The 144,179-nt window shown below is 47.7% G+C and overlaps 1 pseudogene; it reads left to right on the forward strand.

Moving 5' to 3' along the window:
* The first annotated feature begins 7,639 nt into the window (after nt 1-7,639).
* On the forward strand, nt 7,640-104,533 carry LOC147113703 (uncharacterized; annotated as a pseudogene).
* The last annotated feature ends 39,646 nt before the right edge of the window (nt 104,534-144,179 follow it).

Consider the following 144,179-nt stretch of genomic DNA (forward strand, 5'->3'; position numbering starts at 1 on the left):
CATGGGAAAGCAGCATCGGAGTAACTGATTGCTGCTCGAACCCCGAAAACACCTGGGTTAGGGGCAGGGTTTTCACCCTCGGGTCCCTCCTCCTCTACACCTGGGTTAGGGGCGGGGTTTTCACCCTCGGGTCCCTCCTCATCTGGATCCCAGAAGAGTGGGGGAGTGTCCCAATCGGTGGGCGGGATGGCCCCTCCCTTTAAGCAAGAGTGGGAGGTAGGAGATCAGGTCATGGTGAGGAACTATGCCCGAGTAGGGAGTTTGGAACCATTATACATGGGGCCCTACAGCATTGTAGATAAAGCCAGCCTCATGGTACACGCCATTAAGATGCCTCGGCGCACAAAATGGTTTCATATTAACCAGTGCAAACTGTTTACACCTGAAAGAGGAAAACAGCCAGTTGGGGTAAGGTCTGAGGATAGAGATCCTCAGCCTGCAGCAGGAGTGAGTTCACAGACTGCACAGGCAGGCGCTGTGGCTTGCTTAAAGGGAGGGGCCATCCCGCCCACCGATTGGGACACTCCCCCACTCTTCTGGGATCCAGATGAGGAGGGACCCGAGGGCGAAAACCCCGCCCCTAACCCAGGCATAGAGGAGGAGGGACCCGAGTGTGAAAACCCCACCCCTAACCCAGGTGTAGAGGAGGAGGGACCTGAGGTCGAAAACCCCGCCCCGGACCCAGCCACGGGACCTGGGGGTGGAGACTCTAAGCTTGCAGCAACAGGCTGCGAAGAGTTACCTGCCCCTAGCCCAGGTTCAGGAGAGGTCAAGCCTGAGGGAGCAGCGGTTCAGGTTAAAGTCCCATCAGCCAAGAAAACCCCACCCGCCAAAGCCCCTAGAAGGTCCCCATGGATGCCCCAGCTGAGAAAGCCACAGTCACCAGCTCCCCAGTTACCAAGGGCCACCCCTCGAGTTAGGGGGAGGTCCGAGGACAGAGGTCCCCAGCCAGCAGCCACGGGCAGCGAGAGACCAACAGTGCAGGACGGTGCAGCCACGCCGGAGGAAGCGGTGTGCCGCAGTCCAACCAGGAATTAGCCTGGCCGCCCGGAGACGGGCGGCGGATGTATATAGTTTAGGTAATGTAAGTTTATAATTTAAGGTTAGGTATTTAGCTTAAGTTCAGGTGTTTTAGCTTAAGTTAAGTAAGGTGATGGGTAGTTTTAATTCAGTAGTAATCTGCTAAGAGTGTGTGTATTTGAGTCAAGGCCGCAAGGCTTGACTATGCTTCACCCAAGCCAGAGAATCTCTTGGGGACCTGGCTGCATGTTTTTGTATCTGTTGCAGAAAGACTTTCAGGATGAAGGGGATCGTAATCCTACTCGTCCTGATGGGACTGAGCCTGGGGAAGAGGGGCGACGTGGAAGACTACCACATCTATGGGTGCTCCGGAGATAGAGCGCCGATAGCAACCGACGGAAGCGGCGAACGGGATGCAGAGGAGACCGCCGTCTACCTCCACGAGGGAAGGTGGCCAGGGTGGCTGGGGTCCAGTTCATCTCAGTACTCCAGCAAGACCGGGTTCACGTACGGGGAGGCCTCCCTCCTGTGCCCCAGGGTACGGGTCGTTACCACGAGGGTCAGCGTCACCGCAGGGAAGCATGTATGTTTAACGTGCAAGGGACACATTCCTCTGGATAGGTGGTGGTGGCTCAGAAAGCTGAGCAGTCGAGTGGGAACAGTTGGGGAACAATACCCACCGGACGATTACAGGGACTCATGGGGGATTAAGTGTGTGTTGGGACAAGTGGTGGGAACCGGATCAAGGGATTTACATCTGTATGTGGGGGTCAGAGAGGGTCTGCCCCTCAGGCATATCCATTGTTTTCCATCGACAGTGGTGAGACACCGGGGAGGGGATAAAGTGGGATACCAGCCGGAAGGTGTGCGCGGTGCCATACTCCCCAATCCCAGTCAATGCCACTGAGCTTGTTACACGCCCCTGAAAGCCCCTGCCCACGGCGCAGGCGGCGAGGTTACCCAGGGAAGGGTACCCCACCAACATCAAGGGACCAGGGAATGGACTGGTACTAGTATCTACTGATCAGATGCTGTACCAGGGGGTACACTACGCGTTGCCTCCGTGATTTTAAATCTCACCGAGGTACATTTACCGGAGTGGTGTCCCAAAGAAACAGAGCAGCAATACCAAGCCCCATTAAAGGACATGTTCAAGAAGTTTTATGAGTTCGATTTCGCCAATATTGACAAAACCGAACTGTACACCACACACCGCAAGTTTTTGGGTAATGCAGGGAGACAAAGAAGGGGATTATGGAATGATGTTTTTACTGCGTTTAACACTGGATCCTCTGTCATCAACAGTCTGGATGACATAGAGCTGCAGACCCAGATAAATGGTTTAAAAACACAGTTAAGGAAGATATTAATGGATGATAAAAAAGCAGTGCGCTCGGAGTTACATGAGGACCAGGCCATGACGGTCCATTTAAAGGAGATTATAGCGGAGCTGGAGAAACACGCAAAGATGGTAAATGCCCTCATAAGGGAGGACAGAAATGCTTCTGACCAGGCTGCGCAGAACGAGGTGTGCGTGCTGTATGGGGCGTGGTTGCTGGGTGGGGGCCGCAGTAATCTGGAGGATTTAAAACAGGGTTTAGTCCCCTCCTGGATCAGCATCAAACACCTCGCAGCCCTCCATCCGTTTGAGAATGCATTAAGCCCGTGCCAACTCCGGCTAGCTTCCGAAGCCTACCCAGTCCCCGTGGATTGTGGACAGTCCAACCACACAATCATGGGTGTAGTAGTTAGGATGCCGGTCATGGGTAGGACAGCCCGACCCGCACCGGTATACAGGGTTGAGAACATTGGAGTCATTCAAGGGGGTGCACACATTAGTTTCACAGCGGTCCCACCTTACGTCATAAAGTGGGCGCACGCTATGACAGGTATTGACCTCTCGGGGTGCCGGAGCCGGGGAGCACACATAATCCTGTGTCCCCAGCACTTGAATACCTATTCAAAACTGCAGTGCGGGTTCAGAGCTGCTGGCGTGAAACCTATAAATTGTACCATGGAGGCAATGGCACAAGGCCATGTTCCCCCACAGGTAGCATATATAGGAGATGGGACATATTGTGTCACCACAGGCATGCCCCACTACCAGCATGGACAGCATAGCTGGTGTGTAAGTGACAGCAGTTTCTGCTTTAAACCCGAGGCCGATGTTCAAGTGGCCCAGGAACGAATTGTCCCCATTACTGAACCCTCCACTGTTCACCTCAGTGTAAAGGAGAATTTCAACAATTTGCAAAAGTACATAGCGCATTTCGGCTACGAAATTCTCCCTCTCCCAGAACACCTTACCAAGATACTCAAAGCCGTTATAGTTTCACAGAAACATTTTTACACTCTGGAGCAGAAAACAGTAGAGATAGGGCTAAGATATTGGACATTGTGATTCCACCCTGGTGGGACATTTTCAATAATATAGAGGTCCCTTCGTGGATCAGACTGGCTTCCCACATCCTCGTGGTGTGCCAGTTGGGGATAGTATTGTACCTAGTCTGCACTCAGTGCAAGGGAAGAGGTCAAATACTAGAATTCTGAAACCAGAGGACCTGGAAGGAACATTATGTGAGGGTGGAGGAAGAAACACCTGTTTAAGTTTTTGTATTTCTGATTAAAGATTGTTTTTTTTGTGTTTGTTGTTTTTAATAAAGATTCTCAAACTTGTTGTTAATAAAGATGTATGTGTACCAAGTGGTGCAGGGGTGTCGGCCCCCTCCATGCTTGGATGTGTGTAAAAGACTGTAATTATTCTATGTATACTTGTGTACACCACATTTTCGTGGAATGGGAAGTGCATGTGTCGTGGGTATATTAGATAGGAAGGTTGACTATGGAGGGTCAAAAATTTTGCTCACCTCATCAGGATGATACTTAAAGCAAGCTTAGTATCAACAGGGGGGAGTGTAAGCTGCAGGGTTCTCAAAATTCCCACACTCCCCAAATTATGGTTCAAGGGACCCTGTTTTGGACAAGTTATTGAAAACAGGGTACCCAAAATGGCTTCTGTAGCCTCGTGATCAAAACCAACAGGATTTTTAAACAGGGCTCTGAAAAACAGGCAGGCCCAGAGACGAAACTTAAAATGCAGGAATCTGTGGAACAGGACTCTCTGGAGCCAGCCAGACAAAGTAAACACAGAATATGCATTCATTCGACTTGAATCCAATCAAGCTAGAATGGACCTATAATCGTGGCTATTAGGTTTCTGCATGTTAAATGGGTAACAGCTCACAGTAGCCATCAAGTCAGGATGGGGACAATTAGGTCTTATCCACGACAAACAACCAGGACATCAGGGCCATTAGACCCGGAGACAACCACTCCAAAAGTCGTTAAATTAAATGGTTGTAATCATTTAAACAAGCCCACCAAAAGTTAAACAATGGACAGACCTGATTTGGCGCGCAGATAAGGAGTTGAAGAACGGGTATAATAGTAGGTCCACGAGTGACAATCGCTCTCTTGACTCTTGACTCTTGCTCCTACTCTCACCGTTTTGGCCTTTGGCCTGCTGCCGCTCGTACTCGTGCCCTGGCCTCGTGGCGGGCTCTCTTCTCGCTCCCCGCACCGCTCAACAACCAAGAACGCCCATTACACTGGGGCAAAACGCGGGAGGAGAACGAGACCCGAGTTCAATACCACACAGGACACACAGGCCACAAACGGGCAGATGAGACGAGACGAGACAAAGAAGAAGGTAACTGATAAAAGCAGAGAAGGGCAGCGAAAGACGCATTGGTAAAAACCAAACGCCTAGTTATAAGCTGGCGTTTGGTGAAGAAAGTGGTAACGCATGTATGGACAGTGAAAATAAGTTGGCATTTGAACATTGCGAAAAAGCTGGCATTAAACGCGGGTGGCAGCGCCAGTGACGAATAAACCGGCGCCCGAAGCTTGGATAGTGAAATCATTCAGACGGTAAAGACCGCCGACGACCACCCGAGGGAGAAGAAGAAGAAAACCCATCGCGACGAGACGACAACGGTAGCTGAGGAAAAGGAGGGTGCTTCGCATCAACAACTTCAGCGCCGGGCCCTGAGACCATGTGGCGACGGGGTACCCCAAAGGACAGGGAGAACAGATCTCAAAACTCACAACCGTTAAAGCAACAGGTTTTGGATTGGTGAGCATGAATTCCTGGCCCCTCATAGCTTAATCTAGTTAGGTATAGGGGGTGGAATAAGGATAAGGGGATTGTTAATGTAGTTGTTTTCCCTCGATGTGCCGTGTGTTCCCCATTCCCATATAAGTGTAATTATTGTTTATGCCTGTATTTTCATACAAGTAATTTTTCATAAGATTGTTGTATTCTGTTTTTTTAAAAATCTTGGTTTTCTTATACCAAACCACTTGTCTACTCGATTTTCTGTATCGCCGCCTGTACCTAATCCGGTGTCTAGAACCCAGGGGTGTGGGAGCGATTCGAACCGCTCAGAGGACAGTCAGAGGCGAAGCTGACTGGGCGCACACGCCACCACCTACATATCTGAGGAGATACGAATGGAACTGACGCTGTGCAATCATCAGTGAACATCCAAACTTCTGACCTTATGACGGAGGGAAGGTCATTGATGAAGCAGCTGAAGATGGTGGGGACTTGGACACTGCCCTGAGGAACTCCTGCAGTGTTGTCCTGGGGCTGAGATGATTGACCTCCAACAACCACAACCATGTTCGTTTGTGCTAGATATGACTCCAGCCAGTGGAGAGTTTTCTCCCTGATTCCCATTGACTTCAATTTTATTAGAGCTCCTTGATGCCACTGTCAAATGCTACCTTGATGTCATGGCCCATAGCCTTTGCTGTATCCAGTACGCTCAGCCATTTCTTGATAATCATGTAGGGTGAATCGAATTGGCTGAAGACTGGCTTCTGTGATGGTGGAGACCTCAGGAGTAGGCCGATATGGATCATCCACCTAGCACTTCTGGCTGAAGATGGTTGCAAATGCTTCAGTATTGTCTTTTGCACTGACTTGCTGGGCCCCGCCATCATTGAGGATGGGGATATTCATGGAGCCTCCTCCTCCCGTTAGTTGTTTAATGGTCCACCATCATTCACGACTGGATGTGGCAAGACTGCAGAGCTTTGATCTGACCTGTTGATTATGGGATCGCTTAGCCCTGTCCATAGTATTGTACTTCCGCTTATTAGCATGCATGTAGTCCTGTGTTGCAGCTTCCCCAGGTTGGCACCTCATATTTAGGTACGTCTGCTGCTGCTCCTGGCATGCTTTTCTACACTCCTTATTGAACCAGGGTTGGTCCCCTGGCTTGATGGTAATGGTAGACTAAGGGATCTGCCGGGCCATAAGGTTAAATATTGTGGTGGAATACAATTCTGCTGCTGCTGATGGCCCACAGCGCCTTATGGATGCCAAGTTTTGAGCTGCTAGATCTGTTCTGAATCTATCCCATTTCGCACGGTGGTAGTGCCACACAACATGATGGAGGGTGTCCTCAGTGTGAAGACGGGACTTTGTCTCCACAATGACTCTGCTACCAATACTGCCATGGACAGATGTATCTGCGGCAGGTAGATTGGTGAGGGCGAGGCCAAATAGGTTTTTCCCTCGTGTTGGTTCTCTCACCACCTGTTGTAGGCCCAGACTGGCAGCTATGCCCTTCAGGACGTGGCCAGCCCGGTCAGTAGTGGTGCTACCGAGCCACTCTTGGTGTTGGCATATCTAACTCATCACTTTACTCTCCCACAGGTCCATCAAGAGCCTCTCCCATTGTCCAGGAGGAAGAAGAAGATGACTCCTCAGAGGAGTATCCAGCCTCTGAGGGCGCTGCATCACCAGACATAAGCGCACCCAGAACCAGTGCAGGGATGCACACCTCAGTGGATTCCACATGAAATAGAGTAGTGTTGTCACCTGGATCATCTACTCAGCACTTCTGGTTGAAGATTGTTGCAAATGCTTCAGTCTTGTTTTTTGCACTCGCGAGCTGGGCTCTACCATCATTGAGGATGAGGATGTTCATGGTTCCTCCTCCTCCCGTTAATTGTTTAATTGATGTGGCAGGATTAGAGCTTTGATCTGATCCGTTGGTTGTAGGATCGCTTAGCGCTATCTATAGCATGCTGCTTCCACAGTTTAGCATGCATGTAGTCCTGTGTTGTTGCTTCACCAGGTTGGCACCTTTGCACTTGTTGCTGCTCCTGACATGCTCTTCTACACTCCTGATTGAACCAGGGCTAGTCCCCTGGCTTAATGGTAATGGTAGAGTGAGGGATATGCCAGGCCATGAGGTTACAGATTGTGGAATACAATTCAGCTGCTGCTGATGGCCCACAGTGACTCATGGCTGCCCAGTTTTGAGCTGCTAGATCTGTTCTGAATCTATCCCATTTAGCATGGTGCTAGTGCCACATAACATGACGAAGGGTGTCCTCAGTGTGAAGACGGGATTTCATCTTCACAAGGACTGTGCAGTGGTCACTCCTGCAAATACTGTCATGGACAGATGCATCAGTGACAGGTAGATTGGTGAGGACGAGGTCAAGTAGGTCAAGTATATGCTTAAGCCATGTTTACAGAAGTACATTCACCAAAAAGTGCCAAAAATGTAAATTATTCTTTCTACAAATACTTCTTAACACGATGTCTACGCTTGTGCAGTTAACTTACTTGTTTGAGGCCCAATTCTTCTACTCCTATGATGTGCTACCTGAGTGAGATGATGTTGAAAATTGAGTAGTTGGGGTGCTATTCTGGAGCTTTAGAGGCCTGAGGTGACTCTTATCTCAGGGAAGCAGTTGCAATAAAATGATGCTGCCCAGATCTATATTTCCCTCCCTCTCAGCAGTGGTAAACCTATCACGAGTGGAATTACTGCTCCAAGCCTGCCCTGCATAACTAACGAGCGCCATGGAAGAAAGCTGTAATGGCCCCAATTAAACCAGCCATGCGCGTTTCCCGGCCCTATTATACGATGCGTGTGTGATGACATCATTGATGACTCATTTCCAGAGCCCATTTTTAAAGTAGCCTTGCACACAAGTGTAGAAGGAGCATTGGAAAGGTTGGAGTTATTGTGCTAAGTGAAAAATATGAATAATCAAAGGCAGAGGGCTGCGCCCAGCTTTACAGATGCCTCGCTGCATGTTCTGATCGTGGCAGTAAGAGCACACAGGGAGGTCCTCTTCCCAGCAGATGGGCGCAAGAGACCTCCCCAAGAAACGAAAAGGGCCTGGCTGAAATAGCTGAGGAGGTCAGCAGCACAGAGGTCATGAGGAGAACCTGGATCCAGTGCAGGAAGAGATTCAATGATCTGATGAGGTCAGGAAAGGTGAGTGCAATGCCACACTCACCTTCATCCTGATGTGCCTGTCACCACATCCCGATCACTCTGCCTTCCCAAGCTTGCTCCTGCACATCATTACTCACACCAACATACCTTCCAGGTCCACCCATCCCTCTCTCGCCATGTACATACTTACATCCCCATCTAACTAGCCAGCCCTCACACTCACCCTCATTCTAATGCAATTATAGGAAGTAACACCACAGAAGGAGGCCATTTGGCATTGGTATCCCACTCCCTCACAGCCACTCTCTACAGATGTAACCCATCCATTACTCTCACTCAAACTTCTCTTCTTTCCCTCCTTGCAGGAGAAAAGAGCCCATAACAACAGAGAGAGAGGGAGAGAACCGAAGGTGGCCCTCCAGTCTTTGCACGCCTAACAGCAGCACAGGAGGGGGCTCTGGAGATCTCAGGAGCTCGAGAGATGCTGGCAGTGGGAGTCAGAGAGAGGGGGGACATCCCAACAACCTGGTGACAGAATCACATATCATAAAATCACATGACACACAACAGTTACTCATATGGTGACTGATGTCAGCAACCAGTGAAGTGCCATCATGTGCATAATGGTAATGTTACCCATTCTTATTATAACACTTCTAATTCATCTCTTTGTTCTCCCACAGATCCATCAACTGCCACCCCCCGCCACCCACAGTCCAGCCGCAGGAGGAAGAGGGTTCCTCAGAGGAAACTCCAGCCTCTGAAGGTGCAACGTCAGAAGCCCCAAGCGCGGCCAGTACCAGCGCAGATACGTACACCTTGGTGGGTCCTTTGCGCTATAGAGTAGAGTTGTCACATGGTGTCTCACAATTCACAAGTGAGCAAAAGCAGGCAGTGTTGACAGGGACAACAGTGGAGACTCCTTGCCGGAGGGCACAAGACGGTCAAAGCTCAGCTCAGCTGCATGCAGACACTGAGCCTCAGGGGCCATCGAGAAAGAGGGTGATCTTGGAGGGGCAGCCACAATTGCATGAGGCTCTGGCATTTTTTGCAGCCGCGATGTCTGCAAGTGTTCAGAGAATGCAGGAGTTCATCTCCAACGTGAGCACCACCATGTCGCAGGCAACGGCGACGATGTGCTCTTCCATGGAAAGGATGGCCACCTGCATGGAGCAGCAAATGCGCCACTCACATGAGCACATGCTAGCAGTGGACAACAGTGGCACGCGCTCATAGACCTCCTCTCAAGGAGGGCTGTAAACGTAGACTTGGGCCTTCATTGCCCCACTGTTGTGCAGCAAGGTGTTTGCCAGCTCCTTGCTAGCAGGGAAGTGCAGGTGGCCCATGAGAGGGATAATGGTGAGAGGGGACATGGAAATGGGGGCTCTTCTCAAAGTGCTCCCACTTCTCCCCCATTGCCTCCCCCTCAGTCAAATCCCCACATGCTTCCTCGGATCCCGAAGGCCGAGTCTGCCCCTGCAAAGTCGCAGGAGGAGCAGACTTTGTCGGGGCCATCACAGGCTCCAAAACCCAGAGGACAACCGCCAAAAGTGTCTGACGAGTCGCAGCAGGGAAGTGAGAAACCTGCAACTACCTCTGCTGAAATCACAGGGGTTGTATCTCGTAGAAGCACTCGGAAAAGAAAAATGACACAAAAGTAAATGCACAAGGGTATGCACATGGGTGTATCAAAAAATGTTAGTGGTATGTTTCAGTTATTTTGATGACACACATAAATGGTTATCTTTGCACCACTTTCAGGTCTTGTCCATTTTTGCCTCAAACCTTGGAAGTGGCTTTGTCACTTAGAGTGAATGGTGACACATTACTTAACCTTGAGCATTAGAGCTTTAGGTCAGAGGGATTGCTTGATCATTGTAGGGATGCTTTATGGTGTTGTTGGCGGGGTGGGAGGGTGGTGAGGGGTGTGGGGGGAGCTTAATACGGCATGTGGCAGGCGTGTGGCTGCATTGGAACAAGTTAAGTAAATCTGGCCATGATGAGGCCATCCCAGGCCTCCCGGGCAGCAATGTGTGCCGCTACTGGTGCGATCTGCACCTCAGGTTTTTCCTCCTCCTCATCTTCCTCCTCCTCCTCTGAAGAGGCTGTGTGCTGTGCGCCATGCTCCTCCTGCAGCTCCAATCCTCGCTGCTGCGCTATGTTGTGCCATCATAAGGTCAGAAGTGGGGATGTTCGCTGATGATTGCACACTGTTCAGCACCATTCGAGACTCGTCAGATACTGACGCAGTCCGTGTCCATATGCAGCAAGACCTGGACAACATTCAGACTTGGGCTGACAAGTGGCAAGTAACATTCGCACCACACAAGTGCCAGGCAATAACCATCTCCAACAAGTGAGACTCTAACCATCTCCCCTTGACATTCAATGCCATTACCATCGCTGAATCCCCCACTATCAACATCCTGGGGGTTACCATTGATCAGAAACTGAACTGGACCAGCCATATAAATACTGTGGCTACAAGAGCAGGCCACAGGCTGGGAATTCTGCGGCGAGTGTCTCACCTCCTGACTCCCCAAAGCCTTTCCACCATCTACAAGGCACAAGTCAGGAGTGTGATGGAATACTCTCCACTTGCCTGGATGAGTGCAGCTCCAACAACACTCAAGAAGCTCAACACCATTCAGGATAAAGCAGCCCGCTTGATTGGCACTCCATCCACCACCTTCAACATTCACTCCCTGCACCACTGGCGCACTGTGGCTGCAGTGTGTACCATCTACAAGATGCACTGCAGCAACTCGCCAAAGCTCCTTCAACAGCACCTTCCAAACCGGCGACCTCTACCACTTAGAAGGACAAGGGCAGCAGACGCATGGGAACATCACCACCTACAAGTTCCCCTCCAAGCCACACACCACCCTGACTTGGGCCTGTATCGCCGTTCCTTCACTGTCGCTGGGCCAAAATCCTGGAACTCGCTTCCTAACAGCATTGTGGGTGTACGTACACCATATGGACTGCAGCGGTTCAAGAAGGTGGCTCACCACCATCTTCTCAAGGGCAATTAGGGATGGGCACTAAATGCAGGCCTAGCCAGCCAACGATGCCCACATCCCATCATGAATAAAAATTAAAAAAATGATGATGATTCTGGAGACCCTGGCTGGTGCGTACTCCTCCAGATCTGTCAAGGCATCTGAAGCGTATCTTCAGCATGTCTATTGCTTGCTCTATGACACATCTGGTAGACATGTGGCTCTCATTATAATGCTCCTCAGCCTCAGTACTTGGCATCTTCAAGGGTGTCTTGAGCCACGTCTTCAGTGGATATCCCTTGTCTCCAAGCAGCCAGCCGGTAAGTGTATTTGGAGGTGCGAAGAGCTGAGGGAGGGTGGACTGGTGCAGCATGAAAGAGTCATGACAGCTGCCAGGGAATCTGGCGCACATATGCATAATTACCATTTTATGGTTGCAGACGAGCTGCACATTGCGGTTCACAAACACTCCTGGGGTGCCTTCATGGCCACATGTGGGCAGTAGATGACACCCTGCACCTGTGGGAAGTCAGCCAGAGCTACAAAGCCAAGCACCCATTCAGTAACACTGGCCTCATCAGTGGCAAAGTTGATATAATTGGCTGACTTGTGAAACATGGCATCAGTCACCTGGGTGATGCATCTGTGGGTGGCCGACTGCAAGATCCCGCAAATGTCTGCTGCAGATCCTTGGAAGGTGCCTGAAGTGAAGAAGTTGAGGGCGGTGGTGACTTTGACAGCCAGTGGTAAGGAGTGTCCACAAGAGCCCCTGGGCAGCAGGTCTTGTTCCAGCAAGCTACAAATGTCTGCGATAGCCTGAGCCTCCTGAAGCACTGCTGTTCAGTCATGTTGAGGAAGCTCATCCTCTGCCTGTATACCTTGTGTTGGGGGTATCGCCTTTGGCACGTTGCAGCCCTGTGGTGCCCCCCCTCTCTCCTGTGGAGCATTAGGTCTTTGAGGATGATACGCTTATCAATTACTTCATAAAAGGTGATGAGTCGAAGAAGAGATGATGAGTCGAAAGAAGAGATGAATAAGGCTTTTATTAGCTAAGAAGAGACCATGCTTCTTCGTGAGTGACTGAACAAGTCTGAACGAAACCCACACAGTGGTGGGTGGAGTCAGCTGAGGCATGCCTCCATACACAGCGCCACCCAGAGGTGGCAATATACAATACAGTGGTTTACCACATTCACCCCTTGTTTAATGTGAAGTCCGGCGGGGTGAAGGGTACTACAAGTTAAGTCTATCAGGAGGCCTTGTCTGACGTCCTGATCGTCGTGGTGGCGGCGGTGGTGTTGCAGCATCCGACGTCGGGTCTGGTGTCTGGGTGGTTGGCGAAGATTCCTGGGGCTTTGGCATGCCGTCTGCAGGGGTTGGGTTGGGAGGGGTGGTGGGGGATAACAGTGGTAAGGGGGATAACGGTGGTAAGGGGGATAACGGTGGTAATTCAGGGGTACCCGAGGGTGCGAGATCTCGTATGGAGACCGTGTCCTCCCGCCCGTCTGGGTATGTCACCCAGGCATACTGGGGGTTGGCGTGTAGGAGGTGCACCCGCTCGACCAGGGGGTCCGTTTTATGCGTCCTCACGTGCCTCCGCAGTAGGACGGGCCCAGGAGAAGTCAACCATGCCGGTAGCGAGGTTCCCGATGTAGACTTCCGGGGGAAAACGAACATTTTCTCATGAGGGGTCGCATTAGTGGCAGTACAAAGCAGTGACCGAATGGAGTGAAGCGCTGCAGGGAGGACCTCCTGCCAGCGGGAGGTCGGAAGGCCCTTAGATTTTAGTGCTAAGAGGACTGCCTTCCAAACCGTCGCGTTCTCCCTTTCCACCTGGCCGTTCCCCCGGGGGTTGTAACTGGTGGTCCTGCTCGTGGCGATACCTCTTGTTAGCAGGTACTGCCGAAGTTCGTCGCTCATGAACGATGAGCCCCTGTCGCTATGTATATAGCTGGGGAACCCGAACAGAGCGAAGATGTCATTCAGACACTTGATGACCGTGGTACTGGTCATGTCTGGGCAAGGGATGGCAAAGGGGAAACGGGAGTACTCATCAACTATGTTGAGGAAGTACACATTGCGGTCAGCGGAGGGGAGGGGCCCTTTAAAATCGACGCTCAGGCGTTCGAAGGGGCGGGTGGCCTTGATCAGGCTTGCTCTGTCCGGCCTATAGAAGTGCGGTTTGCACTCGGCGCAGATTTGGCAGCTCTTGGTCATGGTCCTGACCTCCTCGATGGAGTAGGGCAGGTTACGGGATTTGATAAAATGGAAAAACCTGGTGACCCCCGGGTGGCAGAGGTCATTGTGGAGGGACTGCAGCCTATCACTCTGCGCGTTGGCGCATGTACCACGTGATAGGGCATCTGGGGGCTCATTGAGTTTCCCTGGCCGATACAAGATATCATAATTGTAGGTGGAGAGTTCGATTCTCCACCTCAAGATCTTGTCGTTCTTGATTTTACCCCTCTGCTTATTATTAAACATAAAAGCTACTGAACGCTGGTCAGTGAGCAGGGTAAATCGTTTCCCGGCCAGGTAATGCCTCCAGTGACGCACCGCTTCTACAATAGCCTGGGCCTCCTTTTCGACGGAGGAGTGTCTCGTCTCGGGGCCCTGGAGGGTCCTTGAGAAAAAGGCCACGGGTCTGCCCGCCTGGTTAAGGGTCGCGGCTAGGGCGAAGTCGGAGGCATCGCTCTCCACTTGGAAGGGGATGGACTCATCCACCGCGTGCATTGCGGCCTTCGCGATATCGTTCTTGATAAGAGTGAAGGCTGCACACGCCTCTGGTGTCAGGGGGAAGGAGGTGGCTTTGATGAGGGGCCTGGCTTTGTCTGCATAGAGGGGCACCCACTGGGCGTAGTAGGAGAAAAACCCCAGGCATCTCTTCAGTGCTTTTTGGCAGTGGGGAAGGGGTAGCTCCATTAGGGGGCGCATTCTGTCGGGGTCGGGCCCGATGACTCCGTTCTCCACCACGCAGCCGAGGATGGCCAGGCGCTTGGTGTGAAACATACATTTTTCCTTATTGTACGTTAGGTTCAGCCGTTGGGCCGTACGGAGGAAATTTGCTAGATTAACGTCGTGGTCCTGCTGGTCGTGGCCGCAGATGGTGACGTTATCCAAATAGGGGAAGGTTGCCCGCAGCGCGTTCTGGTCAACCATTCGGTCCATCTCCCTTTGGAAGACCGAAACCCCGTTGGTGACGCCGAAGGGGACCCTAAGGAAGTGGTAGAGGCGGCCGTTTGCCACGAAGGCAGTATACTGGCGGTCCTCATGGCGGATGGGCAGCTGGTGGTACGCTGACTTAAGGTCGATGGTGGAGAATACTTTGTATTGCGCAATCTGATTGACCATATCAGATATGCGAGGGAGGGGGTACGCGTCCAGCTGGGTGTACCGGTTTATGGTTTGGCTGTAGTCGATTACCATGCGGCGTTTTGCAGTGGTTTTAACGACTACAACCTGGGCTCGCCAGGGGCTAGTGCTACCTTCGATAATGCCCTCCTTCAAGAGCCGCTCCACCTCAGAGCTGATAAAAGCTCTGTCCCCGGCACTGTACCGCCTGCTTTTGGTAGCGATGGGTTTACAGTCGCGGGTGAGGTTAGCGAACAGGGGAGGGGGGGGGACTTTTAATGTGGAAAGGCTGCAGGTGGTTTGCAGCGGGCGATTTAAAAGTTGTTGGTTGCAGACTGTGAGTGGGGGGAGGGGTCCACCGTATGCTAGTGTGACACTCTTAAGGTGGCACTGAAAATCCAACCCTAGCAGGACGGCAGCGCAAAGACGGGGCAGGACTAGCAGTTTAAATTTTTGATATTCAGTGCCCCCTACTGACAGGGTCACCACACAGTAGCCGCTGATGTCCATTGACTCGGACTTGGACGCCATAGAAATGCGATGGTGCGTTGGCAGAATCGTGAGGGAGTGGCTACGTACCGTGTTGGGGTGGACGAAACTCTCTGTGCTCCCGCTGTCGATCAGGCAACTGGTGGCGCGGCCGTTTACCGCGATATCCATCATGGAGCTGGATAGATGGTGAGGGTGGCCTTGATCCAGCGTCACGGAGGCCAGTATGTGGCTTAGTGAGTCACTATAGTCATCCGCCGAGACGGTGGTCGGTTCCGGTGACGAAATGGCGGTTGAGTGCGTTGGATACGATGGCGGCGGATGCCATGCGGCCGGGGGTACACAAAATGGCGGATAAGATGGCTGCTCCCACGGCCCGCACGCTGCGCTGCTGGCTGGCTTCCCCTTGCAGGCGTTAGCGTAATGGCCTTTCTTCCCGCAGCCCGAGCAGGTAGCTGTCTTAGCTGGGCAGTGCGCTCTGGGATGTTTTAACTGGCCACAGAAATAGCATTTTTGGGCCTGGTTACTGGGCATCGAAGCAGTTCTTACCGGAGGCTGCTGTCTCGGTTGGGTCGCTGCAGCGGTTGGTGCCGGGGGCGGCGGTCCCGTGTCCCACGGTTTCGATTGCCATGTCTCGGCGCCGTTACGGGGGTATGCCTCGAGGTTTCGGTGGGCCTCCTCTAACGAGAGCGCAAGGGCAATGGCCGTCTTCAGGTCGGGTTCCTTGCTTTCTAGCAGTCTCTGCCGGGTGTGGTCTGACTGGAGGCCCCTGACGAAGGCATCACAGGCGAGTCCCTGCGCGTGCTCCACAGCCGTTACCGCTTTACAATCGCAGTCTCTGCAGAGTGCCAGTAGCGCCCGTGCAAATGCCCCTACCGATTCTCCCGGTTGCTGCCTGCGGGATCCCAAGAGGTGTCGGGCGTAAATTGTGTTCACTGGGCGCGTATATTGCCCTTTTAGTAGCTCGAGGGCCGCCACGTACGTATTAGAGTCTCGGATTAGCATATATACTTGATGGCTCACCTGGGCGGTCAAAATTTTCAGTTTGTGATCCTCCTCTGTAACCTGTGAGATTGCGAGGAAGGATTCAAAGCAGCTCAGCCAGTGTTCAAACTTGGCTGATGCACCCACATCTTGAGGGTCGAGGTCCAGGCGTGGTGGTCTGAGGGCTCTCAGCAATGTCTGCTGTATCCGTTGCTGTTGTTGCTCCTCAGGTGTCGCCATTTAACTTTTAGCTAATAAAATTGATACGCTTATCAATTACTTCATAAAAGGTGATGAGTCGAAGAAGAGATGATGAGTCGAAAGAAGAGATGAATAAGGCTTTTATTAGCTAAGAAGAGACCATGCTTCTTCGTGAGTGACTGAACAAGTCTGAACGAAACCCACACAGTGGTGGGTGGAGTCAGCTGAGGCATGCCTCCATACACAGCACCACCCAGAGGTGGCAATATACAATACAGTGGTTTACCACAGAGGAGAAGGCTGCAGTTGTGACTGCTGCTGCTGCTGATGTGGCTGCTGCTGCTGGTGGTGGGGCTCATCTTGGTCCTATTCTGAGGACCAAGGTGAGACAGTACAAGCGGCATCCATGCTGATGTAGTAGATGGCAGGTAAAGTGGAGATGAGAGGGCCAATGCCTCAATGTTGTGATAGTGAGTAGTAGTGGATTGTAGATTGGCGGTTAGGATCAGATCAGCCATGATCTTATTGAATGGCGGAGCGGGCTCGAGGGGCCGATTGGCCTGCTCCTGCTCCTATTTCTTATGTTCTTATGTTCTTATGTAAATGTGGTGAGAGTGGCTTCCGAGGTTTCAGAAATAACCTGCAAACTGCTGACAACCAAATCTGTTGTAAAATGGAGTGAGCAAGAGCCTTTCTATGAGACAAGTAATGAGGTGTAATGTTGCAGTATTTAAGAACATAAGAACATAAGAAATAGGAGCAGGAGTAGGCCATTTGGCCCTTTGAGCCTGCTCCGCCATTTAATAAGATCATGGCTGATCTTCTACCTCATCTCTACTTCCCTGAACTATCCCCATATCCCTTGATTCCCTTAATATTCAAAAATCTATCGATCTCTGTCTTGAATATACTCAACGACTGAGCCTCCACAGCCCTCTGGGGTAGAGAATTCCAAAGATTCACCACCCTCTGAGTGAAGACATTTCTCCTCATCTCAGTCCTAAATGGCTGACCCCTTAATCTGAGACTGCGACCACTGGTTCTAGACTCCCCAGCCAGGTGAAACATCCTTCCTGCATCTACCCTGTCAAGCCCTGTAAGAATTTTGTAAGTTTGAATGAGCTCACCTCTCATTCTTCTAAACTTTAGAGAATATAGGCCTAGTCTACTCAATCTGTCCTCACAGGACAACCCCCCCATCCCAGGAACCAGTCTGGTGAACCTTTGTTGCACTCCCTCTGTGGCAAGTATATCCTTCCTTAGGTAAGGAGACCAAAATATGCTTTTCCTAGCTGTCAATGAATGAACTCGCCAATGGCCATTGAGCATCTACCTGCCCTTCACAGGTGAGGCACCTGACCTTCGTGAATCCTGTGCCCTTGCAGTAAAACTCAGAATTTGGTTTTATAATCTCTGTTAAGGGTCTGTAAACATGCATTTAATGATTTCAATGAGGTCGCCCGCCTCTGTGGATCGGTTCTGTGTTGCCCCTTCAAAGCCACCCGAGTTAAATGCTCTAGACGGCGGGTTCCAGACACGCTCGCTATTTCTGCCACTTTTACTGCCGACCCGCCCCCAAACCAGCAAGCGTGGCAACGGGAATATTCTGGACAAGGTTCTTTTTGGTTGGTGATTTGGAATTGGATGATTAGTTATTCTCCAGAAAACTGGGAACAGAATTGATTCAATTTGAGGGGAAAGTGTCTGCAAGAAGTGGAACTTTTACTTGGTTGTGGAAAATGTTTTAAACAAATCTTTTTACTAAAGCAACATGCAGAATTTGTGTAAAAGTCACAATTATGACCCTTCATAGCCCTGCATGACCATATTATAGCCTCAGCACTATCAATCTTCCCATCCCCACTTCCTATGGCTCTCCTCAAGTCAGCAGGGAAGATTTTACTGCACCTGTTTTCTGACTGCACTCACCCCCTCAAAATCTGCTACTTTACAACCACTCCTCCCCCTTGGCCACACTTGCTGCTTCTTCCCGTCATTATGCATACTTCTTGCATGTTGAAAGCCTTGTCCAGGGAACATATTAATCCACTTCTCATCTTCTTGCAGAAATAGATGGCACACAATAGACGGGTGACAAGTAGTGTAAAAAGAGACCCTGTCAATCTGCAAACTCTGACAATAATGGAGATGGACGTCATCGACATCATGGGCAGAGAGTAGGCATGCAGATGGCAAGGCTGGAGGCCTGGCACAACAGGGTGTTTGAGGATCATACCCTTCTTTTCTCTTTATAACTAAACTCACTCAGTCACACACAAATTGATCATGACAACTTGGTTGTGCATTATGTGCCACTCATCTCTACTGCTTAACCCTGCCACTACATGCTAATTCTTGCCCCTCGTCCCTTGTTCTATGTCTATCAGATAACCTGTGTTCCAGTCACACAAACTAAGGAGGAGAACCCTCCAGAAGATGAACCATCAGTCACTCTGACCATTCCATGAACAAACATCAAAATTCAGCCTGCACGGCACAGATAGTGGGATAGATTTTGACTTTATGTGAAGTGTAAAATGGGTGATAGCGAATCAGCAGCTTGTCTTACAACTCTCCTGATTTTTATTTACACTGAATTCATAGCCCATATCCACAAGCAGCGAGCCCCTTACTTGCTGTGTAGGACAAAGGGTGGAGGGATGAGGTTTGCTGCAGTAAAAATGCATCAAGGCAGCTGCCATTAAAGCAGGCACAGGCCTGCAGGATGGGATGCTGGTGATAATACACCAGTTGCACATTAATTGAGAGGAAGTCCTTGAGATTCATGAAGACAGTGAGGTCGTATGAAAGAGCCCACAAGGTGGCATTATACTGCAATCAGTGCAAACCCCAGAGCCCTATCTTTCTGCTTCTGGTTGTCCATGGGGAAAATGATGAAAGTGTCTGCTCTATCAAACATGGCATCAGTCACCTGCTTAATATGACTGCCGGATTCCTTTCTCTACTATAAACCGCCTTCTTAAACCCCTCTCCCCTGCCTCCTCCACCCTCACCTCCAACAACAAGTGCTAGGAGCTCATAGCCATCTTTGTTACTAAGAGTGAGACCATCTGTTCAGGTGCCTCTGCCGCTTCCCTCCCTTATCCTAGCCCACCGGGTTCCCCCCTGCCCTAGCCCTGAAACGCATCTTTCTTTACTTTTTCTCTTATCTCCCCTCATGTCCTCTCCAAGCTCATCTTGTCCATGAGACCCACCTCCTGCTCCCTCGATTCTATTCCCACTAAACTGTTGACCACCCAACTACCCTTCCTGGCTCCAATGTTAACTCATATTGTGAACTGTTCTCTCTCCTCAGATACTGTTCCCCTCCCCTTCAAATCTGCCATCATCACCTCCTCCTCAAAAAATCAACCCTTGACCTCTCTGTCCTTACAAACTACCACTCTATCTCCAACCTCCCTTTCCTCTTCCAAATCCTTGAACGTACTGTCGCCTCCCAAATCCGTGCCCATCTTTCCCAGAACTCCATGTTTGAATCCCTCCAATCAGGTTTCCGCCCCTGCCACAATACCAAAACGGCTCTTATCAAAGTCACAAATGACATCCTATGTGACTGTGGTAAACTATCTCTCCTCGTCCTTCTCGACTTGCCTGCAGCCTTTGACATGGTTGACCACACCACCTTCCTCCATCGCCTCTCCATCGTCATCCAGGTGGGTGGGACTACACTCGCCTGCTTTCATTCTTATCTATCCAGTCATGGCCAGAGAATCACCTGCAATGTCTTCTCTTTCCGCTCCCGCACTGTTACCTCTGGTGTCCCCCAGGAATCTATTCTTGGCCCCCTCCTATTTCTCATCTACATACTGCCCCTCGGCGACATCATCTGAAAACACATCAGGTACCTCATGTACGGTGACGACACCCAGCCCTACCTCACCACCACCTCTCTTGACCCCTTAACAGTATCTAAATTGTCAGACTGCTTGTCTGACATCCAGTATTGGATGAGCAGAAATTTCCTCCAACGAAATATTGGGATGACTGAAGCTATTATTTTAGATCCCCGCCACAAACTCCGTTCCTTAGCCACCGACTCTATCCTTCTTTCTGGCAACTGTCTGAGGCTGGACCAGACAGTTCGCAACCTTGGTGTCGTATTTGACCCCGAGATGAGTTTCCAACCACATATCTGCGCCATCACTAAAACCGCCTGTTTCCATTTCCGTAACATCGCCTGACTCCGCCCTGCCTCAGCTCATTTGCTGCTGAAACCCTTATCCATGTCTTTGTTACCTCTAGACTTAACTATTTCAATGCTGTCCTGGCTGGCCTCCCATCTTTCATTCTTCATAAACTTAAGCTCATCCAAAACTCTGCCGCCCGTATCCTAACTCGTACTTAGTCCCGTTCACCCATCACCCCTGTGCTCGCTGACCTACATTGGCTCCTGATTAAGCAACGCCTTGATTTTAAAATTCTCACCCTTGTTTTCAAATCCCTCCATGGCCTCACCTGTCCCTATCTCTATAACCTCCTCCAGCCCTATAAGCCTCCGAGATATCTGCGCTCCTCCAATTCTGGCCTGTTGTGCATTCCCGATTTTAATCGGTCCACCATTGGCTGCTGTGCCTTCAGTTGCCTAGGTCCTAAGCTTGAGAATTCCCTCTCTGCCTCTTTAGCACTCTTTCCTCCTTTAACATGCTCCTTAAAACCTAGCTCTATGACCTCATCTGCCCTAATATCTCCTTATGTGGCTCAGTGAGAAATTTTGTTTGATAACGCTCCTGTGAAGCGCCTTGGGATGTTTCACAATGTTAAAGGTGCTATATAAATGCAAGTATTTGTTGTTTTTGTTCATGCAACATGGACTGCAGACTGACTGAGGTTACTGATATCATCAGTGGCTGCCTCGAAATAGCTGGATACAACCAACTTCAGGGCTGCAATCATCTTGACTGCTACAGGCAGTCCTGTGCTAGCTGTGACAATTGGTTGCATGATTTGTTGCTTGAAGTAATACAACCCTGTCACAACCTCCTTAGAGAAGCAAAGCCTCCTTATGTACTGCTCCTCAGAGAACTACAGGTATGTTTTCCTGGCCTATAAACTGTGTTGGGATGGTAAGGATTCCTGCAAACACACCTCCTTTTATTTTGTCTTCACCCAGATGCAGCTCTTTGCTCCTTCCTCCTGCTCTGCTCCTGCTCGAATGGAGGGTAAACATTGATGTGGGTTGGTTGGGCTGAATGTCCTGTTTCAGTGTTGTAAATTCTATGTATGTTCTCCACTTGTCAGAGTGGGATTCCCAGAAGGACTCCTATTAAGAAATAAGTGTGATGCCAGAAGTATCTTAAGAGTGCAGAATATTCTGCAGTCACTGCCATCACTTTGAAATCATTTAAGGTGAAAAAACCCACAAGCTAATGCAAGCAAAATGTCTCACTGTGGAAGAAGGAAGTTGCAGTAGCAATGCAAGCAGAGACAAAAATGACGTTGGGGGTCTTTGCTAGTGCTCTGGGGGAGGGTTTAAACTAAAATGGCAGGGGTTTGGGAACCTGAGCAGGGAGACAGAGGAAAGGGAAACAAGGATAAAAGCAAAAGATAGGAAGGAGAAAAACAAAAGTGGCAGTCAGAGAAATCAACGGTTTAAATCAAACATGGCCACAGTAAATAATAATTCTAATAGGTCTAAGAGCATTAAAGAAACAAGCCTGAAGGCTTTGTGTCTTAATGCGAGGAGCATTCATAACAAGGTGGATGAATTAGCTGCGCAAATAGAGGTAAACGAATATGATTTGATTGGGATTATGGAAACATGGCTCCAGGATGGCCAAGGCTGGGAACTCAACATCCAGGGGTATTCAATATTCAGGAAAGATAGGCAAAAAGGAAAGGGAGGTGGGGTAGCATTGCTGGTTAAAGAGGGGATTAACACAATTGTAAGGAAGGATATTAGCTCTGATGATGTGGAAACTGTATGGGTAGAACTGAGAAATACCAAGAGGCAGAAAATATTAGTGGGAGTGCTATATAATGGTATATCTATGCGGAGGTTGGGGATGGCATTAAAAGGGAAATTAGAGAAGCGTGCAATAAGGGCACAGTAGTCATCATGGGTGACTTTAATCTACATATAGATTGGGCTGACCAAATTTGTAACAATACTGTGGAGGAGGAATTCCTGGAGTGTTTACGGGATTGTTTCCTGGACCAATATGTCGAGGAACCAACCAGAGATCAGGCCATCTTAGACTGGGTATTATGTAATGAGAAAGGATTAATTAGCAATCTTGTTGTAGAAGGCCCCTTGGGTCGGAGCGATCATAATATGATAGAATTCTTCATTAAGAGGAGAGTGAAGTAGTTGACTCAGAGACAAGGGTCCTGAATTTAAATAAAGGAAATTATGATAGTATGAGGCATGAGTTGGGTAGGATTGATTGGGGAATGTCACTCAAAGGGTTGACGGTGGATAGGCAATGGCAAACATTCAAAGACTGCATGGAGGAACTACAGAATTTGTTCATCCCAGTTTGGCATAAAAATAAAACAAAAAAGGTGACTCAACCGTGGCTAACAAGGGAAATTAGGGATAGCATAAGATCCAAGGAGAGGACATATAAATTGGCCAGAAAAAGCAGTAAACCTGAGGATTGGGAGCAGTTTAGAATTCAACAAAGGAGGACAAAGGGATTAATTAAGAAGGGGAAAATAGAATATGAGAGTAAGCTTTCAGGGAACATAAAAACTGACTGTAAAATCTTTTATAGATACGTGAAGAGAAAAAGATTGGTGAAGTCAAGCATAGGTCCCCTGCAGTCAGAATCAGGGGAATTTATAATGGGAAACAAAGAAATGGCAGACCAATTAAATACATATTTTGGTTCTGTCTTCACAAAGGAGGACACAAATAACCTCCCAGAGATGTTGGAGAACATAGGGTCTGATGAAAGGGAGGAACTGAAAGAAATCAGTATTTGTAGGGACATGGTGTTAGGGAAATTGACGGGATTGAAGGCCGATAAATTCCCAGGGTCTTATAATCTACATCCTAGGGTACTTAAGGAAGTGGCCCTAGAAATAGTAGATGCATTGCCGATCATCTTCCAACATTCGATGGAATCTGGAACAGTACCCATGGATTGGAGGATAGCTAATGTTACCCCACTATTCAAAAAAAGGTGGTAGAGAGAAAACGGGGAATTACAGACCAGTAAGCCTGACATCGGTAATGGGGAAAATGCTAGAGGCCATTATAAAAGATGTAATAGCAGAGCACTTGGAAAACAGTGACAGGATCGGACAAAGTCAGCATGGATTTACAAAAGGTAAATCGTGCTTGACTAATCTACTGCAATTTTTTGAGGATGTTACTTGTAAAATAGATAAGGGAGAACCAGTGGATGTGGTGTATTTGGACTTTCAAAAGGCTTTTGATAAGTTCCCCACATAAGAGATTAGCGTGTAAAGTTAAGGCACTTGGGATTGGGGGCAAAATATTGACATGGATAGAGATCTGGTTGGCAGACGAAAGCAAAGAGTTGGAATAAACTGGTCTTTTTCCGAGTAGCAGGCAGTGACTAGTGGGATATTGCATGGATCAGTCCTTGGACCCCAGCTATTAACAATATATATTAATGATCTAGACAAGGGAACGAGATGTAATATCTCCAAGTTTGCAGATGACACAAAGCTGGATGGGCGTGTGTGCTGTGAGGAGGATGCCGAGAAACTCCAGGATGATTTGGACAGGTTGGGTGATTGGGTAGAAGTATGGCAGATGCAATATAACGTGGATAAATGTGAGGTTATCCACTTTGATGTCACAAACAGGAAGGCAGATTATTATCTGAATGGCAATAGATTGGGAGAAGGGGAAGTGCAACGAGACCTGGGTGTCCTTGTGCACCAGTCACTGAAGGTAAGCATGCAGGTGCAGCAGGCGGTTAAGAAGGCAAATGGTATGTTGGTCTTCGTAGCGAGAGGGTTTGAGTACAGGAACAAGGATGTCTTGCTGCAGTTGTACAGGGCCTTGGTGAGACCACATCTTGAATATTGTGTGCAGTTTTGGTCACCTTATCTGAGGAAGGATGTTCTTGCCATGGAAGGAGTTCAGCGAAGATTCACCAGGCTGATACCTGGGATGGCAGGAATGACGTATGAGGAGAGATTGTGTCGATTGGGCTTATACTCGCTGGAGTTTAGAAGAATGAGAGGGGATCTCATTGAAACTTATAACATTCTGACAGGACTGGTCAGACTAGATGCAGGAAGGATGTTTCCGATGGTCGGGGAGTCCAGAACCAGGGGTCACAGTCTAAGGATAAGGGGTAAGCCATTTAGGACAGAAATGAGGAGGAATTTCTTCACCCAGAGAGTGGTGAACCTGTGGAATTCTCTACCACAGAAGTCAGTTGAGGCCAATTCATTAAATATATTCAAGAAGGAGTTGGATATATTTCTTAAGGCTAAAGGGATCAAGGGATATGGGGAGAAAGCAGGGACAGGGTACTGAATTTGGATGATCAGCCATGATCGCATTGAATGGCAGAGCAGGCTCGAAGGGCTGAATGGCCTACTCCTGCTCCTATCTTCTATGTTTCTATGTAACTGTATAATCTGACCCTGACCAACATATGTGTGGGCACACCCGCCTGTTTCAGACAGGAGCTCTGGCTATCTGGATCAAGCTCCATCTGAAAATTAGGACGAATGGAAAATCCATGGTAAGTCAGCACTGCCATTCTGCATGGATGTTTGCTCCATTCCACCCTTTTTTAAGTGCAAATGGGGCAGTAGGGAAACAAGAATCACCACCTATATTTTTAGCCATGAACCTTCACCTGGTGTTGGCGGAGATCCATACAAGCCAACAATGCAAAACCTTCAGAAAGCACTGTCAAAACCTGAAATATATTTCAACATTACTGTTGAAGAGAGATCTGTAATGTAAATACAGCATAAAATAGTGACAAAAAAGGTGGGGGCTATTTTAGGATATTTAATGTAGATCAAGTTGCAATGTGAACAAACAATACTCAGGAGACAAACCTGGATGTGCCCTTTCATGTGAACATAAGAACATAAGAAATAGGAGCAGGAGTAGGCCAATCGGCCCCTCGAGTCTGCTCCGCCATTTAATAAGATCATGGCTGATCTGATCCTAACCGCCAATCTACTATCACAGAACCATCTCCTGAATTTAACAGAATTAGACACACGAAATAGGAGCAGGATCAGGCTACACGGCCCCTGGGCTCGCTCCGCTACCCACAGGGCCATGTCCGATCCGAACCTAGATTCATGTCCAAATTCCTGCCCGCTCCCCGTAACCCATAATTCCCTTTACTTCTAGGAAACTGTCTATTTCTGTTTTAAATTTATGTAATGATGTAGCTTCTACAGCTTTTTGGGGCAGCATATTCCATGGACCTACCACCCTCTGAGTGAAGTAGTTCCTCCTCATCTCAGTTTTGAAAGAGCAGCCCCTTATTCTAAGACTATGCCCCCTAGTTCTAGTTTCACCCATCATCTGGAACATCCTCCCCGCACCCACCCGATCCAACCCCTTCATAATCTTATATGTTTCAACTAGCTGGGGAGCCCCGCGTTGCGAGGGCAATTTTGGGGCGCTTGGTCTCCCTGCCCCTGTGTGTCCCCCCTCTCCCTGTCATGTCCTCTCCCTGTCCTATCCCTCCCTCCCCTCCCCTCCTCTCCCTCCCCTCCCCTCCTCTCCCTCCCTGCCCCCCTCCCCTCCTCCCTTCCCCCCCTCCCTCCCTCCCCTCCCTCCCCCCCTCCCCTCCCTCCCCCCTCCCTTCCACCCTCCCTCCCTCCCCTCCCCCCCCTCGCCCACCCCTACCCCTCCCCCACTCCCCCGCTCCCCTCTGTCCCTCTATCCGGCCCCTCCCCCTGCCTAGCGCCTGAGGTCCGGTGCCGTTGCGATAGCGGGAATGCTGAGCGGCAGCCGGCACCGGGAGCGGGCTCTCGCGGGCGGCGCATGCGTGGTCAGTGCAGGCGGTGCATGCGCGGTCAGTGCGGGCGGTGCGAGCCTCCCGCGATTTCCCGAGGCTCGCCCCCCCCGCGATTTCCCGAGGCTCTCCCCCCCCCGCGATTTCCCGAGGCTCTCCCCCCCCGCGATTTCCCGAGGCTCTCCCCCCCATGATTTCCCGAGGCTCTCCCCCCCCGCGATTTCCCGAGGCTCTCCCCCCCCGCGATTTCCCGAGGCTCTCCCCCCCCGCGATTTCCCGAGGCTCTCCCCCCCACTATTAAATTGTTATTTAATTCCCTAACACATCATTAAAATATTTACCTTAGTTCCCTAACACACAGAAAGTGTGGGGGAAAAAATTGTGAAAAATCAAGATGGCGGCCACTCACCTCGGTTCAGAAGGATAAGGCCCGCCCACACACGCACCGATTGGTCGACCGGTCAGGTCACCGAAGCGTAGGATTGGTCAATCGTCGAGTCACTCGAAACTCAACTGTAGGAAGGAACCCGCCGTCCGATTGGTGGACCTCGACGTCACACGGTCGCTAATGAGATGCTAATAAGCGGAATGCTGAATGTTTTTGGGATACCGCGGGCGGGATTTTTGTCCGGCCGAAACGTAAATACACCTATGACCGGTCCGGAATCGCAAGCTTTCTTTTGAGGTGACGCGCGCGTCGGTACGCTCTGTAACATTCAAACGTATAGAACACGGACAGACATCGGGACAGACAGACAGACATCGGGACAGACAGAAGAGCCGCTTTATATATATAGACTAGCTGGGGAGCCCCGCGTTGCGAGGGCAATTTTGGGGCGCTTGGTTGCCCTGCCCCTGTGTGTCCCCCCTCTCCCTGTCATGTCCTCTCCCTGTCCTATCCCTCCCTCCCCTCCCCTCTCTCCCTCCCCTCCTCTCCCTCCCCTCCCCTCCTCCCCTCCCCTGTCTCCCTCCCTCCCTCCCCCCACCCCCTCCCCTCGCCCACCCCCACCCCTCCGCTCCCCTCCTCCCCCCCACCCCTCCCCTCCCCTCCTACCCCCACCCCCTCCCCTCCCCTCGCCCACCCCCACCCCTCCCCTCCCCCACCCCTCCCCCACCCCCACCCCTCCCCTCCCCCACTCCCCCGCTCCCCCACTCCTCTCTGTCCCTCTCTCCGGCCCCTCCCCCTGCCTAGCGCCTGAGGTCCGGTGCTGTTGCGATAGCGGCCGTGTGGGGCCTAGCGCTTAAGGCGCGGTCGGGTTCTGAGGCCGGGACGGACTGGAGCTGAGGTCCCCCGCCTAGCGGGTGGGCGGCGCATGCGCGGTCAGTGCGGGCGGCGCATGCGCGGTCAGTGCGGGCGGCGCATGCGCGGTCAGTGCGGGCGGCGCATGCGCGGTCAGTGCGGGTGGTGCGAGGCGGCCTGCGGGGAGCAGGCAAGGGCGGCTTGGTGGCCGTTAGCGAGCGGGAAATTTCGGGCGGCCCGCCCGCGCTCCGTCCGCGACACCGTGAAACCTGAGAGGGGGAAGTAGAGAGAGACAGAGAGGGAAGAGGAGAAGGAGAGAGAGGGAAGAGGAGAGAGGGAAGAGGAGAAGCAGAGAGGGGGAAGAGGAGAAGGAGAGAGAGAGAGGGAAGAAAGAGAGAGAGAGAGAGAAATTTTTTGAGCTTCAGGCCCCGAGTCCCCCCTGCGCGAGGGTGAGGAGGAGGGGGGGGGGGTTGCTAAACACAATATAAAACTCAAATAAATTGTTAATTAATTCCCTAACACATAATTCAAATATGTACCTTACTTCCCTAACACACTGAAAGTGTGGGGAAAAAATCGTGAAAAATCAAGTTGGCGGCCACTCACCTCAGTCCAGAAGGATAAGTCCCGCCCACACATGCACCGATTGGTCGACCGGTCAGGTCACCGAAGCGTAGGATTGGTCAATCGTCGAGTCACTCGACACTCAACTGTAGGAAGGAACCCGCCGTCCGATTGGTCGACCTCGATGTCACACGGTCGCTAATGAGATGCTAATGAGCGGAAGGCTGAACATTTTTCGGATACCGCGGGCGCGGTTTTTGTCCGGCCGAAACGTAAATATGCCTATAACCGGTCCGGAATCACAAGCTTTCTTTTGAGGCAACGCGCGCATCGGTACGCTCTGTAACTTTCAAACGTATAGAGAGCGGACAGACAGACATTGGGACAGACATCGGGACAGACAGAAGAGCTGCTTTATATATATAGATAAGATCGCCTCTCATTCTTCTGAACTCCAATGAGTAGAGTCCCAATCTATTCAACCTCTCCTCATATTTCCATCCCCTCATCCCCGGGATTAACCGAGTGAACCTTCTTTGTACTGACTCGAGAGCAAGTATGTCTTTTCTTAAGTATGGACACCAAAACTGTATGCAGTATTCCAGGTGCGGTCTCACCAATACCTTGTACAACTGAAGCAATACCTCCCTATTTTTATATTCTATCCCCCTTGCAATGAAAGCCAACATTCCATTGGCCTTCTTAATCACTTGCTGCACCTGCATACTAACCTTTTGAGTTTTGTGCACCAGGACCCCCAGATCCCTTTGTACTTCAGTACTTTCCAGTTTCTTGCCATTAAGATAATAGCTTGCTCTACGATTTTTCCTGCCAAAGTGCATAACCTCACACTTTCCAGTATTGTATTCCATCTGCCAAATCTCTGCCCACTTACTTAGCCTGTCTATGTCCCCTTGCAGGTTTTTTATGTCCTCCTCACTCACTACTTTCCCTCCCATCTTATTATCATCTGCAAACTTTGATATGTTACACTCGGTCCCCTCCTCCAAATCGTTAATATAGATTGTAAAGTGTTGGGGACCCAGCATCGACCCCTGCGGAACACCACTAGTTACTGATTGCCAGTCTGAGAATGAACCATTTATCCCAACTCTCTGCATTCTGTTAGATAGCCAATCCTCTATTCTTGCCAAAATATTACCCCCAATCCCGTGATTTATTATCTTAAGCAATAATCTTTTGTGTGGCACCTTGTCAAATGCCTTTTCGAAGTCTAAATAGACTACGTGCACTGGTTCCACTTTATCCACCCTATATGTTACTTCCTCAAAGAACTCCAGCAAATTTGTCAAAAATGACTTCCCCTTCATAAAACCAAGCTGACTTTGTCCTATTAAATGATGATTATCCAAATGCCCTGTTACTGTCTCCTTAATAATGGACTCCAAAATTTTACCTACCACAGATGTTAGGCTAACTGGTCTATAGTTTCCAGCCTTCTGTCTACTGCCCTTTTTAAATAAGGGTGTTACATTAGCAGTTTTCCAGTCTGCCGGGACCTTTGCTGAGTCCAGGGAGTTTTGGAAAATTATTGCCAATGCATCCACAATCCCTACCGTCACTTCCCTCAAGACCCTAGGATGTAAGCCATCAGGTCCAGGTGATTTATCTGCCTTGAGTCCCATTATTTTACCGAGTACCACTTCCTTAGTGATTTTGATCATGTTTAGCTCCTCCCCCCACTATAGCCCCCTGTTTGTCCAGTGTTGGGATATTCTTAGTGTCTTCTACTGTAAAGACTGATACAAAATATTCATTCAGTGTTTTTGCCATCTCCATATTTCCCACCATTAACTTCCCGGTCTCATCCTCTAAGGGACCAACATTTACTTTAGCCACCCTTTTTCTTTTTATATAATTATAAAAACTCTTGCTATCTGTTTTTATATTTTTTGCTAATTTACTTTCATAATCTATCTTCCCTTTCTTAATCAATCTTTTTGTTATTTTTTGAAGTCTTTTAAAGTTTTCCCAATCCTCTATCCTCCCACTAGATTTGGCTACCTTATATGCCCCTGTTTTTATTCGAATACGATCCTTAATTTCTTTACTTAGCCACGGATGGCTGTCTTTTCTTTTGCACCCTTTTCTTCTCAGTGGAATATATTTTTTTTGGAAGTTGTAAAATAACTCCTTAAATGTACACCACTGATCATGTATCGTCTTACCCTTTAATCTATTTTCCCAATCCACTCTACTCAATTCCGCTCTCATACCTTCATAATCTCCTTTATTCAAGCTTAGCACGCTTGTTTGAGATCCAACCTTCTCACCCTCTAATTGAATATGGAATTCAACCATGTTATGGTCACTCATTCCAAGGGGATCCTTTACTAGGACATTTTTAATTAATCCTGTCTCGTTACACAGGACCAGATCTAAGGTTGCTTGCCCCCTGGTCGGTTCAGTTACATACTGCTCAAGAAACCCATCCTTAATACACTCAATGAACTCATCCTCAAGGCAGCCATGCCCAAATTGATTTGTCCAATTAATATGATAGTTAAAATCCCCCATAATTATAGATGTTCCCTTATTACAAGCCTCAACTATTTCCTGATTGATACTCCGTCCAACATAGTTGCAACTGTTCGGAGGCCTATAGACTACGCCCACTAGTGTTTTTTCCCCTTATTATTCCTTACCTCCACCCAAACTGTTTCATTATCCTGATCTTTTGACCCAATATCATTTCTCTGTATTACAGTGATTCCTTCCTTTATTAACATAGCCACCCCACCTCCCCTTCGTTCCTGCCTGTCCTTCCTGATCGTTAAATAACCTGGTATGTTTAATTCCCAGGCATTGTCACCCTGCAGCCATGTTTCTGTAATGGCCACAAGATCATACCCATATGTAGTTATTTGTGCCATTAACTCGTCTATTTTGTTACGAATGCTACGTGCATTCAGATAGAGAACTTTCAAATATGTTTTGTGACACTTAGTTCCTGCTTTTGCCCTTTTTATTACTTTACCTTTTACTCCATACCTTCTGCCCCTTCCTGACACGCTCTGGTTTTTAATTTCCCCACTGCTACCTAAGTCTATGATCTTCTATGTTGTCATTTTTATTATTTGCTCTCTAGGAACCTCCCCCCCACTAGTTAGTTTAAAGCCCTCTCTACAGCCCTAGTTATATGATCCGCCAGGACTCTAGTCCCAGCACTGGCCAAGTGAAGCCCGTCCCAACGGAACAGCTCCCTCCTGCCCCAGTACTGGTGCCAGTGTCCCAGGAAGCAAAACCATATGAGATTCAGAAGAGTAATGGGGAGAAATTGGCTAACCCCCAAAAACGGCCGTGGGGATTGCAGTACATGATTAACCCGTGCCCGTTCATTGGGCTGCAGGCTGCATGGGAAATTCGTGGTGCCTGCTGCTTTACATGATTGTTGTGTGCAGCCAGTGCTACCGCACTGTTCATTGGCTGCATGCATCAGCAGGGGGCCGATATCGTCAGTGGCTATTGCAGCTTAAATGCAACAGGCATCTCTTAAAGGGGAGGTGCATTGTGGCTGCAAGAAGTGGTGGGAGTCATTTGTAAACTGATTTTGTGCTCTGATATTTTGAGGGATGGCTGAACTTGCGACAGAGCATGTGCCAAGCTTTTCAGACACTGCACTAGAGGTCTTAGTGGAAGAGGTGAAAAGAAGGAGAAACATCCTGTATCTGCGGGGGGTGGAGGGGAGGTCGAGGGGGGAGCAGGGGGGGTCCTCCAGACAGATGCTCAGGAGGCAGCGGGAACAAGTAACGGCAGAGGTCAATGCCAGGTATGTTGCTCCAAGAACATGGTTGCAGCACAGGAAGAAGTTTAACGTCTCTCACAAGTTGTCAAATTCAGTGAGTTCATCTTCAAATGGCATATCCTACCAGCTGGACCACGAGCCTTAATTCACTACACCCTTATCAGCCACCTACCAACAATCTCTATCAATCTGTATTCAACCCTTCAATTCATATGCTTTACCCCACCCTCACACAGTTAGCATTGTTGCAAGCCTTGGACCCACAACCCACAGCTCGCACATACTGGTGGCTGTTCAACTATGACAGCCACATCACCCAAACATGTTGCAGGACACTCACTGACACACTTTCCTCTTTCTTGCAGGAGAAGGTGGCGCATAACAGCAGGCAGCAGTGAAGAACTGGAGGAGGACAAGCCTGCTTGCATTTTTTAACTCCCATGGAGGTGACATTGCTGGCCATCATGGGAAGGGGCATCGCTGAGGCCATGGCCACTTGTGGGGCTGAAGCGATCAATGCTGAGGGTATCTGCATACCTAATCCTCCTTCTCTCATTCCACTTCTCCCTCATCCCTCAATCTCTTCTGACTTAGAAGCTGCAGATGGTGTAAGCACGCACTTCTTACTTTTCTCCTCTCCCTTCACCACAACCCAACCCTGTTCTTTTTTTATTTCAGATACCCAAGAACTATACCTTCCCAGTCAGTGGAGGAAGAAGAAGGCAGGGAAGATGAAGAGACACCGTCACTCAATCTTACAGGACTTTGCGCAGACCTTGACGCCTATCCTTTCCAACATGGAACAAGTAATCACCTCCATCAGCATACCTGTGGAACCCATCATGATGCAGCGCCTGATGGCTGATGTCAGATTCCATTGCAGCACAAATAGCTTCCATCAAAAGTCTGAGTGCTGCAGTGGAAGCTCAGACTGCTGCCATCATGGTTCTGGTTACCCTGGGAGAATACCAGTGGCTCCATGGAGTACAAACTTGGTTTCTTCTCTCAGGATGATAGCATTCGTGCTCCCATCCCTGCCACTTCACCAGTGCCCCTGCTGTTGCCGGTCAGCAAGCCAGCACAGACTGCTGTAGCCCAGGCCAAAATGGTGCAGTCTGAAGCTGGGCCTTCTCGGCCCACAGCGGCTCAAGGTCGCCTTCCAAGACCATCTGCTGTCTACTCAAATGGTGGTCAGCAGCCTTCCACCATCCATGCTGCAGCCACTGGGGAAGCACCTCATAGGAGCACTAGGAGAGGCAAAGGCACACAGAAGACAGGCACTAAGGGAATGCACAAGGGTGATCAGTTTATTTTTGTATGCATTATGTCATGATTGAATTTATAAGTTTGGATTGGAATGTGCATTTTCTAGTGGTTTTTATTTTTGTGTTTTTGGAAAGAGGATGATGTAATCGTCAGTGATAGAGGAAAGGTAAGGAGCGTGGGACTGTTGGTAAATGGGGAGGTGTGGTTGAGGTTACTGCTATCGCTCATGAATTATTTCATCACTTAGAGCCCGGGAAGAAAGGGGCTGTCTACGTTGTAGCCTCCATTCCTCTTCCTGTTCCTTCACTTCCTGTTGCATTTCCCCCTCCTCTGCTTCCTGCTCCTCCTCCTCCTCATGCTCCTCCTCCTAGTGCTCCTCAGCATCTCTCGCCTAATAGGTAATGGCTAGCGTTGTTGCTTCATAATGGCCGGGTTGTGCAGCATGCAACATACTACCACAAATCTTGATACCCGCTCAACTGAGTACCGTGCTCCTGCAGAGCAGTCCAGGCAGTGGAAGTGTTGCTTGAGGACGCCGATGGTGTGCTCTCTAATATTCCTTGTGGCAGCATAACGCTCAATGTATGCCTGCTATGCACGTGTGCGTGGATTCCGGACCAAAGTCATTAGCCAAGTCATCAGTGGTTAACACTTGTTGCCCAGTAACCAATATTTGACTTGCCGTGGTGGGCCACATACAGGTGGCACAGAGGACTGCTGCAGAATGAAGGCATCGTGACTACTGCCAGTGAGGATGCTACCAATCGACTGCAATAGGACATAGAAAGGCTAGCAGAATGGGCAGACAAGAGGCAGATGGAATTTAATACAGAGAAGTGTGAGGTGATGCATTTTGGCAGAAGGAACAGGGAGAGGAAATATACAATTACTGGCACAGTTTTAAAGAGTATGCAGGGACAGAGGGACCTGGGAGTTAATTTGCATAGGCCCCTGAAGGTGGCAGGACATATTGAGAGAGTGGTTAGCAAAGCATATGGGCCTAGAAATTCAGTGGCCTGCGCCACCAGTTTGCGCCCAAAGAGGGCACTCAGTGGCTTTTGCGCCACTGGCCACACCTACCGCGATATTTAGCGGGGCGCTAATGGCGGCGTTAGCCTGTAGCGCTGCGCCACCACCGATGATGTCATCGGTGTGCGCAGCGCCCCGCTACCGCCCCGATGACCATATTTGGTCGCGCCCGCCTCTTCAGCGCCGGCCGCAAATAGCGACCGGTACACAGGGGCCTACCTGTGGCGGTAGTGGCGCTAGTTAAGGTGGAGGTGCGGCCGGCCGCTTTTTCGGCGGCCGCCTGCCAGCACCTCCGTCCCCGGCCTCCTACACCCCCCCCGCGGCAGTGCCGGCTGTTTCCCGAGAGCCCGGCACTTCTCCTTGGTGCCGGGCTCATTCGCCGGCACTTGCGAGCGGGGATCGCGCTGTTGCAGGCACCTCCCCCTTAACAGTGGGAGGAAGGCCTGCAGTACCGCAGCGTGCCGTGCCGCAGCGTGTGGCGCTGCGGCCCTTAGCGCGCCGATATTCAGTTTCAGCGCTCCAAGCGGGGTGCGGGAAGCCTCGATTAGCGACCCGCTTCCATTTGGGGCGCAGAAACTGAATATCCGGATGGCACAAGTGGCTCCGCTCGCAGCGGTAATTCCGGCGCCCAGGCGAGCTTGGCGCCCCAAACTGAATTTTTAGCCCATGGGATCTTGGGTTTCATAAATAGAGGTATTGAGTACAAAAGTAGAGAAGTTATGCTGAATCTTTTTAAAGCGCTGGTTAGGCCACAACTGGAGTATTGCATCCAGTTCTGGTCACCACACTTTAGGGAGGATGTGAAGGTCCTTGAGAGGGTGCCGAGGAGATTTACCAGAATGGTTCCGGGGATGGGGTTTCTTAGCTACCAGGACAGATTGGAGAAGCTGTATTTGTTTTCATTAGAGCAAAGGAGGTTGAGGGGTGATTTGATAGAGGTGTACAAGATTATAACGGGTTTGGATAGGCTAGACGGGGAAAGGCTTTTCCCATTAGTTGATGGTACAAGGACTAGAGGACACAGATTTAAGGTTTTGGGCAAGAGATGCAGGGGGGATGTGAGGAAAAACTTTTTTACGCAGTGAGTGGTGAGGACCTGGAACTCGCTGCCGACGGAAGTGGTGGAAGCAGACACGCTCAATGATTTCAAGGGGAGACTGGATAGGCACTTGAGGGAAATAAACTTGCAGGGCTACAGGGATAGAGCGGGGGAATGGAACTGACTCGATTACTCTGTAGAGAGCCGGCACAGACTCGATTGGCTGAATGGCCTCCTTCTGTGCCGTTATGACTCTAAAAGGGAGAAATTCGGTTGGTTGCGCCACCGATTAACGCCTAAAGAGGACGAGAAGTGGGGCGCTAGCCAATTTCCGGGCGGGCGCAGGGCGCCTAGCGCCTCGCCCCATATTGAGCATGCATTTAGCACCGGCGCTAAATCTTAGCGCCCGCTCATGGGTGCAGGCTGATTATGACATCATTTGAGTGTGCAATGCCTTTTGGGCACCCCGGACCGGAAATTCAGTGGCGCCCCCCTCCGTAGCGCCTGGCGCTAATAGTGACAGCTTACCTGGAACCTTACCAAGTCGCTCTCGGGCTGGAGGAGCATTATTTAAAGGGGACTGGTGTAGTTTAAAAGCGGCAGCCATTTTTGGAGCACAACTTCCTCGAGAGCTACAAAGGGTTGCTGAGCTGCACACTGAGAGCCATTTGACCACTGAGCCAGCGCAGGCAGATGATCTTCAGCCTTCTGACCATCACCTTGCTGTTGGTGAGCCTTGACAACAGGGAACCTTCCTGTGGGCACTTATTATGGGGGCTGCATTGGAGGGGAACGTCCTGCTGCTGAATCATCTGGAAAGGGCATTGAGACGCTGGGAGAGGGGGGCGGGCATGGCCAGACGGAGGAGGGCCAACAGACGTCGCCACAGCAGACCTTACGCTGGCAGGGTTTTCCGACAGCAGTTTTCCTACATGAACATGCCGGAGGAGCGGTGTGTCAGAAGGCTGCGATTTAGAAAGGAGGTGGTGACTGAGCTGTGCCAGCTGCTTCAGCCAGATCTGCAGCCTCAGATAAGGTGCAGGACATCTCTGTCGGTGGCTGAGAAGATGCCTGCTGGCCTGAACTCCTACGCGAGCGGCTCTTCTCAGGCTGCACGTCAGAGGCTGATCAGAAGTAGCTTCTAGGCCCCTCTCACGGAATGCTTGCTGCCATTCCAAGAACAGGAATGGGACCGGTCTGATACCCCCAAGCCTGTGAAGGGCAAGATGCATGTAAATAGCAGGCATGGCCAATGTAAATGAAGAAAGTGTTTCATTACACAAAATGTGGTTCCTTCAAACATGAGAAAGCTATGGCAACAGAAAGCAAAACTAATACACTGACACATAACTGCCTCTCACACCCGGGAGACTGTCCAAAACATAAATCACATTCCGACCATCTTCCTTGGCCTTGATTCCACTGCGCCAACCAAAGCATTCAATGCCCCATCAGTGAGGCGTTCCGCCCTCTGCCTCACCCTTTCCATGTCTTGCTAGGCTGGTGTGCCACAGGTAGGCTCCCACCGCTTTTGTAGAATTCAAGGCCGCCTACACCTGCTGTGAATGTTAGTCATGTTTTGGGTAGTGTCGCGGGTTTGCCAGACAGTTATATGTTAGTTCGGTAGTTATGCTTTCTGTTGCCATTGCTTTGTCATGCTGGAAGGAATGCCAATTGACCTGCCCCTTTAAGAGCTGGCCGGCGCCAGTGTGTCTCAGGGAAAGTGATTATTTACAGCGCCTTCGCTGCGCCCCGCCGCCGCGAAATTGGTTTGCGCCGCCGGGTTAGCGCCTTAAGAGTAACGTGCAGCGCCTGATTTAGCGCCGCAATCACCTTTAGGGACGCTGCAACCCAATATCGCGCTAGGTGGCGCTAAATTGCGCCTGGCGCTAAACTTTGCACATCGCCAGGACTAGCGCCCCAAACGTGGCTATACCGAATTTCTAGGCCTATGATTCTATGACTCTTTGGCCTAGAATTTGGGTATAGCCCCGCTTGGAGCGTTAGAATTGGCGCTGCGCAAATTTTATAGCCAGGCGCAACTTATCACCACCTCGCGCGATATTGGGTTGCAGCGCCCCTAAAGGTGATTGAGGCGCAAAATCAGGCATTACACGGGACTCCTAAGGTGCTAACCTTGCGGCGCTACTCAATATCGGGGCGGGTGGGCGCAGCGCAGGTGCTGTCAATTACCAATGACCACGAGACTTTCAGGCGCCGGCCAGCTCTTAAAGGGGTGGGTCAGTAAGGATCAGCAGCCACACTTTGCGCCTTGTAGGCCTCAAACTCGGAGCTGGCCATTCTGTGGCGTTACAAACTTTGAGAAGATGGAGAGGGTGAGGCAGAGAGCGGAGCGCTTTACCAATGGGACATTGGATGAATTGGTGGGCGCAGTGGAGCGCCGGCGAGATGTGCTGTACCCCGACAATGGCAGGAGGCCTAATCAGAAGGAATACCGAAGAGCTTGGAGGGAAGTTTCTCAAAAGGTCAACTCCAACAGCATGGTGACCAGGAGCCCTGTGCAGTGCAGGAAGAAATTCAACGACCTCACTCGGGTCGTGCGGGTGAGTGGTGTTTCGGCAAACTTCTTCATCCCTCCATCTGCACCTGACTTTATGGCCAGAGGGTGCGTGATGCCCCATTGGCCATCTGGCAACAAGCACCCATGGCCCTTTCTGGGAACACACATGCACATTAAACTCAGGGCATGATGTAAGGGCTATTCCACCATGGGGGGCATGAGATGACAACTCAGGGCATCATGTAAGGGCTCTTCCACCATGGGGAGCATGAGATGACAACTCAGGGCATCATGTTTCACCACTTCCCGTCCTTTCTCCTGCAGGCCAAGCTGGCGAGGAACCGCAAGGAGCAGCTTCGCACCGGAGGAGGACGTCCTCAACTCCAGACTCTCACGGATCTCGAAGAGACAGTCCACCAGATTGTTGGAGGCCGTATGATTGGTCCTATCACCACTGGAGCTGCCGACCCCATTGTGCACAGCGATGGTAAGGTCCTCACCTTTTTGAGCTGTCTCCTTCCACTTGTTCCCCCCACCAGCATGCTTTTTCACTCTGGACCTATGTCATAGCATTGCAGCAATCTTGCATCCCTTGCTGCCACCCTGTCCTTTCGCTAAAGCCACTCTTCAACCTCCCTGCATTCAGATGCTGCATCACCAGCTCGGGAGCCGGGCCCTCAAGCTGCCAGTGCCACTGCCTCTGGAGGCAGCGAGCAGGAGGAAGCCAGAACATCTGTGCCAGCCTCAGGGGAGCCAGCCCATCTGGAGACTGGGGATAATAGTTCCCTGGAGGGGAGGTCTGCGGGGGGGTTTCTGATGAGGAAACAGTTGCAGGAACCAGCAGGCTGCAGCAACGCGAGGGGGGTAGGGAAGCTCGGGGGCCGTCTCCCCGGAGGGCAAGGCAGGCCACGATGACTGCTGCACAGAGTGCAGAAGAGGTGCGTAGCCTTTCAGAAATGAGCGCCCAGGCTCGGCTCAGGCACACTGAGCTGATGGCTGCAGTGGGGAGGATGCCTGACTCCATCGACACACTGGCAAAGAGTGTGCAGGACTTTGGGGCAGCAATGGAAAGGACTGTCCAGGGCTTTGGGGCAGCAATGGAAAGGACTGTCCAGGGCTTTGGGGCAGCAATGGAAAGGACTGTCCAGGGCTTCGGGCCAGCCCTGGAAAGGTCTGTCCAGGGCTTGACCGAAGCAGTGGAAAGGGCTGTCCCAGCCTTGTCCGAAGCAGTGGAAAGGACTGTCCCGGCCTTGTCCGAAGCAGTGGAAAGGACTGTCCAGGGCTTCTCCGAAGCACTGGCACCTGCCATGCAAGTGCTCAGTGCTGCCACGCAGTCACTTGCTGGCCTCCTGCACACGCAGATTGAGGCCACGCGAACACTGACTGCTGCCACCCTAGCTGGATCAGGCAGGGTCCCTTGCAGCACCACAGCAGGCCATCAATCTGTGGACCAGCTGATTGTGGCGCATGCTGCGGTGCTGCCCCGTCAGAGTGCCAGTGTGTCGGCCGACCACGGAGCAGGTGTCCGCTCTCAGGATGTAAGCATTCCTGATGCCACCGCTGGCAAGTCTCCACTGCAGCTGCCACCACCTGCAGGACAGACTGCTTCCAACCATGCACAGTTGGAGCAGTCAGCATCCGGGCCCTCCAAGCCCAGAGGTCGTCCAGGCCATCCCTCAGGGGCTTCTGCACTTTCGGACACTCAGCAGGCGTCCCCCAGCCTTGACGCAGCCACTGTGGTCCAATTACGGAGGAGCTGCAGGGAGGAAGGGGCCGATCTCGTAAGAGAAGTAGATCGCCATCAAGGGGTAAAGAGTAGAGGGAGCTGTTGAGATGTCTCATTTGTAGAATTCAAGGCCGCCTACACCTGCTGTGAATGTTAGTCATGTTTTGGGTAGTGTCGCGGGTTTGCCAGACAGTTATATGTTAGTTCGTTAGTTATGCTTTCTGTTGCCATTGCTTTGTCATGCTGGAAGGAAGCACTTTTTGGAAAATAAAGAAAATGTTTTATTTACACTGGAACTCTAGACTATTTACAAGAATGGTGGCCTTCATAGGCTTTGGGCAAACCGGAGGGCACTGTTCCAATTACACCCAGCATTCTGTCAGAGGGGCCTAGAACCGAGTCCTTATGAGCCTCTGACAGACGGCCCTTCCAGTTTCTGGACCCCTCCCGTCTTCCTCCTCCTCCTCCTCCTCCTCCTCCTCTTCCTCCTCCTCCTCCTCCTCCTCGTCCGCCTGCTCTGCTGGACCTCCAAGGTCGGCTGGCATTGGCTGGGTGCGTCGGATGGCCAGGTTGTGGAGCATGCAGCAGACTACGACGATGCACGACACTTGCTCCGGCGAGTACTGCAGGGCGCCCCCCGAATGGTCGAGACAACGGAACCACTGCTTGAGCACACCGATTGTGTGCTCCACAATGTTCCTGGTCGCCTGATGGCTGGTGTTGCAATGCTCTTCTGCCGGGGTGCTGGGCAAACGGAGTGGGGTCATGAGCCATGGGCAGAGAGGATCGCCCTTGTCGCCAAGAAGCCAGCCTCGTGGGTGAGCCGGGGCCTTGAAAAGGTCAGCCACTGAGGTCTGCCGCAGGATGAACGCGTCGTGGCTGCTGCCAGGGAATTGGGCGTTGACCGCGATGATCATCTGCCGGTGGTCACAGACCAGCTGCACATTGAGGGAGTGGAACCCCTTGCGGTTGCAGAACTCTTCGGGATTCTGTAATGGCACCCGCAAAGCCACGTGTGTGCAATCAATGGCGCCCTGCACCATGGGGAAGTCCGCTATAGCCGTGAAGCCCTGTGCGCACTCCCCCTGCTTCTCCAGGGTCAAAGGGAAGGTGATTAATTCCCGCCTCCTTCTATATAGGGCAGCTGTAACTTGCCGGATGCAGCAATGCACCACAAATTGATAAATATTTGCAATGTCCCCAGTTGCTGCCTGTAACGAGCCGCTGGTGAAAGAGTTTAGGGCAACAGTGACTTTGACGGCCACCGACAGAGAGGTCCTGCACCGTAACCGCGGCTGCAGATCTTCAGCAAGCAGGTGGCACAGCTCAGTCACCACATCCTTTCCGAATCGGAGCCTTCGCATACACTGCTCCTCCGACATGGCAATGTATGACACCTGCTGCCTGAAAACCCTGGCAGCGTACGGTCGCATTTGGCGACGTCCATTGCCCCTCCTCCTTCTGGCCATTCCCGGCCCTCTCTCCCTCCGCCTCTGTGCCCTTGCCATATGTTCAGCCAGCAGGACGTTCCCCTCCAAAGCAGCTCCCATTATAATGTGAAAGAAGTAAGACGCAGTAATATCTCACCAGCAAACTGTTGTGGACAGGGCTGAAAGTCCAAAGGAACCGCTGACTCAATGTAAAGTATGCTCTCCCACTGAAGGTCAGCAACTCTCTCCAACAACCAGCAAGATGCCCACCCAAAATGGCTGCCGCTTTTATACTGGTGCAGTCCCCTTTAAATAGCGCCCCCCTAGCCCGAGAAGGACTTGGGAACGTTCCAGCAAGCTGTCACTATTAGCGCCAGGCGGAATGGAGGCGGGCGCCACTCAATTTCCGGTCCGGGGCGCCAAAAAGGCGTTGCACACTGAAATGACGTCATGATCTGCCTGCGCCCGCGATCGGGCGCTAAGATTTAGTGCCGGCGCTAAAACCCACTCAATATAGCAAGAGGCGCTGGGTTCACTGCGCACGGGTGAAAATTGGTTAACGCCCCACTTCTCGGCCTCTTTAGGTGCTAATCGCTGGCGCAACCAACCGAATGTCTCCCCCTATGTTGCTTATGTCTCCAGCAACAACTTGGAAGGAGCAAGATGCATAAAAGTTAAGAGCCACGGTCACCTTGACAGCCACAGGCAATGCGTTCATTGCTCTGTTTTGAGATTGCCGTTACGGCTGCAGCAGTTGGCAGGTATCAGTCACGACGTCTTTAGTGAAGTGAAGACATCTCAAGCACTGGCCCTCGCTGAAGTTAAGGTAAGAGAATTGCTCTCTAAAGACCCTTATTGGAAATGGCCTCCTGCTGAAAGCCCTTCTCCCCCTCCTTCTCCCTTTTCTAGCAGCTTGTCTTGCTCTGAGTAGCCACTTTTCATTCTCCCAGTCATGCTCAATTCCAAGAGGAAGGACTATCAGGCCAATCATGTCTGGAAGCAACTTGTTTGGGCACAAGCTTTTAAATGAACACAAAGTACTTCAGCACCAGCCAGGCCACTCCCTGTAGGCTACTGAAATTTTAGGTAAGTATAGGAAAGCTTCAAAAACGCTTAAAAATTCCACCAGCAGCCAGAAGAAATAATCCAGCAACTAACCTGAAAGTAGTTCATAATCCCTTTAAGTAGCGCAGTGGTCCTTCGTGTAGTTTATCATCATGTTCAGCTGTGCGAGGTTAAGACGTGGTGTAGGATGGAGCGTGGCATTCAAAAATGCCAGCGCTGTTGTTAAGTCAGTGTTGCACGCTGATTGATGTCATAATCTGCCTGCTCTGCATGCTGCCGGCGGGCATTAGGTGTGTGCGTGCAAACCTCTTTACCATGATGGTGTTCAGCGCACTCCTCGTCGGAAGTGTATGCCTGAATCTTGGATGGCATTATCCACCATTAGGAAGTCACGTAGTGCCTAAAAAATGGCCTAATTGCTTCCCCATAGTCTTTTTATAGAAATCTCTTTATATGCAGAAAAAAGACCTTATTGAGGGATGAGTGCAAATATTTGTTTTTCATCTCAAAGAGATTAGCACTAAATGGGTGCAAGATAGAACTTTCTCTAATTCACTGTTATTCAATTTGAGTATTAAATTCACGATACATATGAAAAATCACTGTTTGGAAATGAGAGCATGGCAGGGAACTATATTTTCTTTGCTAATATACATTCCATCACTCAACTGTTTCTCTCAAGCACTCCCATCCACCCATCAGGAAAAAAGTAGTAAAGGAAAAAATGATGGCATGGGCTGCTCCCTCAAGATGGCCAAGTTGTGGAGAATGCAGCAGACCACCATGAATTGGGACACCAGTTCCGGCGAGTATTGGAGGGCTCCTCCCAAGCGGTCAAGGCAGTGGAACCATTGCTTCAGCACCTTGATAGTCTGTTCGATGACGTTCCTCGTGGCATCATTGCTGTCATTACATGATTGCTGGCCACGAGTGGTGGGGTTGAGGAGGGGTGTCATTAGCTAGCTGTAGAGCGGATAGCCCTCGTCGCCTAGCAGGCACCCTTGGGTTAGACGTGGTGGCTGGAAGATTGTTGGTACAGCGGACTTCTCTGTCTCCATTTCTGTGGATAGGCTATCGACCAACATCCACTAAAAGCCCACTGACTCCCTTGACTACACTTCCTCCCACCCCGCTTCCTGAAAGGACTCTATTACAATCCCCCAGTTTCTCCGTCTCCGTCGCATTTGTTCTGACGATGCCACCTTCCATACTAGTGCTTCTGATAAGTCTTCCTTTTTCTTCCACTGAGGACTCCCCTCTACTGTGGTTGACAGGGCCCTCGACTGTGTCCATTCCATTTCCTGCACTTCTGCCCTCACCCCTGCCCCTCCCTCCCAGAAACACGACAGAGTTCCCCTTGTCCTCACCTTTCACCCCACTAGCCTTCACATTCAACGGATCATCATCCACCATTTCCGCCACCTCCAGCATGATCCCACCACCAAACACATCTTCCCCTCTCCATTCAACATTCTGAAGGGACCGTTCCCTCAATGACACCATGGTCCACTCCTCAATCACCCCCAACACCCCCTCCCCTTCCCATGGCACCTTCCCGCGCAAGCGCCGGAGATGTAACCCCTGCCCTTTTACCTTCTCCCTTCCCACCGTCCAGGGTCCCAAACACACCTTCCAGGTGAAACAGCGATTTACTTGTACTTCTTTCAATATAGTATACTGTATTTGCTGCTCACGATGCAGTCTTCTCTACACTGCGGAGACCAAACGCAGATTGGGTGACCGCTTTGCGGAACACCTCTATTCAGTCCGCAAGTGTGACACTGAGCTTCCGGTCGCCTGTCAATTTAATTCTCTGCTCCACTCCCACTCTGACCTCTCTGTCCTCAGCCTCCTACACTGTTCTAATGAAGATCAACGTAAGCTCAAAGAACAGCACCTCATCTTTCGATGAGGCACTGTACAGCCTTCCGGGCTCAACATTGAGTTCAACAATTTCAGATCATAACCTCTGCCCCAATTTTTTCGGATGGCAGCTCTTGATGATTCTGCTATTCCCATTTACACCTCTTCTAGACCCATCTTTTGTTTCTTTTCTTGTCCCATTACCATCTTGTTATGTTCATTAATAACTAGACATTCTTATTATGAACACAGCTAGCTTCTAGCTAGTCATTTATTCAGTACACGTTCTCTAGGTACAGTATCTGTAGAGATGCAGCATGTGTGCTCCTGTGTGCAGGTTGCCATCTTGACTGTTGCCTTGTGGGTAGCCTAGTGCCTCATGGGTAATGTAGTCTTAATATATATACAGCGGGGTAGTGTAGTCTTATACATACAGCTATATACAGCTCTACGGCTCCACCTAGTGTGCACTATAGAATGACATGTTATTGATCGTTACATCCCCCTTTCTTTGAGGTTTAACAAAATCAATATCAATCAGCTTTCAAGAAAACAATAAAGATAATATCAGTAACACTTTTGTTAGTGCTCTATAAACATAAACATTTTCAAAACAGTCAATACATTTTCAAAGCTTTACATTGTACTCAAAGATTAAGTCTATCAGGCTCTTTTACTTCATGTGTGGGTCTTCTCAACATGGGTAAGTCTGATGTGTCTTCATGAGATTGTTCTGGCGGTGAATGACAAGATGCAGTTGCGGCATTGTCATCAATCTGCTCTTGTATAGATCGAGGTCTCCTTGCGATCTTTGCTTGGAGACGGTTTCAGTGTTTCCTTCACTCTTCATGCCATAACTCTCAATGTAATCAATGCACTCTCGAAAAACTGCTGGCAGCTGGATCCCATCATACAGCATAGTCCTCTCAGCAGCCTCGGCTAATGGAACACCAAAGATTGGCCTGAGGGAAGAAGGAGTATCCACCGGAACTGCTTCCTGCTCTGGTGCAGGCTTCTTCTTTTTCTTTTTCTCTTTCCACTGCTTAACAACATCTGCTGCGGTTATATCTTTGGACTTTTTTTCCTTGTGTTTTTCCTCTTTGTGCTTTTCTTCCTTTGGCTTCTCTTTGACCTTAAAGTCTTTTTCTTTCTTCTTGGAGAAACTAGGCTTTTTGAAGACATGGATACCCTTTGGCCTTTTCATCCTTGATGGGCTCTCTGCTTCATCACCTGAGTCATCTGGTCTGCTTATGGCACAGTTTATACGGTAGACTCTTTTGACCAGTTCTAAGTCCTCACAAGCTTTGTCACCTAGTATCGAATCAAGTCTTTCAGCCACAACAGAAAACATGAGATGATGCACTTTGTCTTTGACTGTCACTTTAAGTCTGCATACACCTAAGCTATCTATTTTCTGTCCTTCAGTAGTACTGACTTTTTCTGTGTTTTGGGCTTTTCTTTCATATTTTTTATGTCACTCATACTGATTAAGTTTGCTTTTGCCCCAGTGTCCAGTTTCAATGTAACTAATGCTCCATTTATCTGCAGTGGGATCGTCCATTTGTCCACTTTTACTGCATTGACTTTATGTTCAGCATTGTCCATTTCTGAGGGCTGCACATTTTCTGTATCTTTTTTGATATCGTCACATGACATCATTCCTACAAAAAATGTCTCACTTAAATCAGTGTCCTCAATCACATTAACTTGTTGCCCTTTCGTTGTTTTTACTTTTGAAAAGCATTGTTTGGCAAAGTGATTCTTTCCATTACACTTTGTGCACATTTTTCCAAACGCTGGGCATTGTCTTAACTGATGTTTGTAACCACAGCGTTTACAATTTAAAATGTCATCCTCCGATTGCTTTTCATTTCTGTTCTGCCCACGTTTCTTCCCCTTGTAGGACACAGCACCGACAGCAGCACTTTCACTAATTACAATCGCATCATTATTGATTTCACTGAAAGTCTTCGCGTGCTTTCGAGCTAGCTCGCTGGCTTGGCATATTTTCACTGCATTTTCCAAATTTAGTTCGGTTTCTCTCAACAGACGTTCCCTAACTTTTTTATCATGAATACCAAACACAATCTGGTCACGAATCATGGATGATTTCAGCTCAGAGAAATTACATGTCTGTGCTTTCAGTTTCAGATCAGTTATAAAGCTATCAAAAGTCTCATTTTGTTGCTGTGTCCTTGAACAGAACATGTATCTTTGATACGTCTCATTCTTTTTGGGAGAGCAATGTGCATCAAATATTTTTAGCACACCTTCTAATTTTTCTCTGTTCTCTGCTGGATTAAATACAAATGTATTAAATACCTCTATCGCATGTGGGCCTGCAACCGTAAGCAGCAACGCTATCTTCCTTGCGTCTGGCTTCGTACCAAAACCGATGGCTGCAATGTAGAGTTCGAATTGCTGTTTAAAAGTCTGCCAATTGTAGCCGATTTTTTCTGTGAGATTCAAACGCTCTGGTGGCTTCAAATTCTCCATGTCGCTTTTCACAATTTTCAGCAGATCTTCACCATCCTGGTACCATGTTATGTTCATTAATAACTAGACATTCTTATTATGAACACAGCTAGCATCTAGCTAGTCATTTATTCAGTACACGTTCTCTAGGTACAGTATCTGTAGAGATGCAGCATGTGTGCTCCTGTGTGCAGGCTGCCATCTTGACTGTTGCCTTGTGGGTAGCCTAGTGCCTCATGGGTAATGTAGTCTTAATATATATACAGCTGGGTAGTGTAGTCTTATACATACAGCTATATACAGCTCTACGGCTCCACCTAGTGTCCACTATAGAATGACATGTCATTGATCGTTACACATCTTCTTTTGCCTTGCACAATCATACTTTTTGTTATTTAATCTCTGCTACCTTCCACCCTAATACAGACCTTCCGTTTTGTTCTTTCCTCACCTCCCCCTTTTCCCGGCCTCTGTACTTGCTTAAATTCTGTTATATCTCTAACCTTTTACAGTTCTGATGAAAGGTCATCGACCTGAAACATTGAGCTCGATTTTAAGGAGGAAGGTGGGTTCGGTGCGGGGGGGGCTCCGAGGTGGTCAGGAAACCCAGGAGGCTGTGTTTGCCGCAGGCCCTGCCAACTTCAACGGTAGGGCCTGATTTGCATGCGAGGCCTCGGTATTCTGCCTGCAGCCAGCCAGATTGAGAGGCTGGCTGGCTGCGGGCAGGTAGGTCTGTGGCACTAGAGAGGGAGGGGCCATGTGGGGGCCGGGCCATCAAAAGGATCGGGTGGGGTGGTGGGAGTCGGGCAGAGAATCAGGTGTCAGGCTGGACCATTAAAAGGATCGGGGGGCGGGTTGGGCAGAGAATCGGGGATTGGGCCATTAAAAGGATTGGGGGGATCTGGCCAAGGATCGGGGGAGCTGGATGATTGTGGGGGGGGTGAAGGGAAAATCATGGCCAGCCACCGGAGGATCGTGGCCGACCTCCAAATGATGGGGTGGGGGTTGGTGAAAGGAAGATCATGGCCAGCCACCAGAGGATTGTGGCTGACCTCCAGATGATGGGGTGGGGGTTGGTGAAGGGAACATTGTGGACAGCCACTGGAGGATCTGGGACGGCCACTGGAGGATCAGTGGGGGGGAGAGAAGTTCGTGGCTGGCCTCAGCATCATCGGTGGGTGGGGGGGAGGAGCCCTGGGGGGGGTTGATTGGAGGCCTTGTGGGGGACGGTCTCCGATCGTGGGGTGTGGGTTAGGTATGGGCCCTGGATCCAGGAGGTAGGTATAAAGGCACTTACCTCCTGGATCTATCAGTTCTCGCTTTGATGGAACTGCTGGTTTTATGAATTGTGTAAAACCTGTCTACATGCAGTTAAAAACAAAATGGAGGTTAAAGAAGAGGCTTCCAGCCTCATTATAATATTTAAATTGATGTCCTGCCTCCTGGGTTGGCTGCCCACCCCATCCTGCTTCCATTCCCGCCTCCGTTAAAACTGGAAGTGGGTGGCTTGGAGGCGGGTTCAGGTCAGGAATCCAATTTTTGACAATTTAACTACCCCCATGCTCCAAACCCACCCTCTTTTTATGTTAAAAATCCCCCTATTAACTCTGTTCCTCTCACCACAGATGCTGCCTGACCTGCTGAGTATTTCCAGTGTTTTCTATTTTTACCTCTGAAAATCTGTGCTATTTTTCCTGAGACGTGGACATGATTCACATCTTAATGTTAAGGTCAGGTTTTAGAGCGGAACCCATTTCTGCCAGGTTTAACCACTGTGGTGATTATTCTTGTTTTATAAGAAGCATTGTAATTGGTTGCCTGTTTTCCTGCCTTGAGATATATGCTGTAAACTTATTGGTTAGTTGATTCCATGTGACCTGTGGTGGCCATCTTAAATTCAGTTTTCTACAGTGGTTGAGACTGGGTGCTCAACATGTACTTGCTGGTTTTTTAAGATTAATAAAGCCTCGCTTTTGAAAGGCAATCTACTCTTTATTTCAATTTATTAACCTTTTGCTATAATGGAACGATATCTTCGACCGGAACGATTTAATGCTGACCCTAATTCTGCAGGAGTGGATGATCAATGGAAACATTGGTATCGTACATTTAAAAACTTTTTGGGTGTGTTGGATCAGCAATCTCTGAATAAGTTGGATATACTAATCAACTACATTGCTCCGGATGTGTATAAGTATATTTTGGACTGTGAAACTTATGAATTGGCTATTGCTACGTTGGAAATTTTTTTTGTTAAACCCTAAAATGAGGTATTTGCACGTCACCTTTTATCTGCCCGTAGGCAGCAGGTGGGAGAATCCTTGGATGCTTATTTACAAGCACTCCGGCGCCTTGGTGCTAACTGTAATTATAAGGCCGTGTCTGCAGAAGAACATAAGGAAGAGTCGGTACGGGATGCATTTATTAATGGATTACCGTCTAGATCAATTCGTCAGCGGTTATTAGAAAATAAGACCTTGGATCTTAAGAGTGCTTTTGAGCAAGCCTCTACATTGGATTTGGCTCAGAGAAGTTCGGATTCTTAGGCTCTTTTTGATCGGCCTGCGACCGTGGTTTCAGCAGTTCCGGATGAAAGGGAGTTACGTGGATTTAATAGGAGTGGTTTACCAGATTCCAAAACAGTTTCTACTTCGGCAGCTGTTGCCTCCAGGATTCAGAAGTGTTATTTTTGCGGGAACGCCCGGCACCCCCGTCTGAAGTGCCCTGCCCGGGAGGCTGTGTGTAGTAAATGCGGCAAGGGAGGTCATTATGCACGTGTTTGCAAATCGGTTGCCTCATCTGCGACCATTCAGCCTTTAGATAGGGCGTTTATTGCATCAGTTTCTGCTGCCTTTTCCCATGGCCTAAACAAAGCTGTAGTTATGGCCCAAGTTAATGGGTCAGAAGTGAAGGCCCTTATAGATACGGGCAGTACTGAGAGCTTTATAAGTCTTCAGTTTGTGAGGGAGAAGCGTTTGAAAATTTCGCCTGTTTCCTATCAGGTGTGTATGGCTCAGATGACTCTCACCTCACAAGTAGCTGGTTGTTGCCTTGTGAAATTAATTCTCCTAGGTAATACATATACTGATATATGCCTATCCGTTCTGCCTAATCTCTGTGCGGACATTTTGATTGGTCATGATGTGCTTCAATTACATGAGTCCCTCAGTCTTTCTTTCGGAGGAACCAAGCCACATTTGTCTATTTGTGGATTAACTTCTTTATTCATTTCTCCATTATCACTTTTTTCCAATTTGATGCCGGACTGTAAGCCAATTGCTACCAAGTCAAGAAGGTATAGCAGTCAGGATAAAGAATGTATTAATTCTGAAGTTCAACGTCTTTTATCGGAAGGAATCATTGAACCTAGTTTTTCACCCTGGCAGGCACAGGTAGTTGTCACCACTAATGAGAGACATAAGAAGCGAATGGTGATAGACTACTCTCAAACTATTAACAGGTATACTCAATTAGATGCGTACCCCCTGCCTAAGATTGATGAGCTTATCAATAAAGTATCTCAATATAAGGTTTTTAGCACTATTGACCTAAAAAGTGCTCATCATCAGATTCCTATCGCTAAGAGGTACAAACCATATACGGTCTTTGAAGCTGGCGGAAAGCTGTACCAGTTTTGCCGAGTACCATTCGGTGTTACTAACGGTGTCGCCTGTTTTCAACGGGCAATGGATGCTTTTATAAGTGATAACTCTCTCTCTGACACCTTCTCATATTTAGATGACATCACGGTGTGTGGCAAATCAAGGGTGGAGCACGATTTTAATCTAGAAAGATTCCTTCAAGTTGCGGAAAAAGTTGGCTTAACTTTCAATAAAGAGAAGTGTATCTTTTTGACCACCGAGGTAAATTTACTGGGGTATATTATCTTGGGAAACAAGATTAAACCAGATCCAGAACGGCTGCGACCACTGATTGAGTTACCTTGCCCTACTAATTCTAAGGCCTTGCAATGAGTTGTTGGACTGTTTTCTTATTATTCTAATTGGATTGCAAACTTCTCGCAGAAGATCCGGCCCCTTATTCGGGTTACAACATATCCTCTATCATGGGAGGCCAGGATGTGTTTTGATAATCTTAAAAAGGATATCCTTGGAGCAGTTGTGCATTCTATTGATGAGCAGGTTCCCTTTGTGATTGAGACGGATGCTTCCGATTTTGCAATTGGGGCTACCCTGAACCAAAATGGAAGACCTGTGGCCTTTTTCTCACGTACTCTGAGCAATAGTGAGCAGAGACATTCATCAATAGAGAAAGAGGCGTACGCAATAGTAGAAGCACTGCATAAATGGAGACATTATTTATCTGGGCGACATTTTACGTTAGTAACTGACCAAAAATCTGTGTCCTTCACATTTGATGTCAAACATTTCGGAAAGATTAAGAATGATAAAATAATGAGGTGGAGGATCGAGTTGGCATGCTATCATTTCGATATAGTCTATCGTCCGGGGAAGGATAATGTTGCCGCTGATGCGCTGTTGAGGGCTTATTGTTCTGTGCTTCACGGAGATACGCTTATTAATCTTCATAATGCTTTGTGCCATCCTGGTGTTACGAGGATGATACACTTCGTACGCAGTAAGAATTTGCCCTTTTCAGTTGAAGACGTCAAGCGGATGACTTCGTCATGCTCTGTCTGCGCCCGGTGTAAACCGAATTTCTTTAAGCCTCAACGGGCTCATCTTATAAAGGCTACTTCTCCCTTTGAACGCCTGAGCGTTGATTTTAAGGGGCCTCTTCCTTCAACGACTCAGAATCGATATATATTTACTGTTGTGGATGAGTTTTCAAGGTTCCCTTTTGCTTTTCCTTGTGCAGATGTATCAGTTGCTACAGTTATAAAATGTCTGACTCAACTTTTTGTCATCTTTGGGATGCCTGCGTATATCCATTCGGATCAGGGAAGTTCTTTTATGTCTTCCCAGTTGAAGGAATACCTCCAGAGTTGGGGAATTTCTACTAGTAGAAGTACCCCATATAATCCCCAGGGTAATGGACAGTGCGAACGATACAATGGGGTGATCTGGAAGGCAGTTATGTTAGCTTTGACATCCCGGAACCTTAAGAATACACAGTGGGAAATGGTACTGCCTGATGCCCTGCATTCCATTAGATCATTGCTTTCAACGGCTACTAATGTGACCCCCCATGAAAGGCTCTTCAACTATCCGCGGAGATCCACTACGGGATATTTGGTACCTTCATGGCTTACTATGCAGGGACCTGTGCTGCTCCGACGCCATGTTAGACTGTCAAAGTATGATCCTTTAGTGAAGGAGGTGGAGCTATTGGAGGCATATTCCCAATATGCTCACATTCGATTCCAAGATGGGAAAGAAAGTACGGTTTCAGTTAAAGACTTAGCTCCTTGTGGTGGCCAGCCCTCTCCTGAGGACATTAACAATAGCCATAATTCAGATAATGTTGATGTCATCACAGATACTATGAACATTTCCAATCCTATTGCAGACACTTACAATTCTCTTAGTCTGCCCCCGATGGATGTTCATGACCCTCCCAGTCTACCTTCTAATGGGACTTCCAATCCGGAAACCGTTGATAATCGGGATATTGATAGCCTCCCTGCAGAAGATATTTCTGTGTCTCCTGGTGTGGGAGGGCAAGGAACTCCATCAAGGCTAAGAAGGTCGACACGAACAAGATATCTGGTCGACCGATTAAAAATGGACTTTTAAAATAATTAATAAATTAATAGTAAAATTTTAAAATTGTTGAAGGCATTATACATGTATTGCTCTAGTCATAAATAACTAATTGTAAACTGTAAAGGCTACCTAGGTTGAAGTATATTTTAAAAGGAGGGGTGAATGTGGTGATTATTCTTGTTTTATAAGAAGCATTGTAATTGGTTGCCTGTTTTCCTGCCTTGAGATATATGCTGTAAACTTATTGGTTAGTTGATTCCATGTGACCTGTGGTGGCCATCTTAAATTCAGTTTTCTACAGTGGTTGAGACTGGGTGCTCAACATGTACTTGCTGGTTTTTTAAGGTTAATAAAGCCTAGCTTTTGAAAGGCAATCTACTCTTTATTTCAACCACATTCTCATTCTACTGAAATTTATGGTAGAAAGGGCCATTTCCACCACCTTCCCCTTCAGCAGCACACACATGCATATCAGATGGATGGTGTAAGATATTGGAATACCAGTCACTTCTGCTTTAGACATAACTGCAGTCAGTGTAACCAACAAGCAGATAAAAGAGGCACAGCCTTGTCAGGAGCAAATCTACCCAGTGAAAGTAATCTACTTAAAGGAGCTCACTGCCCATGCAAACCTTTGCCCATTGCTTTTGTTTGCCTGCATATTTTGGAAACTTATCTTTTTTTTTGCTTTGCTGAGCTACTGAGCTGCACCTCAAAATGGACTCTCTGGACATCAGCACATTTTTGTCTCCCTCCCACAGTAATGAATACCAAAGAATGGACTGGGTTTCCTTATGGGGATTCCCTTGTTTTTGATGACAGAGGAGGAGAAGAACTGAAGAGAGCAAAGGAAAGCGAGGCACATCAGCTCTCTTCCACAGTTATCCACAGTTATCAATGCTCTCATTTGGAGCTCATTCTGCCAATTCTTTGCACAAGCATTCTCCCTCCTTGGTTGAAATCAAGGAGCCCTAGCAAAATTGAAATCAATGGGAATCAGGTGGAAAACTCTCCATTGGCTAGAGTCATACCGAGCACAAAGGAAGAAGGTTGTGGTTCCTGGAGGCCAATCATCTTAGCTCAAGGACATCGCTGCAGGAGTTCCTCAGGGCAGTGTCTAGGTCCAACCATCTTCAGTTGCTTCATCAATGACCTTCCCTCCATTATAGGGTCAGAAATGGGTATGTTCGCTGATGATTGCACAATGTTCAGTTCCATTTACAACTCCTCAGATATTGAAGCAGTCCATGCCCGCATGCAGCAGGACCTGGACAACATTGACGCTTGGGCTGATAAGTGGCAAGTAATATCCACACCACACAAGTGCCAGGCAATGATCATCTCCTGGCGGAACCCAAACTAAGCAGGTTATTGGTCAGTAAGTGCCACTTGATAGCACTGTCGCTAACACCTTCCATCAATTTGCTGATGATTGAGATTAAACTGTTCTGCCGGTAATTGGCTGGATTGGATTTGTCCTGTTTTTTGTGGACAGGACATACCTGAGCAATTTTCCACCTTGTCTGGTAGATGCCAGTGTAGCTGTACTGGATCAACTTGGCTAGTACTGGAACAACTTGGCTAGAGGCGTGGCTAGTTCTGGAGCGCAAGTCTTCAGCACTACAGCCTGGATGTTGTTGGGGCCCATAACCTTTGGTGCCTCCGGTGCAATCAGCCGTTTCTTGATCTCACATGGAGTGAATCGAATTGGCTGAAGACTGGCCTCTGTGATGGTGCGGACCTCACGAGGAGGCCGAGTTGGATCATTCACTTGGTATTTCTGGCTGCTCAGTTGTTCAGTGATGAATGTGAAGACATGAATTGATGGGACCAATTGAGGAATGTGCAATGGGTGTGTGGTTGGTTACAGGACTGCTTTTTGTGATTGGAGGACTTGGAGGACCGGGGGAAGTGATAGTTACTTTGGTCCAGTGTGTTTGACTAACTGAACCTTCGAGCTATTTGGGCATCCCGAGCAGCAATGTGAGCGGCATCTTCATCTTCCTCCTCTTCATTGGAATTGTCATCAGGTGATGAGGGCCTTGCTCCTCCTTCAACTGTAATCCTCGCTGCTGTACAATATCACGTAGAATGCAGCACACTGCAATCACCCTAGAGACTCTGGATGGCGAGTACGGAGGGGTGCCACCAGATCTGTCTAGGCATATGAATCGCATCCTGAGCATGCCGATTGCTTGATCGATGTCACATCTGGTTGACATATGGGTGTCATTATACCGCTCTTGCGGCTCATTGGTAGGGTTCCTCACAGGGGTATCCTTTGTCTTCTAACAGCCACCCTTTAAGTTTGCTTGCAAGTATGACGAGGTTGGGGATCTTGGACTGCCGCAGGAAGAAAGCATCATGGCAACTCCCAGGGAATCTGGCGGACACCTGCATGAACCTTTCCTTGTGGTTAATGAATACTCCTGGTTGATCTGGTGGTCCTCAGATTGCCACGTGTATGCAATTGATAGCACCTTGTACTTGTGGGAAGCAAGCCAGACATTTTAATCCGAGTGCCCGCTCATTAACAACCCATCCGTGACTTGCCTTATGCATTTATTTGCAGCAGACTGAGAGACCCTCAATATGTCTCCTACCCTGGGAGGAGCCAGAGGCAAAGAAATTGAGGGTAGTGTGACTTTCACAGCGACTGGTAAAGCATGGCCACCAGGTCTTCTTCTAGGAGGCTGTAGATGTCTGCGACCACCTTACGTAACTATCTGAGCCTCCAGAAGCACTGTTATTTAAAGAGGTCAAGGAAGCTGAGGCTCTGTCTGTACACCATGTTATGTGGGTAGTGCCTCCTGCAAACTCAGCCCCTCTGTTGCTCACCTGTCTGTTGTCCACCTCCAGCTCTCACCACAGCATGATTTCGCTGCTATGGATGGCGATTTTCTGCCACATCCGAGGTCCAATCTAAAGCAGCCATGGCACCACCCATTGCAATGTTCTCTGTGTGAACACCTCCAAACTTTACCACTATGTCTGTCGCCACAAGAGCTCTCAGCAAAGCGTCTACCAGCGGAGGCTGAGAGAGCAGCTGTGAGCAATAAGCCTTTGTTCACATAGGACACCTGCCCTTTAACCAGCCCTATGAACTGTTGCTCAATCTCACCTCCATTTTACTGCTGAGTTTCCATAATCCCGGGAATCTCGTGCTGGAGGCGTTAAATTAAAATCGCAGTCAAAATTGGAGCCAGGTACCCTCATTAACATATTATAAAGACGTTCCTGCTTCTCGAGGTCGGGTTACTTGGCTGCATCCAACCCCACCTCCATTAAAACTTGGGCATGTTGGAGGTAGGTTGGGGTCGGGTTTGCCATATTTGATATTTTAACCTATCCACCTGCCACTAACCCGTCCGTCCTTGGGGCTAAAATTCCCCCCCTTCTTTCTTAACCTCTTTCCGTTTGTCTTCCTTTCTTTTTCTTTCTGTATGACTCTTACACAGTTTTCTCATTCTGATTTCTGTAACTCTTTGTCTGTTCTTCAGTCCTTACACATTCTATCACTCGCTACTAGTCTCCTTCCCTCTGCATTCTGCTTCTTCTGCATGTCTCTCAATTTTTCTGTTTGACTTTCACACATGTTCCCAATATACATGACTAGCAGACAAGGCTCCCTACCAGTAGCCCAAACCCCTCACAGGTAAATTACTGTGTCTCAGGATCTCAAAACTGTGGAATTCTTCATCTGGCTCAATCTTTCCTTCCTCCGACAATCTGAAGGCTTTCAAACCCTAAGCTTGGGGCCACCTAATCATTACTTTCTGATTTATGTCACCATTTTTCAACCTTGATAGTGTTCTTCAGCTTAACTTCTCAGTGAAACAAATAGTTTGAGAAGTTTATGATGTTTCTGCCTAGATTTTCTGATCAGCAGTATTTTAAGAAGGGCATTAGCCAATTTATTTAAAATGGATTAGGAATGGAGTTAAAATAAACCCCATTGGAAAACCTAGGCTTTCATCTTTGTTATGAATCCTTGAATTAGTTAAATTACTTTCAGCAACTGCTGTTCTATTGTCCTTGTAAAAGCAGAATTGATCTGCTCAGTGAAACAGAAGGGATTCTCTTTCCATCCATGTACTATACTGTTGTTTTCAGATACCTGATAGACAGTCAACCCTGAGCTATATGTAGCTAAGCTTAGAAATAGCACCCTTTATGGCTTCTTTCATTTCCTCAGGAGGATACCCATTTATCCTCAATCTATGTTGAAGCCAGTTCTTAGCAAAACCTTTCACTTTTTCTGGCATTCATCATTGATAAAATGACATTGCATTATTGAAGGGGTAATTACAAGTCCTAGCCCTGTTCAGGCTACCCCAGATCAGGCGTATTCCCCAGACGTTCATTTTCAATTAAAGTTGGAGATAGCCAAATTCTATAAGATGCTTAAATGGGTCTAAAGGTTCAGGCTATCTCTCCCGAAAGGAAAGGAACGACTGAAGATGTTACCGTCCTCCAGATAGCACTTTTAATAAGTTTGGCTAGACTGTAACATTCCGGATATTATGAGGGTCCGGAATATCCCCCAGAATTCTGCAACTCCTTACAAAAGAGTGTACAGAAATTGGGTTCATGAGTTTATACAGAAATACTCTTTGAGACAATTCTAAAAATATATAGTTTTATTTAAGAGCCGACATTCATTTAACAGCTGTTGAGTCAGTCGCACCATTAACAATTCAAAATACAAATAGTTTACATTTCTTATTTCTCAGAGATCCTTATTCTCAAATCTTTACTTCGTTACATTTCTACATTTCTTACTTATCTCTAAATCCAGAACATGCACCAAAATCAAATATCTTGATTACCCGAGACTCAAAGTTAAAAACTTACAGTGTGTGCCTGTAAAGTTGAGAAACGCTTGGCCCGTTCAGCGACTTCTGACTTTCGCTTTGAAAGGGTCCATCTTTTATACCCTTTTCTGAATGGTTTATTCTTTGAAGTTCTCTGCTGATGTAAGCTAATTGTCTTTATTGATACATCTGTTGAATGCTTTCTATCTTACTGTCAATTCAACTATTGCATGCATAATTATGTCTCTACCTTTAGGTGTTTCAAAAACCATCATAAAACAATATGACAGCAATGGTTTCTGTTTGATGCCATTCTTATCGAAGATTTTCCATTCAATTCTTAATATTGGCTTAACTGGTTTTTAGCAGACATTGTGACTCTGTGGTGTTCCAAGTTCAATACAAAAACAATGTAATTGCTTGGTGCATCTATTGAAGTCATATCTTCAAAGTGTGCTGCAGGTATCATATTTACTATATGTAAATTAAAACCACTTTAACCAGAATGTTTGCTTGTTTTCTAGCTATCTTAGTTGGTTGCATATTTAATTGTGTTTCCTGTCTTCCAAGTTTAACATAAAAACTATTTGACCTGCAGGTGTTTCTGTTACTTGATGTCATCTTTTCAAAGGCACATGGTATTTTAATATTCTGTTCCTGTTGCCCTGAGTGTTAGCTTATAACACTTTAAACTGGGTCTTTTGATTGTGTTGGTTGCAAACCCCAGACCCTCTGGAAGTGCCAAACTGCCATTTCAATAGGGTCATTGTTTTAGTATATTTAACCAATTCCCATTTCAAAGCTTGTATGTTTACAACTTTGTTAAACAACTGGGCCCCGATTTTTGGGCAGCTGTCGGACGGCTTTTCATGCGGCCGTGGTCCGAAAATCACGGAAAAAGTGGGTCGGGACCCCCCCCCGCCTGATTCCCCGTCCCGTCCGACTTTTGGACCGTCGTTTCCACGTGCCCCGCTTCAGTCCCGCCCGCCGCTGGCGGGACTGCTCGTCGGAGCACTAATCACCAATGATCACCTTGTTAAGGATGATTTTCCCGTGCCGTTGTGACTTTGGGGCTTTCCCCACCTGAAACCCGCCTGCGGGGAACCCCACCGATGAGAACTGGCGTGAAAACAGCTGGCTTGCTTGCATGCAGCAGCAGATCGCTGAGGGCTGAAGAGATTTAAAAAGGCAGCATTTGCAGGCTGCGGGACCTTGTTGATCAAGGCTTGGGGGAACTATTTGAAGCCTTAGGAGCAGCTGCAGAAAGTTGGAGCCTCACACACTTCTTCAGTGTGAACTCCTGGGAAGCTCCCCTCACCACCCTAATGCAGGACCTCCTCAACCGAGGCATCTGCTAGAAGCATGGGAGGCCTTTGGCACCTTCCCTTCCTGGCATTAGAGGATCTCCAACAGCAGAGGTGGCAGCAGCAGAACCAGGAACAGCAGGATGATTACCAGGAGCACCAGGCTGCTGCTCACTCACCTGAAGCTGCACAAGCCAGAAGGGGCCAGTGCTTGGAAGTGGCTTGAGAGCACCTTGCTGTGCTTTAGGGGGCCAGTGGGACCCGTTTCTGCACTGGCAGTCCTACTCAGAAGGACTTCCATGAAGATTTGGTTTCTCTGTTCAACAGATGGCCAACGCTCCTCAAGAGATGTCATTCTCTTATGAGCACTCACCATGTTTTCCGTATGCTGGCGAGTTATCTCCTCCATGGAGGTTGCCAACCTTTCCATGGTGCTGCGTTCATGCACCAATGACTCCACAAAGGCTCTGCTCATGGTCGCTATGGACTCCTCCATTCGCTCCACACTCGCAGCGACCCTGGAGACAAAACCTGCCAGAGACTCCTGCATCTGTGCATGGAGATCCATCACCTCTTCTCTTGCGGATGGACCCAGAGGCAGAGGGTCGAGATGCAGCGCAGCTGAGCTGAGCTGGCAGAGTCCTGCACCCTCCAACGAGGACTCTCCACTGCTGTCCCTGTCTCCAGAATCTGCTGAGGCTCACTTGTCAGCTCTGAAACATCAGGTGACAACACTACTCTATGTCCCGAAGGTCCCCCTGAGGTGTGAGTGTCTGCGCTGGTGCTGGGTGCGCTTACTTCTGCTGGCGCTGTGTCGAAGTCTCGACTCCCGAGTAAGACTCTTAAACACAAAGTATCGTTAAAGACAGGCTTTATTTGCTTGCAAGGGAAGAGTTGTGTAGACAAGGGCTACATCAGACCTCTTCAAAGTAATACAGGAGTTGTAGTATATTTATACAGTATAGAAGCAAAACAGGCTTCCTATGCCACATGACATAGTATTGAATCATAACTGATTACAAAGGCACAGACCTTGCGAATTATTGAAACAACGTATTCCGGGCTGCGTTAGAATAACGAACGGAAATACCTTGGGATAAGCTTAACTAATCCTTTATTATGGGATCTCTCTGTTCCCTCTGTTCTCTCACTGTACCAACTGGGCCTGTGGGCCGATGTTTACCTTATCATGTCCTTGGCTGTTTGTTTGGTATAATGAGGCTCCTTGTTAAGCTTATCACAAACAAGGAGTACGTATATAGCATTCCTAAATTATCTCGTTCCCTTGAAACATGATTAGTGAATCATGCTGTTGGCCATTTTAAAGTTTAAATGGATTTCATTCTATGCCCAGGAAGCCATTTTAATGTCTAACTGAAAAACTGTACTTCCACAGCTGCACCCTCAGAGGTTGGAGCTTCCTCTGAGGAGTCTGGCTGCACAGCCTCTTCCTCCTCCACAGTGAGGACGGGGGCTCTGGATGGTACTGTGGGGGAGTAAAGGAAGGAGTTACAGATGTAATGCCAAGGTTCTTCTGGTGACTCCCAGCGAGTTGGCATCTGCTGACACCTGCATCCATGCAGCATTGGTCTCAGTGGGAGGCCTCTTCCTCCCTGACCTAGGGAAGAGGACCTCCCTGTGGGCCCTAACCCCATCCAATAATACCTGCAGTGAAGCCTCGAATTTGAAGGCAGCTCGGGGTCTGGCACTGTCCACAGCTGCAGTAGGCTCCTTTGCCATCCTGTATGGTTCATTTGGAAACCTTCAGAGGATGCAGTGCTTGCCATGGACCTTGAAAGCACCACGAATTATGACATCATACTGTGGGGATTTCTGACTCGATTTAGACAATTAGCAAGGCTTCCCACATGCTGGGAATTAATTGGCCAATTGAGGGAAAATTGCGTGGGGCTGGCTGACACTTTTTTATGTGTGTCAGAAACCCCACATTCGTGGAAATCCGACCATTCCCCACACAAGCCGAAAATCGGGGCCCTGATCTTTATCACAGAAGCCTGTTTTCTGTTTGCAGCCTGTATTTCCAAGGCTTTCCAGACTTTTAAACCCAGTATATCATGTATTAATAATATTGTGGCGGAGCCACCAGGGGGACTCTGATCTAATGTACATAATTATGTTTAACAAATTATTAGCTACAGAATGAATCTGTATCTTTGTTCATATCATTGCATGTACATAGCGCGGTCCCTTTAAGAATGAGACCAAACGCGGTGACGTCATCATGTTGATCACGTGATCCTCCAGCGGCGGGAAAACGTGATGATGTCATGACGTCAGGATGGGGAGCTGCCCTAGCCAGTCCTCGTGGAGCCAGCAAAGAGTACAGACCTGTAATGTAGTTCTCCTGTGCTTCTGTTTTAAACTCTGTTGATTAGTATTAAACATCGTTTGTTTGATACACTGAGTCGACCTCAGTCCTTTAGTTAGGAATCTAGCGATTCCTACAGTGGTGACGCCGAATTTTCGTGAACAATTTTTGCGGAAGAAGCGAAGCGCGACAAAACATGAAAGCGCACTCTGTGGCTTTGAAGCTCCCACAGTTTTGGGAACAACGGCCTCCTGGTTCGTCCAAGCAGAAGCACAATTCGATCTCCGAAACATCGTTGCGGATCAGACCCGTTACCTTTACATGGTCTCCGCACTCGACAGCTCCACGGCATCACGGATCATCAGCCTGCTCGAAAACCCCCCGGTTGACAGCAAGTATTATTATATTTATATTTAAAGTATATATGCGTGTATGTGTTTTTTTGTGATGGCGCCGATGAAGACGGCTGCCGTCCTTGCGGGCTCCGTGCATACTAGGCAGCTAAGTGTTCTTGCTGCTTGGTGCTCTCGGCTCGTCAAGAAAAAAGCATTTCACTGACTAGATTTCACTTCTTGTATTTAGTTATGTGATTAATAAAATTGAAATTGAAATTGAAAAGTATAATACTCTTAAAGCGCGGTTAATACAGGTCTTCGGGCTCATGAAGGCGGAGCGTGCCCGCCGGCTACTCGCTTTGCCTGGGCTTGGTGATTCCAAGCCATCTGAGTTAATGAGCCAGATGCCCATGCTCCTCGGCTCAGAACCACAATGTTTCCTCTTTCTGGAGTTATTCCTGAGTCAACTACCCGAGCAGGTTCAGGCTGCCCTCGCCAGATCAGAAGCCACAGATTGCGCAGCACTTGTTGCAGAAGCAGGTCCGATTTATGTGGTCACGCAGCCATACTGCGCCGCCACGAGGCACCCCTCCCCCGTGAATGCCGCCCCGATGCCTCCATCCCCCGGCTTGTATTTTTACCACGCCCGCTTCGGCGCGAAAGCCAGAGGCTGCCGCCCTCCCTGCAGTTTCGCGCCTAAAAAAAACGGACATCAACACCAGCAGCAACTCCAGAAAAGGAGGACCGAGTCTGAGGGACGTTCCGCGGACGCGATGGCGATTGGAAATTCCGGGAAGCTCCTCTACATTACAGATTCCCTCTCAGGCTGGCACTTTTTATGCGACACCGGGGCGCAGTGCAGCATCCTTCCTGCCTCAGCACTCGATATTCAGTCTAGGATGCACGGCCTCTCCCTCGAGGCAGCTAATGGCGGGGCCATTAGTACCTTTGGCAAACGACGGTTCCAGGTGTGCTTCGGCGGGCAACGGTTTCAGTGGGAATTTATTACAGCCAAGGTTTCGCAAGCCATCCTCAGCGCGGATTTCTTATGTGCCAACAGCTTCTTGGTGGATGTAAGAAATCGTCGATTGGTCAACGCGGCCACCTTCCACTCCATCCCTTGCTTCCGCAGTTCCACAACGTCGCACACTGTCTTCTGCGCGTTGTCCTCGCCGGACGAGTTCACTCGCCTATTAGGTGAATTCTCGGAGCTAACCAAGCCCACTTTCTCCTCCTCAGCCACTAAGCATGGTGTCGAGCACCACATTACTATGACTGGCTCTCCAGTTTACGCGCGAGCTCGGCGCCTGGAACCTGGCAAGCTCGCGGCTGCGAAGGCAGAGTTTGCCACGATGGAACGGCTGGGGATTATTCACCGGTCGAATAGTCCCTGGTCCTCGCCTCTCCACATCGTCCCGAAGCCCGGCGGTGGATGGCGGCCATGCGGAGACTACCGATGCCTTAATGGCGCCACTACACCCGATCGGTACCCGATCCCGCATATACAGGATTTCTCCGCCCATTTGGCGGGAAACTCAATCTTCTCCAAGGTCGACCTCGTCTGTGGCTACCACCAAGTTCCCGTTCACCCGCAGGACGTCCAGAAAATGGCTGTCATCACTCCCTTTGGACTGTTCGAGTTTCTACGGATGCCATTTGTGCTCAAGAACGCCGCACAGGCTTTTCAACGACTAATGGACTCGGTCCTGCGGGATCTTCCCTTTTTATTTGTCTACCTTGACGACATCCTGATAGCCAGCTCTACCAAAAGAGGAACACGTCTGCCATCTCCGCACCCTCTTTCAGCGCCTCAGCCAACATGGCCTCATAATCAACCCGGCCAAGTGTCAGTTCGGCCTACAACAGATTGACTTCTTGGGCCACCGCATTACTTCGGAAGGCGCAATTCCGCTGCAGTCAAAGGTCGAAGCAATTATGGCATTCCCAAGGCCGCAGTCCACCAAGGCTCTTCAAGAATTCCTGGGCATGGTGAATTTCTACCACCGCTTTGTGCCCAAGGCAGCACGACTCATGCAGCCCCTCTATGAGGCCCTCAAAGGCAAGGCCGGAAAGGATACAATAGCCTAGATGGTCGAAATGGACAACGCTTTCGACAACACAAAAACCGCTCTAGCCAATGCAACTATGTTGGCGCACCCTCTGCCAGGTGCCACCATCGCCCTTACCACCGATGCTTCAGACTATGCCATAGGTGCTGTGCAGGAACAGTGGGTCAACGGGACATGGCAACCACTGGCATTTTTCAGCCGCCAACTCCGGCGCAACGAACGCAAATACAGCACTTTCGACCGGGGAGTTGCTGGTGCTGTTCCTGGCTATCCACCATTTCCATTTTTTGTTAGAAGGACGTCCCTTCACTGCGTTTGTAGATCACAAACCACTGACATTCGCCATGACCAAGACCGCCAAACCGTGGTCGGCTCGACAGCAGCGACAGCTAACTTTCATTTCAAAATTCACGACAGACGTCCAACACGTAGCTGGCAAGGTCAACTTGGTAGCTGATTGCCTTTCTCGCGCGACCGTACGGGCGGTCCAGCTGGGCATCGATTATGCCCTCATGGCTACCGATCAAGCATTCGACCCTGAAACACAGGCGTATTGCACCGAGACCTCTAGCCTCCAACCGACCGATGTGCAATTCCACGCTGCAGGCACCTCGTTACTCTGCGATGTCTCCATGGGAGATCCCCGCCCGATCGTTCCAGTTGCCTGGCGCAGCAAAGTTTTCGACGCCATACATGGGCTTTCGCATCCTGGCGTGAAGGCATCTCAAAAATTAATGTCGGCTAAGTTCGTCTGGAGAGGAATGCGTAAGGATATCCGCAACTGGGCTAACACCTGCGTCATCTGTCAAACGTCTAAGGTGCAACGTCACGTTAAGGCTCCATTGGCCACGTTTGCAGTACCAGAATGTCGATTCGACCATGTCAATGTGGACCTCGTCGGGCCACTTCCACCGTCGCAGGGGTTCACACACATCCTCACCATGGTCGATCGTACTACAGGTAGACTATCCTTTATCCGAAAACCTCGGGACCAGCCGTGTTTCGGTTTTAGGAAAATTTCGGATTTCGGAAGGTGCCGAAAACACTTCGGTTTTCCGAGGTAATTCGGTTTTCGGGAGTGCGGATAAAGGATACACTATCCCTTATCCGAAAGGGTGGGATAAATAACGACTATAAATACTGTAGTTACAGGGATAAATACTGTAGTACAGTTTATTTGTAAGGAAAACATTCAGTAAAACTTCAAACATGTACAGGTACAAACTGAGCTAAATACCTGTACATAAATATGCAATAAAGGTACATTACATCTGGCTTGAGGATCTTGGAGAAGATGGTACATCAGTGTTGTCATCATTGTCATCAGGTTGGAGTTGGACATCTGAAGATGGGCCAGGAACAGGATTCTCAAGTGATGAAGCAGCATTACATCTGGCTTGAGGATCTTGGAGAAGAGGGTACATCAGTGTTGGCATCATTGTCATCAGGTTGGAGTTGGACATCTGAAGATGGGCCAGGAACAGGATTCTCAAGTGATGAAGCATGACTACGACAGACGGCCTTTTTAAAGACTTCTTCCAGTGTCATCTGTCTCATTAACATTGGTTTCTGTCTAAGCAGTCTCTCTTTAATTGAGTAAACTTGCATAATCTCTTGCTCACTGATAAATGCACGTTTTTCAAGGCCAGCAATTAACTGATCACACATTGTCACCATATCGTCTATGGGGATTTTTTCACCTGTGTTCACAATGTCATCATCATCATCACTACTGTCCTCATGCTTGTCTTTATTTAACACCATTTCAGCAATTTCCCCATCACTCAATGAATTCACAACAGGTGCATCATTGTCAATGTTCAGCACTTCTTCGATGTCAGCTTCCTCTAACGTATTTACACTTTCGGATGATAAACCTTTGGCGTAAGTGAGGAGGTTTGATATCATCATCTTCTCCTGACTGACAGGAAATCCTTCAAACTCGTCATCTGCAGGTCCATCTTCATGAAACATCGTTGAAGGCCAAAGTCTGTGCCAAGCATTTGCTAATGTTGGTTTGTCAACATCGTTCCAAGCATTAGCAACTGCATAAATGGCATCCTTAACATTGAATTCTTTCAGGAAGCTTTGGATTCCTTCGCCTCTGTTGATTGCATCAAGCATAGAGTTCAAAAAAACGTCTTTATACTTGCTCTTCATGGAGCGTAAAATTCCTTGGTCACAAGGCTGTATTAAAGATGTCACATTAGGGGGAAAGTTAATGCCGAAAACATAACTTTTCACAAGAAGTTCAGGAGGGGGATGTGCGGAGCAGTTGTCCAGGAACAATAAAATTTTGCAGTTTTCTTCCAGTCCAACTTGCCTGCAATGAGCTCGTGTCACTGGTACGAAGTGTTTATTGAACCAGTGAGAAAATATTCCTCTGGTTACCCATGCTTTCCTGCTCGCATAATAATGCACAGGTAAATTGCATACACCTTTCAAACATCTCGGATGTTGGCTTTTTCCAATCACTACCAACTTTAACTTGTGTGTGCCTGCAGCATTGGCACACCCAAGAACAGTCAACCTGTCCTTAGCATCCTTAAAACCTGCTGGTGCACTCTCATCAGCCGTTGCTAATGTTTTTCTAGGAACGTAGCGCCAAAACAGAGCTGTTTCATCAGCATTGTAAATTTGTTCAGGACCGAGGTTTTCATCCGATATTATTTTTGCAAACTCATCTATGTAATTTTCAGCTGCTTCATGATCAGCAGAAGCTTTTTCACCACAGATTTTCAGATATTTTATACCATGACGCTTCTTAAATTTATGCAGCCAACCTTCTGAATATTCACACTCAACTTCAATGTTCAGTTCTTCATGGTATATTCTAGCTTGCTTCATGACCATCAAACCAGTCAGTGGCACACGTTCACCTCTGCATTGTTGAATCCACTCAATCAGCACACGGTCAAGATCTTCATTTTTTGCCCTATGCAATGTTTTCCTAATTTTCATTAGTTTATGGTCATCACTGTCAGTGTAAAATTTCAACAACTTGTCTTTCTGTTTCTTTAAGTCATATACGGTGGTACTTCCCACACCATATTCTTCAGTAAGATGTCGCACAGACACACCACGATCAAGCTTCTGCAATAACTCCACTTTCTGCGATATCGATAAGGAGTGATGCTTCCTTCTCTGCTTCTCACTGTTACCCATTGGGGTATCTGCAGCTCTTTTTAGCATTTTCACAAATTGTTAAAAGCCAACAAATATCTAAGAGAGCAGCAAATATCTAAGAGAGCTGCAAATATCTAAGAGAGCTGCAAATATCTAAGAGAGCAGCAAATGTCACACAGAGCAGCATAACACCTGTGTGGGTCAAGCATCGGCAGCGTCGGGTCATGCTTTGCGCCACTTTCGGCTTTCAGAGGTTTTCTGGTTTCGGATGTGCGGATAAAGGCTGGTACACTATCTCTTATCCGAAATGGGGTGGGGTTCGGCGGGGGTGGGGTAAGGCGGGGGGGTCGGGGGTCGGTGGGGGTCGGGTTCGGCCGGGGGGTCGGGGGTGGGGGTCGGCGGGGGTCGTGGTCGTGCGCATTTCGGTTTTCAGAAGTCATGCTTTGCTCCACTTTCGGCTTTCAGAGGTTTTCTGGTTTCGGATGTGCGGATAAAGGCTGGTACACTTACGCTGAGCGATTTCGGTTTCCAGAAGTGCGGAAAAATGCTACACTATCCCTTATCCGGCTAGGTCTGTAAGTCGTGCGCCACTCTGGTCATGTCATGCGCACGACTTACGCTGACCGAAAAAACCTTCGGTTTTTAGAGGGTTTCGGTTTTCGGAAGTCCGGATAACGGGTAGTCTACCTGTACTAGATGGCCAGAGGCAGTTCCTCTGGCATCTACTACGTCCGCTGATGTCGCCAGTGCATTCCTCTCCTTGTGGGTCGCACGTTTCGGCGGACATTCCGAGCTCTGGAACGCTGTGGCCCAGGGTCTCGGCACCAAGCTTCACTGCACCACGGCCTATCACCCGCAAGCAAACGGTTTGTGTGAATGTTTCCACAGATTGTTAAAGGCATCACTGAGGGCCAGCCTCCAAGACGCCGGATGGGTGGATAAGCTTCCGTGGGTCATGTTGGGTCTCCGCATGGCCCCCAAAGAGGACCTGAAATCGTCCGCCGCAAAGCTTGTGTACGGCCAGCCACTCCGCGCACAGGGAGATTTCCTGCTGCTTCCAACTGAGCCATGGTCCGCAGCCGACCAACTCAGCAGCCACCGGAAAACAGCCAGGGCTTTTGCACCTATCCCAACTTCGCATCACGGCCTTCCATCTTCACACGTACCAGCGGAGCTAAAGAATGCTGAATTTGTATTCATTCGTCATGATGCTCATAGGGATCCACTCAAGTGTTATGTATTGTGTGTTCTATTGTGTGTTCTCCTCCCACCTGTGGTGGCGCTGTCACAGGAGATAAATGGTTGGGTGTTCTCTGTTAAGTTTAGCTCTCTTTGTTCGGAACTTGCCAGAACTTCCTTTCCTTCCAATAAAGGACTTCATGTTTGAATCTCTGAGGTCTGAGTCTTAAATTGTGTCCAGGTAGAAAGGTACCAACACAACAAGTGGCAACGAGGAGCGGACGAATCTGCGTACGTTACGGGTGCAGTGAGTAAACAGAAAATTTAATTTGAAACGTGAGATGGCTACTATATTAGGAAACATCGGTGATTTTGATGAAAATGTGGAGCAATGGAGCGCTTATACAGAGCGTTTTGACTATTTTGTATTGGTGAATGCGGTGGCAAATGAAAAGATCGTGCCTACCTTTTTGAGTGTAATCGGGCCGAAGACATTCAATTTACTTCGCAGCCTCGTGCAACCAGATAAGCCAGGAACTAAAACATATAAGCAACTAGTGGAAATTCTTGGAGCACATTTTTCACCAAAACCTCTGGTTATTGCTGAGAGATTTAGATTTCATAAACGGAATCAAGAGGAGGGGGAATCAGTGACGATGTTTATTGCTGCTTTAAAAAGGTTGTCGGAACACTGCCAGTTCAAGGAGGTGCTGAATGACACCATTAGAGACAGACTTGTGTGTGGTCTGCAAATGCAGCCACACAGAAGCGCCTTCTTACTAAGGACAACCTTACTCTTGAAAAGGCCATTGAAGTTAGTGTCTCCATGGAGATGGCGGAAAAGGAGGCTCACCAGTTGAGTTCAACAGGGAGAGTTCACAAGGTGTCGTCTGAGCCTAAAGGTGCGCGGAACGGCACGTTACCATTGTGGGAAAATGGGCCATCACGCTAATGACTGCTGGTGTACGGAGCTGGAATGCCGAAATTGTGGCAAAAAGGGTCACATTCAACGCGCCTGTAGAGGTAAAAAAAAGAACAGACAGAGCTGGAAAGCATGGAAGCAAAATGTCTGTATTTGGACAAGAGAGGAAAAAGAGTGTTCATTCAGTGCAGTATGATGGAACAAGCAAAACAGAGGGGAGCGACACCTCTGAGGAGGAAGAGGTGCACATACTGACGGTTGCAGGTGATTTAAATGGCTACTGGGTGCCACCACTGGTGTAGGGACAATCATTGCGGATGGAGGTGGACACAGGCGTGGCTGTGTCCCTTGTTTCAGACACTGTCTACAACAAAATGCTAAAGCATCTTACCCTTCAGCCAACAAACATTGTGCTAAAGACGTATATCGGTGAACCTGTGGCCATGAGAGGCGTCATTGAGGTGACAGTTAAATTGAACGGACAGACTGCGAAACTACCACCATATGTGCTAAAGGGAAATTACCCATCACTACTGCGACATGCGTGGCTAGAGAAAATCACGCTGGACTGGCCTGCAGTCCGCATGATGTCAAAAGGGGAGTCAGGTCTGACTGCAGTGTTAAACAAACATGCAGAACTCTTCAATGGGGAACTTGGGAGCATGAAAAAGATCAGCATGAGACTGGACATTAAACCTGACAGCAAGCCGAATTTTCACAAAGCCCGACCTGTACCCTATGCAATTAGGCCAAAAGTTGAGGCTAACTTGGAGGCCTTAGTTGAGAATGGAGACCTGGAGCCTGTGAGCGTGAGCAAATGGGCCACACCCATTGTTCCTGTCCTGAAAAGGGATGGATCTGTTCGAATCTGCGGGGATTTTAAAGTGCCTATTAACCCGGTGCTGTCTGCGGAACAGTACGCTCTTCCCCTCATTGATTATCTTTTTACGGGCCTGGCCGGAGGGCAAAAGTTCAGCAAAATAGACTTATGCCAGGCTTATCTACAAATGCATGTCGATGACAAATCAAAGGAGCTGCTGACAATTGTGACACACAAGGGGCTATACAGGTACTGCCCCTTCCGTTTGGAATTACATCGGCCCCTGCTCTATTCCAAAGGGCAATTGATCAGATTTTGAGTGGACTGCCAGGAGTCCAGTGCTACCTGAACGACATCCTTGTCACTGGGACAAATGAGGAGGATCATCTTCTGAACTTGGATGCGACACTACAACGACTGAAAGAGTACGGACTCAGAGTTCGTAAAGACAAATGTGAATTCTTTCAGTCTTCAGTTGAGTAACTGGGGCATGTGATTGACGCTACTGGCCTGCATAAGGCGCCATCAAAGGTCAAGGCGATCGTGGAGGCCCCAGCACCCCAGAATGTGAGCCAGTTACGTTCATTTCTGGGGCTACTTAGCTACTATGGGAAGTTTATTCCAGACTTAGCAACAGTGCTGAAGCCGTTACATCAGTTGCTATGTCAAGGCAAAACATGGAAATGGACTGAACTGTGCAACGAAGCTTTCGCCCAAGCAAAGAAAGCATTGCTGAAATCGGAGGTCCTGACACACTTCGACCCAAAGCTACCCATGCAGCTAGCATGTGATGCATCACCATATGGTGTGGGAGCAATCATATCCCACATCATGCCTTCGGGTGAAGAGAAACCTATCGCCTTCACATCACGCACCTTGAACAAGGCCGAGAGTAACTATGCGCAGATCGAGCGCGAGGCCTTGGGAATCGTTTTTGGAATTCGAAAATTTTATCAGTACCTGTTTGGGAGAAGGTTCACACTCCTAACGGACCACCGTCCATTGACTTCAATCTTCGGGCCCCACACCAGAATTCCGTCTCTCGCTGCAAGCAGGATGCAAAGGTGGGCTTTACTGTTGTCAGGACACACATACGACATCAAATATCGCAAATCAGACTTGCACAGCAACGCAGACGGTCTCTCGAGGCTACCCTTGCCTGTTACTCCCCCAGAGCCTCGTCAGATAGACATCTTCTACTTTAGACAAGTGGAGGGAGCACCTGTCACTGCAGTTCAGGTGCGAAGGTACACCCGCAACGATCCAGTCCTGTCTGAGGTAGTGGATGATGTCATTCGAGGGAGAGCTATAGGAGATTCTCCTAGTTTGAAACCGTACGTTCCAAAAAGAAATGAGCTCTCCGTCCAGGCAGGTTGTCTTCTTTGGGGACGCCGTGTCATCATTCCGCCACCTCTGAGGGAACCTATACTGCAACAATTTCATACAGGCCACAGTGGGGTGGTTCGGATGAAGGAAATGGCAAGAAGCTACTTCTGGTGGCCAGGTCTCAATGGGAATATTGAGGAGAAAGCCGAAACATGTTCCCCATATCAAAGGGTCTGGAATGTTCCACAGCTGGCAAACCTACACCCCTGGGATTGGCCTGCAGACGTGTGGCAGCGAGTACATGTGGACTTCGCCGGTCCTTTCGAAGAGAAGATGTTTATGGTTGTTGTGGACGCTCGTAGCAAGTGGCCGGAGGTCGCTGTGATGAGGTCTACCACGGCAGAGAAAACAATTGAGAAACTTGGTGAGATGTTCAGCCGTTATGGCTCACCGGAACAACTCATAAGTGACAACGGTCCATAATTTGTATCACAGGAGTTTGCAACCTTCCTGCATGTGAATGGTGTCCAACACATCAGGTCTGCGCCCTATCATCCCTCTACTAACGGCCAGGCAGAAAGGTTTGTGCAAACTTTGAAGCACGCCTTGAAGGCATTGCAAGGTCAGGGCTCAATCCACCAATGTCTGAACAGCTTCCTGTTGTCCTACAGGAACGAGCCGCATGCCACAACCAAAACTTCCCCCGCTTCGCTCATGATGAAGAGGCAGTTGCGGGCAAGTTTTGACTTACTCAAACCTCCAAGGGCAGAACAGGTTGTCCATTGTCAACAACAAGCTCAAGTTGAAAAGAGAGAGAAAAGAGCCAAGGAGAGACGGTTTCACCCTGGAGAGCACGTCCTAGCTCGAAACTACAACACTGGACCGAAATGGGTTCCTGCTACGGTGATCGCGCAGACGGGCCCTGTGTCTTACATGGTTGAGACTGCTGAGGACGTCATCTGGAGAAGACACACAGATCAACTGTTGCTAGGAGCAGAGACAGCCACAGAGGCTCCAACGGCTGTTTGGCTTGAATTGTTTCCGGATGATACCGCAAACCAGCATCCTTTGCCACAGTGCTCTTCTCCAACACAGGAAGTCAAAGAGACTGTTCCACCTGTGCAAACTCCTGACTTTCGACTGACACAGGCACCTTCTCCATCCAGGCCTGTGTCAATGTCTACTGCTGTGGAAGCCAGCGATGACCGCCGGTATCCTGTCAGAGAGCGGCGGCCTCCAAGACGCTTGGATCTGTAGGCTTAGTGACTTACCCACAAGACTGGGGCAGAATAAACCCCAGGGTAAAGTCAGGGTTTGAGGCAGCCTACGTCTACCCTAGGTTCGTTGAGTGCATTGAAAGTAGCTTATCTGAGGAATAATGTGGACCTTCCATTTAAGAGGGGAGGAAATGTTATGTACTGTGTGTTCTATTGTGTGTTCTCCTCCCACCTGTGGTGGCGCTGTCACAGGAGATAAATGGTTGGGTGTTCTCTGTTAAGTTTAGCTCTCTTTGTTCGGAACTTGCCAGAACTTCCTTTCCTTCCAATAAAGCACTTCATGTTTGAATCTCTGAGTTCTGAGTCCTAAATTGTGTCTAGGTAGAAAGGTACCTACACAACATCAAGGCCCCTTACACAGGCCCTTTTCGCGTACTGGAGACAGGCGACAAGAGTTTCTCTGTAGACATCGGTGGTAAACCCGACCACCTATCCACTGACTGTCTCAAACCGGCACACCTGGACATCGACCGGCCAGTAGAGACCGCACAGCCACCACGACGTGGTCGACCTCCCGCTGCATCCACGCCAGACCGAAGGCTTCCATCCGCCAGCCCACCCGCTGTTCAACAATGTCCACTCCAAGAATACAGGAGTCACTCTGACAGGCTTGTCAGACCTCCTAGTCGATTGACTTTTACTGTTAAAGACAATTCTGGGGGGGCGCATGTGGCGGAGCCACCAGGGGGACTCTGGTCTAATGTACAGAATTATCTTTAACAAATTATTAGCTGCAGAATGAATCTGTATCTTTGTTCATATCATTGCATATACATAGCCCTTTAAGAATGAGACCAAACGCGATGACGTCATCACGTTGATCACGTGATCCTCCAGCGGCGGGAAAACGTGATAACGTCATGACTTCAGGCTGGGGAGCCGCCCTAGCCAGTCCTCGTGGAGCCAGCAAAGAGTACAGACCTGTAATGTAGTTCTCCTGTGTTTTCGTTTTAAACTCTGTTGATTAGTATTAAACATTGTTTGTTTGATAGACTGACTCGACCTCAGTCCTTTAGTTAGGAATCTAGCCATTCCTACAATATCAGGATTCTGTTCATATTATGGTGTATCTTTCTAAAATATGGCTTATTCCCTCACCTTATAACATACAGAAACTCTTTGGGGCTATTTTTAACCATGGTTGATCAACGTAAATGGGGTGCTAGCATCTTAAAAATTACGTTGGGTCACTGATCACCCAATTTAAGCTGGTACTCTGGCCACCACCATCTTTTTTTTATTTGTTCATGAGATCTGCGCGTCGCTGGCAAGGCCAGCATTTATTGCCCATCCCTGATGTTGGTAGGGATTTTCAGATTGGGATGCTGGAGTGTGAAAATTTGTACAGGTGTTGAGCAGTCTAACCAGTGGTCCTTAAAGGGACTGCTGGAAGATGCTCAAAAAACAGCCCAAAACTGTTCCTCCTGCATCTACAAAGATATTACGGCCCGCTGCTGGCCCATGTGCGTGCCACCCCCCCCAGGCCTCAAAATGGCTTGGGTCTCACGGCAGCAACAACATGTGGGCAGCAAGCGGAGTGTGCCCGACAACCATCTGTTTTTCACCAAATGTTAAAATTGGACCATGGGGTAAATTTTAATCTTCAAATCAATGGAATGAAAATCGGACAGGCTTTGTAACAGGCGGGTGATCCGCTTCGCCTGATAACTGCGATGAAGATGAAAATGTTTATGTTGACTTATAGTTTGGGGACGTGAATTGTTTTAGTGCAATTTCTTCAAAGTTGCCTGTCAGTTTTCTTTATACTCTGGCACTTCAATTTAAACGAATGTAGTACAGTAGTGGAGTGTAGTGGTTATGTTACTGGACTAGTAATCTAGATGCCTGGAATAATAATCCAGATAATATGGCCCCAATAATAATGGGGAGGTGGGAAGGGAGCAGCGGAGGTTTAGCGGCTGGGTTTCCCAGAGGTGGGCAGTACCTCTTTTAAATGTTTTGAATCTATTTCCCAGCTGCAGCCACCCAGGTTGAGAGGCTGAGGGGAGAGGCGGTGGGGGCGGGAGGTCGGACATCGGGGGGTCCGATTGTGGGAGGGAGGGGGGGTGGTGGTCGGGAAACCCAGCCAGCTCGTGTTAAATCTGGAATAGATCAAATCTTAAGAACAGTCTCATTAAAATATTTTAATGCAGGTTACTCGCCCGCCCTCAACCCGCCTCTGTTAAACCAGAAGTAGGCACGTTGGAGGTGGGTTGGGGTCGGGTTTCTTAAATTTTTTATTTTTAACCACCCCCCACCCATCCTTCGGGGCTAAAATTTCCCCATGAGCTAAAATCCCACATTCAGTTGAACAAATCTGGTAATAGAAGATCAGTATCAGTAAAAAAGTTACCATGAAGCTGTCATATTGTCGTAAAAACCCAATTGGGTCACTAATGTCCTTACCCGGCTATAAGTGACTCCAATTCCATGCCAACTTGGTTGACTCTGAGTTGTTCTCTGAGGAGGCCGAGCAAGCCACTCAGTTAGAAGGCCCATCATCACCACCTTCTCAACTAACTAGAGATGGGCAATAAATGCTGGTCTTGCTAGTGATGCCCACAGCCTAAGAATTCATTAAAAGAAAACAACAGCACATTTTAAAGTGATGAGATTCTTCCTTTCTCAACCTATCTGAGTGAATGAGGTCTCCAGCTGTTTACTGTAACAGCTGCTTGTAATGTTGGCATGTACCCCACTTATCAGCAATTTAATCCAATTGTAAACAGTGAATTGAGCACCACCGACTGCATGGACAGCTGATATAATCATCAGCTGGAAACCCTTTTTCAAAGTTGAGTGGGCTGAGAGAGCCAGAGCACAAAGATTTTAAATATGTTGCCAATTAAAATGCCAATGAAAGGGATAGTTGACTGTGATGGGGAGAAAAGTATCTCCAGCAACTGCCTGAAAATTTAGCTACTTAACTTGTAACTGCCCTGAGATTTTTGGCAACTTTTGCTGCATCCAATCATTTGCTCTAATTATAATTGATATCCAGTAACACTGTTCATGGGCAATATTAGCAAATAAAATATGGGGTCACATTTCATCATCCCAACCCCCATTTGCATCTGTTCTGGGGCATTAGGCTGAGGAGAAATAGGTAGATACTTCACGCCAGGTCACCTGTACCTGTTCTGGGGCATTATGCTGCGGAGACCCTTTACGCTAGGTCTCCATCCCATTAGCACTCCATGTGCATTTACGCTGATGTCATGGGTGGTGGGATCTTTGTTTCTGGATGTACCAGTGAAATGGTGATTAAAATGGAAGTGACATCAAAATGTCAGGTCAAGGTCAAGTCTTATTGTATTTTATGAAGTGGCAGCAAAATGGAAAGTTTCAGACCCTAAGTTTTTGCCTTAGTGTGTGAGCAGGGGATTTCCAGAAATGCCTTGGAGGTCCAATTCCTCTTACACAAAGGATGTTCCCTTCGGGGTACCATTGTAATTGTACGACTTGGAGGGAGAGGAGGATTAGCAGGAACAGTTGGTTGACAGGTACATTAAGCAACATTGTAGGAGGAGGACTCCGACTTGCAAGTAACCCACCAACCTAATTTATTGGTGTTAGATCCGTGTATCTTGATGTTGTGTGTCCTTCAATAATTAGACAAGAGACTGCAGGGAACAATCAACAGGTGTTTACTGGATGAGGGTTACTCTAAAACTAACTGTACAGATCCCTACTCAGGGTTTATATACAGGTGTGGTCACTGCCGGTACTACAGTATACAGGAGCTGTAAAAAGTAGTTCTCCCCTTAAAGGTACATACACTACAATTCCTCCCCTTTTAGATTAACAGTACCATAACATTCATTTAACAATTAAATATCAACTAATTACAATTCACACTTTTAAAATGCAACATTAACTGAAAATAGTCTATTTATAAATTCAGTCTTTGGGGAGACTTCCTGATCCTTTCTGGATAGCGCCTTTCCTGAGTGTCTTGCTCTTGGTGCGGAGGCGATTCTGGCCCCCTGACGTCGGATGGTTCATCAGCTTCCGATGCTACTGTTTCTGGGGTAGATGCTACCTGTATGTCAGGTTCATCACCAGGTACGCGAGACATGGGGTTGACTCGTTCCTGTGACTCTAGGATCTGGTCAACATGGCGTCTCACAATGTTCTCCCCAACATCCACTGTGTACATTAGTGGCCCCTGCCGTGTGCATATCGTTCCTGGTTGCCATTTCTCTGTTCGGTAGTCGCGGGCCAAGACTGGTTGCCCTACATTGAAGCTCCTTGTCGGCTTCTCATTGATGTGCTGGAATTGCTTATTCTCAACATCTCTTCGTACATTTGGTCTGAGCAAATCCAGACGAGATCGCAACCTTCGGTTAAAGAACATCATGGCCGGGGTCTGGTTGGTGACTGCATGTGTCGCATTTCTGTAGGCTAACAGGAAATTGCCCACCTTATGCTGCAGTGGAATGTCGTCATCGCACATGGCGTTTACTGCTTTTTTAAAGGTTTGCAAGAACCTCTCAGCCAATCCATTTGTGGCTGGATGATACGGGGCGGATGTGTAATGCCTTACCCCATTCCTTTTCATAAATCTTCGAAACTCTTCGGACACAAACTGTGGTCCGTTATCAGAGCAAATCTGCTCTGGCAAGCCGTTCCTGGCAAATATGGTCCGTAGGACTGCAATAGTTTTCTCCGTGGTGGTGGAGGACATTTTGATCACCTCAGGCCATTTCGAGTGCGCATCCATGGCTCTTAAAAACATTGAGTCCATGAATGGACCAGCAAAATCAATATGCACCCGTTGCCATGGAGATGAGGGCCACTCCCATGGGTGTAGAGGGGCATGTGGTGGTGCATTTTGGACCTTCTCTCATCCTGAGCAGCTCTTTGTCAGGTCCTCGATTTGCTGATCGATCCCCGGCCACCACACATAAGCCCTAGCAAGGCTTTTCATTTTCACCCCTCCCAGATGGCCTTCGTGAAGCTTATTGAGCACTCTCTCCCTTAACTTGGGTGGAATTACCACTCGGGATCCACACATCAAGATCCCCTGGCATACTGACAGCTGTTCTCTTCTGGATGAGAATGCTGCCAACAGTGAGTCGCCATGTGTTGGCCATCCCTTCACCGTCAAGTCATATACCCGAGACAGTGTCGGGTCATTTCGGGTCTCTTTCTCTATATCAGCGTTAGTTACTGGCAAGCGTTCAATTATAGTCGAATGAAATATTTCGACAGGGTCCACTTCTGGTGCTTCCTCCGCAGTAGGCAGTGGCAGGCGTGATAGCCCATCAGCGTTTCCATGCTGTTTCGTGCCCTTATACTCGATTTCATATTGGTTCGCCCCTAGAAAAAGGGACCATCTTTGTAGCCATTGCGCAGTCATCACCGGAACGCCCTTCTTTGGATTAAAGATGGAGACAAGTGGTTGGTGGACAGTCAGCAAGGTGAACTTCTGCCCGTGCAGATAGTGATTGAACTTTTTCACTCCCCACACTAGGCTGAGGGCCTGCCTGTCAATCTGGGTGTAGTTACGCTCGGCTGAGGTTAGTGATCGAGATGCAAAGGCTACTGGCCTCGCCGAGCCGTCCGGGAATTTGTGCAACAGCACCGCTCCAATGCCATAGGGTGCTGCATCACACACCAACCGAATTGATAGTGTTGGGTTGAAATGAGCCAACACCTCTTTTGATGTGATCAATGCTTTGCTCTTCTGGAAAGCTCGTTTACATTCGCCACTCCACTTCCATGGTACCCCCGTTTGCAGTAGGGTGTTCAGTGGGTGTAGGACTGTAGACAAATTCGGCAAGAACTTATGGTAGTAGTTCACCAGCCCGAGGAATGACCTCAGCTGTGACACAGTTTCCAGTGCTGGAGCCTTGACTACTGCCTCAATCTTTTCAGGGGACTTATGTAACCCCTCTTCATCAATAACGTGGCCACAATACGTGATCTGCTTCTGGAAAAACTCGCATTTGTGGCGATTAGCTCGCAGCCCATATTCCTTCAATCTAGTGAGCACCTGCTCCAGGTTGGCGAGGTGATCACTGTCATTTTAGCCCGTGACCAGGATGTCATCCAAATAACACTGGGTCCCTGGAATCCCTTGCAGGACTTGATCCATTGCCCTTTGCCAAATAGCCGGAGCTGATGCTACCCCGAACACCAGCTGGTTGTATTGGTAGAGACCTTTATGAATGTTGATCGTGAGGTATTGTTTCGAGGCTTCTTCTACCTCCATTTGCAAGTACGCCTGGGCCAGATCAATTTTGGTGAAGCGTTTACCTCCAGATAGCGAGGCGAAAATATCATCAATCCGTGGAAGCGGATATTGTACCGTGTGAAGGACTGGGTTCACTGTCACCTTAAAATCCCCACAGATGCGAACCTTCTTTGGTTCCCCAGGCGTATTACTCAACGACCTCTTCATTACAGGAATGATGGGTGTAGCCCACTCGCTCCAGTCTACTTTGGAAAGTACTCCTGAACGTTCCAACCCTTCGAGCTCTGCTTCGACGGCTGGTCGGATCGCATAAGGCATGAAAAAACTTTGGGCTTGCATTTTTCTCCATTTTAATCGTTGCTGTTATGCCTTTTAGTGTTCCGAGTCCCTCCTGGAACACTTCTTGTGCGTCAGTTAGCATTTTTGACAGTCGTCCAGGTGTGACGTCGTCATCCTTTTTGGCCTCAACCTTCCGTGCCTGTATGGAATGCCAATCTAATTGTATCTTCCGGATCCATTCACGTCCTAGTAGTGGTGGTCCTCCATCTGGCAATACATATAGGTCCATTTTAGGTATTTCCTGGCCTTTGTATATCACTTTCACCCTTATTTTTCCTTTGGGGTAGACTTTTTGCCCCGTGTACGTCTTCAAGACAATCTCTGTAGCTTTCAAGGGTATATGTGAAAATAGCCGCTTGTAGTCCCTTTGGTTTATGACTGTTAGGGCTGATCCTGTGTCCAATTCCATTTTCACTTGGACTCCGTCTATCTTGAGTGTGACCCAGATAGTCTGGTGATCCTCCATTTTGGTTACCTTATGTAGTTTCAGACAACCCAGCTCCTTGCTTCCAGAGTCTGTATCACTTTTCTGTTCATCTGAACTACTGTCCATCACCTTATGTACCTTTTTTTACTTTTCCTGTGGAGATTTCTTGCTGTTGGTTTTCTTCCCTGACCTGCAGACTCTTGCTATGTGTCCTGCTTTTCCACACTGTCTGCACACTTGGTCCTTGAACCAACAATCCTTCTGGTCGTGTGTTGTTCTGCCGCAGCGATAACACTTCCCTGCTCCATATGACATTTCATTGGTGCCATATTCTTGCGGTCTCCGTTGTATCTCTGCAGCGCCCCGTGCGGCTGCTTCGTGTGATACTGCCATGCTGAAAGCCTTGTCCAGCATAAGATCCTTTTCTGCTAGAAGCCGTTTCTGGGTTCCTTCACTTTGAAGCCCACACACAAACTTGTCCCTTAACGTATCTGCTAGTCCCACTCCAAACTGGCAGTGTTTCGATAGCTTGCGCAGTTCCGTTAAGTACTCAGCATTACTTTCGTCTTTATGCTGGTTCCTTTTGTGGAACTTAAATCTTTCTGCTATCAGCAGCGGTGTGGGGTTTAAGTGGCCCTGTAGGATTTCTACTAAGCTTTCGAAATTCTTATCCACGGGCTCCTCTGGGGTTATTAGGTTTCGCTGTAAGCCATAAGTTTTTGCACCCATGGAATTTAACAAAACCAGTGCTTTCCTAGCATCTGGCACTTCATTCGCCCTGCAGTACACCTCAATGCATTCCACATATGTCGCCCAATCTTCGACTTCATCGTCGAACACAGTGATACTGCTACTCTTCGGCATCCCTGGGTGTGATTTAACTGTCTAAAATGGCATCTCCCACGCTCTCCCTTCTTCTCCGCTGGCACAAAATGGCGTCTCCCGCGCTTTCCTATCTTCCCGCGCTCGCTCGCCCTTCTTCTCCGCTGCGGCTTCTAAAATGGCATCTCCCGTGCTCTCCCTTATTCTCCGCAGCTCAATGGCGTCTCCCGCGCTCTCCCTTCTTCTCCCCGTGGACGCGGTTCAGCCCTTGAGCCCCGGCTGTGCTCTGCGTGTTCTCCTGTGTGCCTTTCCTGTTGCCGTCACTCGGTCCTGAACCCGGCTGCTGCTTTACCCTCTGTCTCTGTTTGTTTTTCCTCGACGCCGCTCGGTTTTCAAGCCCCAGCTGCGCCCTGTGCGCTTCACCCTCTCTCTTACCCCGTCGACGCTGCTCGGCTTTTTCTCTGCCGTCGGTCGGCTCTAGCCACCGCTGTCCGGGAAGGCTCTGCGCTGTACCTGTTGCCAGTCTGTTGCTGGATCGTCATGGCTGGGGAACCAAGCCCGGCTCTCAACAGCCTCCCCTGCGATGTTCACTCTCTGCCGGATGACTGGACGGTTGCTTGTGGTCGACGCCCGTGCTTCTGGCCTCAACTTTCTTCCACCGCCCTCCCGGAGCGAATCCTTGAAGGGAAATGCAGAGTTGCAGGTAGATTCGAATTGACCTCGTCGCCACTTTGAATCCGTGATTCTTAAAGTATGATGTTTTCCAATAACTACACGGAGGCTGTAACTTAACAATCAACAGGTGTTTACTGGAGAAGGGTAGTCTAAAGACTGACAGTACAGAGGCATGCTCAAGACTTATATACAGGTGTGGTCACTGCCGGTACTATAGTACACAGGAGCTGTAAAAGTAGTTCTCTCTTAAAGGTACTTAAAGGTACTTGAAAGGTACAGTCGACTTGAATTTTTTTGCTTAGACTTTTTCCAAGAGGCCTATGAAGACATCGGTAGCATCAACCAGTCTCCAGTGCATTGATGCATAAAAGAGATGACTGATACCTTGTTTACCAAGAAAATGATGGCATCACTGTTCCCAGGTAAGAGAGCAACAGGAGAACGTGCTGGCTTTTTTTCTAATGGAAAGTTTCCCCAAAGTCCTGGGTATCACAGATTGAATACATATATGTGCACACGGTGCCTAAGTGTGATGGACAGGAATTGCATATGATCATTTTTGTATACGTTACTATTGAATTTCCCATGGCACTCCTTATGATAAATCAAAGGATGAGCTGTTTTATAAGGATAGCAATGTTATACCATAGGTTTAAGGCTAGAAGGTATAAGTGCTATATATTCTTGAATGAATGGTGGGGTCACTTCCAGGTCAAGTTGCAGAGCAGAATCTTGGATTTGCTGACCCGATTATACTGGGTATGTACATTAGCATTCTGGTTTCCTCGGAAACTATCATGAAGACACAGGAGGGGTGCTTCCATGACCCAGCAGACAATAACACTTGTAGGCAGAGCATCTCTGAAAATCATGGGCTCCATGGCTACAATTTCCTGAGATGCACTCCCTTCGAGTGCCTTTTCCCACTGGGAATGCAAACTGGGGGAATCAACACTCGGAATGTTTGGATGGGAGGAGCTGAGAATGCCCAATGCATGCAGCACAACTCAGGTCCATTGTCAAGGCTAAGGATTACCGCTAGAAAAATGAAGGAGAAAGAAGAAATGTTTTCACATAGAGGGTTATTAGAACATGGAATTCTTTATCATAAGTGGATGCCAAGCCAGACATATATGAATTGCATGAGTATGTGATAGGAAGAATAGGTTACAGTGAATGGGCAAGAAAATAGGATTAGATTTGAAAAGCTAGTGCCACTACAGACATGATTGGCTGAAGGGGTTGCTTCTGTGCTATAACTACCATGATACTATGTATAATGTCACTATCAGGATTTAGGACTCATGAGTTTAATAAAGATATCTGCATACATAAACTCCACTTTTCTGATGACCACTTTAAAAGATCAATTCTTCATCCTTCTTCCAGCACAACACCCAGCCCATAGAGTAGGCAAAAGGACCTGGTGCTCAGCTTCTGCCAGTGCTGGCACAAACAGCGTTATGATGACTTGTCCTTCTATTTTACCTCCCACCTTTTTAGAGAAGTGCTGTTACATTTCTGAATACCCCTCCACCCATAAGCCCTGGCTGAGATTGGATACTTCCTGGAAGAGGAATTGCCCCCCTTCTCCAATCCCTTCACTTTTCATTAAAATTAGATCAGATGTGATTTATAATTCAATAATTATGCTTTTAGTCTAAAACATTTCCCAGAATATCCACAAATTGTCTTAAAACTTCTCTGCATGGTGTTGACAAATTTAAGAGCACTAAAAAAGTGGTCTTGTATCAAACTGGGTCATACATGCTGAGCTGTACTTGCATACATGGCTGTTTGTGTAAAAGATAAATAATTCATATGGCTAGTAATTACTGCAGGGAATCCCATGGAGACAAACTAGAAACAATTTAATCCACTGCATAACCAGAACAGCTGTTATTGAGTGGTAGTTCCCTGTGCACAATATGGCTTGTTTCTTTCTGCTACACTAAATTGTACTGTATTTTGTGATTATTTATGTTCAGGGGGAATAAAAAGGAAATGTATGGAAATTCATTATCCTGGGCTGTTATTTGTTCATCAACTCCTATTTTGTGAGAAAACAAATGGTTTTAACCTACAGGTTCAGCCCATATTTTAATTAAAATACATTTCAAAAGAGCAATAAACTACAGAGATTAGAATCAAACTGAAAACCCAAAGTGACCTAATTTGTTCATGAATACCTGAATTTAGCTCTGCATAGGTAAGTGAGGATACAGGTTTGTTTGTCTTTTTAATAATAAACTACAGATTTAACACAGTAACTACAGTAATGCAGTTTTATAACAATAGGGATGTTAACAACAAAATGTGACAGGGAAAGTGTGATGGTGAAAATGACACGGAATAAATGTAACACTTGCAGGAAGTGCATGAAGGCCATAAGAAAGACCAATAATGTAGATAGATGTTAATGCTTAAGAGGGACGAATATGTCTCTGTGGCAGCAAAATTTGGCACTTTAACACAAGTAATTATGGCCGGCTTTTAAAAAAACATGGCATCCGCCTCGCTTCCGCCCACCTCCACCTTCAAACCAAACATCTCGTCAAGGTCTGACAGAGTCACTCGATTCATCAGGACCTGAATATCATCGGCATTTTAATATAGAAGGACAAATTAATTTAAAATAAAGGCAAATGGTATGTTGGCCTTCATAGCAAGAGGGTTTGAGTACAGGAACAAGAATGTCTTGCTGCAGTTGTACAGGGCTTTGGTGAGACCACATCTTGAGTATTGTGTGCAGTTTTGGTCGCCTTATCTGAGGAAGGATGTTCCTGCCATGGAGGGAGTTCAGCGAAGATTCACCAGGCTGATACATGGGATGGCAGGAATGACATATGAGGAGAGATTGGGTCGATTGGGCTTACACTCGCTGGAGTTTAGAAGAATGAGAGGGGATCTCATTGAAACTTATAAAATTCTGACAGGATTGGACAGACTAGATACAGGAAGGATGTTCCCGATGGTCAGGGAGTCCAGAACCAGGGGTCACAGTCTAAGGATAAAGGGTAAGCCATTTAGGACAGAAATGAGGAGGAATTTCTTCACCCAGAGAGTGGTGAACCTGTGGAATTCTCTACCACAGAAGGCAGTAGAGGCCAATTCATTAAATATATTCAAGAAGGAGTTGGTTATATTTCTTAAGGCTAAAGGGATCAAGGGATATGGGGAGAAAGCAGGGACAGGGTACTGAATTTGGATGATCAGCCATGATCGCATTGAATGGCGGAGCAGGCTCGAGGGGCCGAATGGCCTACTCCTGCTCCTATCTTCTATGTTTCTATGTTTAATCCAAAACTAGGGTCCTAAATCTAAACAAAGTAAACTACGAAGGTATGAGGAGTGAGTTGGCTATGATAGATTGGGGTGCTTCATTAAAAGGCATGACAGTGGATAGGCAATGGCTAACATTTAAGGAACGAATGCATGAACTGCAACAGTTATAAAATCCTTTCTAGTGCAAAAACACAAAAGGAAAAGCAGCCGAACCATGGCTAACAAAAGAAATTAAGGAAAGTATTAGATCCAAAGAGGAGTCATATAAAGTTGCCAGAAAAAGTAACAAGGCTGAGGATTGGGAGCAGTTTAGAGTTCAGCAAAAAAGGACCAAGAGATTGATTAAGAGGGGAAAAATAGAGTATGAGAGTAAACTTGCAAGGAACATAAAAGTGGACTGTAAAAGCTTCTACAAGTGTGTAAAAAGAAAAAGATTAGTGAAGACAAATGTAAGTCCCTTACAGTCAGAAACGGGAAAATTTATAATGGGGAACAAGGAAATGGCAGAGCAATTAAACAAATACTTTGGTTCTCTCTTCATGGAAGAGGACACAAATAACTTCCCAGAAATGCTAGGGAACCAAGGGTCTAGTGAGGAGGAGGAATTAAAAGAAATTAGTATTAGTAAAAAAATAGTGCTGGAGAAATTAATGGGACTGAATGCCGAAAAATCCCCAGGGCCTGATAATCTGCATCCCAGAGTACTAAAAGAGGTAGCCATGGAAATAGTGGATGCATTGATTGTTATCCTCCAAACTTCTATAGACTATGGAACAGTTCCTGCAGATTGGAGAGTGGCAAATGTAACCCCACTATTTAAAAAAGGAGGGAGAGAGAAAACAGGGAACTACAGACCGGTTAGCCTAACATCAGTAGTAGGTAAAATGCTAGAGTCTGTTATAAAGGATGGGATAACAGGACACTTAGAAAATATCAACGGGATTAGACAAAGTCAACATGGATTTATGAAAGGGAAATCATGTTTGACAAACCTACTGGAGTTGTTTGAGGATGTAACTGGCAGAATAGATAAGGGAGAACCAGTGGAAATGGTGTATTTTGACTTTCAGAAGGCCTTTGATAAAGTCCCACATAAGAGGTTAGTGTGCAAAATTAAAGCACATGCGATTGGGGGTAATATACTGGCATGGATTGAAAATTGGTTAACAGACAGAAAACAGTGAGTAGGAATAAATGGGTATTTTTCAGGGTAGCAGGCAGTGACTAGTGGATTGGTTAACAGACAGAAAACAGTGAGTAGGAATAAATGGGTATTTTTCAGGGTAGCAGGCAGTGACTAGTGGGGTACCACAAGAATCAGTCATTCAGCCCCAGCTATTCACAATATATATCAATGATTCAGATGAGGGAACCAAATATAATATTTCCAAGTTTGCTGACGACACGAAACTAGGTGGGATTGTGAGCTGTGAGAAGGATGCAAAGAGGCGTAAAGGCAATATAGACAAGTTGAGTGAGTGGGCAAATGCACGGCAGATGCAGTATAACGTGGATAAATGTGAAGTTATCCACTTCGGTAGGAAAAACAGAAAGGCAGAGTATTATTTAAATGGTGACAGATTGGGAAATGTTGATGTACAAAGGGACCTGGGTGTCCTTGTACACCAGTCACTGAAAGCAAACATGTGTTGATGTAGGGGTTATGGGGATCGGGTGGGATATGTGTCGGTGCAGGCTCGATGGGCCGAAATGGCGTCTATCTGCACTGTGGGGTTTCTGTGATTTCTGTGATGTGCAGGTGCAGCAAGCAGTTAGGAAGGCAAATGGTATGTTGGCCTTCATTGCAAGAGGATTTGAGTACAGGAGCAAGGATGTCTTACGACAGTTACACAGGGCCTTGGTGAGACTACACCTGGAGTACTGTGTGCAGTCTTGGTCTCCTTACCTGAGAAAGAATATACTTGCCATAGAGGGAGTGCAGCGAGGGTTCACCAGACTGATTCCTGGGATGGCAGGACTGTCATATGAGGAGAGATTGGGTCAACTAGGCCTGTATTCACTAGAGTTTAGAAGAAAAGAGAGGGGATCTCATTGAAACGTACAAAATTCTGACAGGGCTAGACAGACTGGATGCAGGGAGGATGTTTCCCCTGGCTGGGAGGTCTAGAACGAGGGGTCATAGTCTCAGGGTACGGGGTAGGACATTTAGGACTGAGATGAGGAGAAATTTCTTCACTCAGAGGGTGGTGAACCTGTGAAATTCACTACCACAGGAGGCTGTGGAGTCCAAGTCACTGAATATATTTAGGAAGGAGATAGATAGATTTCTAGGCACAAAAGGCATCAAGGGGTATGGGGAGAGAGCGGGAATATGGTATTGAGATAGAGGATCATCATGATCATATTGAATGGCGGAGCAGGCACGAAAGCCCATTTGGCCTACTCTTGCTCCTATTTTTCTATGTTTCTATGAAATAGGAGCAGGAGTAGGCCATTTGGCCATTGAGCCTGCTCCACCATTCAATAAGATCATGGCTGATCTTCTACCTCATCTCCACTTTCCTGCACTATTCCCATATCCCTTGATTCCCTTAATATTCAAAAATCTATCGATCTCTGTCTTGAATATACTCAACGACTGAGCCTCCACAGCTCCTCTGGGGTAGAGAATTCCACAGGTTCACCACCTTCTGAGTGAAGAAATTTCTCCTCATCTCAGTCCTAAATGGACGACCACTTATTCTGAAACTGTGACCCCTGGTTCTAGACTCCCCAGCCAAGGTAACCATCTTCCCTGCATCTACCCTGTCAAGCCTTGTAAGAATTTTGCATGCTTCAATGAGATCACCTCTCATTCTGCTAAACTCCAGAGAATATAGGCCTAGTCTACTCAATCTCTCCTCATAGGACAATCCCCCCATCCCAGGAACCAGTTTGGTGAACCTTCGGTGCACTCCCTCAATGGCAAGTATATCCTTCCTTAGTTAAGGAGACCAAAACTGTACACAATACTCCAGGTGTGGCCTCACCAGGGCCCTATATAATTGCAGTAAGACGTCTTTCCTCTTATACTCAATTCCTCTTGTAATAAAGGCCAACATACCATTTGCTTTCCTAATTACTTGCTGTACCTGCATGTTAACTTTCAGTAATTCGTGTACAAGGACACCCAGGTCCCTCTGAACACCAATATATCCCAATCTCTCACCATTTAAAAAATACTTTGCTTTTCTATTTTTCCCACCAAAGAGGGTAAGTTCACATTTCTTCACATTATATTCCATTTGCCATGTTCTTGCCCACTCACTTAGCCTGTCTATATCCCCTGGAAGTCTCCTTGCATCCTCCTCACAACTTACATTCCCACCCAGCTTTGTATGATCAGCAAACTTGGATATATTACATTTGGTCCCCAAATCCAAATCATTGATGTAGATTGTGAATAGCTGAGGCCCAAGAACTGACCCTTGTGGTACTCCACTAGTTACAGCCTGCCAACCAGAAAATGACCCGTTTATTCCTACTGTCTGTTTTCTGTCCGTTAACCAATCCGCAATCCATGCCAATATATTACCCCCAATCCCATGAACCCAATCCCATGAGTGCTATTTTTGTTTAATAACCTCTTGTGTGGCACCTTATCGAATGCCTTCTGAAAATCCAAATACACCACATCCACTGGTTGCCCCTTCTCTATTCTGCTAGTTACAACCTCAAAAAACTCTAACACATTTGTCAAACATGATTTCCCTTTCATAAATCTGTATTGACTCTGCCCAATCCTATTATTATTTTCTAAGTGCCCTGTTACAACGTCCTTAATAATAGATTCTAGCATTTTCCCTACGACTGATGTTCAGAACGGGTTGTCCGCAAGCGCATCATCAGACTCAGCCTCCCCTAAACAAAACCCCAGATCCCCATTGCTCAACACTTCCCCACCTTTCCATCCCTCTGTCACAGAATATCACAGTGTCCTCTTGGCCACAATGCTGAAATGAAAGTCACCACAAAACAAACATTCCAAACAAAATTTATAAATGATTCAATCCGATAATACATAACAAAGTCAACTAATCCTTGTGCATTCCGTAAGTGCCTGTCTTCTGTGTGCCTTTGCCTGTCATAGTGCTGCTACGAAGTGCTACCTCAGTGGCTGTAGCATTGCTGGTGGAAGCTGTTGTGTCAGTACCTTTCTACCTAGACACAATTTAGGACTCAGAACTCAGAGATTCAAACATGAAGTGCTTTATTGGAAGGAAAGGAAGTTCTGGAAAGTTCCGAACAAAGAGAGCTAAACTTAACAGAGAACACCCAAACATTTATCTCCTGTGACAGCGCCACCACAGGTGGGAGGAGAACACAAAATACATAACATTTCCTCCCCTCTTAAATGGAACGTCCACATTATTCCTCAACAGGTAAGTTACTTTCAATGCACTCAACGAACCTAGGGTAGAGGTAGCCTGCCTCAAACCCTGACTTTACCCTGGGGTTTATTCTGCCCCAGTCTTGTGGGTAAGTCACTAAGCCTACAGATCCAAGCGTCTTGGAGGCCGCCGCTCTCTGACAGGATACCGGCGGTCATCGCTGGCTTCCACAGCAGTAGGCATTGACACAGGCCTGGATGGAGAAGGTGCCTGTGTCAGTCGAAAGTCAGGAGTTCGCACAGGTGGAACAGTCTCTTTGACTTCCTGTGTTGGAGAAGAGCAATGTGGCAAAGGATGCTGGTTTGCGGTATCATCCGGAAACAGGTCAGGCCAACCAGCCGTTGGAGCCTCTGTGGCTGTCTCTGCTCCTAGCAACAGTTGATCTGTGTGTCTTCTCCAGACGACGTCCTCAGCAGTCTCAACCGTGTAAGACACAGGGCCCATCTGCGCGATCACCGTAGCAGGAACCCATTTCGGTCCAGTGTTGTAGTTTCGAGCTAGGACGTGCTCTCCCGGATGAAACCGTCTCTCCTTGGCTCTTTCCTCTCTCTTTTCAACTTGAGCTTGTTGTTGACGATGGACAACCTGCTCTGCCCTTGGAGGTTTGAGTAAGTCAAAACTTGTCCGCAACTGCTTCTTCATCATGAGCGAAGCGGGGGAAGTTTTGGTTGTGGCATGCGGCTCGTTCCTGTGGGACAACAGGAAACTGTTCAGACGTTGGTGGATTGAGCCCTGACCTTGCGATGGCTTCAAGGCGTGCTTCAAAGTTTGCACAAACATTTCTGCCTGGCCGTTAGTAGAGGGATGATAGGGAGCAGACCTGATGTGTTGGACACCATTCACATGCAGGAAGGTTGCAAACTCCTGTGATACAAATTGTGGACCGTTGTCACTTACAAGTTGTTCCGGTGAGCCATAACGGCTGAACATCTCACCAAGTTTCTCAATTGTTTTCTCTGCCGTGGTAGACCTCATCACAGCGACCTCCGGCCACTTGCTACGAGCGTCTACAACCACCATAAACATCTTCTCTTCGAAAGGACCGGCGAAGTCCACATGTCCTCGCTGCCACACTTCTGCAGGCCAATCCCAGGGGTGTAGGTTTGCCAGCTGTGGAACATTCCGGACCCTTTGGCATGGGGAACATGTTTTGGCTTTCTCCTCATTATTCCCATCGAGACCTGGCCACCAGAAGTAGCATTTTGCCATTTCCTTCATCCGAACCATCCCACTGTGGCCTGTATGAAGTTGTTGCAGTATAGGTTCCCTCAGAGGTGGCAGAATGATGACACGGCGTCCCCAAAGAAGACAACCTGCCTGGACGGAGAGCTCATTTCTTTTTGAAACGTAAGGTTTCAAACTAGGAGAATCTCCTATAGCTCTCCCTCGAATGACATCATCCATTACCTCAGACAGGACTGGATCGTTGCGGGTGTACCTTCGCACCTGAACTGCAGTGACAGGTGCTTCCTCCACTTGTCTAAAGTAGAAGATGTCTATCTGACGAGGCTCTGGGGGAGTGACAGGCAAGGGAAGCCTTGAGAGACCGTCTGCGTTGCCGTGCAAGTCTGATTTGCGATATTTGATGTCGTATGTGTGTCCTGACAACAGTAAAGCCTACCTTTGCATCCTGCTTGCAGCAAGAGATGAAATTCCGGTGTGGGGCCCGAAGATTGAAGTCAATGGACGGTGGTCCGTCAGGAGTGTGAACCTTCTCCCAAACAGGTACTGATGAAATTTTCGAATTCCAAAAACGATTCCCAAGGCCTCGCGCTCGATCTGCGCATAGTTACTCTCGGCCTTGTTCAAGGTGCGTGATGCGAAGGCGATAGGTTTCTCTTCACCCGAAGGCATGATGTGGGATATGACTGCTCCCACACCATATGGTGATGCATCACATGCTAGCTGCACGGGTAGCTTTGGGTCGAAGTGTGTCAGGACCTCCGATTTCAGCAATGCTTTCTTTGCTTGGGCGAAAGCTTCGTTGCACAGTTCAGTCCATTTCCATGTTTTGCCTTGACATAGCAACTGATGTAATGGCTTCAGCAATGTTGCTAAGTCTGGAATAAACTTCCCATAGTAGTTAAGTAGCCCCAGAAATGAACGTAACTGGCTCACATTCTGGGGTGCTGGGGCCTCCACGATCGCCTTGACCTTTGACGGCGCCTTATGCAGGCCAGTAACGTCAATCACATGCCCCAGGTACTCAACTGAAGACGGAAAGAATTCACATTTGTCTTTACGAACTCTGAGTCCGTACTCTTTCAGTCGTTGTAGTGTCGCATCCAAGTTCAGAAGATGATCCTCCTCATTTGTCCCAGTGACAAGGATGTCGTCCAGGTAGCACTGGACTCCTGGCAGTCCACTCAAAATCTGATCCATTGCCCTATGGAATAGAGCAGGGGCCGACATAATTCCAAATGGAAGGCGTCAGTACCTGTATAGCCCCTTGTGTGTCACAATTGTCAGCAGCTCCTTTGATTTGTCATCAACATGCATTTGTAGATAAGCCTGGCATAAGTCTCTTTTGCTGAACTATTGCCCTCCGGCCAGGCCCGTAAAAAGATCATCAATAAGGGGAAGAGAGTACTGCTCCGCAGACAGCACCGGGTTAATAGTCACCTTAAAATCCCCGCAGATTCGAACAGATCCATCCTTTTTCAGGACAGGAACAATGGGTGTGGCCCATTTGCTCACGCTCACAGGCTCCAGGACTCCATTCTCGACTAAGGCCTCCAAGTTAGCCTCAACTTTTGGCCTAATTGCATAGGGTATAGGTCGGGCTTTGTGAAACTTCAGCTTGCTGTCAGCTTTAATGTCCAGTCTTACGCTGATCTTTATCATGCTCCCAAGTTCCCCATTGAAGAGTTCTGCATGTTTGTTTAACACTGCAGTCAGACCTGACTCCCCTTTTGACATCATGCGGACTGCAGGCCAGTCCAGCGTGATTTTCTCTAGCCACGCACATCCCAGTAGCGATGGGTAACTTCCCTTTACCACATTTAGTGGCAGTTTTGCAGTCTGTCCATTCAATTTAACTGTCACCTCAATGACGCCTCTCATGGCCACAGGTTCGCCGGTATACGTCTTTAGCACAATGTTTGTTGGCTGAAGGGTAAGATGCTTCAGCATTTTGTTGTAGAGTGTCTGAAACAAGGGACACTGCCGTGCCTGTGTCCACCTCCATCCGCACTGATTGTCCCTCCACCAGTGGTGACACACAGTAGCCATTTGAATCACCTGCAACCGTCAGTATGTGCACCTCTTCCTCCTCAGAGGTGTCGCTCCCCTCTGTTTTGCTTGTTCCATCATACTGCACTGAATGAACACTCTTTTTCCTCTCTTGTCCAAATACAGACATTTTGCTTCCATGCTTCCCAGCTCTGTCTGTTCTTTTTTTTACCTCTACAGGCGCGTTGAATGTGACCCTTTTTGCCACAATTTCGGCATTCCAGCTCCGTAAACCAGCAGTCATTAGTGTGATGGCCCGTTTTCCCACAACGGTAACATGTGCCGTTCCGCACACCTTTAGGCTCAGACGACACCTTGTGAACTCTCCCTGTTGAACTCAACTGGTGAGCCTCCTTTTCCGCCATCTCCATGGAGACACTAACTTCAATGGCCTTTTCAAGAGTAAGGTTGTCCTTAGTAAGAAGGCGCTTCTGTGTGGCTGCATTTGCAGACCACACACAAGTCTGTCTCTAATGGTGTCATTCAGCACCTCCTTGAACTGGCAGTGTTCCGACAACCTTTTTAAAGCAGCAATAAACATCGTCACTGATTCCCCCTCCTCTTGATTCCGTTTATGAAATCTAAATCTCTCAGCAATAACCAGAGGTTTTGGTGAAAAATGTGCTCCAAAAATTTCCACCAGTTGCTTATATGTTTTAGTTCCTGGCTTATCTGGTTGCACGAGGCTGCGAAGTAAATTGAATGTCTTCGGCCCGATTACACTCAAAAAGGTAGGCACGATCTTTTCATTTGCCACCGCATTCACCAATACAAAATAGTCAAAACGTTCTGTATAAGCGCTCCATTGCTCCACATTTTCATCAAAATCACCGATGTTTCCTAATATAGTAGCCATCTCACGTTTCAAATTAAATTTTCTGTTTACTCACTGCACCCGTAACGTACGCAGATTCGTCCGCTCCTCGTTGCCACTTGTTGTGTTGGTACCTTTCTACCTGGTCACAATTTAAGACTCAGACCTCAGAGATTCAAACATGAAGTCCTTTATTGGAAGGAAAGGAAGTTCTGGCAAGTTCCGAACAAAGAGAGCTAAACTTAACAGAGAACACCCAACCATTTATCTCCTGTGACAGCGCCACCACAGGTGGGAGGAGAACACACAATACATAACAGAAGCTTGCTGACTTTCAGTGGGGGAGACTGCAGATGGCCTTGCAGGATGACCTCGAGTAGCTCTGGGCCTAGAAGGCCCAGCTGTATACTGCACCACCTTGGCATGGGTAGCAGCTGTCTGGGCTGGCTGGCTGACAGGCAACAGCAAGGGCACTGGCGGAGTGGCGGTGGTGGTGGTACGAATGCTGCCATCCTGATAGAGGACAGCAGTTTCATGCTCTATGAAGCCACTGACACTCCCCTGGGGTGGCGCTTCAGCAATCCTGGTAATCTGTTGGAAGGCAGATTGCTGGACTGCAGTGACACCCTGCAAGCCCCTTTCCACACTTGTAAACACAGCCACGATGGCAGCAAGCTGAGACTGCATGCAAGCAGTCCGAGCTTATGTGGCAGCAAGCTGAGCTTGCATGTCAGAAGTCTGAGCTTCCACTGCAGCACTCAGATGTTGGGTCACTTCTGCTTGTGCCGCAATGGAAGCTGCAACATTGCCCATCAGACGCTGCGTCATGGTTGGGTCCACAAGTGCTCTAATGGCCTTCCATTCTGAAAATCATGGGTTCCAATCTCTGAGTAAAACCCTGAGCAAGGTTGGAGCTGGACTCCTCCATGCTCCTTGACAGTGACAACAGGCTGTCTGGCAGGCCTACCAGTGCACCAAGTATTTCTGTGTGAATGCCCATCACTCTTCTTCTGAAGGCCGCCCCATCAAATTCCTCATCTGAGTCCCCTGCAGCAGAACTCGTGTGCGACCTCGCCCTCCGGGGAGCTGGCACCTGCGTTACCCTTTCCCCCGGCCTGGCTGCAGGCCACTCATGTCCGGTGACTCACCATGTGCAGATCCCGCCTCTATACTACCCTCTAAAGTACGCGCAGTGTCATTTTCTGAGCTGGTGCCTGCGAGTGTGAGATCGAATGATGGTGTCTCTTCTTCTCCATCACTCTCCTCTTGCTCTTCCTGCACTGGCTGGGAAGTTTGGAGTTCTTGGTGTTGTGTATGTAATATGTGTGCTACTTTGAACCTATGGACAGGACTGCACTACTTGTAGGGCGTAGTGATACGCAGTACCACTCCTGGCCATAGGGGTATAAATAGTACTGTGGGTACTGATCTCCCCTCAGTTCCCGCCTGTGGGCATGAAGTAAAGACCTACGTATAGTCCCTACCTCCAACCAGTAAAGACCTGTTTGAGTTATACGTTTAAGTCTTTGTGTTAATTGTTCAATACAATACACATACTTAACACTGGCGACGAGTCAGGTTCTTACCCTGCGGCAGTTGAAGAGAGGTTTCAAACATCATCACCCCACTAGAAGCGACAGGCTTTAGGACTCTGAAGCCTCCATCAGCGACTGAGCACTGGAGTGCAGCAGCCATCCTGACAGCTTCCAGCGACTGACAGAAGTCTTTCTGCAGTTTCCTTGTTCAACCTAGGTGGTGGGGTAAGCCGTGCAGCGTTGGCTGCAAAGACAGGGCTGGGGAAGTTGGAGAAGATAAGGGCGATCGCAATCCCTGATAAGAGCCGCGGTGAAACGCGCGAGCGGGTAAGCCAGAGCCCGGGAGGGAGCGAGCAAGAGCCGCTTCGGTCGGGCGCCACTTCGCGATCCAGCGATCGCATCCACTGATAAGGGCCGCACTCGGGCGATCGCGGCGAAGATAAGGGCCGCACTCGGGGGCTGAAGGGAGACGGCGTCGGGGGACGGGTGAAGACCGCCAAGTGTGGGAAAACCGCCATTTTGTGGGCGGAGGACGACGGCAAGAGCGGGAAGCCGCCATCTTTGATAACAAGTAAACAAAATAAAATCTGAGAAATTGCAAATCTACAATGCCTAAACACGGGAATATTAACACCTTTGATAGTGACCTCGAAGATTGGGCCATATATGTTGAAAGAGTAAAATATTATTGTAAGGCCAATAAAATTCATGACCAAGATAAAGCTCTAACATTATTAAATTTAATGGGTGCGAAGACATACGGGCAATTGAAACACCTGTTATCACCAGATGAACCGGCAGATAAGACGTTCGATGAGATTGTTACTGTCCTGAAAGATCATCTAAACCCCACGCCGCTGATGCTAGCGGAACGATTTAAATTTTACGACAGAAGGCAGCTACAGCATGAAAGCAATGCTGAATATTTGCTGGAATTGCGTAAATTAGCGAAATATTGCCAGTTTGGAACGGGACTGACAGATGCACTACGAGACAAATTTGTGTGTGGTTTATTTAAACAGGATACACAAAAGCGACTGCTCGAGGAGAATGAGCTGACGCTTGAGAAGGCGGTCACTATGGCAGCAGCACACGAAGCCGCAGCGAGAGGCACGGCAGTAATGCAGCTACGGTCACCGGAGCTCAGTGCACACAAATTGGGTGTGAGTTCTGGCAAATGTTATCGTTGTGGAAAGACAACGCATGATCAGAACCAGTGTTGGTTTAAAAACCAAGAATGTAGAACTTGTGGTAGGCTTGGACATATAGCTAGAGTATGCAGGTCAGGGAAGAAGACCAGCAACAAGAAGTCACCGCAAGGAAAATACGCAAAGGTACACAAGGTGACCGAACAGGAGTCCGATTCAGACGCTAGCAGTAATGAACTGGCTAGCTTAAGCTGTAATGAACTGGCTAGCTTAAGAGTACCCAACGCTGGTAAGGGTGCAGACCTCCAGACAATTTGGGTCACTCTTCAGATAGAAGGAGTCCAAGTAAAACTGGAATTGGACACTGGATCGGCATTGACAGTCATAAATAAGAAAGATTACGGAAAGTTATTCCAACATATTCCCCTACAGGATACGGGGATTATATTGAAAACATACACGGGGCAAAGAGTGTACCCCATCGGGAAAATAGAGGTTGCAGTGGTCCACAAGGGCGAAGACAGTCAAATAATGGACTTATATGTGATATCTGAAGGAGGTTCTCCACTACTAGGACGGGAGTGGATTAGGAAAATGAATATGGACTGGCATTTCCTACAAACAATAACGAGTGAGAACTCGGTGAAGATAGTCGGCCCAGACTCTGGAACGGATGATGGTAAGCCCAACTCAGGTGCAAAAGACAAAGTTTCAGCACAGAATTCCACTGAGCAACAACAATATAGTTTAACTGTGGATTCTGAGTCTGGCAAGTCTACTGATGTGCCCATTTCTGAGGGACACCGGGCTCGAACTCAACTCCATTTCAAACTACAACAGCAATTAGAACAAATGCTTCGCCGTTTTGAGCAAGCGTTGAATGCAACGAAAGAGTTCTTTGATATAGAGTTGGAGAATCTGGAAAGACAACAGAAGCAGCTGATGGAGAAAATGGAGCAGGAGCACACAAAACGTCTGATGTCAGAGGAGTTAACGGTCAGCCAACTCCTGCATATGCTGAAGGACAGGACTCTGAAATGGGAAAAACTTGAACACGAACTTCAATATTCAAACGAAAGGGGTTCGGAGCTCTCAAAGGTTATTGGAAGAGCTGAGGTGGCAACACAGACTGAGATGACTGCAACAGAGCAGCCCTTGGATGCCAAAAGTACGCTGACTCACGTCAACGTAGAACAACAGACCGCTGAAACAGCTGCTCCGGTAGAGGGATTGAATAGTCCGATCAATCAATCTCCAAAAGAAGTTGAAGTAGTAAAATCTCAAATGAGGTCATTAGTAAACGACTTGCTGAAAGCCCAGAAAAAGCTGGATGAAGAGGTACGCATGAAGAAGTCTCTTCAGGAAAGATGTCTGGACTTGGAACAAAAGCTGGCTAACGCCCAGCTGGGTATGGAGGAAATAGAAGACCCTCTCGCTGGCCTAGATCAGGACGACACCGAATATTACTATGTCCTGTCCTGCCCAACTTGTAACTTCGACTCCCACCATACAGAAATCATGGAGGAGCACCGAAAGTCTACGGAACATCGGGAGAAGGTGGCTCTACTACGGAAAAAGGAGGAAGAGAAGGAGGAACTGCGCATGCAGCTGGCAGCTGACAGTGGAGCCCAGAGAGTCTCCAAGAAGCAGAAAAGGAAAAGTCGAAACAGAAGATGACCCATCTGAACCATTATTACCTCTATCAGATCACACACGTGGTCCCTCCGAACGGAGCCAATTCAGTTCGGAAGTTCAAACTGTTAAATCCATGGAAGGACTATTGAATGAGTCACTCCAGCAACGTGAACCGACTACACCACAGAGATTGAATCTGTGAACTGTTTTCCGCAGAGACTGAATCTGTGATCTGTTTTGACATGAAGTTATCTATGTATCTATGTTATTCTGTTATGTAAACCTGAAGTTATATATGTATATATGTTATTACGTTATGTTAAATGGGGAGATGACTGTAAAGCTAGGAAGGGAGGAATGTTGTGTATGTAATATGTGTGCTACTTTGAACCTATGGACAGGACTGCACTACTTGTAGGGCGTAGTGATACGCAGTACCACTCCTGGCCATAGGGGTATAAATAGTACTGTGGGTACTGATCTCCCCTCAGTTCCCGCCTGTGGGCATGAAGTAAAGACCTACGTATAGTCCCTACCTCCAACCAGTAAAGACCTGTTTGAGTTATACGTTTAAGTCTTTGTGTTAATTGTTCAATACAATACACATACTTAACACTTGGGTATCTGAAAGAAGAAAGACACAAGGGTAGGGTTGTAGTGAGTGGAGGAGGGGAAAGCAAGATATGCATGCTAATACCATCAGCAGCGTGTAAGTGCAAAGAGATTGTGGGATGAGGGGGAAGTGGGATGTGAGAAGGAGGATTAGGTATGAACATAATGTCATCATCAATGGTTTCAGTCTTGCCGATCACCACAGCCTCAGTGTCGGCCGCTCCAATAACGCCGAGCAGAGTCTCCTCCAGCTGGGTCAGGTTATGCAGCCGTGCCTGTCCCCCGCCAGTTAACGGCTCCTGTCTGCTGTTATGCGTCACCTTGGCCTGCAAGAGAAAGGGAAGTGTGTCAGTGACTGTGGTGCAATGTGTTTGGGTGATAACTGGCAATGTGTGCAAGGTGTGAGATGTGAGATGTGGGTGTGACGCTTGTAGCATTGGTAAGTGTACGAGAGTGAGGTGAAGCTGTGATTGTGAGGTATGAGTCGTGAGTGATAGAGATTGTTGGTAGGTGAGTGATGGGGGTGTGGTGCATTGAGCAGTATGTGAGGCTAGTAATGCAGTTGGTGGGATATGGCATTTGAAAATGCATTCACTGACCTTGACCACTCATGTGAGGTCATTAAACATCTTTCAGCATTAAATCCAGTTCCTCAGGGCAAAACTGCTGTCACTGGTCACTTCAGCTATTTGCTCTCACTGTCTTCTTACAGTGAGTCTGGAGGGCCTCCTGGCCCCTTGCGGGTAGAGGACCCGTCTCGTCCGTTCAACCCTCTGCACTAAGACCTCCAGTGCTGCGTCTGAGAACCAAGATGCCCTTTCCTTGCCCTGTTGAGCCATAACTGCCTGACAGTTGCCTTGATAACAAGTAGCCTAACAACAAGCTTCGCCACAGAGCTTGGAGACAGAGCTGGGTGAATCGTAATCGGAGTGCATCCCAAGCAGAGTGGAAGTATTTGATGATAGTAATAATTCAGTGGAGAGGAGGAAGGCGGTTTCTCATGTCCAACTCAAAAGGAGGAGTGGAACCACAGAACCCGAGGACTCTCAGTTAAGTATCTAGAAACATAGGAGATAGGAGCAGGAGTAGGCCATTCGGCACCGCGAGCCTGTTCCGCCATTTAATGAGATCATGGCTGATCATCCAAATTCAGTACCCTGTCCCTGCTTTCTCCCCATATCCCTTGATCCCTTTAGCCTTAAGAAATATATCTAACTCCTCCTTGAATATATTTAATGAATTGGCCTCAACTGCCTTGTGTGGTAGAGAATTCCACAGGTTCACCACTCTCTGGGTGAAGAAATTCCTCCTCATCTCAGTCCTAAATGGCTTACCCCTTATCCTTAGACTGTGACCCCTGGTTCTGGACTCCCCGACCATCGGAAACATCCTTCCTGCATCTAGTCTGACCAGTCCTGTCAGAATGTTATAAGTTTCAATGAGATCCCCTCTCATTCTTCTAAACTCTAGCGAATATAAGACTAATCGACCCAATCTCTCCTCATACGTCATTTCTGCCATCCCAGGTATTAGTCTGGTGAATCTTTGCTGCACTCCCTCCATGGCAAGAACATCCTTTCTCAGATAAGGTGACCAAAACTGCACACAATACTCAAGGTGTGGTCTCACCAAGGCCCTGTACAACTGCAGCAAGACATCCTTGCTCCTGTACTTGTATCCTCTCGCTATGAAGGCCAACATACCATTTGTCTTCTTAACCACCTGCTGCATCTGCATGCTTACCTTTAGCGACTGGTGCACAAGGACACCCAGGTCTCGTTGCACTTCCCCTTTTCCCAATCTATTGCTGTTCAGATAATAATCTGTCTTCCTGTTTTTGCCACCGAAATGGATAACCTCGCATTTATCTACATTGGGCAGATGCATGGCAAATGCAGTATAATAACCCAACCTATCCAAATCATACTGAAGTTTCTCTGCATCCTCCTCACAACACACACACCCACCCAGCTTTGTGTCGTCTACAAGCTTGGACATATTACATTTAGTTCCCTCGTCTAGATCATTTAAATATATTGTAAATAGCTGGGGTCCTAGCACCGATCCCTTCAGTACCCCACTAATCACTGCCTGCCACTCGGAAAAAGACCCGTTTATTCCAACTCTTTGCATCCTGTCTGCCAACCAGTTCTCTATCCAAGACAGTACCTTACCCCAAATCCCATGTGCTTTAACTTTGCATGCTAATCTCTTATGCAGGGCCTTATCAAAAGCCTTCTGAAAGCCCAAATACACTACATTCACTGGTTCTCCCTTATCTATTCTACCAGTTACATCCTCAAAAAATTCCAGTAGAATAGTCAAGCATGATTTACCTTTTGTAAATCCATGTTGACTTTGTCCAATCCTGTCACTGTTTTCCAAGTGCTCTGCTATTACATCTTTTATAATGGACTCTAGCATTTTCTCCACTACCAATGTCAGACTTACCGGTCTATAATTCCCCATTTTCTCTGTACCACCTTTTTTAAACAGTGAGGTTACATTAGTTATCCTCCAATCCATGGGAACTGTTCCAGAGTCTATAGAATTTTGGAAGATGACCAGCAATGCATCTACTATTTCTAGGGCCACTTCCTTAAGTACCCTAGGATGCAGACCATCAGGCCCTGGGGATTTATCGGCCTTCAATCCCATCAATTTCCCTAACACCATTTCCCTACAAATACTGATTTCATTCAATTCCTCCCTCTCATTAGACCCTATGTTCTCTGACATCTCTGGGAGGTTATTTGTGTCCTCCTTTGTGAAGACAGAACCAAAGTATGTATTTAATTGGTCTGCCATTTCTTTGTTCCCCATTATAAATTCCCCTGATTCTGACTGCAAGGGACCTACGCTTGACTTCACCAATCTTTTTCTCTTCACATATCAATAGAAGCTTTTACAGTCAGTTTTTATGTTCCCTGCAAGCTTACTCTCATAATCTATCTTCCCCCTCTTAATTAATCCCTTTGTCCCCCTTATATTTAGGTTCTTTGCTTTTAGTATCTCAGTGGTTCTTGTTAAGCTTGAGTAAATAATTTTGTCTTGTTTTTCTCTAAGTTAGGGCAGTGGGTTAAACTAAGAAGTTTAGTTAGTAGTCTAATAAATAGAAGCATGGCAGGGCAGCTCAGTCCTGTCAAATGCACATCCTGTGCCATGTGGGAAATTCAGGATGCTTTTGGTGTCCTGGACAACCACATGTGCAGGAAGTGTCGTCAGCTGGAGGAGCTCGAGCTCCGGGTTTCAGAGCTTTAACAGCGGCTGGCATCCGCGAGGCAGAGTGCTACATGGATAGCATGTTTCAGGAGGTGGTCACCCCGCAGCTTAAGAGACTCCCGGTGCCACTCGCTAGTGAGTACAGAAATAGGAGGATAGAGCAGATCAATGCATGGCTGGAAAGATGGTGCAGGAGAGAGGGCTTTAGATTCCTGAGGTATTGGGACCAGTTCTGGGGGAGGTGGGACCTGTCCAAGCCAGACAGGTTGCGCCTCAACAGGGATGGGACCAATATCCTCTCAGGGGAGGTTGCAAGTGCTGTTTGGGAGAGTTTAAACTAGCTTGGCAGGGAGATGGGAACCTGAGCATAGATTCAGAAGGGAGAAAAACAAAGCTGGAAATGGAAGGTAGAAAATTAGTAAGTGTGTTTGGAAGGCAGAGGAAACAATGGCTAGAAAACAGACAACAAAGTGGTTTGGCAGTGCTTAATGGTATATACTTCACGGCAAGGAAACTAGTGAATAAGGCAGATGAGCTAAGGGCACAGATAGACATGTGGAAGTATGATATCATAGCTATTACTGAAATATGGCTGATAGACGGGCAGGAATGGCAGCTCATCATTCCTGGTTACAGGGTTTTCAGGCGAGATAGAGAGGGAGATAAAAAAGGAGGGGATGTCGCAATATTGGTTAAAAAAACAATTACAGATTTAAGGAGGGATGATATGTTAGAAGAATCATTAAATGAGGCTATATGGGTTGAACTGAAGAATAAAAAAGGGGAAATCACACTGCTGGGAGTGTACTATAGACACCCAAATAGTCAGAGGGAGATAGAAGAGGAAATATGTAGGCAAATTTCTGAGACGTGCAAAAACAATAGGGCAGTAATAGTAGGGGATTTCAACTACCCTAATATTAACCAGGATAGAATCAGTGTACAGTAAAAGGTATAGACAGTGCAGAATTCTTAAAATATATTCAGCAGAACTTTTTTAGTCAGTACGTAGTAAGCCCAACAAGAGAGGGGTCAGTTCTGGACTTGGTTACAGGAAATGAAGCTGGGCAGGTCAAAGGGGTATCAGTGGCAGAGTATTTTGGTGGTAGTGATCATAATTTAGTTAGATTTAGTGTAGTTATGGAAAAGGACAAAGATAGACCAGGAGTAAAAGTTTTCAATTGGGGAAAGGCCAATTTTACTAAGCTGAGATGTGATTTAGCAAAAGTGGACTGGAAACAGCTACCTGAGGGTAAATCAATGTCAGAGCAGTGGGAGGTATTAAAGGAGGAGATAGTGAGGGAGAAAATACATTCCCACAAAGAAAAAGGGTGGGACTCTCAAATCTAGAGCCCCCTGAATGTCAAGGGGTATACAGGGTAGGATAAGGCAAAAAAAAGGAAGCTTATGTCAGATACCAAGAGCTAAATATTGCAGAAAGCCCAGAGGAGTATAGAAAGTAGAGGGGTGAAACTAAAAAAGAAATTAGGAAAGCAAAGAGAGGGCACAAAAAATATTGGTAAGTAAAATCAAGGAAAATCCAACAATGTTTTATAAATACATAAAGAGCAAGAGGATAACTAAAGAAAGAATAGGGCCTATTAGAGACCAAAAAGGTAACCTTTGTGTTGAGGCAGAAGACATGGGTATGATTCTTAATGAATACTTTGCGTCTGTCTTCACAAAAGAGAGGGACAATGTAGACATTATAGTTAAGGAGGAGGAGTGTGAAATATTAGATGAGATAAATATAGTGAGAGAGGAAATATTAAGGGGTTTAGCATCTTTGAAAGGCGATAAGTCACCAGGCCTGGGTGAAATGTATCCCAGGCTGTTAAGAGAAGCAAGGGAGGAAATAGTGGAGGCTCTGACCATCATTTTCCAATCCTCTCTGGCTACAGGTGTGGTGATTGAGGACTGCAAACGTTATAACTTTGTTTAAAATGAGAGAAAAGGATATACTGAGTAATTACAGGCTAGTCAGCCTAACCTGGAGGGTGGGCAAAGTATTGGAAAAAATTCTGAGGGACAGTATAAATCGTCATTTTGAAAGGCATAGATTAATTAAGGGAAGGTCATGTCTGACTAATTTGATGGAATTTTTTGAGGAAGTGACGAAGAGGATCGATGAGGGTAGCACATTTGATGTAGTCTACATGGATTTTAGCAAGGCTTTTGACAAGGTCCCACATGGCAAACTGGTTAGAAAATAAAAGCCCATGAGATCCAAGGGAAAGTAGCAAGTTGGATCCAAAATTGGGGTTAGTGGCAGATAGCAAAGGGTAATTGTTGACGGGTGTTTTTGTGACTGGTGTTTCCAGTGGGCTTCTTCAGGGCTCAGTACTAGGTCCCTTGCTTTTTGTAGTATATATCAATGATTTAGACTTCTATGTAGGGGGCATGATTAAGAAGTTTGCAGATGATACAAAAATTGGCCATGTGGTTGATAGTGAGGAAGAAAGCTGTAGACTGTAGGAAGATGTTAATGGACTATTGGGCAGAATTGTGGCAAATGGAATTCAATCCAGAGAAGTGTGAGATAATGCATTTGGGCAGGGCTAACAAGGCAAGGGAACACACAATAAATGGTAGGATACTGAGAAGTGTAGAGGAACAGAGGGACCTTGGAGTACATGTCCACAGATCCCTGAAGGTAGCAGAACAAGTAGATAAGGTGGTTATGAAGGCATATGGGATACTTTCCTTTATTAGCTGAGGCATAGAATATAAGAACAGGGAGGTTATGCTGGAAATGTATAAAACACTAATTAAGGCACAGTTAGAGTACTGCATAAAGTTTTGGTCACCATATTACAAGAAAGATGTGATTGCACTAGACAGGGTACAGAGGAGATTTACAAGGATGTTGCCAATACCGGAGAATTTTAGCTATGAGGAATGATTGGATAGGCTGGGGTTGTTTTCTTTGGAACAGAGGAGGCTAAGAGGTGTATAAAATTATGAGGGGCCTAGATAGAGTGGATAGGAAGGACCTATTTCCCTTAGCAGAGAGGTCAATAATCGAGGCGGCATAGATTTAAAGTAATTGGTAGAAGGGTTAGAGGGGAGTTAAGGAGAACTTGTTTCACCCAGAGGGTGGTGGGGGTCTGGAACTCACTGCCTGAAAGGGTGATAGAGGCAGAAACCCTCATCACATTTAATAAGTACTTGGATATGCACTTGAAGTGCCATAACCCACTGGGCTATGGACCAAGAGCTGGAAAATGAGATTAGGCTGGATAGCTCTTTTTCAGCTGGCACAGACACGATGGGCTAAATGGCCTCTTTGTGCTGTAAATTTCTATGATTCTACAATGAGGTGCTGAATTCAGAATGCACCTCCCTTTTAGTAAGTGCAGACTGTTTAAAACTGGAGCTAGCTTTAAATAGAACTCACCTCCTATAAACTTGGGCCCCCTGCTGAGTACTCAGCCACTCAGCAGTGCTCTCAGCACTGGGCTGAATGCATTAATCATGTTAATTAGCAGGCAGCATGAATGTCGCGTGCTGCCTGCAATACTTTCAATGGGCGTGGGCAGATCGCACGTCATGATCCCTGCGCCCGTTTTCAGGCCTACTCCAATTTTTAGCCCTGTCTCCTTCCATATGAGCCACCATGTTCATATCGCACTATTTATTTCTCAATACTGGTGTAATTGTTGATAATAAGCATCTGCAGCTGCAATAATAGTGCCAAACATTAATTTCCTTATTATGACTTATCTTATTTTAACCTGATTGTTCAGTAGTTTTGGAAGGGGGGCATGGCAACATTTTTGCTTCAGTGCGGCATATAATCCTCCCAGAGTGGGATTCCTAGAAGGACCCCCATCATTAGTAACTAAAAGCACTTTAAAATCCTTCATGGTCAAAAATCTCACAAGTTAATTGCAAGAAAATTGTCTCCAAAAGCTCTATACAGACGAATAAGGTAGACGATTTAACAGTGCAAATAGATGTAAACGGATACAATATAATTGCGATTACGGAGACATGGCTGCAGGGTGACCAATGCTGGGAGCTGAATGTCCAAGGATATTCTATATTTAGGAAGAACAGGCAAAAAGGAAAAGGAGGTGGGGTGGCGTTGTTGGTAAAGGATGAAATCAGAGCAATAGTGAGAAAGGATATTGGCTCAGAAAATCAAGATGTAGAATCAGTATGGGTGGAACTAAGAAGCACCAAGGGGCAAATAACATTGGTGGGAGTTGTCTATAGGCCACCAAACAGTATTGGTAATGTAGGGGATGGCATCAAACAGGAAATTAGAGATGCATGTAACAAGGATACTACAGTAATCATGGGTGACTTTAATCTATATATAGACTGGCCAAACCAAATTAGCAATAATACTGTGGAGGATGAATTCCTGGAGTGTGTACAAGATGTTTTTTTAGACCAGTACGTTGAGGAACCAACTGGGGAATAGGCTATCCTAGATTGGGTATTGTGCAATGAGAAGGAGTTAATTAATAATCTTGTTGTGCGGGATCCTTTAGGGAAGAGTGACCATAACATGATAGAATTCTTCATTAAGATGAAAAGTGAAGAAGTCCAATCCAAAACTAGGGTACTAAAGCTAAACAAAGGAAACTACGAAGGTATGAGGAGTGAGCTGGCTATGATAGATTAGGGAGCTTCATTAAAAGGCATGACGGTAGATAGACAATGGCTAACATTTAAGGAATGAATGCATGAATTGCAACAGTTATACATTCCTTTCTGGCACAAAAACACAAAAGAAAAAGCGGCCCAACCATGGCTAACAAAAGAAATTAAGGATAGTATTAGATCCAAAGAGGAGTCATATAAAGTTGCCAGAAAAAGTAGCAAGCCTGAAGATTGGGAGCAGTTTAGAGTTCAGCAAAAAAGGTGAGTAAACTTGCAAGGAACATAAAAGCGGACTGTAAAAGCTTCTACAAGTATGTAAAAAGAAAAAGATTAGTGAAGACAAATGTAGGTCCCTTACAGTCAGAAATGGGAGAATTTATAATGGGGAACAAGGAAATGGCAAAGCAATTAAACAAATACTTTGGTTCTGTCTTCACGGATAACTTCCCAAAAATGCTAGGGAATCAAGGGTCTAATGAGAAGGAGGAATTAAAGGAAATTAGTATTAGTAAAAAAATAGGGCTGGAGAAATTAATGCGAATGAAAGTCGATAAATCTCCAGGGCCTGATAATCTGCATCCCAGAGTACTAAAAGAGGTAGCCATGGAAATAATGGATGCATTGATTGTCATCTTCCAAAATTCTATAGATTATGGAACAGTTCCTGCAGATAGGAGGGTGGCAAATGTAACACCACTTTTTTAAAAAGGAGGGAGAGAGAAAACAGGGAACTACAGACCGGTTAGCCTAACATCAGTAGTAGGGAAAATGCTAGATCTATTATAAAGGATGGGATAACAGGACACTTAGAAAATATCAACGGGATTAGACAAAGTCAACATGGATTTATGAAAGGGAAATCATGTTTGACAAACCTACTGGAGTATTTTGAGGATGTAACTGGTAGAATAGAAAAGGGAGAACCAGTGGAAATGGTGTATTTGGATTTTCAGGAAGGCCTTTGATAAAGTCCCACATAAGAGGTTAGTGTGCAAAATTAAAGCACATGGGATTGGGGGTAATATACTGGCATGGATTGAAAATTGGTTAACAGACAGGAAACAGAGAGTAGGAATAAATGGGTCTTTTTCACAGTGGCAGGCAGTGACTAGTGGGGTAACGCAGGGATCAGTGCTTGGGCCCCAGCTATTCACAATATATATCAATGATTTGGATGAGGGAACCAAATGTAATATTTCCAAGTTTGCTGACGACACGAAACTAGGTGGGATTGTGAGTTGTGAGGAGGATGCAAAGAGGCTTGAAGGTGATTTCGGCAAGTTGAGTGAGTGGGCAAATACATGGCAGATGCAGTATAACGTGGATAAATGTGAAGTTACCCACTTCGGTAGGAAAAACAGAAAGGCAGGGCATTATTTAAATGGTGACAGATTGGGAAATGTTGATGTACAAAGGGACCTGGGTGTCCTTGTACACCAGTCACTGAAAGCAAACATCCAGGTGCAGCAAGCAGCTAGGAAGGCAAATGGTATGTTAGCCTTCACTGCAAGAGGATTTGAGTACAGGAGCAAGGATGTCTTACGACAGTTATACAGGGCCTTGGTGAGACCACACCTGGAGTACTGTGTGCAGTCTTGGTCTCCTTACCTAAGAAAGAATATACTTGCCATAGAGGGAGTGCAGCGAGGGTTCACCAGACTGATTCCTGGGATGGCAGGACTGTCATATGAGGAGAGATTGGGTCGACTAGGCCTGTATTCACTAGAGTTTAGAAGAAAAGAGAGGGGATCTCATTGAAACGTACAAAATTCTGACAGGGCTAGACAGACTGGATGCAGGGAGGATGTTTCCCCTGGCTGGGAGGTCTAGAACGAGGGGTCATAGTCTCAGGGTACGGGGTAGGACATTTAGGACTGAGATGAGGAGAAATTTCTTCACTCAGAGGGTGGTGAACCTGTGGAATTCTCTACCACAGGAGGCTGTGGAGGCCAAGTCACTGAATATGTTTAAGAAGGAGATAGATAGATTTCTAGGCACAAGGGGCATCAAGGTGCATCGGGAGAGAGCAGGAATATGGTATTAAGATAGAGGATCAGCCATGATCATATTGAATGGCGGAGCAGGCTCGAAGGGCCGAATGGCCTACACCTTCTCCTATTTTTCTGTTTCCTTGTCTTGTTGTAAGCCTTTTCACCTTTAAGAAGAAAAAAAGAGAAGCCACTCTGCATGCCATCATATGGAATGTACCCAGGTTATAGAAAGATTTTCTTAATGGGGGTGAGAACAGCTGCTGGCAGTGAAATCATGTGAGTTTTCCACTATTTCCCTATGTGCTCAGCTGTGAGCAAAGGAACACTTGCAAGAGGAGAGAAGAAAAGAGATGTTCAGGGTATTGTGGTACCCCTTGCACGTAGCTGGTACGTTGTAAATGTTGTTAAACACAGTGACGGCAAAGTGTCTGCAATTGGGAGAGATGCTTATCACTGTGCATTGCTGCAAGGTATGACTGTCTCCTGATACCTTGGCTGCTCTAGAGAGATCAGTTAACATTTCCAGCATTGAGTAGCCTTTTAGGGTTGCTAGAGGTGGCACTCACTGCCTAGGCCACCTCCTTGCAGGGGGTCTGGATCATGTCCTTCCCTCTGGGCATAAGACTGTGTCTTCCCTTACCAGATTACAAAAAGTAACAACCCAACAGAAGGCCGGAATTTTATTTACCTGGGTGGGTCAGATGCGGGCAGTCGGCGTGGCGGGTCGCGACCCCGTTCTTGCTTAGATCCCGCTGCAGAAATCAACTTTGCGCTGATGTGGCCTATTAAGCCCGCCCTGCATGTTACTCAGCCCTATTAAATGGTGCAGCTCTGATGACGACATCAATGACGTGTTTTCAGCCAGGATATTTAAAGGAACCATGGCCACATTGTATTTGAAGTTTCATCTGGGAGTGTGCAGTTACTACACTGGAGGTTTTGATTGCTCCAAACACTTGGAGACATGACTGCACAGAGGCAGAGGGCTGCACCCAGGCTCTCCAATGACTCCCTCCATATGCTTGAGGAGGGGCTTAGAGTACGCAGGAGGTCCTCTTCCCTTCCAATGGGTGGAAGTGACCTCCCCAGGAGACAAAAGAGCCTGGTTCCAAATTGCAGAGGAGGTGAACAGTGGGGCTGTGTTCACGAGGCCCTGGGTGAAGTGCTGGAAATGTTTCAATTATCTCATTATATCAGGAAAGGTGAGTACAAAGCATGCTCAACTTCATCCTGCTGTGCCACTCATCACATTCCCATCACTCTGCCTTCCCAACCCTACTCCTGTACATTCTTACTCACACTAACATAGCTTGCACGTCCACCCATCCATCTCTCTCTTTCTACATTATCACATCCCCATCTTGCTAGCCAACCCTCACACTCACCCTTATCCTAATGCAATCATACCAACTAACAACAAACAAGGTGGCCATTTGGCATTGCTACCCCACTCCATCAGTCTCCCTCCAAAGATGTAACCCATCCATTCCTTACACTCATTCCATTACTCTCATGGAACATTCTCTTCTTTCCCTCCTTGCAGGAAAAGAGAGCCCACAATAAGAGAAAGAGGGAAAGAACTGGCGGTGGGCCCTCCTTCATTTGCCACCCTCACAGCAGCAGAGGAGGCTGCGTTAGAAGTATCGGGAGTGGCTGTGCAACTGGAGGTGGGAGATGGAGGGGGACATCTCAGCAACCTGGTGACAGAATTACAGCTACATGGCATACATCAGTCACTCATATGGGAACTGATGTCAGCAGCCACTGAATGGTCATCATGTGCAGAATGGTATCTGCACCCATTCTTCACATTTTTTTAATTCATTTATGGGATGTGGGTGATGCTGGCAAGGCCAGCATTTATTGTCCATCCCTAATTGTGCTTGAAAAGGTGGTGGTGAGCCGCCTTCTTAAACTGCTATAGACCGTGTGGTGAAAGTACTCCCACAGTGCTGTTAGGTAGGGAGTTCCAGGATTTTGACCCAGCAACGATGAAGGATCGGCGATATACTTCTAAGTCAGGATGGTGTGTGACTTGGAGGGGAACTTGGAGGTGGTGGTGTTCCCATGATGTCCTTGTCCTTCTAGGTGGAAGAGGTCGCAGGTTTGGGAGGTGCTTCCGAAGAAGCCTTGGTGAGTTGCTGCAGTGCATCTTGTCGATGGTACACACTGCAGCCACAATACGCCGGTGGTGGAGCGAGTGAATGTATAAGGTGGTATTTGGGGTGCCAATCAAGTGGGCTGCTTTGTCCTGGATGGGGTTGAGCTTCTTGAGTGTTGTTGGAGTTGCACTCATCCAGGCAAGTGGAGAATATTCTATCACATTCCTTACTTGTGCCTTGTAGATGGTGGAAAGGCTTTGGGGAGTCAGGAGGTGAGGCACTCACCACAGAATACCTAGCCTCTGACCTGCTCTTGTAGCCACAGTATTTATGTGGCTAGTCCAGTTAAGTTTCTGGTCAATGGTGACCCCCAGGATGTTGATGGTGGGGAATTTGGCGATGGTAATGCCATTGAATGTCAAGGGACGGTGGTTAGACTCTCGCCTGTTGGAGATAGTCATTGTGGCACGAATGTTACCCGCCACTTATCAGTCCAAGCCTGAATGTCATCCAGGTCTTGTTGCATGCAGGCATGGACTGCTTCATTATCTGAGGAGTTGTGAATGGCACTGAACACTGAGCAGTCATCAGCGAACATCCCCATTTCTGACCGTATGTTCGAGGGTAGGTCATTAATAAAGCAGCTGAAGATGGTTGGGCCCAGGACACTGCCCTGAGGAACTCCTGCAGCGATGTCCTGGGGTTGTGATGATTGACCTTCATCCACCACAACCATCTTCCTTTGTGCTAGATGTGACTCCAGCCAATGGAGAGTTTTCCCCCCAATTCCCATTGACCTCAGTTTTACTAGGGCTCCTTGATGCCACACTCGGTCAAATGCTGCCTTGATGTCAAGGGCAGTCACTCTCACCTCACCTCTGGAATTCAGTTCCTTTGTCCATGTTTGGACCAAGGCTGTAATGAGGTCGGGAGATGAGTACTCTTGGTGGAACCCAAATTGGGCATCAGTGAGCAGGTTATTGGTGAGTAAGTGTCGCTTGACAGCACTGTCGATGACACCTTCCATCACTTTGCTGATGATTGAGGGTAGACTGATGGGGCGGTAATTGGCCGGATTGGATTTGTCCTGCATTTTGTAGACAGGACATACCTGGGCAGTTTTCCATATTGTCAGATAGATGCCAGTGTTGTAGCTGTACTGGAACAGCTTGGCTAGTGGCTAGTTCTGGAGCATAAGTCTTCAGCACGATAGCCGTCATGTTGTCGGTGCCCATAGCCTTTGCTGTATCCAGTGCGCTCAGCTATTTCTTGATATCACATGGAGTGAATCGAATTTCCTGAAGACTGGCTTCTGTGATGGTGGGGACCTCAGGAGTAGGCCGATATGGATCATCTGCTTGGCACTTCTGGCTGAAGATGGCTGCAAATGCTTCAACCTTGTCTTTTGCACTCACGTGCTGAGCTCCACCATCATTGAGGATGGGGATATTCATGGAGCCTCCACCTCCCGTTAGTTGTTTAACGATCCACCACCATTCACGACTGGATGTGGCAGGACTGCAGAGCTTTGATCTGATCCATTGATTGTGGGATCGCTTAGCCCTGTTTATAGCATTGTACTTCCGCTTTTTAGCATGCATGTAGTCCTGTGTTGCAGCTTCCCCAGGTTTGCACCTCATATGCTTGCTGCTGCTCCTTATTGAACCAGGGTTGGTCCCCTGGCTTGATGGTAATGGTAGAGTGAGGGATATGCCGGGCCATGAGGTTACAGATTGTGGTGGAATACAATTCTGCTGCACTGATGGTCCACAGGACCTTATGGATGCACAGTTTTGAGCTGCTAGATCTGTTCTGAATATATCCCATTTCGCACAATGGTAGTGCCACACAACACGATGGAGGGTGTCCTCAGTGTGAAGACGGGGCTTTGTCTCCACAATGACTCTGCTACCAATACTGTCATGGACAGATGAATCTGCGACAGGTAGATTGGTGAGGACGAGGTCAAGTAGGTTTTTCCCTCGTGTTGGTTCTCTCACCACCTGTTGCAGGCCCAGACTGGCAGTTATGTCATTCAGGACTCAGCCAGCTCGGTCAGTAGTGGTGCTACCGAGCCACTCTTGGTGTTAGCATAACTAATTTGTCTCTTTACTCTCCCACAGCTCCATCAAGAGCATCTCCCATTGTCCAGGAGGAAGAGGTGGATGACTCCTCAGAGGAGTATCCAGCCTCTGAGGGTGCAGCGTCACCAGACATAAGCGCACCCAGGACCAGCGCAGGGATGCACACCTCGGTGGGTCCCATGTGAGATGGAGCAGTGTTGTCACCTGGTCTGTCACAAGCCACAAGTGAGCAAGAGCAGATGGTGGAGCCAGGTACAGCAGAGGAGAGTCCTCGCCGGAGCTCTGCTCAGCTGTATGCAGACACTGAGCCCTGGTGGCCATCCAGAAACAGGGCGATCCTGGAGGTGCAGGAAGAAGTGCAAGGGGCTCTGACAGGTTTTGCGACCGCGATGTCTGCAAATGTTCAGAGAATGGGGGAGTCCATCTCCAACATGAGCACCACTGTGTCGCAGGCGATGGCAACTGTAGGCTCTTCCATGGATTGGATGGCCACCTGCATGGAGCAGCTAATGCGCCACTCGCAGGAGCACATGGTCTCTATGGAGAATTGACGGTTATCTATGAAAAATAGATGGCTATCTATGGGGAATAGATGACAGATGCCATAGACCTCCTGTCTTGGCGGGATGTCAGCGTAGACATGTGTTCTCATGGCCCCACTGATGTGCAGCAAGGTGCTCTCCAACTCCTTGCTAACAGGGAAGTGCTGGTAGCCCATGAGAGAGTTGATGGTGAGAGGGGACATGGACATGTGGGCTCCTCTCAAAGTCCTTACATTTCTCCCCTGTTGCCACCTTCTCAATCAGAGCCCCAGATGCCTCCTAGGATTGCAATGACCGAGTCTGCCCCTGCACAGTCGCAGGAGGAGCAGACTTTGGCGGGGCCATCACAGGCTCCAAAATCCAGAGGACGTCTGCCAAGAGTGTCTAAGTAGTCGCAGCAGGGAAGTGAGCAGGCTGCCTCTACCTCTGCTGAAGCCACAGGGATAGCACCTCAGAGAAGCACGTGTAAGAGAAAGATGACACACAAGTAGATTCACAAGGGTAGCCACTTGAGTGTTTTATTCAATATTAATGTCAAGTTTCTGTTAATTGTGATGTCAATCATAAAAATCTTTATTTTCCCCACTTAGACAAATTTGTGTGCACCTTTGGAATTGGCTTAATGAGTTGCACTGAATAGTGAGACATAACGGTACCTCCAGCAATGGTGGTCAGTGTGAAAGGAAAGGCTTGGTCATTGTAGGGATCAGTTATGGTGTTGCTGTGAGGTGGTGCCAACCTGGCGCAGCATGTGGCAGCCATATGGATGGACTGCATAAGGTTAAGTAAATCTGGCCATGATGAGGCCATCCCTGGCCTCCCGGGCAGCAATGTGGGTGCTGGTGGGATTTGGGCCGCAGGTTCCTGCAGCTCTTGCTCCTCGTCGTCTTCCAGCTGACTCTCCTCCTCCTCTTCCTGCTGCTCCTGCTCTGAAGAGGCTGTGCGCTCAGTGCCTTGCTCCTCATGCAGCGCTAATCCTCGCTGCTGCACTATGTTGTGCAGGGTGCAGCAGACCACGATGATTCTGGAGACTCTGGCTGGTGCGTACTGAAGGGCTCCTCCAGATCTGTCAAGGCATCTGAAGCACCTTTTGAGCATGCCTATTGTCTGCTCTATGACACATCTGGTGGAAATGTGGCTTTCAGTATATGTCTCCTAGGCCTCAGTACTTCTCAAGACTGTCATGAGCCATGTCTTCAGTGGATAGCCCTTGTCTCCAAGCAGCTAGCTTGGAGGAGGGAAGAGCTGAGGGAGGGTGGACTGGCGAAGGACGAAAGAGTCATGGCTGCTGGCAGGGAATATGCCACACACATGCATGATGATCTTCCTATGGTTGCAGATGAGCTGCACGTTGAGGGAGTGGAAGCCCTTGCGGTTGACAAAGACTCCTGGGTTATGATAGGGTGCCCTGATGGCCACATGTGTGCAGTCAATGATGCCCTGCACTCATGGGAAGCCAACCAGAGTGGCAAAGCTGAGCTCCTCTGGGTTGCAAGTCTTGCTCAAGCAATGTGCAAGTGACTACGATGACGTGGCGCGATAGCCTGAGCCTCCTTTGGCACTGCTGCTCAGTCATGTTGAGACAGTATAAACGGCACCCATGCTGATGGAATAGATGGCAGGTCAAGTAGAGATGAGAGAAGCAATCTACCAATGGTTCTATCAATGAGGTGAGACTGGATGGTGACTTTGCTGGAAACACTTGCAGCCTGCAGAAAGCTGAATCTGTGCTGGAAATGCAGTCAGCAACAGCTTCTGCCTGAGGAAAGTGATTAGCTGTGAGGTGGTAGCTTCTATAGTACATTCCATGCTGTCAACTAATCAGCTGGATTAATGGCCACTCAACTCCTGCCTCAGGCTGACAGATGTGGTTCCCGAGCTGCATAAATCCTGTGGTCAGCCAGGGAAATTTGAAAGGTAGGCTAAAAAAGGCGTTTAAGGGTTTGACAAGGTTATAATGATTTGAATTAGGTCACCACCTCTGCCATTTGGGTCGCTATCGCACCAGCAAACATGTCCGACGGGGTGGGATGACGGCGGGTTTCCGACCCGCTCCAACTTATTTCAAATTTCCCACCTGACCCGCCTTTGATCGTGCCCTGAACAGGCACAAGCCTCAGCTATTGCAGTGAGTCACACTGTTACAGTCACAAATAGGCTCAAAATTCCTGGGACTGGAGAGGGAATGCAGCAGTATAGCCGTCGAGTCAAAATTTGGGGTAGGACTTCATTCTGCTGGGTCACTGTCCCTTTTCTTTAAGTTGCCAAATTGTTTCGGCAACGGGGGACTGGGCCTTTCTTGCATCAAAAAACCAACAATTCTGCCTTTATTTCCCTCAGTGTTAAGTATGTCTGCATGCTGCAAGTGTAACGTGCATGCCAGAGTCAGAAAGCAAAATACTGCAGATGTTGGAAATCCGAAATAACAACAGAAAATGCTGGAAAAACTCAGCAGGTCAGGCAACATCCGTGGAGAGAAATTTGAGTTGACGTTTCGGGTCGAACCCTTTTTCAAAACTGGAAAGAAAAGAAAATAGATCGAAGGCAGGGCTGCGATCGGACAAAAGAAGTGAAAGAAACAAAAGAGCTAGACGAGATGGTAATAGGCTGAGATTAGGTGTAAAGTGTACTGGCAGGGCAAGAGATAGCTGCCAGGTGTGAGAGAGAAACAAAAGGAAAGGGGGGTGGGGAAAGGAGTGGAAAAATTACAAGAGAAAATGTGTAATAGGGGCCGAGGTTATGATCTGAAATTGTTGAACTCGATATTGAGTCCGGAAGGCTGCAGAGTGCCTAACCGGAAGATGAGGTGCTGTTCCTCGAGTTTACGTTGAGCTTCCGTGGAACAATACAAGAGGCCAAGGACGGTGAGGGAGACCAAACGCAGATTGGGTGACCGCTTTGCAGAACACCTCCGTTCAGTCCGTAAGGGTGACCCCGAGCTTCCGGTCGCCTGTCATTTTAATTCACCGCTCCATTCCCACTCGGACCTCACCGTCATTGGCCTCTTGTATTGTTCCACGGAAGCTCAACGTAAACTCGAGGAACAGCACCTCATCTTCCGGTTAGGCACTCTGCAGCCTTCCGGACTCAATATCGAGTTCAACAATTTCAGATCATAACCTCGGCCCCTATTACACATTTTCTCTTGTAATTTTTCCACTCCTTTCTGCCCCCCCCCTTTCCTTTGGTTTCTCTCTCACACCTGGCAGCTATCTCTTGCCCTGCCAGTACACTTTACACCTAATCTCAGCCTATTACCATCTCGTCTAGCACTTTTGTTTCTTTCACTTCTTTTGTCCGATCGCAGCCCTGCCTTCGATCTATTTTCTTTTCTTTCCAGTTTTGAAGAAGGGTTCGACCCGAAACGTCAACTCAAATTTCTCTCCACGGATGTTGCCTGACCTGCTGAGTTTTTCCAGCATTTTGTGTTGTTATGCCAGAGTCAGATCCTGGCAGAGGTATTGCCCATAGCTGCTTCAAATCCCACTTTCCTAGTGGCAATCAATCACCCTGGGAAAGTGGCAACTTTCAATTCTGGAATATATTATATACCTCTGGCCTTCTTCAGCTGAACTACTAGCATCCTTTACATGTTATAGCAAAGTGCTGCTCCAAGATACCCGTTGAGGCGGACATTCCAGTTAAGTCACTAAAGACCATTTTCTCAGGATTTGGGACAGGGTCAGGGCGCAGCAGACTGGTGGTCAGAAGTCTCTCCCAACAGAACTTCCAGCAGCGGGGTGGGGTCCTTGGAATTTTAAAATGGCTGCCATAGCATTTTCAGCTGACTGAAAGAAGAAAGAAAAAAATAAAGACTTGTATTTATACAGTGCCTTTCACAACCTCAGGAAGTCCCAAAGCATTTTACAGCCAATGAATTACTTTTGAAATGTAGTCACTGTTGTGATATAGGAAACAAAGCAACCAATTTTCACATAGCAAGATCCCACAAACAGCAACATAATAATAACCAGATCATCTGTTTTAGTGATGTTGGTTGAGGGATAAATATTGGCCAGAACTCCCCTGTTCTTCTTCGAAATAGTGCCATGGATCTTTTACACCTACCTGATGGGGCCTCGGTTTAATGTCCCATTCGACGGCACCTCCGACAGTGTAGTACTCCATCAGTACTGCCCCATTTCCGCTGGGCGGGAAGCCTAAAAATCTACCCCTTACAATTCGAAACAAGACAGATCTCTGATCTTTCACTTATTTCTGCATTTCCTGACTTTGAGCTACATTTACCCCTTCAGTTTTGCTGAGCTGGAAGGTAATTGACAATGTCATTGTTTATTGTTCAGATTATTTCATTTTTACTGTTCATTAATGTTTGATGACTTACAGTTTGTGCCTGGGTCAGTCTTGATGAGAGCTGTTAGAATAGTAGATCTGAGGGTCCACTTGGCATGAAGACTCGACCAAGGAGCACATATTACAAAATCATGGGTGCGCCCTCCACGGTATAGCATATTCATAAAATTTGCCCTTTGATGCAGAAGTTTGTAATGGATTATTCAGAGATTCCATTGAAGAGGTGGTGGGGGGAGTAGGGGGAGGGGAAATAAACTTTTGTTGAAAGAATCATTTTACACACTTGACAGAATTCAACTGTATTTAAACAGGCTTCATATATGCTTTATTAATAATGCACATAATATTAAAATGCTTTTGCAAATAGCTTTCCCAATTGTATGTTTATTTTACAGTATCAGGATCGACAAGAAGTTACCAAGAATTAAGACTTCTGTACAAAAGGACTAATTACAGCAGGATTTATGATGGGAATACAAATCTGAACTTGCTAAGAATTTGCATAATGAAGAATTGACTTGTCTTGGGATGGTATACGAGTTTTCCCATATTTTTTATTTCTGCAGATACATAGCTACAGGTATAAAGAGAATCACAAATTTGATTCAGTGGCTAAAACGTTTAAGAGCAAATGTTTAATTAACTTTATTTCCGATTTGGATAGCTACAAAATGTGGGGGAGGGATAAAGATGTCCACTTTGTTTGACTGAAAGAGTTGTTGTCTGGTGCAAGGAAGCATAAAATTATGTTCATCAGCAGAGTTTCATTGATTTCAGATTGGTGCATTTTGCCAGATGCTACTTGGTCTGAGTGCTTGTATGACCTTCCTTGATCTAGCTGTCAATCACACAACCTCTCAGTTAGTGTTTATTCTGGCTACTACGCAAATGATCATTATGTCTCTTTGATTATAGGGTTTACGAGTCACTACTATTCACTTGTTGCATTTTTGCCTGAGATTTCTAAATTCTCCATATGCTGCAGCTCAGAATGGACCAGACTGTGCTTGCAGAGTGAGTGGCGTCAAGCGTCAGAAGTGAAGCCAGCCCAACAGAAATTAGTACCACTACATTTGACTTAGGACTAATTAAATACTTTTGAGCCCTAATGACAGACACAGTGGAACAAGTGGCGATGGAATTCTTGATTTGTCTGAGCCATTTAAGTGACTCCACAGAGGCAGTCAAGCAATCCCTGAGTTATTCCATTAACCCCTATTTAAGCTGCTCATGATGGATCTGGTAGGGGTTAAAAAGTAATGATGGAAGTACAAGCGACTGGCTTCTCCCCTTCCATATGTGACAGCTTCTAGCTGTGTATCTGGAGGGCTGCTTCGCTACATGCCTTAATTGTTTGCAAAGTGAATGATGGATACTGATGTTGACATCGCTTGTTATTAACCATTTGGCAGGTTTTTCTAAAAAAAATTACCTCAGAATTAGAAATTGCAGTATGTATTTCCTTTCAGATTGAATGGAAACTGTAGTGATGAGTCAATTCACTAACAGGTCAACAGATTGGGGTTGTTATTGTGTCATAATACAATACCTGTTTATTTGGGTTTACTAGCTAAAGAATGAGGCTGTAAAATAAGTCAAATTTCAATCATGCTTTTAATATTAGGAAGTTAAATACAGCATATTTTAAGTGCATTTATGTTGCAATTTTTGAGACCTTGCAAAGTGATTTCTGCTCCTCAACAATGCTGAAGCAGCAGGATAATTCCAGAAATAAGATTGATCAGACTCCAATGCAGTGTGATAGATGCCTTGTAGAGGCAGTCTCGGGTGGCTTGGGTTTAACATCAGATGGACTATAACTCTAGTTCAGTTTCAAACTAAGTTAAACATGATTAGGGAATTTTTTTGGACCTCCTACATGACTTTTAAACTTACTAGAAGTTGATTCAAATGTTTGGAGAGTGCGCGTAGTGTGCGTTCCGCGTGTATGTACAGTGCATGTACAATGTATATGCAATTAATGCATGGGGTGTTCAGTGTATGCTTAGTGTATGCGTGTACAGTGCATGAACAATTTGTGTTCTGAACAACAAAAACTTGCATTTGTATATCGCCTTTAAACGTCCCCAGGTGCGTAATCAGGCAAAAATTGACACCAAGCCAAATAAAGACTTGCATTTATATAGCGCCTTTCACGACCACCGGACGTCTCAAAGCGCTTTACAGTCAATGAAGTACTTTTGAAGTGGAGTCACTGTGGTAATGTGGGAAACGCAGCAGCCAATTTGCACACAGCAAGCTCCCACTAACAGCAATGTGATAATGAGCGGATAATTTGTTTTTAGTGATGTTGGTTGAGGGACAAATATTGGCTAGGGAACCGGGGATTTGCGATGCTGAGGACGTCATGGATATCACATTTAATCAGTTGGTCACACCGCAGGTAAAGGCTCCACAGGCAGGAAGGGAATGGGTGACCGCCAGGCAGAGTAGTAGGCGCAGGCAGGTAGTGCAGGGGTCCCATGTGGGAATCACCCTCTCAAACAGATATACCGCTTTGGATATTGTTGAGGGAGATGGCTTATCAGGGGAAGGCAGCAGCAGCCAACTTCCTGGCACCATGGGTGGTTCTGCTGCACAGGACGGGAGGAAAACGAGCGAGAGAGCTATAGTGATAGGGGATTCTATTGTAAGGGGAATAGATAGACGTTTCTGCAGCCGCAAACGAGACTCCAGGATGATATGTTGCCTCCCTGGTGCAAGGGTCAAGGATGTCTCGGAGTGGCTGCAGGGCATTCTGAAGGGGGAGGGTGAACAGCCAGTTGTCGTGATGCATATAGGTACCAACGATATAGGTAAAAAATGGGATGTGGTCCTAAAAGCTGAATGTAGGGAGTTAGGAGGTAAATTAAAAAATAGGACCTCAAAGTTGGTAATCTCAGGATTGCTACCAATGCCACGTGCTAGTCAGAGTAGAAATAGAAGGATATTTCAGATGAATATGTGGCTAGAGGAATGGTGTAAGGGGAAGGGATTCAAATTCCTGGGACATTGGAACCGGTCCTGGGGGAGGTGGGACCAGTACAAACTGGACGGTTTGCACCTGGGCAGGACCGGGAATGATGTCCTAGGGGGAGTGTTTGCTAGTGCTGTTGGGGAGGGTTTAAACAAAAATGGCAGGGGTTGGGAACCTGTGCAGGGAGACAGAGGAAAGGGAAGCAAGGATAGAAGCAAAAGACAGGAAGGAGAAAAGCAAAAGTGGCAGTCAGGGAAATCAAGGGTGTAAATCAAACATGGCCACAGTAAATAATAATTATAAAAGGTCTAAGAGTGTTAAAAAATCAAGCCTGAACGCTTTGTGTCTTAATGCGAGGAGCATTCGTAATAAGGTGGATGAATTCACAGTGCAAATAGATGTAAACGGATATGATGTAATTGGGATTATGGAGAAATGGCTCCAGGGTGACCAAGGCTGGGTATTCAACATCCAGGGTTATTCAATATTCAGGAAAGACAGGCAAAAAGGAAAAGGAGGTGGAGTAGCATTGCTGGTTAAAGAGGAGATTAACACAATAGTAAGGAAGGATATTAGCTCTGATTATGTGGAATCTGTATGGGTAGAGCTAAGAAATTCCATGGGGCAGAAAACGTTATTGGGAGTTGTATACAGACCCCCAAACAGTAATGCTGAGGTTGGGGATGGCATTAAATGGGAAATTAGAGATGCATGCAATAAGGGCACTGCAGTTATCATGGGTGACTTTAATCTACATATAGATTGGGCTAACCAAATTAGTAACAATACTGTGGAGGAGGAATTCCTAGAGTGTATACGGGATGGTTTCCTGAACCGATATGTCGAGGAACCAACTAGAGATCAGCCCTAAATAACAACAGAAAATGCTGGAAAAACTCAGCAGGTCAGGCAACATCCGTGGACAGAAATTTGATTTGGCGTTTCGGGTCGAACCCTTCTTCAAAACTGGAAAGAAAAGAAAATAGATCGAAGGCAGAGCTGCGATTGGACAAAAGAAGTGAAAGAAACAAAAGAGCTAGACGAGATGGTAATAGGCTGAGATTAGGTGTAAAGTGTACTGGCAGGGCAAGAGATAGCTGCCAGGTGTGAGAGAGAAACAAAAGGAAAGGGGGGGGGAAAAGGAGTGGAAAAATTACAAGAAAACATGTGTAATAGGGCCCAAGGTTATGATCTAAAATTGTTGAACTCGATATTGAGTCCGGAAGACTGCAGAGTGCCTAATCGGAAGATGAGGTGCTGTTCCTCGCGTTTACGTTGAGCTTCCATGGAACAATACAAGAGGCCAAGGACGGTGAGGTCCGAGTGGGAATGTAGCGGTGAATTAAAATGACAGGCGACCGGAAGCTCGGGGTCACCCTTTCGGTCTGAACGGAGGTTTTCCGCAAAGCGGTCACCCAATCTGCGTTTGGTCTCCCCAATGTAGAGGAGACCGCATCATGAGCAGCGAATACAGTATACTAGATTGCGAGAAGTACAAGTAAATCGCTGTTTCACCTGGAAGGGGTGTTTGGGGCCCTGGACAGTGGGAAGGGGGGAGGTATAGGGGCAAGTGTTACATTTCCTCCGCTTGCACGGGAAGGTGCCAGGCGAAGGGGAAGGGCTGTTTGGGGTGATAGATGAGTGGACTGGGGTGTCTCGGAGGGAGCGGTCCCTACAGAATGCTGAAAGGGGAGGGGAGGAGAAGATACGTTTGGTGGTGGGATCACTTTGGAGGTAGCGGAAATGCTGGAGGATGATCCGATGAATGTGGAGGCTGGTGGGGTGAAAGGTGAGGACAAGGGGAACCCTATCGTGGTTCCGGGAGGGAGGGGCAGGGGTGAGGGCAGAAGTGCGGGAGATAGAACTGACACGGTCGAGGGTAGTGTCAACCACGGTAGAGAATAACTTGTTCTCACATTGAACAACTTCTCCTTTAACTCCACTCATTTCCTCCAAATCAAAGGTGTTGCTATGGGTACCCGCATGGGTCCTGGCTATGCCGGCCTTTTCGTGGGCTATGTGGAACAATCTTTGTTCCAGTCCTACTCGGGTCCCCTCCCGCACCTCTTTTTCCGATACATTGATGACTGTATCGGTGCCGCCTCCAATTTCCACCCTTCCCTCACCTTCACATGGTCCATCTTTGATTCTTCCCTTCCCTTCCTCGACTTCTCCGTCTCCATCTCTGGGAATAGGTTATCGACCAATATTCACTACAAGCCCACTGACTCCCACAGCTACCTGCACTACACTTCCTCCCACCCCGCTTCCTGTAAGGACTCTATTCCATTCTCGTAGTTTCTCCGTCTCCGCCGTATCTGCTCCGACGATGCCACCTTCCACACCAGTGCTTCAGACATGTCTTCCTTTTTCCGCAACCGAGGATTCCCCTCTACCGTGGTTGACACTGCCCTCGACCGTGTCAGTTCTATCTCCCGCACTTCTGCCCTCACCCCTGCCCCTCCCTCCCGGATCCACAATAGGGTTCCCCTTGTCCTCACCTTTCACCCCACCAGCCTCCACATTCAACGGATCATCCTCCGGCATTTCCGCTACCTCCAAAGTGATCCCACCACCAAACGTATCTTCCCCTCCCCTCCCCTTTCAGCATTCCGTAAGGTCCGCTCCCTCCGAGACACCCTAGTCCACTCCTCTATCACCCCAAACAGCCCTTCCCCTTCGCCTGGCACCTTCCCGTGCAAGCGGAGGAGATGTAACACCTGCCCCTATACCTCCCCCTTCCCACTGTCCAGGGCCCCAAACACACCTTCCAGGTGAAACAGCGATTTACTTGTACTTCTCGCAATCTAGTATACTGTATTCGCTGCTCACGATGCGGTCTCCTCTACATTGGGGAGACCAAACGCAGATTGGGTGACCGCTTTGCGGAACATCTCCGTTCAGTCCGTAAGGGTGACCCCAAGCTTCTGGTCACCTGTCATCTTAATTCACCGCTACATTCCCACTCGGACCTCACCGTCCTTGGCCTCTTGTATTGTTCCACGGAAGCTCAACGTAAACTCGAGGAACAGCACCTCATCTTCCGGTTAGGCACTCTGCAGCCTTCCGGACTCAATATCGAGTTCAACAATTTTAGATCATAACCTCGGCCCCTATTACACATTTTTTCTTGTAATTGTTCCACTCCTTTCCCCCCCCCCCCCCCGCTTTCCTTTTGTTTCTCTCTCACACCTGGCAGCTATCTCTTGCCCTGCCAGTACACTTTACATCTAACCTCAGCCTATTACCATCTCGTCTAGCTCTTTTGTTTCTTTCACTTCTTTTGTCCGATCGCAGCCCTGCCTTCGATCTATTTTCTTTTCTTTCCAGTGTTGAAGAAGGGTTCGACCCGAAACGTCAACTCAAGTTTCTCTCCACGGATGTTGCCTGACCTGCTGAGTTTTTCCAGCATTTTCTGTTGTTATTTTGGATTTCCAACATCTGCAGTATTTTGCTATCATACTAGAGATCAGGCCATCTTGGACTGGGTATTATGTAATGAAAAAGGATTAATTAGCAATCTTGTTGTGCGAGGCCCCTTGGGGCGGAGTGATCATAATATGATAGAATTCTTCATTAAGATGGAGAGTGAAGTATTTGACTCAGAGACTAGGGTCCTGAATTTAAATCAAGGAAACTACGATGGTATGAGGCATGAGTTGGCTAGGATGGATTGGGGAATATTATTTAAAGGGTTGACGGTGGATAGGCAGTGGCAAACATTTAAAAATCACATGGATGAACTACAGAAATTGTTCATTCCTGTTTGGCATAAAAATAAAACAAAAAGGTGACTCAACCGTGGCTAACAAGGGAAATTAGGGCTATCATAAGATCCAAGGAGAGGACATATAAATTGGCCAGAAAAAGCAGCAAACCTGAGGATTGGGAGCAGTTTAGGCTTCAGCAAAGCAGGACAAGGGATTAATTAAGAGGGGGAAAATACAGTATAAGAGTAAGCTTGCAGGGAACATAAAAACTGACTGTAAAAGTTTCTATAGATATGTGAAGAGAAAAAGATTGGTGAAGTCAAGCGTAGGTCCCTTGCAGGGGAATTTATAATGGGCAACAAAGAAATGGCTGACCAATTAAATGCATACTTTGTTTCTGTCTTCACAAAGGAGGACACAAATAACCTCCCAGAGATGTCAGGGAACATACGGTCTAATGAGAGGGAGGAACTGAATGAAATCAGTATTTGTAGGGAAATGGTGTTAGGGAAATTGACGGAATTGAAGGCCGATAAATCCCCAGGGCCTGATAATCTACATCCTAGGGTACTTAAGGAAGCGGCCCTAGAAATAGTAGATGCATTGCTGGTCATCTTCCAAAATTCTATAGACTCTGGAACAGTTCCCATGGATTGCAGGGTAGCTAATGTAACCTCACTATTCAAAAAAGGTGGTAGAGAGAAAACGAAGAATTATAGACCGGTAAGCCTGACATCGGTAGTGGGGAAAATGCTAGAGTCCATTATAAAAGATGTAATAGCAGAGCACGTGGAAAACAGTGACAGGCTCGGACAAAGTCAACATGGATTTACAAAAGGTAAATCATGCTTGACTAATCTACTGGAATTTTTTGAGGATGTAACTGGTAGAATAGATAAGGGAGAACCAGTGGATGTGGTGTATTTGGACTTTCAGAAGGCTTTCGATAAGGTTCCGCATAAGAGATTAGTGTGCAAAATTAAAGCACATGGGATTGGGGGTAAGGTACTGACTTGGATAGAGAACTGGTTGGCAGACAAAAAGCAAAGAGTTGGAATAAACGGGTCTTTTTCCGAGTGGCAGGCAGTGACTAGTGGGGTACCGCAGGGATCGGTGCTAGGACCCCAGTTATTCACATAATGTGGATAAATGTGAGGTTATCCACTTTGGTGGCAAAAACAGGAAGGCAGATTATTATCTGAACGGCAATAGATTGGGAAAAACGAGTCCTGGGAGTCCTTGTGCGCCAGTCGCTGAAGGTAAGCATGCAGGTGCAGCAGGTGGTTAAGAAGGCAAATGGTATGTTGGCCTTCATAGCGAGAGAATTCGAGTACAGGAGCAAGTATGTCTTGCTGCAGTTGTACAAGGCCTTGGTGAGACCACACCTTGAGTATTGTGTGCAGTTTTGTTCGCCTTATCTGAGGAAGGATGTTCTTGCCATGGAGGGAGTGCAGCGAAGATTCACCAGACTGATAACTGGGATAGCAGGAATGACGTATGAAGAGAGATTGGGTCGATTGGGCTTGTATGCGCTAGAGTTTAGAAGAATGAGAGGGGACCTCATTGAAACTTACAAAATTCTAACAGGATTAGACAGACTAGATGCAGGAAGGATGTTCCCTATGGCGGGGGAGTCCAGAACCAGGGGTCACAGTCTAAGGATAAGGGGTAAGCCATTTAGCACTGAGATGAGGAGGAATTTCTTCACCCAGAGAGTGGTGAACCTGTGGAATTCTCTACCACAGAAGGCCATTGAGGCCAATATCATTAAATATATTCAAGAAGGAGTTAGATATATTTCTTAAGGCTAAAGGGATATGGGGAGAAAGCAGGGACAGGGTACTGAATTTGGATGATCAGCCATGATCTCATTAAATGGCAGAACAGGCTCGAGGGGCTGAATGGCCTACTCCTGCTCCTATTTTCTATGTTTCTATGATAACTCCCCTGCTCTTCTTTGAAATAATGCCATGGGATCTTCTACGTCTACCTGAGGGAGCATACGGGCCTCAGTTTAACACCTCATCCGAAAGACGGCACCATCCGACAGTGCAGCACTCCCTCAGCACTGCATTGGAATGTCAGCCTAGCTTTATGTGCTCAAGTCTCTGGAGTGGGACTTGAACCCACAACCTTCTGATTCAGAGGTGAGTGTGCTACCCACTGAGCCACAGTTGACACTGAAATAGGCAGATATTAGAACAGGTGACTAAAACCTTGGTTAAAAAGGTAAGTTTTAGGGAACATCATAAAGGAGGAGAGAGAGATCGAGAGGTGGAGAGGTTTAGGGAGGGAATTCCAGAACTTAGGGCCTGGATGGAGGAAGGCACGTCGCCAATAGTGGAACGAAGAATTAGGGGATGCACCAGAGGCCAGAATTGGAGGACCTCAGAATTCTTTGCAGGTTGTAGGGCTCTAGGAGTTTACAGAGATAGAGAGGGCGAGGCAAGCTCAATTTGATATCGAGGATGAGAATTTTAAATTCAAAGCTTTGGTGGATTGGGAGCCAATGTAGATCAGCAAGTACAGGAATGATGGGTGAACGGGACTTGGTGCGAGTTAGGATATGGGCAGCAAAGTTTTGGATGAGCTCAAGTTTATGGAGGGTGGAAGATGAGAGGCGGGCCAGGAGAGCATTGGAATCGTTGAGTTTGGAAATAACAAAAGCGTGGGCGAGGGTTTCAGCAGCAGATAGTTGAGGCAGGCGCGGAGACATCGACCTGAACCGTTAACTCTGTTTCTCTCTCCACAGATGCTGCGTGACCTGCTGAGTGTTTCCAGCATTATCTGTTTTTATCCCATATCCCTTGATTCCCTCAGAGGTCAAAAATCTATCGATCTCAGCCTTGACTATGCTCAACGACTGAGAATCCACAGCCCTCTGGGATAGAGATTTCCAAAGATTCACACCCTGAGTGAAGAAATTTCTCCTCATCTCTCCTAAATGGCCAACCCCTTATCCTTAGACTATGCCCCAGTTCTAGATTCTTCAGCCAGGGGAAACAGCTTCTCAGCATCTACCCTGTCACTCCCCCTCAGAATCTTATATGTTTCAATGAGATCAACTCTCATTCTTCTAAACTCCAAAGAGTATAGGTCCATTCTACACAATCTCCTCATAGGACAATCCTCTCATCCTAGGAATCAATCTAGTGAACCTTTGTTGCACCGCATTTACGGCAAGTATATCCTTCCTTAGGTACAGAGACCAAATCTGTACGCAGTACTCCAGGTGTGGTCTCAACGAAGCTCTGTACAATTGCAGCAAAATATATCATTTGCCTTCCTAATTGCTTGCAGTACCTACATGTTAACTTTCTGTGTATCGTGTACAAGGATACCCAAATCCCTCTGAACACCTACATATAATAGTTTCTCACCATGTAAAAAATATTCTGTTTTTCTATTCTTCGTACCAAAATGAATGACTGCTCATTTCCCCACATTATACTCCATCTGCCACCTTCTTGCCCACTCACTTAACCTGTCTATATCCCTTTGCAGACTCTTTGTGCCTTCCTCACAGCTTACTTTCCCACCTAGCTTTGTATGGTCTTGGATACATTACACTCTGTCCCTTCATCTAAGTCATTAATATAGATTGCAAATAGCTGAGGCCCCAGCAGTGATCCTTGCAGCACCCCACTAGTAACAACCTGCCAACCTGAAAATGACCCATTTATTCCTACTCTCTGTTTTCTGTCCTGTAACCAATCCTTTATCCAGGCTAATATATTACCCCCAATGCAAATGAGCAGACCAAGAAAGCCCTCCTGTAAATATGTCTGCTGGCCAATGGCAGGTGCAATTTTTTTTTAATGGTGCAATTACTAACATAATTCACTTTGAGGTGGTTCTAGGCCATTGTCCAATTTTACTTCCTTACTTTAGGAAGCATGTCAAGGCCATGGAGAGGGTGCAGAAAAGATTCACTAAGATGACACCACAGGTGGGACAGCTATAAGGAGAGACTAGGGGCTAGAAATTGGGCTCCTTTGCACCTCCCGTTAGCGCCTCCGGGGGCGCTACCGGGACTCAAATGAGTTTGTGACCGGGCACGATGATGTCAATGCCTCCTGCTAAATTCAGCGGGAGTTTTTGCGGTGGCAGTAAGACATTGTGCCCTGATCTCCTGCGCCCGGAGATTGTAACACCATTGCTGTGTGCAGCACCCCGGTTGCGCCCCTGATGAAAAATTCCCTCTCGCCCCCTGCTTGTGCACTTGCCATTAACAACGACAGATGGAGGAGGCGGCTTTCAGTCGGATGTCCCCTGGAGGAGCGCTATTTAAAGGCGTCCACTTCCAGTGTAGTTTTCATCGGCCAACAATGCTGCGTTGTTAATTTCACAAAGGCAAAGAGGCTTTTTGACCGATTTGTGCAATTTGCATACTGTTGAGGGGGATGACTTACCAGAGGAAGGCAGCAGCAGCCATCTTCCTGGCACCAGAGGTGCTTCTGCTGCTCAGGAAGGGAGGAAAAAGAGTGGGAGAGCAATAGTGGTAGGGGATTCTATTGTAAGGGGAACAGATAGGCGTTTCTGTGGCCGTAGACGTGACTCCAGGATGGTTTGTTGCCTCCCTGGTGCCAAGGTCAAGGATGTCACTGAACGGCTGCAGGGCATTCTGAAGGGGGAGGGTGAACAGGCAGAGGTCGTGGTTCACATTGGGATCAACGACATAGGTAGGAAGAGGGATGAGGTCCTGCAGCAAGAATTTAGGGAGCTAGGTAGCAGATTAAAGAGTAGGACCTCAAAGGTAGTAATCTCTGGATTACTCCCGGTGCCACGTGCTAGTGAGTATAGAAATAGGAGGATAGAGCAAATGAATGCGTGGCTAAAGAGTTGGTGCAGGAGGGAGGGCTTTAGTTTCCTGGAGCACTGGGCCTGCTTCTGGGGAAGGTGGGACTTGTACAAGTCGGATGGGTTGCACCTGAACCAGAGCGGGACAAATATCCTTGCGGGGAGGTTTGCTAGCACTGTTCGGGGGGGTTTAAACTAAAATGGCAGGGGGTTGGGAACCTGAGCAAGGAGACAGAGGAAAGGAAAACAGGGATAAAAGCAAAAGATAGGAAGCAGAAAAACAAAAGTGGCAGACAGAGAAATCAACGGTTTAAATCAAACGTGGCCACAGTAAATAATAATTCTAATAGGTCTAAGAGCGTTAAAAAAACAAGCCTGAAGGCTTTGTGTCTTAATGCGAGGAGCATTTGTAATAAGGTGGATGAATTGGCTGCGCAAATAGAGGTAAACGAATATGATTTGGTTGGGATTACGGAAACATGGCTCAAGGATGGCCAAGACTGGGAACCCAACATCCAGGGGTATTCGATATTCAGGAAAGATAGGCAAAAAGGAAAGGGATGTGGGGTAGCATTACTGGTTAAAGAAGGGATTAATAAAATTGTAATGAAGGATATTAGCTCTGATGATGTGGAATCTGTATGGGTAGAATTGAGAAATACTAAGGGGAAAAAAACATTAGTGGGAGTGGTATATAGACCTCCAAACAGTAAGGCGGAGGTTGGGGATGGCATTAAAATGGAAATTAAAGAAGCGTGCAATAAGGGCACAGCAGTCATCATGGGTGACATTAATCTACATATAGATTGGGCCAACCAAATTAGTAACAATACTGTGGAGGAGGAATTCCTGGAGTGTTTACGGGATGATTTCCTGGACCAATATGTCGAGGAACCAACCAGAGATCAGGCCATCTTAGACTGGGTATTATGTAATGAGAAAGGATTAATTAGCAATCTTGTTGTACGAGGCCCCTTGGGTCGGAGCGATCATAATATGATCGAATTCTTCATTAAGATGGGGAATGAAGTAGTTGACTCAGAGACAAGGGTCCTCAATTTAAATAAAGGAGCTACGATGGTCTGAGGAGCGAGTTGGGTAGGATTGATTGGGGAATGGCACTCAAAGGGTTGACGGTGGATAGGCAATGGCAAACATTCAATGACCGAATGGATGAGCTACAGAATTTGTTCATCCCAGTTTGGCTTAAAAATAAAACAAAAAAGGTGACTCAACCGTGGCTAACAAGGGAAATTAGGGATAGCATAAGATCCAAGGAGAGGACATGTAAATTGGCTAGAAAAAGCAATAATCCTGAGGATTGGGAGCAGTTTAGGAGTCAACAAAGGAGGACAAAGGGATTAATTAAGAAAGGGAAAATGGAATATGAGAGTAAGCTTGCAGGGAATATAAAAACTGACTGTAAAAGCTTTTATAGATATGTGAAGAGAAAAAGATTGGTGAAGTCAAGCGTAGGTCCCTTACAGTCAGAATCAGGGGAATTTATAATGGGAAACAAGGAAATGGCAGACCAACTAAATGCATACTTTGGTTCTGTCTTCACAAAGGAGGACACAAATAACCTCCCAGAGATGCCGGGGAACATAGGGTCTGATGAAAGCGAGGAACTGAAAGAAATCAGTTTTTGTAGGAAAATGGTGTTAGGAAAATTGATGGGACTGAAGGCCGATAAATCCCCAGGGCCTGATGGTCTACATCCCAGGGTACTTAAGGAAGTGGCCCTAGAGATAGTAGATGCATTACTGATCATCTTCCAGAACTCGATAGACACTGGAACGGTACCCATGGATTGGAGGGTAGCTAATGTTACCCCACTATTCAAAATAGGTGGTAGAGAAAAAGCGGGGAATTATAGACCGGTAAGCCTGACATCGGTAGTGGGGGAAATGCTAGAGTCTATTATAAAAGATGTAATAGCAGAGCACTTGGAAAGCAGTGACAGGATCGGACAAAGTCAACATGGATTTACAAAAGGCAAATCGTGCTTAACTAATCTACTGGAGTTTTTTGAGGATGTAACTGGTAAAATAGATAGGGGAGAACCAGTGGATGTGGTGTATTTGGACTTTCAGAAGGCTTTCGATAAGGTCCCACATAAGAGATTAGCGTGCAAAATTAAGGCACATGGGATTGGGGGCAAGGTATTGACTTGGATAGAGAACTGGTTGGCGGACAGAAAGCAAAGAGTTGGAATAAACGGGTCATTTTCCGAGTGGCAGGCAGTGACTAGTGGGGTACCACAAGGACCGGTCCTAGGACCCCAGCTGTTCACAATATATTTAATGATCTGGAGGAGGGAATTGGATGTAATATCTCCAAATTTGCAGATGACACAAAGCTGGGTGGGAGGGTAAGCTGTGAGGAGGATGTCGTGAAACTCCAGTACGATTTGGACAGGTTGGGTGATTGGGCAGAAACATGGCAAATGCACTATAATGTGGATAAATGTGAGGTTAACCACTTTGGTGGCAAAAACAGGAAGGCAGATTATTATTTGAATGGCAATAGATTGAGAGAAGGGGAAGTGCAAAGAGACCTGGGTGTTATTGTGCACCAGTCGCTGAAGGTAAGCATGCAGGTGCAGCAGGCAGTTAAGAAGGCAAATGGTATGTTGGCCTTTGTAGCAAGAGGGTTCGAGTACAGGAACAAGGATGTCTTGCTACAGTTGTACAGGGCCTTGGTGAGACCGCACCTTGAGTATTGTGTGCAGTTTTGGTCACCTTACCTGAGGAAGGACATTCTTGCCATGGAGGGAGTGCAGCGAAGATTCACCAGGCTGATACCTGGGATGGCAGGAATGACATATGAGGAGAGATTGTGTCGATTGGGCTTATACTCACTGGAGTTTAGAAGATTGAGAGGGGTAGTCGTGGCCGAGTGGTTAAGGCGATGGACTAGAAATTGATTAGGCATCCCCGTGCATGTTCGAATCCTGACGGCAACGTGGACATGATCCCAAACGATCCGTTTTATGGGCAGCACAGTGGCATAGTGGTTAGCACTGTTGCCTCACAGCGCCAGAGACCCGGGTTCGAATCCGGCCTCGGGCGACTGTCTGTGTGGAATTTGCACATTCTCCTCGTGTTTGCGTGGGTTTACTCCGGGTGCTCCGGTTTCCTCCCACAGTCCAAAGATGTGCAGGTTAGGTTGATTGGCTATGATAAATTGACCCTTAGTGTTAGGGGGATTAAATACGTGGGGTTACAGGGATAGGGTGGAATATGTGTTGGTGTAGGGGTTACGGGGATCGGGTGGGATATGTGTCGGTGCAGGCTCGATGGGCCAAAATGGCCTCTATCTGCACTGTGGGGTTTCTGTGATTCTGTGATTCTGTGAAACCTATAAAATTCTGTCAGGTCTGGACAGACTAGATGCAGGAAGGATGTTTCTGATGGCTGGGGAGTCTAGAACCAGGGGTCATAGGCTAAGGATAAGGGGTAAGCCATTTAGGACTGAAATGAGGAGGAATTTCTTCACCCAGAGAGTGGTGAACCAGTGGAATTCTCTGCCACAGAGGGCGGTGGAGAACAGTTCATTAAATATATTCAAGAAAGAGTTGGATATATTTCTTGAGGCTAAAGGGATCAAGGAATATTGGGAGAAGGCAGGACAGGGTGCTGAAATTGGATGATCAGCCATGATCTCATTGAATGGCGGAGCAGGCTCGAAGGGCCGAATGGCTTACTCCTGCTCCTATCTTCTATGTTTCTATGTTTGAACGAGTGTTCTGCCACATAAAGATTATTGAATTTCATTGAGGGGAGATTTGAAAGTGTAATATTTGTATCCTTTCATGGGGGTTGTACTGGCACTGGACCTCGTCCTCCAGTGTCAATATCAGAGGCAACTGTGGCAGAGAGAAAGAGTGCAAAATGTAGCCAGAGGTAGGAGGGCCAACAGGGCTCTCAACAGGAGCCCTTACCCACCCAGGGTATTTCTGCAGCTGTTCTCCTACATGAATTTCACTGAGGACGAGTGTGTTAGAAGGCTCCGCTTCAGCAAGGATGTGGTCACAGAACTCTGCCACCTCCTGCAGCCAGAATTCAAGCCTGAGATCAAGACCACCACGGCTCTTTCAGTGGCAGTCAAGGTCACTGTTGCCTTCAATTTCTATGCCAGCGGATCATTCCAGTGTGCGACAGGTGACATCTCCAACATCTTCCAGTTTGCCGTCCATTGCTCCATCCGTCAGGTTACAGATGCTCTGTACAAAAGGAGAAGGGACTACATTTCCTTCCCCAGGACCAAAGAGAAGCAGCGCGAGTGTGCATCTGGCTTTACCAGGATAGCGGGCTTCCCCATGGTGCATGGCGCCATTGACTGCACCCACGTCTCTTTGCGGGCACCTCATAACAATCCTGAGGTATTCTGTAACCGCAAAGGCTACCACTCACTTAATCTGCAGTTGGTGTGCGACCACACATGGCGAATCCTGACTGTCAATGTCCGCTATCCTGGCAGCAGCCACGATGCCTTCATCTTGCGCCAGAGTGGTGTGCCAGATCTGTTCCAGCCACCACATCAAGCTTGTGGCTGGCTGCTGGGAGACAAGGGCTATCCGCTCTCCACCTGGCTCATGACTCTCCTCCGCAACCCCAACACTCATGCCCAGCACTCATATAATGAGAGCCATGCTGCCACCAGGAACACCATTGCACCATTGAGCAGACCATCGGAGTGCTCAAGCAACGGTTCTGCTGCCTTGACCACTTGGGAGGTGCCCTCCGGTACTTGGCTGAGTGGGTGTCACTTTTTGTCGTCGTCTGCTGCATGCTGCACAACTTGGCCATTATGAGGGCGCAGCAATTGCCACCAGGCATAACTTCACCACCTCATGAGGAGGAGGAGGAGGAAGAAGAGGAGCAGGAGGACGAACGGCAGCGACGGAGGAGGCAGCCACTCACTCGGCAAGGTCGGTCTGTGATCGCCTCATCAGACTTTGTTTCCAGTGACTTCGAGTCCTCTTTCCGGTTGCTGAGCACGTTGCCATCATTCCATCACTTTGTGAATCCATGCCACACCTCAGAACTGAAATGAGACACAGCACCAAATCTGCAACATTCCAGTAATAAATTTATCAAAAACCATTAACCACATATACACAACAACAATATTGACTAATCACCCTTGTGCACACCCTTGCCTCCCCTCTTTACAGTCCCCTTTCCTAATCTAGTGTTCCTACGTAGTGTCTCCCCAGTGGCTGAAACAGGGCTGGTGGAAGGCTGCTGAGTGTCAGTGCCAGAGACTACAGATGGCCTTGCAGGATGCCCTCGACCAGCTCTGGGTCTGGAAGGCCCAGCTGTACATTGCATCGCCTCAGGCTGGGCGGCGGCAGTCTGGGCTGGCTGGATGACAGGTAGCGACAAGTGCAATAGCAGAGTGGCAGTGGTGGGATCAGGAATGCTGTCATCCTGAGAGAGGACAGCAGGTTCCTGCTCCACTGACCCACTCCCACTCCCCCGGGGCAGCACCTCAGCATCCCTACCAATCTGCTGGAGCACAGGTTGCTGGCCTGCTGCGACAACATGAGATCCCCAGTGGACTGTGGTGGACTCAGCGATGATGGCAGCAGTCAGAGCTTTTGTGGCATCAAGCTGAGACTGCATGAGAGCAGTCTGAGACTTGATGGAAGCAACCGTTGACTGCATTACAGCACTAAGACGTTGCGTCGCTTCTGCCTGTGCTGCAATGGAAGCTGTCACATCGCCCACGACATGCATCATGAGGTCTGGTTCCGCACGGTCTCTCTGGGAGTCCACTATCCTCAGCACAGTGGAAATGATGGGCTCCATGGTGTGCGCAGAACTCTGTGCAATGTTGGAGGTGGACTCCTTCACGCTCCTTTCCATTGCCAAGAGGCTCTTGGGCACCCTTGCCATTGCACCTATCATCTCAGTGTGCGTGGCCATCAGCCTTCTTGTAAATGCCTCCCCATCGAGGTCCTCATCTGAGTCCTGTGCAGCAGAACTCGCGCGCGAACTCGCCCTCCAGGGGGCTGGCTCCCGAGCTACCCTTCCCCCCTGACCTTGCTGCAGCCCGCTTGTCCCACCCAGTGCAGACCCCTCTACAAAACTTGCCTCTAAAGTTCGCGTAGTGCCAGTATCTGAGGTGGTGTTTGCGGATGAGAGATGCAGTGACGCGGTGCTTTACTCCTCCTCCTCTTCTCCTTCCTCACTCTCAGTGGAAGTCTCGGGGACAGGCTGGTCATCTGGTTGCTGATTATCTGAAAGCATAAAGGCACAAGACTCGCATTAAGTTGAGGACAGGGGGGCAGGAATGGAGCAAACAATGCAGACATTTTCAGGAGGTGGAAAGTGAGAAAGGTTTGTGGTGTGAGGGGGAAGTGGGATGAGAGAAGGAGAGGGGCTGAAGACACTGTTTTTGCCCCCAATGGAGTCGACGTCGCTGATGGCCACGGCACCCACCACCTGCTGCCCAATGAGTCGCAGCACTCACTCCTCCAGGTCTGAGAGCTGCTGAAGCTATGCATCACCCCTGCCTGTTCTCTGCAGCTCCCTCCTATTGTGGGCCATCTTGGCCTGCAAGAGAAACAAATGTGTGTGAGTCAGAGTCCAGCTATGTGTTTGGGAGATATGCCTGCCGTCGTTGAATACCTGTGATTGTAGGCAAGGCGTGAGATGTGGATGTGAGTTTGAGTAGGTGAAGATGTTTGGTCGGTGATTGGTGGTGGTGTGGTTGTTTGTGCAGTGTGCACAGACTGAGGTTCAGATGTTGGTATGTAGGAGCTGTTGAAGCATATACTCACCGTGACCACCCGACTTGAAGTCATTGAATTTCTTGCGGCACTGTGTCAGGCTGCGTTCCACCACACTACTGGCCGAGACCTCCTGGGCCACTTCCCTCCACATTGCCCTGAACACCTGAGGCAATGGTCTCCTTCCAGTGGCTGGGAACAGCATTGCCCTCCTTCACTCCACTCCAGCCACCAATGCCTCCAATGCCACGTCTGTGAACTGAGGAGCTCTCTGCCTGGGAGTGGGAACAGCCATAGCCATCAGGGGATTCACTTGCTCGCAGGTTGCATCAAAGCCAGCAATACTGAAAATAAGCATCTGGACAATGATGCAACATCCCCTTTAAGAGTTAGAAGGAACTAGTGTGAAGGATCATTGCTGAATGCAATGCACCTGAAATTCATTAGCACTCTGCTGGTAGCGCCCCTGTAGCACCCCACTGAGGTCATTAGTGCTTGATTTAGCGCCCCACTTCCTTCCTGGGGCACTAATACCCAATTTAGTAGAAGTTCAGAATCCTTAGCGCCTGACGCAAAATTTTCAAAATTTCAAAAGTTAGCACCCCAAACGGGGCGATACCCAATTTCACCCACTAGGGGGACTCTGTTTGTTCATTAGTTAATTTCATCACTAGCATTCAGAGAAATGTAATTGATAATGCTACAAATGGTGGCTTCCCTCAATTTACCTGTAATGCCTGATTTCCTCTGCGATTAACGTATATCTTATGATTCTTAACATGTTCCACCTAGAGTGTTGGTCAGAGTCTGATAGCATTTCAGAGTAGTTGTTACCATCAGATCCTAGGAGAGTCGTGATCTGAATGGATCTGAGCAGGTCATTAATACGTCAGCAAAACAGCAGGTACAGCAAATGACCATCATGATGAACATGAAGAGAAAAAGTGAGAATGGCTTAGTCATATATGCAAAAAAGGAGAGGGAGATTCAGACAAACTTTGAAGCTGCCTAGTGTAACCCTAATGCATTTATTCATCACTCACATAAAGCAAAACATCCTCACATATGAGAAATTATATTGGAAGTCTGCACTTTCTATCGGTAAAATTGACCAAAACAGCGAATCATAAAGCAATCCACATATAAACTGAAAAAACAACAAATTTCTGAAATAATTCCTCAATAACCTGCTCACTGATGCCCAGTTTTGGTTCCGCCAACACCACTCAGCTCCCGACCTTATTACAGCCTTGGTCCAAACATGGACTAAGGAGCTGAATTCCAGAGGTGAGGTGAGAGTGACTGCGCTTGACATCAAGGCAGCATTTGACTGAGTGTGGCATCAAGGAGCCCTAGTAAAGCTGTAGTCAATGGGAATCAGGGGGAAAACTCTCCACTGGCTCAAGTCATACCCAGCACAAAGAAAGATGGTTGTGGTGGTTGAAGGTCAATCATCACAGCCCCAGGACATCGCTGCAGGAGTTCCTCAGGGCAGTGTCCTAGGTCCAACCATCTTCAGCTGCTTCCCTCCAACATAAGGTCAGAAATGGGGATGTTCGCTGATGACTGCACAGTGTTCAGTGCCATTCACAACTCCTCAGATAATGAAGCAGTCCATGCCCGCATGCAACAAGACCTGGACGACATTCAAGCTTGGGCTGATAAGTGGCAGGTAACATTCGTGCCACACAAGTGCCAGGCAATGACTATCTCCAACAAGCGAGAGTCTAACCACCACCCCTTGACATTCAATGGCATTGCCGAATACTCCACCATCAACATCCTGGGGGGTCACCATTGACCAGAAACTTAACTGGACCAGCCACATAAATACTGTGGCAACAAGAGCAGGCCAGAGGCTAGGTATTCTGCGGTGAGTGACTCACCTCCTGACTCCCCAAAGCCTTTCCACCATCTACAAGGCACAAGTAAGGAGTGTGAAGGAATACTCTCCACTTGCCTGGATGAGTGCAGCTCCAACAACACTCAAGAAGCTCAACACCATCCAGGACAAAGCAGCCCACTTGATTGGCACCCCATCCACTACCTTAAACATTCACTCCCTCCACCACCGGCGTACCGTGGCTGTAGTGTGTACCATCTACAAGATGCACTGCAGCAACTCGCCAAGGCTTCTTTGGCAGCATCTCCCAAACCCGCGACCTCTTCCACCTAGAAGGACAAGGGCAGCAGGCGCATGGGAACACCACCACCTCCAAGTTCCCCTCCAAGACTTGGAAGTAAACCGCCGATCCTTCATCGTCGCTGGGTCAAAATCCTGGAACTCCCTACCTAACAGCACTGTGGGTGTATCTTCACCACACGGACTGCAGTGATTCAAGAAGGCGCTCAGCACCATCTTCTCAAGGGCAATTAGGGATGGGCAATAAATGCTGGCATTGCCAGCGACGGCCACATCCCATAAACAATTTTTTTTTTTTAATTGTTAGGTGTACTACCTAGGAGGAATCTGAATAAAGTATACAGTTATAAAGCACAACAGCCCCTAAAGTCTGATCAACTGAATAGGATTCAACCAAACATTTTTATTTACCTTACTGGCTTACTCACAGGAGTAAGGCAAAACCAGAACAAAATGAAAACAAAACAGAAAAAACATATTTAAAAATGCTTCTCTCATTGCTGATGAAAGACCGTTTTTGACAGGCCAAAGAGGGAAAGGTGCAAAGTGCAAGTCACACAAGCCAGTTTCTACTATTAGTGATCCGGCATTAAATAGATTGATTTATTTGAACAAGAAATCGTAGAAGCATCGATATTTTTGGTATAGAAGGAGACAATTCAATCCTTCTTATCCGCGCTGGCCTTAGGCCCCTCTTGAGCACAGATTTTACACGATCAAATTTTCTTGTTTTCTGCCCAGACTAATCCAATTTTCCTGCGTTCTGCCATACCGTTTTATGCTCTTTTTAAGTAATTATCCAGTACCTTTTTGTAATCGATTAGCACTCGTGGCAAAGCACAAAATTTGGAAGTGTTAAGAGTGGAAGTCATTAGCACTTACAAAAGGAAGTATAGATTTTGTATGAACTGCACAACTATTCACTAAGAAAGCAGACTCCACACTGAAACAGGGAACACACTTCAGAAATCATTAAATAGTCTAGCATGTGTAAAGTTGCCAATGAAAGGGTTAATACTGCTGCTGTTCATCCACAATGAAAGATATTAACAAGGGACAAAGATGCCACTGAACAGTAAAAGATCACATGTTGTGGGTCAGATCAAACATTTGAAGAGTTCAGGGGGAGAAATTCAGTATCGCCCCATTTGGGGTGCAATTATCGGCTGGGCGCAAAGATTAGCGGCTGGCGCTAATTATCGCCTCTGACTGCAAGCTTGGCTTTTATCGCCCCTGGAGGTGATTAGAGCGCTAAATCAGATGCTACACGCCTGTCTTAAGGCGCTAAGGCCGAGGAGCGAGGCGCTGCCTCAGAGCGCTGGCGAAGCTCATGTGATGTCAGTCAGCAATGGAACACAGACACACTGGCGCCGGCCAGTTCTTAAAGGGGAGTGTCGATCTTGCTCTCCATCCACATCCTGCTCATTACAGCCTTGAATCTAGGCCTGGAGAGACCTGTACATCAAATCTGTTAGAAAGAACAATGGAGAGGCCCAGGGAAAGAGCTCAGAGTGCAGTCCCCATATTCTCTTCTAAATCGATGCAAGGAAGATCAAATCAGAAAGAACCTGCAACGTGCTGCTCAGTACCCAAAACTCCTCAACGCAGCTTTGAATATCTCCTGCAGTCTCTCTCTCTCACTCAGAATGCGTGGTGCAAAAGTTTTGCCGAAAAAAAAGGCAGGAAGCGGTCGCCTTTAAATAGCGCTCTCCCAGTCCCTTCCCGACTGCAAAACGCTCCCCTCAGCCTGTCGTTGCTAGCGGCAGGCGGTAAGACAGGGGACGCCACTCAATATCTGGTCTGGGGCACTACCGGGGCGTTGCACTCTCAACTGATGTCACGAGCTGCCGGCGCAGGAGATCGTGGTGGTAGTGTTTAGCGCCGCCGCAAAATGTCTAGTTAATTTCGTGAGCGGTGCAAACATCGCCGCGCACGGGCGCTAGTTGCTTTGCGCCCCATTAACGCCCTCTTAAGATGCTAACGGGAGGCGCAAACCAACCAACTTTTTCCCCCTAAATTTTTCCTGCAGAATTTGTATCAAATCCAAATTTCTGTTAAATGATGGAGCACATTCATCAAACCATAGTGATATTTGGCTCTCTTCGTTATTAAATGGGAAGAAATATTTAAAATCAATAATGAATCTGGTGATGGCAGCCTGAAACAACATAACCTTTCAAAATTAAATGAATGTATAATTCATGTGGCTCAGTGGGTAGCACTCACCTCTGAGTCGGAAGGTTGTGGGTTCATAATGCCACTCCAGGGACTTGAACATGTAAAGCTAGGCTGACACTTCAGTGCAGTGCTGAGGGAGTGCTGCACTGTTGGAGGCGCCGTCTTTCAGATGAGATGTTAAACCGAGGCCCGTCTGCTCTCTCAGGTGGATATAAAAGATCCCATGGCACAATTTCGAAGAAGAGCAGTGGAGTTATCCCTGGCGTCCTGGCCAATACTTATCCCTCAACCAACATAACAGAAACAGATTATCTGGTCATTGTCACATTGCTGTTTGTGGGATCTTGCTCTGCGCAAATTGGCTGCCATGTTCCCCACATTACAACAGTGACTACACTTCAAAATTACTTCATTGGCTGTAAAGCATTTTGAGATGTCCAGTGGTCATGAAAGGCGCTATATAAATGCAAGCCTTTCTTTTCTTTATATTTAGTTCCTATGTAATATTAAGGACACTGTGAATAATCAGTAGCACGCAAATATATTGATGGATGCAATGCATTTGAAAGATGTCATATGTTTACCAAGGTTTTGCAAGCCATAGCAATGGGCTGTATAATTGTGCTTGTGTAGGTTTGTGAATGTGATAGTAGTGGATGAAGGTGAGCTCTGCAGAGAATCAATCAGTGGAAGATTGATGAACTGCCTGCAGGGTCGGCTTTGGGAACACAGAACCATCTGGAAACTCTCTTGAGTTCCTACCTGCAGGAAAGAGATTTTGCAGAGCAGGTGTTAATTTTTCTGTTTGTTTTAATTTTTGTATTCCAATTTCCACATTATTCATAGAGTTTGACTTTTGGAAAAATCTACATCTGATTGGGTGTCTGTCAATTTTTAAAATGATCCCTCATAATAAAAATACATATAAATCAGTAAGCAAACAAAAATCGTTGTATAATGATGCAGCTAAAATAGTATATTTAGTTTTTCAGCATTAAGAAGTCAAAATTTGTGAACAGAGACCTAGGAGACCTTTCAAATACATAATTCCCTGAAAGTGCGAATACAGGGAAATAAAACCACAAGTAAAGGCTAACAGCATTTTGGGTTTTATAAATAAGGACATAGAGCACAAAAGTAAAGAAGCAATGATGAATCTATACAAAACACTGGTTTACCCACAGTTAGAGTTTGTGTGCAGTTTTGGACTCCCCATTATAGAAAGGACATTAAAGCCACAGCGTAGATTCACCAAAATGATGTCAGGGATGGGAAATTATAGTTATGAGGAGAGTTTTGAGATACTAAGCCAATTTCCACAGAAGCAGAAAAGGCTAAGAGCAAATTTCATATTAGTTTTTCAAACTATGAAGAGTTTTGATAGAGTGAGTAGGGAAAGACATTTGTCTCTGGTTACAGTCAGTGACAAAGGGTCAACAATTTAAAATTATCACTAAAGAGAGTAAGGAGAGTTTAGGAGAAATGTCTTTACACAGAAGGCTGTTGGAGCATGGAGTGCCTTGCTACAGGGATTGTTTGAGGCAGAGAACATCGCAACCTTTGTGGGAATATTAAATAAATATCTGAAACAGTGTAAGATACATGGTTATGTGGAGAGAATGGAACAGTAGATTAGTTTGGATTACTTTACCAAACAGCTGGCACAGACACGATGGCATGAGTGCCCTTGTTCTGTGCTGTAAACTTCTGTTTTTAACTAATACATTGGCATGGAAAAAAGGCAGACAGTAGAGAAATTTACTCCCACTTTTGGCCTTTCATTACATTACACATCCAAACATAAATTTGCTATAACGGCTAACCCCACAAACCTGTAATAATAACAGAAAATGCTGGAAATACTCAGCAGGCCAGGCAGCATCTGTGAAAAGAGGAACAGAGTTAACGTTTCAGGTCAATGACCCTTTGTCAGAACTGGAAAAAGCTGGAGATTGAACAGGTTTTTAAGCAAGTGTAGGGGCAGGGAAAGGGGGAGGGGAGGAAAGAACAAATGGGAAGGTTTGTGATAGGATGGAAGGCAGGAGAGATTAAGAGACAAAAGGGATGATGGTGCAAGGCAAAAGGAGATAGTAATGGGACAAGTTAAGAAACAAAAGATGATGCTAGATGAAGTGTAAATGGCGATGGCAGAATGAAAGATAGCTGCCATGTGAGAGGGAGGAGAAAAAAATGGAAAAAAAGATAGGGGCAGAGGTTATGGTCTGAAATTTTTGAACTCTATGTTGAGTCCAGAAGACTGTAAAGTGCTTAATCGAAAGGTGTTTCACTGGATCCAGTTCAATGGGCAGAGCACCTTTCAAATATATTTCTAAAATATATAGTTCAATAGGGTTACTTAGTATCTCACAACTCCAGTGGGGGAGGGTGGGGTGGGGGGATTGTGCTTGAATGGGGCACAGTTTGGAGCTAGTGCTGATTCTTCTACCTGCATTCTCATTGAGTACTGTTCCTTAATAGGATCATGGGACCATTGAAATTACCATATATAAAATAATTCTATTATTAAAGACTGGAGCTATTCATTATTATAAATAACTAGTCTTTTATGGCACCTAAAACAACAGTTAGCGACATATAAAACAGCCTATGTTTCCACCATTTATGTTTAGTTGGTCTTTAGGTATTGTAGTTTATTCTCAGAAACTTTGTGATTCAATAAATGTCCTAAACTTAATTTGAGACTGTGACTTGCAGCCTTTAAAATTCATTTCTCAGCAGTACAGCTTCTTTTGTGTGTACTTGCATATTTAATCAGTGAACCTTCTGTAAGTGTCTGCAATTAGTGCAGTGATGATTAATAAAATAACCCCTTTTAAAGCCCCATTTAGCTACCAAAACTGCACAATCAGGTATAATTAATTCATCAATAATAAATCATATCTGATTAAGTAAGCATTGAATTTAGAATACATTAATGCACTTCCCCACCTGAGCACTGCTAATTTTTCTAGTGGTAATGAAAATTAGAGTTGGGAAAACGCTTAACATTTTGCATCTTACAGTAGATATAACGTACATTTAGAAAAAGCCTGTAATTGCTTGTTTAAATATTATAGATCAACAGCACACTTAGATTAATGAAGTGATAAGCCCTATTTCTGATTTCAAAATGAACGAGTCTGTTGCAGTAGCTAATAGGAGCAGGGTGAGAATGAGAACAAGCATCGTCTTGTTGAGGCTGCCGCGGAACACGAATGGAGGCCGAACCGATCTGAGGAACACATGGCTTTTTATTACATTCTCTTGAGAGATGGCTGCCCCAGCTCTTCTCTCTGCTAAAACCGAAACCAGAATGAGGGCGACGCCGCGCTTTTGTGTACACACTGAGGGCGACGCCCGCTCCTTTGTCATGCCTTAAAGGCAGCATGCTTCTTAAAGGCAAGGTGCCCGATTTATTGTCCACGGACGGAAAAGTGGATTGCGCCCCTTTAGGTGGCGATCCGCCACACAGCTCCCCCCAGAATCCGCTTAGGAGGTGTGGACGAGATGGTGCGGCGGTCTGATGGGCCGGCCGGAGCGGCTCTTGTAGGACGCCGGTGGACGTGGAATGGCCGGGCGTGGAGCAGCCGGGTGTACTGGCTTGAGGGCAGGTCGGCTGCGTGGCGGTGGATGAGCTACTGGGACCTGCTCACCGGGCTCTGAGTGTGTTGGCTTGAGTCGGTCAACCAACACTTTTTCAGTCCTGTCGCCCACTTGTAGGGCGAAAAATTTGTCCCCAGCCTGTAGCACTTTGTAGGGCCCGTCGTACGGGGGTTGAAGGGGTCCGCGGTGGGCGTCGTGCCGGACGAAAACGAACCGTGCCTGGTGCAGGCTTAGCGGGACGTGTGAGATGGATTCGCCGTGCCGGGCAATGGGCACCGGGGCGAACTGTAGCGCCGGTGAGGCGAAGTCGTGGCGTTGCTGGTCGGCTGACCAGGGTATCGTGGCGGTGGGCAGGAACTCGCCGGGTATGCGCAGCGGCTGGCCGTACACGAGCTCTGCTGCCGATGCGTGGAGGTCTTCTTTAACCGCGGAGCGCAGGCCGAGGAGGACCCACGGGAGTCGGTCGGTCCAGGCGCCGTCCTGGAGGCTGGCTCGAAGAGATGCCTTCAAGGATCTGTGGAACTGCTCACACAGTCCGTTGGCTTGGGGGTGGTACGCTGTGGTGCGGTGAATGGTCACCCCGAGATTGCGTGCGATGGCGGTCCAGAGTTCAGAGGTAAATTGCGGACCTCTGTCTGACGTCATGTCGGAGGGGACGCCGAACCGTGCGACCCAGGTGCTGACGAAGGCTCTGGTGATGTCGGCGGTGGTGGTAGAGGTCAGTGGAATTGCCTCGGGCCAGCGCGTGGTGCGGTCGACGATCGTCAGCTAGTGCGTGTGGCCTTGCGACGGCGGCAGGGGCCCGACGATGTCCACGTGGATGTGGTTGAATCTACGTGAAGGGACGGTGAACTCCTCGAGGGGTGCTTTCGTGTGTTGCTGCTCCTTGGCCCATTGGCAGGCTAGGCAGGAGTTGGCCCAAGTACGCACATCCTTGCGAAGGCCGCGCCAGACAAAGCGGTTGGCTACCAATTTGATGGCTGCGCGGGCGCTGGGGTGGGAGAGGTTGTGGAGAATCTCGAATACCCGGCGGCGCCAGGACGCTGGGACGACGGGCCGAGGTTGAGATAGGGATATGTCGCACTTGACCATGACTGCGGTCGGGCCGCAGGTGACATCGGCCAGGCGTAGCCATGGTAGGTTGGTAGGTGCGGAGAGCAGATCAGGGTCCGTGAGCTGGTCTGCTGCGAGTTGAGCGTAGTCAACTGCCAGGTGTGCGGCGTGGATGGCGGGGCGGGAGAGGCAGTCGGCTACCACATTGTCTCGGCCGGAGACGTGTTGGATGTCCGTGGTGGACTCGGACACTGCCGCGAGCTGGCGCTGCTGCCTGGTGGACCAGGGGTCGGTTGTCTTTGCCATTGTGAATGTCAGGGGTTTGTGGTCGACAAACGCAGTGAAGGGGTGGCCCTCCAGCAAAAACCGAAAATGGCGGACCGCCAGGTACAGCGCGAGAAGCTCGCGGTCGAAGGTGCTGTACTTGACCTCCGGGGGGCGTAGTTGGCAGCTGAAGAAGGCAAGTGGTTGCCAGGCGCCGTCGACCCACTGCTCGTACACGGCGCCGACCGTGTGGTCGGAGGCGTCCGTGGTGAGCGCTACTCTGGCATTGGGCCGTGGGTGCGCGAGCAGGGTGGCGTCGGCGAGCGCGGTCTTGGTGGAGTTGAAGGCGGCTGATACGTCTGCCATCCATTCGACCGCCATCTTGCCGCTCCTGCCCCGGAGGGCTTCATACAGGGGCCTCATGAGGGACGCCGCTTTGGGGATGAAGCGGTTGTAGAAATTCACCATCCCGAGGAACTCCTGGAGTCCTTTGATGGTTGTGGGGCAGGGAAATTGCTGGACGGCCTGCACCTTGGTGGGCAGGGGAATGGCCCCATCATGGGTGATGTGGTGGCTGAGGAAGTCGATCTTGTCCAGGCCAAACTGGCACTTGGCCGGGCTGAGGATGAGCCCGTGGTCGCTGAGGCGCCCGAACAGGATGCAAAGGTGTTCGAGGTGTTCCTGCTTGGAGGAACTGGCTACCAGGATGTCATCCAGGTAGACGAACAGGAACGTCAGGGCCCGAAGGACCGAGTCCATGAGCCGTTGGAATGCCTGGGCCGCGTTTTTGAGGCCGAAGGGCATCCGCAGGAACTCGAAAAGCCCGAAGTGGGTGATTACGGCCGTCTTGGGGACGTCCGCGGGGTGGACGGGGACTTGGTGGTAGCCGCGCACCAGGTCAACTTTGGAAAAGACTGAGCGGCCGGCCAGTCTAGCTGAGAAGTCCTGAATGTGCGGCACGGGGTACCGATCAGGGGTGGTGGCGTCGTTGAGGCGGCGGTAATCCCCGCAGGGGCACCAACCCCCGCCTGGTTTGGGGGCGATGTGGAGTGGGGAGGCCCATGGACTGTTGGAGCGGCGGATGGTGCCGAGCTGTTCCATAGTGGCAAACTCGGTCCGCGCGATCTCCAGTTTGGCCGGGTCCAGCCTGCGGGCGTGGGCGTACACTGGGGGGCCTGTGGTGGGGATGAAGTGTTCCACCCCATGTTTGGCGACCTCCGCAGAGAAGGTCAGGTTGGTGAGGGCCGGGAATTCGGCCAGGAGTGCCGAGTAGTCATCCGTGGCCCGGGCGTGGCACTGTGACGCCATGTCGGC

The sequence above is a fragment of the Somniosus microcephalus genome, chromosome 8, assembly GCF_052327205.1.
Source record: "Somniosus microcephalus isolate GS21.2 chromosome 8, FLI_Smic_1.0, whole genome shotgun sequence".
Classification (NCBI taxonomy): domain Eukaryota; kingdom Metazoa; phylum Chordata; class Chondrichthyes; order Squaliformes; family Somniosidae; genus Somniosus; species Somniosus microcephalus.